At 37.2% G+C, this 121,451-nt stretch overlaps 8 protein-coding genes across 15 annotated transcripts; 2 read left to right on the top strand and 6 right to left on the bottom strand.

Moving 5' to 3' along the window:
• The first annotated feature begins 2,321 nt into the window (after positions 1 to 2,321).
• On the top strand, positions 2,322 to 9,106 carry fam83hb (family with sequence similarity 83 member Hb). The gene is made up of 5 exons (XM_048201746.1): positions 2,322 to 2,771; positions 3,786 to 3,950; positions 4,036 to 4,160; positions 4,257 to 7,023; positions 7,892 to 9,106. Exons 1-5 carry the CDS (start codon positions 2,322 to 2,324, stop codon positions 7,910 to 7,912), a joined length of 3,528 nt encoding a protein of 1,175 aa, XP_048057703.1. The 3' UTR covers positions 7,913 to 9,106.
• si:ch211-199g17.9 (uncharacterized protein LOC108180085 homolog) lies at positions 9,047 to 15,274 on the bottom strand. Its single transcript, XM_048201749.1, has 10 exons — positions 15,018 to 15,274; positions 14,873 to 14,920; positions 14,575 to 14,634; positions 14,420 to 14,494; positions 14,281 to 14,328; positions 12,590 to 12,644; positions 12,248 to 12,337; positions 11,976 to 12,040; positions 11,780 to 11,845; positions 9,047 to 9,393 (listed from the first exon to the last, which is right to left on the bottom strand). The coding sequence occupies exons 1-10, from the start codon at positions 15,031 to 15,033 to the stop codon at positions 9,296 to 9,298; spliced, it is 621 nt and encodes a 206-aa protein (XP_048057706.1). The 5' UTR covers positions 15,034 to 15,274; the 3' UTR covers positions 9,047 to 9,295.
• Positions 15,275 to 16,746: 1,472 nt separating this feature from the next.
• si:ch211-199g17.2 lies at positions 16,747 to 34,986 on the bottom strand. Of its 2 annotated transcripts, none has more exons than XM_048201747.1 (14): positions 34,870 to 34,986; positions 34,130 to 34,161; positions 33,969 to 34,040; positions 33,739 to 33,873; positions 30,249 to 30,362; positions 30,106 to 30,163; positions 28,346 to 28,426; positions 27,474 to 28,259; positions 26,410 to 26,565; positions 26,100 to 26,242; positions 25,290 to 25,403; positions 25,127 to 25,184; positions 24,964 to 25,047; positions 16,747 to 17,793 (listed from the first exon to the last, which is right to left on the bottom strand). In XM_048201747.1, the coding sequence occupies exons 5-14, from the start codon at positions 30,297 to 30,299 to the stop codon at positions 17,093 to 17,095; spliced, it is 2,232 nt and encodes a 743-aa protein (XP_048057704.1). In that variant the 5' UTR covers positions 30,300 to 30,362; positions 33,739 to 33,873; positions 33,969 to 34,040; positions 34,130 to 34,161; positions 34,870 to 34,986; the 3' UTR covers positions 16,747 to 17,092. The 2 variants fall into 2 exon arrangements, with proteins under 2 accessions (XP_048057704.1, XP_048057705.1); XM_048201748.1 differs by lacking the exon at positions 34,870 to 34,986 and adding an exon at positions 34,712 to 34,837.
• Positions 34,987 to 44,230: 9,244 nt separating this feature from the next.
• cd164l2 (CD164 sialomucin-like 2) lies at positions 44,231 to 54,754 on the bottom strand. Of its 5 annotated transcripts, XM_048201744.1 has the most exons (7): positions 54,480 to 54,747; positions 49,314 to 49,431; positions 48,507 to 48,614; positions 45,439 to 45,516; positions 45,319 to 45,351; positions 45,078 to 45,219; positions 44,231 to 44,946 (listed from the first exon to the last, which is right to left on the bottom strand). In XM_048201744.1, exons 2-7 carry the CDS (start codon positions 49,387 to 49,389, stop codon positions 44,931 to 44,933), a joined length of 453 nt encoding a protein of 150 aa, XP_048057701.1. In that variant the 5' UTR covers positions 49,390 to 49,431; positions 54,480 to 54,747; the 3' UTR covers positions 44,231 to 44,930. The 5 variants fall into 5 exon arrangements, with proteins under 5 accessions (XP_048057701.1, XP_048057699.1, XP_048057698.1 ...); XM_048201742.1 differs by lacking the exon at positions 49,314 to 49,431 and having other exon boundaries at positions 45,319 to 45,348; positions 54,480 to 54,754; XM_048201741.1 differs by lacking the exon at positions 49,314 to 49,431 and having other exon boundaries at positions 54,480 to 54,749.
• Positions 48,512 to 58,014, top strand: gpr3 (G protein-coupled receptor 3). Of its 3 annotated transcripts, none has more exons than XM_048201738.1 (3): positions 48,512 to 48,641; positions 54,764 to 55,126; positions 56,416 to 58,014. In XM_048201738.1, exon 3 carries the CDS (start codon positions 56,418 to 56,420, stop codon positions 57,396 to 57,398), a length of 981 nt encoding a protein of 326 aa, XP_048057695.1. In that variant the 5' UTR covers positions 48,512 to 48,641; positions 54,764 to 55,126; positions 56,416 to 56,417; the 3' UTR covers positions 57,399 to 58,014. The 3 variants fall into 3 exon arrangements, with proteins under 3 accessions (XP_048057695.1, XP_048057697.1, XP_048057696.1); XM_048201739.1 differs by having other exon boundaries at positions 48,525 to 48,641; positions 54,812 to 55,126; XM_048201740.1 differs by lacking the exon at positions 54,764 to 55,126 and having other exon boundaries at positions 48,518 to 48,641.
• Positions 58,015 to 60,812: 2,798 nt separating this feature from the next.
• On the bottom strand, positions 60,813 to 70,933 carry wasf2 (WASP family member 2). The gene is made up of 9 exons (XM_048201735.1): positions 70,772 to 70,933; positions 69,126 to 69,284; positions 68,912 to 69,046; positions 66,134 to 66,287; positions 65,505 to 65,622; positions 65,283 to 65,407; positions 64,495 to 64,662; positions 63,949 to 64,403; positions 60,813 to 61,757 (listed from the first exon to the last, which is right to left on the bottom strand). Exons 2-9 carry the CDS (start codon positions 69,256 to 69,258, stop codon positions 61,600 to 61,602), a joined length of 1,446 nt encoding a protein of 481 aa, XP_048057692.1. The 5' UTR covers positions 69,259 to 69,284; positions 70,772 to 70,933; the 3' UTR covers positions 60,813 to 61,599.
• A 288-nt stretch (positions 70,934 to 71,221) lies between these two features.
• Positions 71,222 to 79,542, bottom strand: LOC125275068 (probable methyltransferase-like protein 24). The gene is made up of 5 exons (XM_048201736.1): positions 78,897 to 79,542; positions 78,272 to 78,370; positions 76,519 to 76,640; positions 74,487 to 74,709; positions 71,222 to 71,892 (listed from the first exon to the last, which is right to left on the bottom strand). Exons 1-5 carry the CDS (start codon positions 79,182 to 79,184, stop codon positions 71,578 to 71,580), a joined length of 1,047 nt encoding a protein of 348 aa, XP_048057693.1. The 5' UTR covers positions 79,185 to 79,542; the 3' UTR covers positions 71,222 to 71,577.
• A 3,363-nt stretch (positions 79,543 to 82,905) lies between these two features.
• Positions 82,906 to 118,244, bottom strand: ahdc1 (AT hook, DNA binding motif, containing 1). Its single transcript, XM_048201734.1, is given in 8 exon segments — positions 82,906 to 84,318; positions 84,472 to 86,637; positions 86,640 to 87,689; positions 87,692 to 88,925; positions 89,025 to 89,059; positions 115,363 to 115,448; positions 117,357 to 117,460; positions 117,704 to 118,244. Coding segments are annotated over 3 exon segments (4,221 nt in total). The 5' UTR covers positions 88,725 to 88,925; positions 89,025 to 89,059; positions 115,363 to 115,448; positions 117,357 to 117,460; positions 117,704 to 118,244; the 3' UTR covers positions 82,906 to 84,318; positions 84,472 to 84,499.
• Between the last annotated feature and the right edge of the window lie 3,207 nt (positions 118,245 to 121,451).

Here is a 121,451-nt window from a genome sequence, read left to right as displayed (position 1 = left end):
ATGAAAAATGGATATTCATCACTTTGCTAAGTAACAGTGTTAATAAACTATTAGTGTTTATAAAGATTAAAGGGTTTCTGTCATGAATTACTCACCCTCATGTTCTTCCACACCCATAGGACCTTTCATCTTCGGAACACAAATTAAGATATTTTTGATAAAATGCGAGAGGTATATGACTCGTTCATAGACAACAATATAATCAACACTTTCAAGGTCCAGAAAGGTACTAAAGACATCATTCAAACAGTCATGTGACTGCAGTGGTTCAACCTTAATGTTATGAAGCGACGAGAATATTTTTGTGTGCAAAAACAAAACAAAAATAACTTTAACATTCTCTTTTCTTCCCTGTCATTATCCTAATGCAGTAAGCATAGTGAATGCCGGCTCATTATTGGCCAAAGCTGGTCACATGATCAGCACGACGCATGTGTGTGATGCTGATGCAGGAGCCGGCCAATAATGAGTCGGTGATGTAAACATAGTATGAGAATGACACAGAAGATAAGATATTGTTCATCGACAGTTTTAACGATGTCTTTAGTACCTTTCTGGACCTTGAAAGTGTCGGTTAAATTGCTGTCTATGGACGAGTCATATACCTCTCGGATTTCATCAGAAATATCTTAATTTGTGTTCCGAATATGAACAAAGGTCTTACGGGTGTGGGTGAGTAATTAATGACAGGATTTTCATTTTTGGCTTTAACTGTAAGTAGATGATGGCAAAGGTAATCTAAATATTAAAAAAAATAATAACGTTGGATTGATACTGATATATTGTGCATCTCTAGTCAGGATAACCAAAGAAATAGCTTAAACTATCCTTTTAAGCATCCAAATAAAGATGTTTATATAAACGCATTCAGTATTTCTGAATTGGTCTTTATTCTGCATTTGAATTTCACAATGTGCCGAATATTACAATATTCATAAAAGAGTCACGGGTTTATTATGAAAAATATTTGGTCATGCAAAAGTCTATTTTTTGCTTGCTAAAAATAATTGCAACAACTAAGCTACTGAAACATTGGCTGCCTGTTATATATCAGTCTCACTGCCTGTTGTTACAGATATCCCAGGAATGTAAAGATTCTTCTGCCTTGGTAATTTCCAGTTATGTTTTGAATGTACATAGAATGTATTTACATGAGCAATGTATGTGCAGACATCTGCGTGAACACATCAGTCTACTAAACAAGTAAAACTGAATCATATCCAACTTGGCACTTGCAGTGTAAGTTTAAGCACAGTGTAATTTCATAACATCTCTTGGGTATTTTTCACATTTGGCCATCCAATACAGTCTGAATTATTATTATCGGTCAGTCATTATAATAGCTTTATATTATGTTCATAATAAAGTGAAGCAGTGCAATGGGGATGAATCCACTCCAACACGATATACTGGTCTGGGTGTCGACTCATAAGGAAATATGCTGACAGCACAATAATCGAGGCTGGTCATAAGTAGACGCAATCTTCTTTGGCATCACATAACATTCTTGTTAGCAAATTTGTTATGAATACATTATACATATGAGTTTACAACATATAATAGACATGCTACCCTGTGAATTAGCCACAACATGCCTTGGTTAATTTACGACCAGCTCAAAGTCTGATTCTAACTCACACAGTTAACGCAGCGAGCCTCTTTCACAAGAACATCAGCAAAACACTCCCTTCTTTGATTCAGTCACATGTTTCTTCAGTTTTTCCCTTTCTGTTGATGTCTTTTTGGTTCCCCTCTTGCCCACAATGAGTCACTCGCCAACAGGCTGACACCGTTTCCCTGGTGATGTCTAAAATACAAACAAATGTACACAAGTACCCACAACCTTCGAAAACCTTCAAACTGGGGCCTAACCTTGCTTAGCGGTCATTGTCTGGAAGGCTCCAGCAGAACAGATAGGAATTCCATATGTACACAATGAGTCAAGCAGCTCCCAGAGTTTTTCGGCAGGTCGATCTGAACTAGCATGCAGTAGCACATTTTTTTTGGTTGCATAAATGTTTCATAATATACACTTCATGATCTGTGTCGTACAACATATAATAGTGGCTTAGTATGCAGAATTTGCCCTTCCTGGATACTATTGTATCATAGTGCATATGGTAAATTTAAAAGTGTTATTTCCTGTTTGTTAATGTAGCCTAGTAGTAGCCTAGTTACAACTAACATGTTTGTGCTAAAATTGTAAACATTTTCTGCAATAATAATGTAATAGAAGAGATTCCAGATGCTCTGATAAGATTGTTCCACATGCTTATTTATTAAAAAAATGTCGTTTCTTAGGTTGTTTTCCCTGCTCCACCATGGCCCGTCGCTCCCAGAGTTCTTCAGTGGGAGACAACCCCCTGGATCCCAATTATTTGCGTCCGCATTACCGGGAAGAGTATCGCATGGCTATCGATGCCCTGGTGGAGGAGGACATTGAGGGCTACTACAACTTTTTACAAAGTGCTAATGTAGTTGACTTTTTATCAAGGTCAGAGATCGAGCATATTAAAAGCACTGTGCATTCACCACAGAGTGCTGGAAATGTACCAGAACTGCCGTATCGAGAAATAGATCAGGATGGGTCTTCTGACACCTACTGGCCGCTGCATTCTGACTTGGATGCACCGGGGCTAGACCTTGGATGGCCTCTGCAGCAACATAGTTTTGTGGGTCCCACAGAGGTCACAATGTTGGTAAACCCCGCTGACCCCGAACTTCCCAGCATTAAGGAGCAGGCACGGCGACTCATCAAAAATGCTCATCAGGTTAGTGCTTTCAAATTTATAAATGATATTTAAAATAGATATATATCATGCCTTATAGATATTTTTTCATATTTTCTCATAATGTGGGAGCAGGTATATTAGGCTGCTGTCACTTTAAGACCTGATGCACGGATCCATTACACATGCGTTTCTTTCTCAACTGTCTACATTCACTTAAAAAACATGACTGTGTTTACCTGAATACTCGCCAAGAACGGCATTTTGACATTATTTTGTGTGTATCTGACTGTTTAAGTGCAATAAGCAGCGAAAAACTCAATTTAGTACTGAGAGGCGGCTTTATGGGTGCATTTTGGGTGTGAGCACAAAATCTGCAAGAATGAGTAAAATTATGCGTAAAAACATGCCGAAATTCAAGCCCTGTAGCTCCAACAATATTCATCCAGAGCAAATGAAATGAGTGAGTGAAGGGAGGAGGGTTTGTGTGTCGACTCGCTGTCGGAGAGATGAGAGAGAGAAAGCGCAGCTGGTATTGTGTATCTTTTCTGCGGAAAATGAGTATTGAAGTGTTTCAGATATTTCAGTATTGATATGTATCGAAAAATCTTTATTTTTGACAACAATACATTGCACTTAGTTTATTATTTCAGATGCCTTTAGAAGAGTACAATTGAAAAATATATATATTATATATAAATGCAACCCACCAATATGGCTAGTAGCAGTGACTGCGTTACATGCCACTTCTGAAATCCACCGCATTTGGTGGGTGTTAATGTCAAGCCCTGCTTGTATGAAATAAAGACTGACCAGCCAAATGCTACTCATTTTATGTTGGTAACCCCCGTTATTGCTCATAGAATAAAATAATCATGGCAGGCTGCAAATTTCTGCATTGGCTTCAGTAAATGAAAACATACATTATCAAAGTATACTAAAATAAGTGCAAGAAAGGACTTATTCAACTTGACTAGTTTTAATTGTCAACTTATGATGCACAGTTCGAGGTGATTCCTTATTGCTATTTTCATTTTTATTTCCTCTTTCTTACAGGTCATTGCAATAGTGATGGATATTTTCACAGATGTTGATATATTTTCCGATCTTCTGGATGCTACAGCACGTCATGTGCCTGTCTATATTCTGCTGGATGAACAAAATGCCCATCATTTTGTTAACATGGTGGCAAGCTGTAAAGTTAACCTGGATATGATCCATGTAAGTAAAACTGATCTCAACTAGGCTAAGTTTTAATTTAAATTGAAAGAAAATACAGGCTTAATGGTTACTTTACTGGTTACAGATGATGCGGGTACGGACAGTAGCAGGCATTACCTACTTCTGCCGCTCAGGAAAATCATTTAAAGGTCAAGTGATGGACCGCTTTCTTCTGACTGACTGCAGAGCAGTGATCAGTGGAAACTATAGGTGAGCTCAGTGACATTTGAATGCAAATATGTGTATTGTATGGGCACTTATGTGACACAGATGACATTCTAAATGTTTCTTTCTCTCTTTCTCCAGCTTTATGTGGTCTTTTGAGAAGATCCACCGCTGCATCGCCCATTTGTTCCTTGGAGAACTAGTTGCCACTTTTGATGAGGAGTTTCGTATTTTGTTTGCTCAGTCTCAGCCTCTTGTTGTTGAAAATGCCCTTGTACCCATGCCACAAGATAGTTACCTTGGCAGCCAGTTTGGCTTGAAAAGAACTCAGTCACTAAGGAATCCCAGAGGATATCATCGCCAGCCTGAACTTACTGGTTTCCCATTCGGGGATCGTCTTGATTCTGTACTACCTTTTCGGAGGGATGACCCGTTCCGCCATACGATTGATCCAAGTGCAGGTCCTATGCAGGTCACAAAATATGCAACACAGCAGTTCAAGATGCAACAGTCATTCTTGGATCAAGGACGCTCAATGATGGCGTCCCGGCAGCTGGAAATGAACGCTTTTAAGAGGCATAGCTATGCCGAGGGAACCCGCGAGACCTACGCCTCCTCCCGGCAGTACATGAAACAACGTGTAATGAACAACTTGGAGGAGATGGAATCGCATTACCAGCGAGAACAACATTACTATCAGAGCGAGGGCATGGGACCTGATTCTGAGCGTGGGCCATATGACCGCCTTAACTACGGCATGTACCAGGCAGATCAACAGTCTGAATCTGCATATCCACCTGAACTTGAAGCACCAGGAAATATGAATATTTTATCCTCTGATGACCTCAAAAGTGATTCAGAAAAACAATATAACACAGGAGGGGGACGCTATGGTCCACAAAGCCACAAGAGGCCTGCTGCGGGCCACTCGTATGCCTGTCAGAGTTCGCCAACTCAGCCACATCCTCCAGACCACAAGCAGTTGTTCTCCACTGGAGAACAGGTACGGCAGTCCGAGGACCCCGGTGTGAAGCAGGGATTGCGGAGCTGGAGAATCAACTCTTATCTCAGCACTTATGAAGATGCAGGAGAGGAGGGCCTGCATCAGCCCATGGGTCAAGATGCTTTTGATGAGCCATATCAACAACCTGACAGCAGACTTTATGGCTCAGAGGGACCAGGCCTTAACTTTAACATTAGAGAGCGTCAGAAAATCCCAACTAAGCCAAACCTTGACTTGCGACCACGCTATGGTAAACCCATCATTCAAGATAGGAATCAGGTAAAAGATGTTACCTCTGACTTCGGTCCCACAAGTACTGACACATTAAAGCCAGCAATTTCAGCTTCATCACTAGCATCTTCAACAGACAATGAGAAGGAGGTGGAACCGAGGGAACCGATTAGCATTACCAAGCACGAGTCGTTCCGATCTCGAATTAACCCAATGCTGCAAAGGAGCTCAAGACTACGGTCTTCTTTAATCTTCAGCTCCTCAAAGCTGGAGCAACACAGTTCCTCGCAAGCCAAGTCTGGTGGGGAGTTACAAGAGGAGAAAGATGAGAGTGAGCCTGTTCGATACTCGTCCATTGTGGCAGAGATTCTCGAGAAGAGGAGATCGCTGTCAAGAGAGCCGTTTGATTGGAGCAAGCATAAAAAAGCAGATGAAAAAGATGTTAAAAACTCATCAACAGGAGACCTGACTACGATCAAAGACGCCAAAGAGGAGCCCATCAAAGAAAACGAGAAACCTGACAACCCTGAACCTAAGGACAACAAAGTTACACAGCCAACAGAGCCTTCGAGACCTAAGCAAACAACTTCTTCCCTAAACGTGAATGATCCAGCAAGCCGACTTAAGTACTTTAAAGATCTGGAAGAAAAGAGAAAGACCTCAAAATTAGAGTTAGATTTGGATACTAAAAGTCGAGAAGCAGCCAAGAAAAAGCCAGACCCCTCTGATACAGCAACCAAAGTTCCAAATGTGCTTATTACTTCAGAGGACTCCACTGTGAAGACACAAGAACCATCATTTACCCTAGCAGATCCTGTACCACAGCGCCTGTCGGTCACATCAAATCCAAAACCTACTGAAGTCTGTGTGGACAGGCCGCACACGAACAGTAAAACTCTGACAGAGAGCACAGCTGATGCGGCAAAGAAAGAGCCTGCTAAGGAGCCAACTAAGTCACTTCGGCCTTTCCCTTCACCCAAGTTCTTAAAACCATTCAAAAGCTCTCAGTCCTCTCATCGTCGGATCTCATGCGGTGAGGAGATTCTCACGGATGCGACAGATGCGGAAAAGAGTGAGCTTAAGAAGTCCCGCAGCCTCAGCACATCGGGCATTTCCCGCGCAGAGTCCAAAGAAAGCCTGAGCTCCCTAAACCTTGGAAGCTCCGATGGTAAAGATACAAAGGCCCTTGACTTCCTCAAGAAACAAACGCAGAGACTGAAGGGTTTCCTTGGGCCAAAGGGAGAAAAGAAGCACTCCGGAGTGTCCAACTCTCAAGAGGACAAGTCAATGAAAACAGTCCCTGAGGTGCAAGAGGAACCCTCGGACAAAGAGAAACCCTCTGAAACTTTAACCACAGTAGAGACCAACAAACCTAATGCTAAACCAACTCAGTCCCGCTATCAGTCCTCTACCTCGAATGTAATATTCAGTAGCAACCTCAGGGATGATACCAAGGTGATCCTAGAGCAAATCTCAGCAAATAGCCAGAAGAATAGACAGCAGAACGAAGAGTCTGGGAAAAGCGAGGGGGGCAAGGAAGACGATGTTTCCAATTCTTCTTTCCAAAGCCGGAACCGGTTCGGCCGAACTCCAGTCAACCCACAGGAGAGGGACAATCTGCTGAAGAGAATAGAGAGCATGCGCAAAGAAAAGAAAGTCTACAGTCGCTTTGAGGTACTTTTTCGTAACCGAGAAGAGTGTTTCTGGGAGCAGGGAAGTGTAGAGAAGGAAGAGCAAAGTCAATCATCAATCACATGAGATCCTTGTACAATATTTGTAATGTATTTTGTGAAGTATATCAATTCTAAGCAAAGCATTTAATGCCTACACTCTAAAATTGCTGGGTTAAAAATAAGTCAAGGTGGGATAAAAATGGACAAACCCAACGGTTGGGTTACATGTTTGACCCAACCTGGTGGGTAGTTTTATTTAACTCAACTATTTAAAAGTTACTATATTGCTTGCTTAAAATGCACCCAAAATAGGTTGGAAATTAACATTATGATCATTTATTAATAAATAATAATTAAATAATAATTTATTAAATTGCTTATTAATAAATGTTTGCTTTTTGATTATTACTGTTGCCTCTAGTAATTATGTATCTGATTTTTAATTTTCAACCTATTTTGGTTTCATTTTAAGCCAGCCATATAGTAATTTTTAAACAATAGTTGAATTAAATAAAACTGACCAGCAGGTTGGTCAAAAATTTAACCCAACCGCTGGGTTTTTCCCATTTTTAACCTAACTTGGTTTATTTTTGGAGTGTAGTTATATTTATTGACAAATGAGCTTTTTCATTTACATTGTTTATTTATTTATTATTTTGCCTTCACATTCTATTGTGGTATGCATAGAATTTACAAATCTCTTTAAATGTCAACATTAAAAATTCAGTGTCTTTACATCCCGAGACATGCATTCTCTCATCTATTTATGTTTTTATTTATGATAGAAATAAATGAAGTAGACTATCACAGAATCTTCTGTACTATTTGTGGGATGTTTCACTTACATATCTGTCACTCTACTTCAACAGATGGGGAATAACCTGGGATAACAAAACATGGAGGAAGGGGCCAGAGAAGTGTAAAGAGAACTAAAAAAAATTGTACCAAACATCCCCAATACTGCTGTGAGAGATAAAAGCGTCTGCTAAATGACATGGTCCATGGATCTCATATAAACACCACGAAAATAGCACAAGCTCAAATATGAGGAGTCTTGCTGTAGCAGGAGGAATATTCCTCGCTCTGTGCCAATCTGAGCCCACAGATGATTCACTTTGCCCTTATAAGGCATCAGGGCATACCTCAACAGTAATCACACTGCAATCCCTGCAGAATAGAGAAACACAAATCAGGCCAAAGGAGGGTTCGAACGTCAAGAGGCTTTTCTCAGCTTTTTCTGCTGGACCTTTTAGTTCCTTGTGATGCAAATATACGCCATTTTCAGCTCTGGTAAAGGAAATTAACATGTCAGGGCAGAAGCTGAGTTATGCTACTCTGAAGGCACTAAAACACACCCTCGTTAAAGTACACCACACAAACGCCCCAGGACACGTCATGCTGAAATTATGCTTTGGTGGTGACTGTGCCAATGGATCATAGGCATAAAGGAAACCAGAGATGGTTGGTAGACAACGCTTTTACTTTTGAAGGCAAAGAACACAGAACATCTGCAAAAGTCATGACTGGAAAGTATTTAAGGGATGTATGAAACTGAAAGGAGGCTTGTTCATTAATTTTTCCTCTATTTAAACCATGTGCTGTCAAGGAAGTGGATTGAAAGCTGAGAAAGTGATATGGGGGGTGTGGGGGGGTGGAGTTGAATGAATTTTATTACGCCAGCAATCAGAATTTGCAGTATAATGGTTGCAGACCTACTACACGTGTACATTCCTGCATGAACTGTGTTGTCAGGAGAAACTGTAGAATATTAGGTTGATAAATATGTTCTCAGGACTGGCCTTTGGCCTGTATTTTTTCAATGCAAAATGAAATTAAGACAGAACGGTATTACTGAACACCAAAGAATTCCCAGGGTGCTCTGCTGGATGTGTCATAGGACTGATGGAAACTGGAAGTTGATCTAATTAGGAATATCTGATCGAGGAGTATGATGGAGTTTGACTTTAATAGAGTATCATCGATACAATTTATGTATATAAATACAAATCTTGGGGAATTTAGGCTTGTTTACAAACTTTTTTTATTGTGTCTTAAATTCTGAATAAATGGTTTAGAAACGTTTATATACTAGGTACGGGTATGATTTGATTGAGGTTTATATCAGTATTTGTTCTTTTTTTGATGTCATAACACAACGACAATGCATGTGGACAATGGAAAAACTGCTTCACTAACTTCTCTATCTGCTGTAAAATTTGCATTTGTTGGAATACAGTAGGACTCAGCTCAAGTTTGCGAAATGTGTGAGATATTCATGGTGCTTTTTCACAAGTGTCCATGTGCATCTCTGCATTCTGGGTGTGGCTTAACCCGTCCTGCAGCTTGGTCAACTGCTCCAGCTTCTGTTGCTCTGTAGGGATAGACACACAAAAACACACAGGAAAGTATCAGATTACTCTGAGGATGATGTTGGTCTCTTGTTTAAGGATGTTGAGAGCTCAGTTTTAGGTCTTGTGGACACTTGTGTGAGGTTACGTTACACTGCAATCCAATCTTTGCAGGTCATCTAGCCTTAGGATGTTCTTAAAAAGGCTAAATTCAGAATACCATAACTCTCTGACTATTTCTGCTGAATAAAGTTAGTATAGTGAGAGTAGTATGCTAATACAGAAGAGGCCAAAATTGACATCTTCACCCTTTATTCAAATATTATTAAAATTGTGTAAGCATATTTCGTAGTTGTGCTTAAAGTAAATTGTTTTATTTGTGATAACGCAATGAAACATGCCAAATTGTGCGAACATAATTTTGTCATACAAAGAAATTATGAACAGTGTTGGGAAAAGTTACTTTTAAAAGTAATGCATTACAATATTGCGTTACTCTCTTATCAAAGTAACTAATTGCGTTACTTAGTTACTTTTTATGAAAAGTAATGCGTTACATTACTTTTGTGTTACTTTTTCTCACCTGGGCTGGGCTTGCTTGTTTGTTTGTTTTTTAATAACAACAAAAAAATGTTAAAGCCCTTTCACACCAAGGGTCCTATCATAGACCTGACACAAGACAACAACAGTTATCATTTTCACGTCCAGTGCCACGTTGTTTAAATAGCAAATGCATTTGTGCCCATCTGTTCGCCCATGGGCGTGCTGGTCTGAAAACGAGGTGTGTTCAGGTGCATTGTTGGCGTGTTGCTATTTTGAGGCAACTGAAAAGGACTGCACCATTGACCAACTGAAACTGGTCTAAAGTCAATGGCACAGTACTTTTTTGTTATTTAAAGGGTGCGTTAGTAATATGCGCCTATAGGCAGGTGCACAACGCACATACACTCTGCTTGTTACACACACAGAAGCACACAAACATGCCAAATATTAAAAATAAAATGATTACAATGTAAAAGATTATTATAGTGTACATAAATTATAGTGTACATAAATCCTGTAGATCCGTTTCCTCGCTAGAGAAGCGTTCAGTTTTTCCGCTTGCAAATTCCAGGATGTAAATAGCAAATCCGCCATGGCGGGAGCACAACTGGCTTTTAAAGGGAATGGGAATTGAGACTCTGTTTTATTGCACATTATGCCCAAAACACACCCATGACTCATTAAGAGACTAGGGACAACCCTTTTAGACCATGCGCCTGGTGCGCCGACCATTTTTCCTGTCATTAAACTAGCAAAAGTGGATTCGGAAACGCCCTAAGTTCACTTGCGCCGTGTGCTTCAGAACGTTAAAATATGGCCCCAAAAGTGAAATTAATAAGCCTCAGGCTGAAGGAAATGCATATTTACACCTGTACACTAGAGGGCGCAGCTCAAAAAAAACTTTCAGCTGTGCTGCCATTCTGGATTAAAGATGAATAGGATAGTTCAACACTTTTATTTCTAAATCTAATCTAAAGTAATTTTTGATAATTAATATGGTTGAATTGGATCATTGAAGGTCAGCAGCAAAGACATTGGTTAATAAAGTGAGAATAAATACATAAAGTATATTTGTGTAATTTAATACAATTAATTATTACAGGTTTGCATAAAATTTTAAAACCGTTTTTACTCATTTTGAGGAATACTGAATGTTTTCGTGCAAGTGAGATGAGTAAATGCATGTTCACATTTAGTCTAGAACTACAATAACCATCATGTTCATACAGCGCACACAACACCTCTGAACTTTATTTCTCTCAACATGGGGACAGGAGAGCTGTCAGTCAATAATGTGAAAAAGTAACTTGCGTTACTTATTTAAAAAAGTAACGGATTATTTTGTTGTAAATTGAAAAGGTATTGCATTACTTTACTACATACTTTTTTACAAAAAGTTATCTGATTATGTAACTCAAGTTATTTGTAACGAGTTACCCCCAACACTGATTATGAACATGCAAAAACAAGAGCGAACCAACAAAATATTACTGATGTGATGTTGTAGTCAATGCATTTTTGAAATAAAACCTGTAGCTGTAGTTTTATCAGATAAACACCTTAACCAAAAATAGAAAATATTTTCCTCAATATTTTGATGGTTTACATGAACTTGTAGGGTCATAAAAAACAAATATCCCCTCCAGATATCACTTTTGGCCACTACGGTATATGCTATTTTAAATCCAGCCACTGCCTTGTGGACTGGCCAAATGAGTCATTTTGGAAAAATGACTGGATTAATTTGACTTCTATGTCTGAATGAATCCAGAAGGCATCAAATGTCACACTAAACATGCAGCTACACACTGGAGAGGGCTGTAAAACTTAACCAATGGAACAAAATAATAAAAAAAAAAAACGTACCAGCCTTCAGCAGCTGCTCAGTGGTGTACTCAGCAGACTGGATTTCTGCTGGGAGTCTTTGTGGAGTCTGGAAAAAGAAAGAAAATGGAACGCAAAAGCTATTATCAAATCTGTAACGAATAAAGCAGTTTCCATTTTACAAGAAAAGAAAGCTCAGTTGCTTTTATTTTAATATCCATTCCATTAGACCACTTACAAAAACAGCAAGACAGGTTTTTATGCTGCTCCATTAACTGCTGAAGCTGATTCTCAAACTTCATCCTAAAATAGATTAAAATTAGTTTGAATTTTAAAAATAAAACACAATTGTTAATCCTGTAGCATTTCATTAAGAATATAGGCATTACAATAAATATTCTGACTATATTTGCAAAAATGTAGCTGTGACAGCATCTCATATCTAATTCTGATATCTGAAGAGATAAATGCTAGGAGTTTCCATTCGCTGTTAAAAACAGTGAGTCATACCGAATCTTTCTGTGCTTTAGTTTGGTCTCCTGGATCTGAAAGCAGTACTGCTTTACTAGTTCCTCTTTCTGATGGATCTGCTCAAGCTGCCTACAGAGTTACAAGTTAGACTTTAAATCAGGATATAAATATGACACACAAAATTCTGCTCTCAACCTATTTTTAATACGATTTGTGTAAGGTATCGAGTGAATACACACCCTGTACAAACTCTTTGACCTGAGAGTGAGACCAAAGCTCAGTGTTTAGGTGACTCATGTTGTGGTTCACATGTGAGCAGTTTCCATATGATGTGCAGCTTAAATACCAGTGAGTGTTATTTGGATATCTGAGTAAGCTTACCTTTGTGCCTCTAGCTGGATGTCCTCACATTTGAGCTGCAGAGATCTATTTAACTCTGTATGACAAGAATATGTGTGCAACACTGTAAATAATATATCTGATAACAACGCTTATTGGTGATTTCATGTAATCATGTGGTGCTAGACAGTGTTATATCCTCCTGAGACCCAGAAAAAAAAAAAGTTTTTTGAATTTAGTATTTTTTCACGTTATTATATTGTTTAGAGCAAAAGAAACAAATTAAAAAATAACATTTTTGAAAAATTATATTTTATTCATATGTTATGATATGTCCTCTGTAGTGGACACCAGGACTAAGTTGTTTAAAAAATAACATGGCATGAAATTACATGTATAGGCAAAAACAATGGGATTAATTTTTAGGCTTCAGGATTGTTTTTAACCAAACTTTGTATAAAGATGATTCTCAACTATGTTATGAAAGATATAATGGAATTAATTGATATACCATTAATTAATGCAATATGTGGGTAAAATAGTCATACATGGATTTTCCCATTCAATACAATATATCTATACACTGTATCTAATTTGCATATTAATGTGTTCTTGGAGCAACATGCAATGAAAAATAAGTGTAATAATGGGAGTAATAATTGCCAACATTTTCATGATAATATCTAATAATTAATAGGAATATTGATATATAATTTCTTTCCATATTCACTTGTTGTATCTCCTAAAATGCCTGATAAACATGATTTAAGTCCTCTACTGAGGTCATGTATGAAATCAATGTCCTGTTTCATAACAGAAAGTCATATTTTGATTTGAAACCCCCTAACATTTTCCTGAGATGTAGATTTATAACAAACAATATTATCATATTTCCATAAGAGTGCTAATTTTCATTTTCAGTCATATGTAAAGACCAAGAAGTTGTTGTTTTCATAGCGAAACCTCTAAAAATTTGGTATCTCTGGAAAGCCCTGAATGTGCTCTTAAAGGATTAGTCCACTTTTAAATAAACTTTTCCTGATAATTTACTCACCCCCATGTCATCCAAGATGTTCATGTCTTTCTTTCGTCAGTCGAAAAGAAATGAAGTTTTTTGAGGAAAACCTTCCAGGATTTTTCTCCATATAGTGGATTTCAACGGCTACCAACAGGTTGAAGGTCCAAATTGTTTGAAAAAAACGAAACTGGCGCCGCGTTCGTTCCGTAAGTAGAATAAGGAAGGCGTAGAACATTCAGCGTAAGCGTTTTGAAGAATGCGGAAACGGGAAGTACGTTCAAGGCGATATTTTGTGTTGATAAAGCATAAACGGTTGTATTTTTTTTTTTAAATGATCGATCGTTTCACTAGATAAGACCCTTATTCCTCGTCTGGTATCATTTAAAGCCCTTTGAAGCTGCACTGAAACTGTAATTTTGACCTTCAACCGTTTGGGCTCCATTGAAATCCACTATATGGAGAAAAATCCTGGAATGTTTTCATCAAAAACCTTAATTTCGACTAAAGAAAGAAGGACATGAACATCTTGGATGACATGGGGGTGAGTAAATTATCAGGAAATTTTAATTTGAAAGTGAACTAATCCTTTAAAACTGTGACATGTATGATGTCAGAGAAAATCACTAAAATATAATGTCCACTACAGAGGACAGAAGTCTATTCATGGGTCCCAGGAGGATGTAAACCAAACCAGTATTTGATTTTAGATGATCACCTTCCTTTTCGTGCAATGTTCCCTCCAACTGTAAGGCTTCAGCAGTTACTGTAAGAAAAGAAAATACACTGATCTGTACTGTTTTACTCTCATTTGAATGAATAATAATGCCATTTTTGGGTAATGTAAGTATACATACAGGTATCTTCCTCCTCTTTCCTAGCACATCTGAAGATCATAGTTTCCTTCACCTCATCTTCAAGGCTTTTCTTGGCTGAAATCAACATATGGGTGTTAATTTTTGCTTGTAAGACATGTTGATTTAAGATTTAAGGAGGTCAATTGGCAGTTGACCTTGTTGAAGCTTCCTGAGTTTGATCAACAGCTCCGTTGGTTTCGGTTCTGTTCGCCTGACTATAAAAAAATAGCAAATGTTATGTAATAAATACAAAGGCATTATTAAGTCCCTTTGAGTGAACAAAACATTAAAGATCTGGTTTATGGGTTAGGCCTTCTCTATGGGACAAACTGGGAGAGGTAAGTTAACGAAACAAACTCATCGGTTTAGCGGTTTAGTATCTTATTCATGAGATTATTTGAGATGTAACAGAAAATAATGAATATAATAGCTCGTCAGTGATTCATGTCATACCTGGGCTTTTTGGTGTCTTTATAATATCCTCAATGTTGAATGATGACTCTGTACAAAACAATATTTAGCAAGCTGCTATTCTCGAAAATCAAACTCAACCTGCTTAGCTGACTAAACACATCTTCACAAAAACAAAACAACCCACCAAGTATCACACTCATTACGACGACAGTTATGTTATTAAACACTCAGAAATATCTCTAAATTTGTGAATAAATATGTTAAGGATGAGAATGTCAGTTGGCAGATCTGATCTTCCTCGCGCACTTTTCCAACTGCTGTTCACGCGCAGCGGTCTTTTGAATGTTGTTGTCGTAAAAACCCGTTTGACTATGATTGTATAATAAATATGAAACGATGAATTATACTTTCATTCATTTAAATGTATATCAATATTGATTTAACCACATATATGTTTTTAAAATATTTATTTATAGCACAGGTTCGCCGCACTCACCCTTTATTTACATCATTTGGTTGTAAATTGGTAATTTGGCGCCATCGTCTGATAAAGCATGGTATTGTAAAAAAGGATTGGGGTGAGACCATAGGGTGAGACATAACAATGGAATAAAAACAAATGGAGCTTTTCTTGAATCCTTAATGCAAAACTACTGGATCAGACTACTAAGGGATCTGTTTACAACTAAAGAAACAAAGTTTCTTAAATACTCTCATCAACTTGGTTATGTCTAGTACATTATTACACAATTCAAATGACAGGTCTGTGAAAACAAGAATTTTATTTAAGAAATAGGAATTTATTATTAAAACAGTTAGTTACAATAAAAAAGAATTTGATATTAATACTTGTGAAAACGAAGTTTAAATTCAATTATGACAGCCATGACAAAAAAAATTAAGAAATACTGGATTAAACAAGACTGAACATTCAACTGTTGTCTCTCTAAATTAATTTCTTCTACTTGGTCAGTAACACTGAAAATTACAAAAGAAAATTAACTTGAATTACATGTAATGATGCTTATAAACAAAATCCATTGCTCATGGATTCTAAACATACATTTGAACAGAGGATATCATGCTTTTTACATGAATAACCAAAACAACAACCATTTAGTTTATAATGGCGAACAAAATCTGAGAGGAATCTTTCTTGTTAAATCAGTAATATGTGCATGTCTGCTTATATTTTTTCTTGACCTCAGTTGTGACACAGGACCGTATATAAGAAACAATGTTCAATGTTCAATACTAATTCAAAGTCAATGAATACAAGATATATATATATATATATATATATATATATATATATATATATATATATATATATATATATAGTGCTGTCAAATGATTAATCGTGATTAATCACATCCAAAATAAGTCTGTACATGATGTATGTGTACCAATTTATTTTATATATATATATATATATATATATATATATATATATATATATGTATGTATGTATGTATTTATGTATACATGTATTTAAGAAATATTTACATGTATGCATGTATATTTATATATCAAATTAATATTTTATATGCAAATATAATAAATATATACATGCATATGTGTGTATTTATATATACATAATAAATATACACAGTACACATGTTATGTAAACAAACTTAGTCTGGATGCGATTCATCGTGATTAATCATTTGAGGGCACAAATTTTATATATGTATACACTCAAATCGATTAATTGCAATTAATCGCATCTAACATAAAAGTTTGTTTACATAATGTGTGTATATACATACACACATATTTATACATATACATGCGTGTATACACAGACACACATAAATATAATATATACACAATGTAAACAGACTTTAGCTAGATGTGATTAATTGTGATTAATCGGTTTGACAGCACTAATTATATATATATATATATATATATATATATATATATATATATATATATATATATATATATATATATATAGCATAGGTTTTCACATTGTCAAAAGACACAAATTCAATGGATTAATCTGCATTCACTAAAGAAGCACAAGTGATATGTATGACGTAGAAGCCCTTTCAAGTTTTTTGAGATGTCTAAATACAGCTTAATATTTCAGTGATGAATCAGTCCCATTTTTTTTTACCAACTGCACAAATTCGGCTGCATTGAAAAAGACGGAAATACAGTTTGAACTGAATTCTGTTGCAAAATGATCTGCATCTTTACAAAAACATGTTCAAACTATTTGTTGCATTTTTTTACGCGCTGGAAGACTCATTCTCACCAGTAGTGCATGTAACCTCCACACTCAGGATGATAATTACTTCCATCCTGGTTTTGCCTCATTGCAATCCATTCGTTGTTATAGAAGGACCAGTCCTGCTCCGGCCATTCAGCATACGTGACTGCGACCACCTCGTCCACTGCACCACAGTCCTTAGGTCTGAGAGAAGGCTCGACCCTTTGGATGACTTGAGGTTGGTCAAACTGCCCTGAGTATGCATACTGAGCAGGATTCATGAACATACGACTGTCCATGTCTGAGTCCACCTCTGTGTGTGTATAGGTCAGTGTGGGAATGTCCGTCTGAGCGAGCACATCTCCGTCAGGATACTGCTGTGTACTCTCACAGTGTACTGTGGGTGGGAATCCGTGATTGCACGCTTGAACCTCAGGATGCGTGTTAGTCGCATCATCATGAGTGCATGTGGACGCATGGCTTTGGCCTTCGATCTCGGGCGCCACTGTGACTGTGTCTCGTAGAGAGGTTCTCTCAATGACGATGGGTCCCTCCTGCAGTGACAGGCTTACCTTAAACACAGGGTTCTTTATTTTGTTAATGCTCATGACTTGCTTAGGATGGCCCTTCTTGATTTTTTTGGGCATCTGATGGATTGGAGGTCCATCAGGAGCTTTAATAGGAGATTTCTCAGAAGGAGGCAGCAGTGACTCGGCTGGGCGTTTAAGAGTCTGACTGGGACCTTTAGAAATAAGAGAATATCGATCATTTTCTTTGTTTTCTAGTATGAATATCAAAACATGCTTGAAGCAAAATGTATTTACTTCAGGAGCAATATTACATAAAAAGGCACTTATCCAGTTGTGTGCAATATTTATATATTATTTATGTTTAAGGAATATTTTTCTTTATTGTGTTGGTGATGATTGGTGACAACCCCTACCTATAAATAACCTCTCATTTAAAGGTGCCCTAGAATTAAAAATTGAATTTACCTCGGCATAGTTGAATAACAAGAGTTCAGTACATGGAAATGACATACAGTGAGTCTCAAACTCCATTGTTTCCACCTTCTTATATAAATCTCATTTGTTTAAAAGACCTCCGAAGAACAGGCGAATCTCAACATAACACCAACTGTGACATAACAGTCGGGATCATTAATATGTACACCCCCAATATTTGCATATGCCAGCTCATGTTCAAGGCATTAGACAAGGGCAGCCAGTATTAACGTCTGGATCTGTGCACAGCTGAATCATCAGATTAGGTAAGCAAGCAAGAACAATAGCGAAAAATGGCAGATGGAGCAATAATAACTGACATGATCCATGATAACATTATATTTTTAGTGATATTTGTAAATTGTCTTTCTAAATGTTTTGTTAGCATGTTGCTAATGTACTGTTAAATGTGGTTAAAGTTACCATCGTTTATTACTATATTCACAGAGACAAGACTGTCGTTATTTTCATTTTTAAAACATTTGCGGTCTGTATAATTCATAAACAACTTCATTCTTTATAAATCTCTCCAACAGTGTGTAATGTTAGCTTTAGCCACGGAGCACTATCAAACTCATTCAGAATCAAATGTAAACATCCAAATAAACACTGTACTTACGCGATTAGACATGCTGCATGATGAACACTTTGTAAAGATCCATTTTGAGGGTTATATTAGCTGTGTGAACTTTGTTTATGCTGTTAAAGGCAGTTGCGAGCTCCGGGGGAGGGGAGCACGAGATTTAAAGGGGCCGCGCAGCCTGAATCGGCGCATATTTAATGATGCCCCAAAACAGGCAGTTAAAAAAATTTATTAAAAAAATCTATGGGGTATTTTGAGCTGAAACTTCACAGACACATTCAGGGGACACCTTAGACTTATATTACATCTTTTTTTTTTTTTTTGATCAATTTTTTATTGATTATTGTATAGATAGGGTCACATACAGTTGTCCAAAGTAAAACACAAACAAGGAGGTGACACCTCCCCCACCTCCAGCGGTCCCCAAGGTCCAGGCCATTGATCCTTGACATAAAATTGCAATCAAAACAAAATAACATTCACATATACACCTGCATAATAAAATAAAATAAAGATAACAATAATAAAACAAAACAGATACAAGTCTGCAATATGAGAAACTTAGGATAAGTAAAATAACAAAAATCATCAGAGGTTTGAGAGTCCAATCATATCACAAAATTAGATTCTACCATCTTGAAGCTTTTCTGTCAACTTATCTGCGACAGATTCCCAAGCCTCAAGAGTTGAGGCTCTAGCTTTATTTATTCTGGCCGTTGACAGTTCTAACATTACTATATCATGAAACTGAAATAGCCAGTGTCGCACAGATAAAGTATTGGGAGGGAGCCATCTTTGCGCAATTATCTTTTTGGCAGAGGTTAGTCCTGCCAGCCAAATCTTCCTTTGTAGCTCTGTGAAACCTAAATTGGAGTCATCGTTTGGAAGGAGCACAACTGGTTGCACTGGTATCTCTTTTCCTATCATATCAGACATTATTGATGAGATCTTTTCCCAGAACTCATAAACCTTCTCACATTCCCAGACCATATGCATGAATGTTCCTTCTTGTTGGTAGGGACAAAAACTACAGTGGGGATTTGCAGATAATTTAGTGAGGAAGCATTTCTTTGGTGTCCAGTACAATCTGTGACAAAATGAATTAATTGATGGTTTGGATTTTTTGATGCACAGAAAATATTTTTCCATACCGTCTCCCAATCAATCTGGTCTACAGATAGCTCCCTTGTCCAAATTGTGTGCAGTGGTAATTGTTTTTGCTTAGCTTCAAGAAGGTAAGGATAGACAGCTGACACTACCCTTTGTTGAGAAGGATTAAAGAGCCAACTGTGAACAGGATGTGTTTCGAGAGCTGATCCCCATGGGACTCCATATGCTCTGAGGGTCTGAACGCAGTTGCAAAAACAAAAAAAAGGAAGATGCTGGTACATTAAAAGATGCAACTATATTTTGAAAGCTGAGCATCCCGTTATCATTTCATATGTCAGCAAGAGTCCTTATTCCCTGCTTTGACCACTGTTCTGATGTGAACGGTTCAGAACCACATTTAATATTCCTATTACGCCATAGGGGAGTCTGTAGGTGCCATTTGTTGTTGTAACTTAATAATTTCTCCACTGCTATGAAAGTGTTAATGGTGTTTGTTACAATGGGACCGAAGGATTGTTTACAATACTTTAAAGAGAGTCCAGAAAACAGTACATCTTCAAGTCTAAATGGTCTGACAATTGCTGCTTCTATTTCTCTGCAAGGTGTGGAAGCTATAGAGTCAAACCATGTCTTGACTGCTCGCAGTTGGAATGCTTTATGATATAGCTCAAAATTGGGAAGGGAGAGACCACCCTCCATTTTAGTACGTTGCAATGTCGCCAGTTTTAACTTTGGTTGTTTGCCATTCCAAAGAAAAGTGCGAATTAAAGAGTCAAGTTTTTTCCACCATTTTAAAAGAGGTGGCAAAGGAATCATGGCACTAAGAAAATTAACCCTAGGTAATATATTCATCTTTACAGTCGAGACTCTAGATTGCAGAGATGCAGGAAGTGTCCTCCACCTGTCAATATCTCTTTTAAGCTTTTGAAAAACTTTATCATAATTAATATGTACAATTTCTTTTAGAGAGGGCCGTATAAATATCCCTAGATAAGTTATCTGATTCATAATTGGGATAACTGATGGTGTCTGGGTACTCTGAGCTTTTTTGTTTAAAGGTAGAAGAGATGATTTGGACCAATTGATTCTGTATCCGGAAAATTTCCCAAAACAGTTAAAAATTTCTAGTATGTTTTGTATTGCGTCGAAATCTGAAAAATACAGTAAAATGTCGTCTGCATAGAGAGATATTGCATGTTGGGTATCCTTGATTGAAATGGAACAAATTTGGTCTTGTCTTATTTTTTGCGCTAAAGGTTCGAGAGACAATGCAAATAACATTGGTGAGAGGGGGCATCCTTGCCTTGTCCCTCTCAAAATATTAAAAGGTTGGGAGTGTAAGCCATTTGTTGCTATAATTGCTGATGGATTATAATAAATTATTTGTACCATATTAATAAATTTCTCATCAAAACCAAATTTATCTAACACCATCCATAAATAATCCCAATTTAATCTATCGAAAGCTTTATCTGCATCTAAGGATAAAACTGCACAAGGGAAATTTTTATCCTTACTTTCATGAATTACATGTAACAACCGACGTATATTGTCTGCAGCCAGACGATGTGGGATAAAGCCAGACGATGTGGGATAAAGCCAGATTGATCGCTATGAACTAATTTACAGATATATTTTTCAAGACGTAAAGCTAAAACCCTAGCATATATTTTTAAATCTGAGTTAATTAAAGAAATTGGTCTAAAATTTGAACATTTAGTATGGTCCTTATCTTTTTTTGGAATTAAAGAGATTAGAGCTGTATTCATTTGTTTTTCAAAGTGTCCCTTTTGGATTGCAGCATTTATTGCAGCATGCATAATTGGTCCTAATATATCCCAAAAATTTAAAATTAATTCAGGGGGGATCCCGTATGGCCCAGGTGATTTTCCCTTCTTTACCGTTTTTAATGCTGCATACAGCTCCTCAAGTGTTATAGGTTGGGTCATTTGTTCAGATTCACTATGCGTTAATTGTGGTAAATCGATGTCCTGTAGAAATTTATGACATTCAACCTTGTCAGTACTATCCTTTGGCTGATATAGCTCTTTAAAATGTTCTGCAAAAGTATTGTTTATCTCTCTAGGATTTGTTACTAGGCCTTTTGTAGGTGAATGAATGGTATCAATAATAGCCCTACCTTCACTTTGTTTGAGTTGTAGAGCCAGTAACTTACTGGGTCTTGGCCCATTATAATAATACTTCTGACGGACTCTATGCATAATGAATTCAGCTTTTCTTCGGAGCAAATCATTTAGCTTTGACCTAGAACTCTTTAAAGCATTTTCAACTGATCTTGAGAATTCCTTCTTCAAATCTTTCTCATGGGAGAGGCAAATTTGTTCTAATTCCTGAATTTGTGATTTTCTTGCTTTATTTAAATGTGATGAGAAAGATATAACGAAATCATGTGGTTATCCACACTATTAAGGTTTATGCTCAAAAAATCTTTCAATTTATTTCTAAAATCTATTAAAAATGCAGAATCTTGTAGAAGAGATATATTAAATTGCCATCTTGGAGACCTCTCGTGTGAACAGTAAATAAACTTTGTCAGAAGAGGGTTGTGGTCAGATATTACATCAGGAAGGATTGCGATGCTCTCAAAACACATCCTGAATTCACGAGAACATAAAATATAATCTATTCTAGAATATGTCTGATGCCTTGAACAAAAGAAAGTGTAATCTCTAACCAAAGGATTCTGAACTCGCCATACATCTATGAGATTAAAAGTTTGCATAAAGGATTTAAAGTTTACAGATGTTGTCTCTTGCGATTTGGAAAATATAGTAGTGGATTTATCAAGCATCAAATCAGCAAGTGCATTCATGTCCCCTCCAATAATAAGGGCATATTCATTCAGGAGTAGCAACTGATTAGTTAACCACTGAAAAAAGTTTACGTCAAAAACTGCTGGAGCATAGACGGAGACAAAAGCTATTTTCTTGCCTTGAATACTTGTGCAGAAATAGCTCAACCTGCCAGATTTATCATTACTACATCTTTCAATAACAAGAGGAAAGTTTCTTTTAATGAGTATAAGAGATCCCTTTTGTTTTTGTTCCATCACTAGATGCAGCAATGACTTTATAAAATTTATTTTGTACACGAGCAACATCGCTTGTTTTTAGATGAGATTCTTGAACTAAAGCCACATCTACGTTATGTCTGTTTAAACTATGCAGAAACTTTGTTCTCTTTATAGGACTATTTAAACCTCTGATGTTAACTGAAATCATTGAGATATTAACCATTATCAAAGGGACTGTAAACTTTGACTATATTAAAGGGTAAATAATTAGTTGTTTTAGACAACACTAGTTTGATTGCACATTTCGTTACTAACATAAACAAAGAGATACATGGTAGGACGAAACTCCCCCCTCCCCGCTCCCCCAGACCGCTAGATATTCCCCAACTTGTGTATCGGAACCGTGACAGTATCATACGTTCCACTGATCTGAAACTCACCCGCTCCCTCTCGTGTGTGACTTCAGAAACAAAAGTTAACAGGAACAATAGAACACGTTCAAGTAAAAGCACGCCTTTCTGCGTTATATAGGCTACTCTCAAAATTTGTGCTGCCCTGAACAAGAAAGAAATCCTGAACGTAATGAAACGGCATTTGACTTATTGGTAGCCTTGTGTTTATCCAAAGTAAATGTAGAATGTCCTTAACCATACCGTTCCATGAACAGTCCTGCCAGTTACGATGGCTGGTTAATTATCAGTTTGATTCGTGTCCATCTCGTATGGATTGACATCGCCGAAAAGTCAGCTGCCGTTTTGCCCGCGAAGTGTCTGCGATCTGAAGTCGGAACTCCTCTGCTTCTTGTGGCGAAGAGAAAGACAGTTTCTCACCGTTGTGCATAACGCGTAGAGTGGCTGGGTAGATCAAAAAAGATTGGATTCCTGAAGCTCGTAACTCCTTCTGTGTATCAGCAAAACTTCTCCGCCTTTGCGAGGTGTAGGCGCTGTAGTCAGCAAAGAATTTCAGCCGATTCTCGCCATCCAGAATTGGTCCCCTCTTGCTCACCTCTCTTGCCCCATCTAAGATAGACTGACGGTCTTGATATCTCAGCACTTTAAAAATCATAGTGCGACCCGTCTCCGTGGACCTCTGCTGTCCATAGATGCGGTGGGCTCTTTCGATCTCTATTGGCCTGTTTGAGAGCGAGGGGATCTACTTTGGAAGCATTTCTGTGAGAAAGCGTATCGCGTCGCCTCCCTCACGGTTCGGTGCGAGACCAACAAGTCGAACATTATTGCGTCTTTCTCGATCTTCCAATTCTGCCAGCTTTGCTTGAAATTTAGACACATCTGATTTACAGCCGACAACGTCTTGTTTCAGGCCTCTCGTCTCGCGTTGGATATTGTCCACTTTGTCGATAAGCCCGCGCACAACGGCCATCTGTGACTGAAATTCGGCAGGTCAGTGACTGCATGCACTGTGTCACATCTTTCATCGCAATATGCACTGCGTTCCGGACAACTTCTTCCAACGTATCTTGTTGTTTCGTTAAAGACCAGAGAAATGGCGTCCGCCATGTCTTCACTGCAAATTGAAGATTTCATCCGTTTTCCAGTCGGGGTTTTTGCGGGCGAGGATGCAGCCTTCTTGTTGGCATTCATCTTGTTTAAAGGTGTATTTAGACTGTTAGATTGTAAACTTTAACCTGTTAAATATTGATAAAAGAGGGAGCGTGCTAGGGAGCTCTAAAGATCGGCAGCCATCACGTACGAAGCGTCACGTGATCCCCTTATATTACATCTTTTGAAAACATGTATATATATATATATAAAAATATATATATATATATATATATATATATATATATATATATATATATATATATATAATAATTATATAATAATAATAATAATAATATATATATATATATATATTTTTTATTTTATCTGCTAATATAGTCCGAATATATATACCTGAATATACCTGAATATAAACACTGTTTATACCCGAATATAAACCAAATATAAACACTGTAATAAGTGTACCATAATGATTCAGGGTAAGACAAAAACACAGTTTGGAAAATGGATCCATGTTGTACATTCTCATTATATAATTTTTGTAAAATTTGAACACAAAAAAAGTTACGGAGAGCAGCTTTAAGAAAACGTGAAGTGTGTGACTCACAACCTAAAGAGGTTGTAAGTCACGCACTTCAAAAAATTATATACACACACTCACCTGTGGTTTTGTCAGTTCTATCCTTGAAAGACAGCAGATCTGATCTCCACCCCACATCATCTCCACAGTTCAACATCTTCATACCTTTTTGGTAAAGAAATGAGAGAGTTTTGGCTCTCACTGACAAAGTATAATGTATTTTGCTTTCATCTACTGTACTTACACCATTGATAATCCTTGTGCAAAGCCTCACTTATGAGACAAGCGGACAACCTCATCACCTACAGAACAAGATGAAATTACCAAAATTACCTCTGCAAAATCACATCTAATTCCAAAACGTCTATGAAAATCACATTAGATTATAGTATGAACATAAGTAATACCTTTATTTGTCCTCTTCCATCCTCTTTCTCCAGCTTGATAGCAATATCCTCAAGCATCTCATTTGTGTTGCAGTGTTTACGCTTTTTAGGCAGGAGCTGCGGGTGGAGAACTTTCTGCCAACGTGAAGATATTCGCATGAGCAGCAACTACAATCATGGTGCTTCTATGAAGCATAAGTTAGAGATCAATTTTCGAAAATAATTAAAGCTAATAATTAAAGTGTACAAAATGATTTAGTCTTATTGGGAAGTTTAAGCTCCTCTAACTAGAATGGAAAAGACTAGAAATGTATATTTGTGCATGTCACATTACATACAATTAAGGAGTTTATTTAGTTGCTTCCAGACATTAAAGAGGCCCTATTATGCTCTTTTTCAAAGTCTTTATTTTGTTTTTGGGCTCTGCTAGAATAGATTTCCATATTTTTCACATTGTTGCAGCTCCTCTCTTCCCAGTCTGTCAGTAATGCTCTGTTTAGTTCCAGTCTCTATGAAGCCCCTCCTTCTGAAAAGCTCAAGGTACAACGTCCCCTGCCCCTTTATTTTGTGTATGCCTTGGGCAGGAATTATGTAAATGAGGAATACTGTGACGTTCTTTCCTGGAAGAAACTCAAGGCTACAATGGAGGCGTTTCAGGGAGTTCAGAAACATTGACACTGATATACAGAATAACTCCAGCTGGGGTGACTTTGTAACCTTGCAGACCTTTTTCATGCTCAAACAGCAACATTACACACTAAAGAATGTTTAAAGTGTAAAAAAATGCATTATAGGACCCCTTTAAGATTCACAAGCACTGTAAACACTTACTAGGTAGTTTCGCTGGTGGTCACAGCTAGTCAAGTGGCTGAATATTTTCTTCTTCTTCAACTTCATAGAGCACAGCTGACACAGGTAACAGCATGGAGGTGGATTCCCATCCACACTCTGGCACTTGATAACAGCTTGTAGACCTGTGACAAACATGCTCACACACAGGTGCAGTGAATTTGAATCAGTGCATCATGTTTTATATGTGACTATTGTGCTAAATTACCTAAAGTATGTTAATTCATTTTAGTTTACTCTTAATTTCAGTTGGGGTGTACTGAGATCACGCACACTATGTGGATGCACTCACCGATAAGAGGCTTTCGACCCTTGTAGTTTTTTAGAAAACCCTCAATGGATTCAACTTGATCAGAAGGGCACTGTGTCTGAGTAAGAGGGGACTGGGCAATCGGGTTTTGTGAGAACGGAAAACTGTTCTCTTCAGAGTTGTCTGATTGAGCCTCCACTGTAAATATAAATCAGATTTATCGAAAACACCAAGAAGAATACATTGATATTGTAAATTCTATGCTCAATAAGACTATGTGCAATATTTATCATATTCAACTAGAGAACTCAGAACAGTTATATACAAAATGTATTAATGGTTGTGCAACTTATACGCTTATAATTGCACTTTTGCAGTTTGAAACAACAATCGGTTTGTATTAATGTATATGTGATAATTAGGTTGCACAATTATTGTAGCTATTACACATTCCATATAATTTCATTCTGAAAGAAAAAAAATAGTGCTGTCAGACGTTTAATTGCGATTAATCACATCCAAAATAAAAAAATTAAATATAAATTTATACATGTATATTATAAATATATATTTATTTATTCTTAAATAAATACATGTGTGCATTTATATATACATACATAATATACATATATTATGTAAACAAACTTTTATTTTAGATGTGATTAATCGTTTGACAGCACTAATAAAATTACAGTAAAATCAGTAATATTGTGAATTATTATTACAATTTAAAATAATGGTTTTCTATTTTAATATACTATAAAATATAATTTATTTCTGTGATCAAAGCTGAATTTTCAGCATCATTACTCCAGTCTTCAGTGTCACATGATCATTCAGAAATCATTCTGATATGAGGATTTGCTGCTCAAGAAACATTTCTGTTTATTATCAATGTTGAAAACAGTTTTAATATTTTTGTGGAAGAATATTAGGAAGCTCAGCATTTATTTGAAACAAATGTTTTATAACATTTTAAATGTCTTGATTTTCAATACATAAAAGTATTAATTTCTTCAAAAGATCTAAATATAGCAAGTACCGAATAAAGTGCACATCTAATGTCAATCAATCATTGTAAAGAGAGTTAAAAAAAAGTACACTACCATGTGCTTCCCGGTTGGTGTCGATTGGTTCCTGTGAATTAGCTTCATCATGGGATTGATTTGAATCGTGTGTTGCAGCTGGTTCCAATGCTCCTTTTAGCATCTGTGTTCTGATGAGCTTGATAACACTGGTAATCTCCACATCCCTGACAGGCTCTGGACTATCAGGTGAGCTTTCAGTTATGAAAAATCTATGCCTGTTTGTTAGACTCTGGGTTACCTCTGGTACCATGTGGTTTACTGGAGTTTGCAGCTGGGTTTCATATGGCGTGGTCTGAGCTGGGTGCAATGATTCATAACTGACTCCAAATGAATGGATGACATTATTCCCATCTTCTTCACCAGCATGCACAGTGTCATTCTGGAAAGCAATTCTGATGGGGCTCCACTGTCTTGGTGGTCTTACGACAGTGATTGACCTTGTTTCAGTTAGACATTGGTTTTCAGATGGCGTCACATATCTTTGTAGACTCTGATTTCTGTCTAGGATCACAGGCTGATCCTGATTTATGTGTTGGACGAAGGCTGGAGCCGGGGAGTTTTTTAGACAAGGTATTCTAGATGAAACGGGAGAATCCGCTAGACTCCGAAATGTAGATGACTCCTGGCATTTGGTTAATGGTTTGAGATGCCCTTCGGTTCTAGGGGGCGATGCATTTGGTGACCTCAATAGTGTTGCAGATGCACACGCTGTCGGGTGTGAACATAGTAAAGTTGGAAGTTGTGCAGTCCCGTCTGTGTTGCCAGACTCTTCCTGCTCTTGAAAGCTGGTTTCATGACCTTTCACTAAACATAGATGCATTAAATTACACCAAACATCTGCTTACTACAGTATATATCGGGACAGATTAAACGTATTGCAGTCTGCATACCTTCAGATGGGCTGATATGAACAAGCGAATGAAGCGCATTAGAGTTTCGCTGATTCTTAATCTTCTTCATCTGAACAAAAGCTAAGACATTTGAGAAAAGAGGGTGTGATGAGGGTTAATATAGGTAGACTTGTCAAAAATATCTGTTTAGAGTCCACTAAGCAGTTCTCTTTCCTTAAACTGTCAAACATTTAACAACAACTTATTTAAAGTGACATAAAAATGTGAAAACGGCCCAATCTGATGTGAACTACTGTAAACTGCAATGCTGAACTAAATTGGATTCAGTGATTTCTGTTTGTATCATTCTCACCTGTTAGTCACTCTGTATAGAAGCGTCTGATAAATTAATAAATGTAAACTTCATTAAAAGGTTCATGACATGGATTTTTTTTCAACTTAGGAAGAAAGTGTAACACCTCTTGCAGTTCAAAACGCTTATGCTACGTTCTACGCCTTTCCGTATTCAACTTACGAAACAACTTACGGAAGTTGGATACGAAAGGTGGTCTGGCGGAAGCTTGTCATTTTACTTTATAACGTGCTAAATATGAATATTTTTCTTACCCAAACGCATCGCTTCGCTTCAGAAGGCCTTTATTAACCTTCTGAAGTGAATTATATATATATATATATATATATATATATATATATATATATATATATATATATATATATATATATATATATATATATATATATATATATATATATATAAACCCTCATGTTTGGCTTGTCTGTAAATGGCTACTGTTATGATTGGCTAACGTCATTGCATAGGAAACAGTATCAACGCCTACTCACTATTGCACATGAGTAAGTGTTTCGAAAACGTCATTTACGGACAAAGCATTATGAAATCGTTTACTTGTGGTGTGTGATGCAGCTGCTGTCAGATTCAATACAGTCACTGCTTTATCTGTTAACAAAAGTTTCTTTGCGAACTCTCCATTTCACTGTGCCTCATTTACAAAACAATCTGCAGTCAAATGTTCCGAACAAACATATAATCCTCCGACACGATCCATGACGCTATTAAAAAACCATCCACTTGTTCCTGACACTGGTATCTTTCTGAAGTCTCTACAGAAATGAGCAAATAAACTGTTTAACGTTCCTTTACACTTCCAATTACTTTCCATTTGTCATGTTGTCGACAGACTCAAGCGCATGGAGTACGTCAGAACATGAACGGGCAATGGTATACTGTATCATGTGTAGACAGCGTCAGTGATCATAATGGGTTTTACTTGCTTTTGACGTGGCGGGACATTCGCATTAAAGTGTCAGCCATTAAGCGACTGAATGCCAGTGGGTGGGGCCTATGATGCAAGGATGTATAACTATTTGTTGATGTCTTGCTCTGGAGGCAGTCATAAGCAAAAGTATTTGCCCGTGTGATGTCACAAATTCCACATTATCCAAACGAGCCATCTTTGGAGCCTGATTAAATGCTTTGTTTATAATGAAACTTGCAGGATGCTTTAATAATACAAAAATTGCTTATATATCATGACCACTTTAAACTGCTGTATCAACACACTTCAAACAACAAACCAACATAATCAGATAAATATTACAAACTAAAGAAAGGTGATCGCTCCTATTTTACTCAAAGGGCTTTGCTTGAAAATATAATATAGTTATTATATACAGTTACATATACTATATTATATATAGTTTTTTTTAATTTCAGGTATTTCCCACAAGTGTTGAAAGAAGGAGAGTTGACGCAATAAGATAAGACATAAAAGACAGACCATCAGGGACAGGCAATGATGTCATCTTGTTGTAGATGATTTCATCCACACACAGAACCTTATGAGAGAAAATGGAAGGTTAGTGGGGAAGGTATATGTACTATATAACAAAACAATTTTAATACTCTACAGTTTTTTTGTACCTGTACATCACCTGTTCCCTCCCTCTTTTCAACCATTTTTGCAATATCCATGAGAGGCCGAGCCAGAAGAGTCAGGTCTGTATAAGATCTCCACCCACATGCATGATGAGATTTCTGTTACGCAAAGTTCCCAAAAAATAATTACATAAGAAAACTGATGAAAGTAGAATCAGCAGACAGACGGATAAAATGTGAATCAATAAATACTTGAAGCAAATACAAAAATCAAGCAGGCCTATTGTGATTATTGATTAATACTCTAATCGTGACTATTTGATCTAATCGCAAATATTTTAAATAACTGCAATAATTGTGCAGTTTAAATTTCAATCACATTTTGCCAAAGAATATATACATTTAAAAAAAAAAAAAAACACTGTTGTAAAGAGTCAAATGTCTTCCTTCATACGAAAATAATGTTTGTGGGTTTGATCAAACTATATTAATTTTCACAGCATTAATGTAAATCATATGGGCCTATTTTATTATAAATTTTATTATGCACAATTCCAAAAAAATATAATTTTAGGCTTACACTTTAAGTAGCATGAACAAGACAGAATTAAATCGTTAATCGCAATTATTTTTATGACAATTAATCATGATCGTGACAGGCCTAAAATCAAGTAAATATCAAAAAAAGTATGTATCTATCTTAAGTCAATAAACACAAAGACATCTGAGGCAAGCAGCACAAGAGAAGAAAAGAAGCAGTTTTAAAGCTACAAGATATAATATTGATAAAATGAATGATAATATGCCGTAAGTGATGGAGAATCTAGATGTTCTAACAACAATAAAAAAATAAAAAAAACGTAAAAACAAGTTAGATTTGCTTAAAGGTGTTACAGCTTCTGTTGTAGAAAGTCTTCTCTCTTTCAAAAGACATCTCAGTCCGGGGGTTCCCAGATGCCAAAACTCAAGACTTTATTGGTCAAGATAACAAAGCCGAAATGCCTGCAGAACAGCTAACAATCCCAATCGCAGCTTCTGTTTTATGCAGTTCATAACCAATGACCTCATTCACAGGTGTTCGCCTCCTTTTCTTTTTTGGCTCATCCCCACAATTATTTCATTATCTTCTTGCTTTCTTTTTAATGGCTTTTTTAAAATATATTTTTATATCTCTTTGCAAGATTACACTTCAAAAGTTTTCAATCTTGATAGAAAATAAAATTTAAAGAAGAATATATGCAGATGTTCAAAAGGATTCTCATTCAATGATTCACCAAATGATGAGTTTCTTGATTCTGCTCATTACGCTCCCAATCCATACTACAAAAAAATACTGTGTTTCTAATAAAAACTTCTGCATGTACTATGCAAGCACAAGAGAATTGTGTATATACAGTTTTAAAGAGCGTCATAAAAGAGAGTAAATTAATTAAGAGTGCATTGAGGAAAATCTAAACAAAAGCATGCACATATGAAAATTAAACAATAAAACATAATAATTGTAAATATACTTAATAAACATTCTAAACTATGGAGCCCCAAAAGGGACATGGTGAAGAAAAAAAAAATAAGCTGGGAGAAAAAATTATTTGGCAATGCTTTAGTTATCTCACAAATGTTTTGCATTCCCCCGAGAAACGTTTTGTTCGCTCGCGAAGGACACAAAACAACACAAACAACTACTTATTTTTCCTCCCATTTCATTTTTTTTTTACACCACCATGTCCCCTTAGGGGCTCCGTACTAAAATCAAAGCATACCTAATAATGACACTTAATTTAAGAAAAGTAAAACATGAAAGAAAAGTAAATCATACATTTTCATATTTTGTTATATATAAAATATGGGACATGGTTGTGGAAAAAAAAAAATGAGATGGGAGGAAAAATAATAAGTCAATGCTTTTGTGTTCTCTCACAAAAACTTTTGCATTCCCCAGAGAAACTTTGCATTCACTTGCAAAACTTTTTTGTTCTTTGCGAGTGAACGCAAAAGCATTGGCATATAATTTTTCTTCAAGATTCGAAAATATGTGCACATCAGGAAATTTAGACAGGTGCTCGATCAGATAAAGCACTTTACTAAAAATAAACAAGAATTGTCACACTGCCACTGCTGCTCCCAATTATCAATTTATTAACATAAACAACGTTTCTACCAGAAGGTCTACGTCAAGCAAACAGCAAGCACAGAAAGATACAATTTATATCAGTATGATCCATCACACCTGACCTAATTAGTCAACTAATTACCCAATAATCCAATAAATGAGAAAAAAATAATAATCATTTATACAAAAGTAAACTACAAAATAGTGACAAATGTATATAGAAAAATATCAATTAACAGAAAAGTAACCAATGGGTTATACAAAATAATCATAAATATACACAGTAAAGTATCAATTAAAGGGTTAGTTTACCCAAAAATGAAAATAATGTCATTTATTACTTACCCTCATGTCGTTCCACACCTGTAAGACCTTTGTTTATCTTCTAAACACAAATTAAGATATTGTTGATGAAATCCGATGGCCTCTATTGAGAGCAAAGCCATTCAAACTCTCAAGGTCCATAAAGGTACTAAAAACATATTTGAATCAGTTCATGTGAGTTCAGTGGTTCAATATTAATATTATAAAGCGATAAGAATACTTTTTGTGCGCCAAAAAAAACAAAATAACGACTTTAACAATATCTATATGGGCCGATTTCAAAACACTGCTTCATGAAGCTTCTGAGATTTATGAATCTTTTGTTTCGAATTAATGATTCGGATCTCCTATCAGACTGCTGAACTCACGTGACTTTGGTGCTCCGATTCACTGATTCAATTCGTAAAGCTCCGAAGCAGTGTTTTGAAATCGGCCCATATAGATATTGTTGAAAAGTCTGGTTTTTTTTGGCGCACAAAAAGTATTCTTGTCGCTTTATAATATTAAGATAGAACCACTGAACTCACATGAACTGATTCAAATATGTTTTTAGTAGCTTTATGAACCTTTGAATCTCAATAGAGGCCTCGCTGAACCATCGGATTTCATCAACAATATCTATATTTGTGTTTAGAACATGAACGAAGGTCTTACGGGTGTAGAACGACATGAGGGAGAGTAATAAATGACGTTATTTTCATTTTTGGGTGAACTAACCCTTTAACAGAAAAGTAAACTACAAAATAGTCACCAGTATATACAATTAACAAAATTAACTACAAAAATTAACCAATATATGCAAAACATAAATCACAGAAAAGGTTTCAAATCAAACTCCAATTTCAGACCTTTTGGAGAAAGAGTATTTAATGTGTATATATAAAATGCTTACCTTTGTAGTAAGATTTTACTACAGAGAAAGGTACTGACAAAGACCTTTGGGTCGAAACATTGTTCATTTTAATAAATTGATCTTTGGAAGCAGCAGTGCCAATTCTTGTTTATTTTTAGATAATTTTTCCTCCCATCTCATATTTTTTTCTTCATCATGTCCCTTTAGGGTCTCCGTAAGAATCCATAATCTCAAGACCAATAACTTACAATGTAATTATATCTGTGAATGCTCCCCCATGATGTGGTTTCTGATGTCAGGCTTGGTTATTCTCAAAAAGCAGACATCACAAAAGTACAGCGCAGGCTGACTGTATGTCAACACCTCAGTGATGGAGTTCAGACCTGAAACACGTTCAAATGAACACATATAAAGCAGATTTTAGATGTTTTCGTAACTCCATACACTAAATCATTTTAGATGTTGGAATCTCCCTCACCAATGATGGGCTGCGCTCGGTTCTGATTGTGCAGATATGAACATATGGAGTTATACAGTTGACTGTGGCACCCTGGAACACAATTCACAACAATTTATTACCCAGGGCATAATATAATATATCAGGAGAGTGAGTGTGCTAGAAAAAGTGACAGAACAAACCTGCCGAGCTGCTGGAAGACAACATAACTGGGCTGCCGAGAAAACAACAAACAAAAATACCAAGAAACAACTTTAAGAAAGAACAAAACAGGGTAAACTTACAAGCTATCCACAGGTACGTTCAGAATAGCATACTAACATCCTAGTACAGAATAGCATACTAACATCCTAGTCACACTATGTGTTAAGTATGTATACTGTGTCGAGTGTATTGAAATATGTATGTTTACCATATGTATATATGTTTATCTTTGATCATATTTACTGTTTAATATACTATTTTAACTGTAGTATGGAGTACTAGCATTCTATTGCGAACGGAATCCATGACAAGTTTACTCACAACTTTTCAAAGTATACTAAGATCAACCGTCGTTTCAAAAATCACAAATTTAAACACGATAATACAATTTGTTGACAAATATGTCGGTAATTTCAACATATCGTTGGTTGTTTTTACTCTAATAATAACTATTAAAGTTTTAGTTGATTAATAATAGAGTAAAAAACCCAACATGACCGCAAACTGCCTACAAGCAATCGTTACGTTTTCATCGTTAGTAAAATAGACGCATCACGTACTTTAAAAGTGTGCCCGCGTCTGCCAATGTAAGTTTGATCAAACAGCTAACGTATAAACACGTGCGATTAGCGTGTCGATTAAAAAACTCTGAACCCTGCAAACAAAAACAGTTAAGAAGTGATTTATCAAAGAGTTAAATGATAGTCCGCTCGCCTACCTGTACTTATTCTTCTGTGAGGTAAATGCGTGCGCGTGTACTGCGTGGTTTGGAGGTGTGCGTAGAGTCATGAATATTCATGAGCACGTCATCGCAGGTTCGTGTATATTCATGTTCGCAAATCTTGTTTCCTGTGATGAAACTAAGAATGGAGAAACAAAACTTTTTTAGACTACTAAAAATAGCGGGGAATTAAATGTCAAGCAAGCACAATTTGCATATGTTGTTTTGGTTTTTTTAATAATCAATGCACATACACTTTGTATATTGGCCATTCTACAGAATTGATGCAAATTGCTGTGCCACAAACAAAAAACACATTTAAAAAGAATTTAAGTATTCAAATTTTAGATTTTAACTAAGATTCTTCTAACAGCTTCTAAGAACCCTAAATTTCCCCCTTAATTTCAACTTGTGAAAATGATATTGAAATAATTTTTGCATTTTTTTTCTATTATTGTTTAAAAAAAAAAAAAAAAAAAAAAAATATATATATATATATATATATATATATATATATATATAAATAAAAAAATATATTTTATTTTCAAATCATGAATCTTTATGTTAAAAAATGTGTCCCGCATTTTCACATCACTACCGAAACAGTGTATGTTTTAGTCATTGTCTGAGACTGATTTTAACCACACTAATACATTTTTGTTTATGAAATACTCTTGTGTCCCTCCCTCTCATAGCATCTCTTTCACAGTAAATAGGTCCATCATTTTGAGTTAAATGTGTTCAAAAGTCTGAAAATCTGTGTGTAACTTTAAGGAACGTCACTACCAAACACCTTTTTCTGCAATTAAGCAAACTTTTTGGGGTGTTATTTCATTAAATTTAGTTTATATGCGTGTACAACTGTTCAGAAGTGTGCTAGCTAACCATGTGCTGATTAGCATCTTTGAGCTAGACTCAAAAATATCTAAAATTGTCACTACCAAAACAGTCATGACCGAAACGTGGTGAAGTTTCGGTAGTGACATCATTGTTTTTTTGAGTGTTATTTGATAAAATTTTGTTTGTTTTCTGTGTACAACTATTCAGAAGTGTGCTAGCTAACCATGTGCTGATTAGCATCTTTGAGCTAAGCTCAAAAATACTAAAATTGTCACTACCGAAACAGTCACAACCGAAACATGTCATCATTGTTTTGGTAGTGACAAAAGGGAAATAAACAAAATTTTAGTACAGTTATTATTAGTTCATTAGTATTTAAATATGCTTTAGTAGCGTTTTAATATGTGAGTTAAAATTCTGCTAACAACACATTACTGTCACAGATGGAAATTAGCTAATAGCTAAATCTGGTGCAGAGCATCTTCTCTCTTCTTGATATTAATGTTTTTCTGTGCATTGTCCTTGATAAATAAATAAACAAATAAATAAATACAAATAAATAAACTACCGAAAATGTGCAGTCACAACCGAAACATGGATGTTTTGTCAAAAAATAAAGTATACTGAATTATCAACTAAGATGTTATTATAGTGTTTGATTCAATGTATATTCAAACTAATGAATCCTTCACTTTGAAATCAGAATGATAAACTGATATATGCCTTTTACAAAGAAAATTGGATCCAAAATACAACAAATATCATAAATTACACTTGAAATATTGTTAAAATTGTAATTGTTATTGATTTACCTGAGAAAACTTTTTTAATAAAATAGCAAAAAATATATTTACAAGGTAGATGCACAAAATCTTAAAGGTGCCCTAGATTCAAAATTTGAATTTACCTTGGCATAGTTGAATAACAAGAGTTCAGTACATGGAAAAGACATACATTGAGTTTCAAACTCCATTGCTTTCTCTTTCTTATGTAAATCTCATTTGTTTAAAAGACTTCCGGACAACATGCGGATCTCAACATAACGCCGAGTGTTACGTAACAGTCGGGGTGTACGCCCCAATATTTGCATATGCCAGCCCATGTTCCCAACATTATGAAAGGCATTAGACAAGGGCAGCCAGTAATGTCTGGATCTGTGCAGGTGAATCAACAGACTAGGTAAGCAAGAACAACAGTGAAAAATGGCAGATGGAGCGATAATAACTGACATGATCCATGATAGCATGATATTTTTAGTGATATTTGTAAACTGTCTTTCTAAATGTTTTGTTAGCATGTTGCTAATGTACTGTTAAATGTGGTTAAAGTTACCATCGTTTCTTACTGAATTCACGGAGACAAGAGCTGTCGCTATTTTCATTTTTAAACACCTTGCAGTCTGTATAATTCATAAACACAACTTCATTCTTTATAAATCTCTCCAACAGTGTAGCATTAGCCGTTAGCCACGGAGCACAGCCTCAAACTCATAGAGAATCAAATATAAACATCAAAATAAATACTTTACTCACATAATTCGAAGCATGCATACAGCATGCATGACGAACATATTGTAAAGATCCATTTGAGGGTTATATTAGCTGTGTGAACTTTGTAAATGTGCTGTAATATAATCGAGAGCTCATGTGGCAGGGAGCGCGCGAATTAAAGGGGCGGCACGCTGAAAAAATCAGTGCATAGTTAATGATGCCCCAAAATAGCCAGTTAAAAATTAATTAAAAAAAATCTATGGGGTATTTTGAGCTGAAACTTCACAGACACATTCAGGAGACACCTTAGACTTATATTACATCTTGTGAAAAAGCATTCTTGGGCACCTTTAATAAGCCTTCTTATTAAATTAGTTATTATTGTGTTTCAGTAGTGACAAATTTGGGGAGAGGAAAAATATTCCAAAACTTTCTGAAAATACAATATGAGAATTAACTGCACAATTACTAGAAATGTGTACCTTGGATATTATACAATTAGCATACATACACAATTTGTGGAAAATGCAAATTTTTTTCAAGACGTTTCCAACTCTGACTTTAAACCAATTCTGTAGAATGGCCCATATATTTATATAATATGCAAGGTAGAATATCAGTTTTATTTCTAATTCGTATGCATTGTATATAGATTTCAGATTTTATAAGAATAAATAGTTTTACTTAACATGATCTCCTGCCCCTTTAAGGCTGAGAAGTGATAAACTATCCAAAATTTCTGAGTTGTCTCTCTGAAGGCCGGCGTGAACTTCTCAGCCTTGGCAGAGCAGATTAAAGAAATGAATTACTGCTACTGTAATAACCACTGTTTGGCTTAAGTACAAGAATCTCCTAAATTAGCATTTCTTTCGTCTGTTTCGGAGGCCCGTATACCACTTCCCTCTTTTTCTATTCTTAACACAGATGTTTCACCAGGCGGAAATGGAAAACAGGTCGCTGACACACAGATGTGGAAACAAACAGATGATGCAGCTCACTTGTTGTGGAGGGGGGTGAACTTAACAAGTGCATTTATTCATGCCTTGTTTAATCTGAGAGGTGACCTGAGGGTGAATCAAGGAAGGGAGAAATGGGAGGGGGAAAAAAATCAATTTTTTTAGCTACTCTCTCAAGTTTATCAGCTTGATTCATTGCTTCATGCTACATTAATGAGGAGAATGTTTCTGAAGTCTGTGAAGGTTGTTCTCTGTCTTATCTCTATGTTTTGATTCACTCCTTTCCAGCTGGTGGAGGTCTGTCCCGATGACAGCCAACCCTGAATGGGAAAGATACTTTGTTCTTGTTTTGGCCTATGAGAGGAGAAACAGAAACTGATTGCAAGATATTTTATATGTGACAAACAAGAAAATTATTCCCTGGCACAACTGAGCACTTTAACTGCAGACCAGTTTTGAGCATGATTTTGAGGATGGTGGTGTTGGTGAACACTGAAACTGCTTTTACTCCATCTCATGTGTGGTGTTAGTTGTGAATTTGATTGCATGCTTTTGATTTGGGTGGCAGGATTTGTTGAACTTTGTGGTGAATCATCAGGAAGTGTTGTGGTCTACAAAGAATGCAGTATGACTTGTTGACTTCAAAGGAAATTTGGCTGAAGTTATCGAACATGTTTTCCTCCATCCTCTCCCATTTCACCAAAACCAGAATTTACAGAACAAGTTTAGCATATTAATGGCTAGATACTGACTCTTTCCATTCAAAAGTCAAAAGTAAAGCCTCATCACGCCACAGATTATTTGTCCAAAAATGCCATGTGTAAAACAGCACATTTGAAGAAATTGCCTGATAATTCTTGTTTTTATTCTCTGATTATATATTTTTTTGTGTGTTAATAGTTTAACATATGGTCTCCTGTTTCTTTAAGAACAGACACAGATGCCCTGTGTGTCCTTGAATGTTATCTGAGTGAGATATTAAACAGAGTAACTCCTCACTTTTGTAAGTCGCTTTGGGTAAGAGTGTCTTCTCAGTGCCTGGTGTATCTTTATTTAATTTTATTTATTTATTTATTTATTTATAATCTTTCTCATTATATTCATTGTATATCACATATTCGCTTCTCCATGCATGGCACACTGATATGGTTATGTTGTATGTCCATATGTATCGTATATCAAGAGTTTTTATGAATATTTATCCTGTTTACTTGAGAATACAGTCCGGTTCACCAACCTAGAAATGATGTTTTATTAAAGGGATAGTTCACCCAAAAATGAAAATTCTGTCAATTACTCACTTTCAAGTTTTTCCAAACCTGTATGAATTTCTTTCTTCTGCTGAACACACACAGATATTTTGAAGAATCGTGGTAATCAAACAGTTGACGGGCCCTATGGACTTTGCATAATATTTTTCCCTCTCATTCAAGGTTGCACGGCCTTTAAAATGTTTGGGGTTTTTTATGCATTTTATAAGACTTCTTACATTCTGCAGATCTTTTGCTTGTACTATTTTATGCTTATTTTTTCTATATTATCATACTTATCACACATATTATCAGACATATAACCACTACTTTAATTACAAACCTGATTCCAAAAAAGTGAATAAAAAAGGAATACAATCATTTACAAATCTCATAAACTTATATTTTATTCACAATAGAATATAGATAACATATCAAATGTTGAAATGTTTGAAATGTCATGCTAAATATTGGCTCATTTTGGATTTCATGAGAGCTACACATTCCAAAAAAGTTGGGACAGGTAGCAATAAGAGGCCGGAAAAGTTAAATGCACATATAAGGAACCGCTGGAGGACCAATTTGCAACTTATTAGGTCAATTGGCAACATGATTGGGTATAAAAAGAGCCTCTCAGAGTGGCAGTGTCTCTCAGAAGTCAAGATGGGCAGAGGATCACCAATTCCCCCAATGCTGCGGCCAAAAATAGTGGAGCAATATCAGAAAGGAGTTTCTCAGAGAAAAACTGCAAAGAGTTTGAAGTTATCATCATCTACAGTGCATAATATCATCCAAAGATTCAGAGAATCTGGAACAATCTCTGTGCGTAAGGGTCAAGGCCGGAAAACCATACTGGATGCCCGTGATCTTCGGGCCCTTAGACGGCACTGCATCACATACAGGAATGCTACTGTAATGGAAATCAGAACATGGGCTCAGGAATACTTCCAGAAAACATTGTCGGTGAACGCAATCCACCGTGCCATTCGCCGTTGCCGGCTAAAACTCTATAGGTCAAAAAAGAAGCCATATCTAAACATGATCCAGGCGTTTTCTCTGGGCCAAGGCTCATTTAAAATGGACTGTGGCAAAGTGGAAAACTGTTCTGTGGTCAGACGAATCAAAATTTGAAGTTCTTTTTGGAAAACTGGGACGCCATGTCATCCAGGACTAAAGAGGACAAGGACAACCCAAGTTGTTATCAGCGCTCAGTTCAGAAGCCTGCATCTCTGATGGTATGGGGTTGCATGAGTGCGTGTGGCATGGGCAGCTTACACATCTGGAAAGGCACCATCAATGCTGAAAGGTATATCCAAGTTCTAGAACAACATATGCTCCCATCCAGACGTCGTCTCTTTCAGGGAAGACCTTGCATTTTCCAACATGACAATGCCAGACCACATACTGCATCAATTACAACATCATGGCTGCGTAGAAGAAGAATCCGGGTACTGAAATGGCCAGCCTGCAGTCCAGATCTTTCACCCATAGAAAACATTTGGCGCATCATAAAGAGGAAGATGCGACAAAGAAGACCTAAGACAGTTGAGCAACTAGAAGCCTGTATTAGACAAGAATGGGACAACATTCCTATTCCTAAACTTGAGCAACTTGTCTCCTCAGTCTCCAGACGTTTGCAGACTGTTATAAAAAGAAGAGGGGATGCCACACAGTGGTAAACATGGCCTTGTCCCAACTTTTTTGAGATGTGTTGATGCCATGAAATTTAAAATCAACTTATTTTCCCCTTAAAATGATACATTTTCTCAGTTTAAACATTTGATATGTCATCTATGTTGTATTCTGAATTTGAAACTTCCACATCATTGCATTCTGTTTTTATTCACAATTTGTACAGTGTCCCAACTTTTTTGGAATCGGGTTTATATTACATTTATGCATTCAGCAGACACTTCTATCCAAAGCAACTTATTTTAAACATTGTTGGATTTTGGCATGATTCACAGAGTTGATGTTGAATCATTGCAAAGGACAACAGTCAGAGAGAATGTGTTTGCCAATTAATAGCAGTAGTACAGAGCAGATGTCTGCATCCCCCTCGTCTCTCGTCTAGACACACACCAGTTCTCACACCTCCACCCCCTCACTGAGAGAGCAAAAACAAGAGACATCGGCATATCTGAAAGATAAATGATGCAGTGAGAGATGAAAAATTGTTAATTTTTCTTAATAAAGAATAAATGAATAACAAATGGAGAATAACTTTGAGCATGTAAGTAAATAATAATCAAACTTTAATAATTGAGTACAATGTTGAAATGAAATAAAATTTAGGTCTAAAAATTCAGTCTAAGTCTGAGATCTGAGTATAATAATCTTTGCGAAGAGAGCAAGAGAGAGAGAAAGAAGACAGCAGAAGTGAATAACGGAACAAGAGCAACGTACATCCTCCCAAACTTGTGTTTATGTCAGACAAGAAAAGGTCAAATAGTCTTATCCATGATGTCATACACTGGTGTAACAGCTAGGTCGGTGTGACCGGTCAAATGCTACAGCTGCAAAGACAGACAAAAAAAGATGTGAGACGAACGTGTGGTTTTGACGCCTTCAGATCAAAGACAGCAAAGCGAGCGCTTTCAAATATCATATCGTGCATCTTACACACTGTTTCTGAAAAAGTACAATATCTTGAACTACCAATTCTAAAAAACATCAGTCGCTGGAATGCGTGCAATATCTAACAAAAACACCAGTAACTAAGATATATCTCTTAACATATGTGAACATGTGAGTATAAATGAGTAACTAAATATTTGAATATGATGGCTGATATATGAATATATGATTATATGAACTAATAAAAAGGAAAAATCATAGATGAATAATATGGATAAAACTGGATACATTTACTGTTTGGATAAACCGATAAGAGAAAGTAAAACAGAAGCTAATACAAATTTGGTTGAAAATGAACAAAGAAGTTGTATTCTTGTTAACCCCCCTTTTCTTACCAAAAGGGCCATTTTGAATTCCTAAAGCCACTGAGGTGCTGATAATGATCTAGACCAAGACATCGGGGGGGTTGCTGCTGTCACACCTTTAGTATGGTAATGGGCAGCTGTGATCTGCTGATTAGCCAGTTTGAATGTCTCAGATTTGTTTTTAGTCACATGGTCAAGGAAAGGATAAAATAAGATTGTAACTGATTTTTTTTCTTGGGCTCTGCTTTTAGATTTCTGCCTGAGCTCCCTGGACAATGGGTTAATATCCATGATACATCAGACTCCTCAAATCCTCAATGGCATCTTTCTATTTCTCTCCTACTTTACCTCTCAGGCTGGATATGAAATGAACTGTTCACCTACATCTATTTTCAAGTATAACCATGAGTGTTGGGGGTAATGCATTATGTAATCAGATTACTTTTTCAAGTTACTAGTAAAGTAACACATTACTTTTTCAATTTACAACAAAATATCCAAGTTACATTTTCAAATAAGTAACGCAAATTAATTTTTAACATTTATTGACTGACAGCTCTCCTGTCCCCATGTTGAAGAGAAATAAAGGTCAGAGGTGTTGTGTGCGCTGTATAAATATGATGGTTATTGTAGTTCTAGGCTAAATGTAAACATGCATTTACTCATCTCACTTGCACGAAAACATTCAGTATTCCACAAAAAGAATAAAAACAGTCTTGTTTTTAATGCAGAATGGCAAAAAGGTTTGTTTGAGCTGCTGTTTAACAGGTGTAAAAATGCATCTCCTTCAGCTTGATTCATTTAACTTTCGGTGTGAAAGGGCCTTAACATTTGGCAAAATAAAAAATAAAAAATAATTAAAAAACAAACAAGCAAGCCCAGCCCAGCCCAGGTGAGAAAAAGTAAAGCAAAAGTAATATAACGCATTACTTTTCATAAAAAGTAACTAATTAATGCAATCAGTTACTTTTTTTTTAGGGAGTAACACAATATTGTAATGTAAATATAAAAGTAACTTTTCCCCAACACTGTGAGTCATTACTTTTATTAATCCCTTATGATCACAAATTATGTGCAAACCAGTTATTTTATTTTTATTTATTTTAGTTTTGTTTATATTCTGCATTAACTTTTATTAGTTTTTGTGTTAATTTTAGTAATTCCGTTATGTGCTTGTGTCATATTTTTATTAAATATTTGCTATTTTAGGTTCAATTTATTTTTTTCAGTTTCTGTTTCAGTTTGTTTTATTTCCGATTAATAACTTATTTTAGTTTATTTATAGGCAAGTATTTCAACTAATATTTATATTTTATTTTATTTTATTTCAGCTTAATTTCAATTAACAGAAATATTTTAGTTTTAGTTAATGATAATAACCCTGGTGCAAACTAGTGTTGATGCAATATTAATTGCAATAGCAATGCTCTCTCCCACACTGTAAAACATTTTCAGCTGGTTAAACTTAGAAATGAAAGTTCACCTGCTGCCTTAAAAATGTGAGTTAACTCAACTAAACATAAGTTAACTCAACTTGAAGATAAGCTTTGTTTCAACTCACAAATAGTCAAGACAATGCATAACTTTAAGTTTAAATTTTAACTTAAAATAATGCATTGTCTTGACTATTTTTGAGTTGAAACAAAGCTTATCTTCAAGTTGAGTTAACTCACATTTTTAAGGCGGCAGGTGAACTTACATTTCTAAGTTTAACCAGCTAAATGAATGTGTGTGTATATGGTGAGTGTGTGAAATCTGAAAACTGCTGTGATTTCTGGAAATTCACTATAATATACAGATATAACACATTATACTTTAAGAATATTTCAGGCATTACAGAAAAAAAAAACAATAACATTTTATTAGTATACTATGCTTGAGGGGGTTGTAAAATTGAGGTAGGCTGGTGAAATTTATGGTGAAAGTGTATTAAAGAGAAAATAGCTGATACTGTCAAAAGCACAACATATGTTCTTACTGTAAGTGTTTTATTAATAATGCATCCTGGCTCATTATTATCCTTAATGATATTGAATTCTACTGACACCTACAGGATTAATGCTGTATAACACCCCAGGGTCTAATTACTTTATTGCTTCATTATTCATAAAGGAATAACAAACTCAGTGCTACATGAGTCCAGGTGACTACCTACAAAACATAACATTTAATAAAAAGAAAATACAAGGGCATGCAATTAATCAAAATATGAAACAGAATAGTTCTTTTAGAGCAATATAACAAACCAGAGAGATTTAAATCAACTTAAACAGATAAGAACACACCATCATAAACCCACATTCAAATGTGAATAATCCTCTAATATATTTCTCATATCACTTCTATATTGTTTTCTTTTCACATATCTCTCTTATACACACACAAATATAGTTTTTGTCATTCAAGAACTGGTGATAATTTAACCAAAGCAGTTTAAAGGCAAATAATAACATTTTAGGACCCTCAAAAGAGAAAACAGTGTCTATAGACTTCTCGCCCATGCAACATCTATTCCTTTGAATATCTGCTTCTCTTTATGTTTTGTTTTGTAATTTTCTCTCCCATTCACGACCTCTTTTCTCACTGAGGTTGATCACTGTAAGAGAAGGGAGATAAAACAATTACTGATCTACAGAATGAATCATTCTGCATGTACATGCCCATGTTGAAGGACCAAAATTAATCAAGAAAAAGCTCAGATTTGGTTAATAAATGAATATTGCTCACATAGTTTCATAGGTGCTGTCTTTTGTTTTGAGGAACCGCATGGCAAAAAAAGCCCCAGCTTGCAACACCAACACCAGGATGATTCCCCCAATGAAGCTGGACAGATCAAATGATGCTTGAGAGAACTCGGGGCTCGTGTTATCTGTGTGTGAGAGAGTGTTAGAGTGGCAGAGAATGAAAAAGAGAATTCAGTAAACATCAGAGACGTGAGGATTTATACAGTGAAAATGAAACGCCTCACCTTTGCCACCACCATCAGCAGATCCGCCATCTGCTATAATATACAAAACATACATATCAAACACACTCCTTATATAAAATTTCCATTTGCAAATGTTGTGATTATCAGTTTTTTGCTCACTTTGGCACATGCCGGTCACATTGTAGACAGAGCAGCCTCCAGAGTCTTCAATGTCAGACATGCATCTCGTGTCATTTCCTGAAAATTAAATACATAATACCAAAGCTGCTTTAAGGCAAGCTTTCAAGGTCAGAAATGGAAGTACACAGAGAAGGATGCCAGAGGATGTTTTTTTTTTTTAATGGATGTCAATGGAGGAGAGGCTGAATAAACATTTACAGCATTTCTCATTCATTTCTATGGTACCTGCAAACAGTGATTGACTGTCGCACAACTTCAGTGATGCAAGGCTGTAATGTGATTAGTTATTAAGGCAAACGTGATTCAAGTTGGTCGTTATGTGGACCCTTGTATCTCTTAATAATAAGGCTATCTCTGATAATAGCCGCTTTTCCACTGTTCATTTTCCTCTGGGGCCAGCAGCTCCGCAGTGCTACCCTAAAACACACCCTTAAAGGGAAAGTTCCCCGAAAAATTAAAATTCTCATCATTTACTCACCCTCAAGTTGTATCAAACCTGTATGAATTTTTTTTTCGCTGAACACAAAAGAAGATTTTGAACAATATGGGTAACAAAACAGTTGATGGACCCCATTGACTTCCATAGTATGGAAAAAAATGTGGCCCATCAATTGTTTGGTGACCGACATTCTTCAAAATAGCTTCTTTTGTGTTTATCAGAAGAAAGAAATTCATACAGGTTTGGAAAATCTTAAAGGATTAGTTCACTTTCAAATTTAAAATTTTCCTGATCATTCACTCGCCCCCATGTCATCCAATATGTTCATGTCTTTCTTTCTTCAGTCGAAAAGAAAGCAAGGTTTTTGATGAAAACATTCCAGGATTTTTCTCTATATAGTGGACTTCAATGGACTCCAAACGGTTGAAGGTCAAAATTACAGTTTCATTGCAGATTCAAAGCGTTCTACACGATCCCAGACCAGAAATAAGGGTCTTATCTGGAGAAACCATCACTCATTTTCTAAAAAAAATTAAATAATAATATACGTTTTAACAATAAATGCTCATCTTGAACTAGCTCTCTAGACACTGCTAAGTGCATTACTGCCCTCCACGGGTCAAAGTTTGAACTAATTGTTATATACTTGCACTAGCGTATTGTATATGACAATTTAGTTCAAACTTTGACCTGTGGAGGGCAGTAATACACTTAGCAGTGTCTACACTGCTGGAATTCAAATAGAGAAGAAGAAGAGAGCTAGTTCAAGATGAGCATTTATGGTTAAAACGAATAAAAAAAAAATATATATTTTTTTTAGAAAATGAGCGATGGTTTCTCTAGATAAGACCCTTATTTCTTTCTGGGATCGCTGTAAACTGTAATTTTGACCTTCAACCGTTTGGGCTCCATTGAAGTAAATTATATGGAGAAAAATCCTGGAATGTTTTCATCAAAAACCTTAATTTCTTTTCAACCGAAGAAAGAAAGACATGAACATCTAGGATGACATGGGGGTGAATAAATTATCTGGAAATTTTTTATTTGAAAGTGAACTAATCCTTTAAGGGTGAGTAAATAATGACTTAATTTTCATTTTTGGTGAACTATCCCTTTAACATGCCCCACCATTTCATTATGGGCGTTGCTGACTGAAAGCTAGATCGCAAAATGAACATGGCTATGAAAATGACAAGAAAATGAAGTTGATTTCCATTCACCATCAGGTAGTTGTATAATTTGTGTGCCTATTTGCCTTATTAAACGACGCTCAGGAACGCTTGATTCTGATTGGTCATCTTGCGGTATGGTATCTTTTGATATTTCTTTTCAGGCGCTTAAATCACACATGCGCGATTGTCCGTGAAAAAGTCTGCGTGGACACAAGAATCGGATTAAAAAAATGAATAATAAAAAAAACAAAAACAGTCGACTGAAATAGCATCAGGCGGAAGGGAGCCATCCTTATTTTTAAAGTAAGAGTGGGCGCGGCCATTTTAAACTTGAATGTGCGAGGCTTCCGGTGTCAAACACTTCAGTTACTTTAGCTGTAAAAAAACGTCCGTTATGTTGATTGATATTGCAAACTCATATTTGTTATAATTTTATTTTAATATATTATCGTAATCATAACACACTGCACTTGGTTATTCATCTAGCTTACATCTGCGTTACCTCACGTTACCGCGGTACCTAACGTTACTTGAGAGTAACGTTATGTGATTTCTGAGACGCTGTACATTTTGTAAAATAGCACACACACAGGTAAGATTATATAATAATTCAACTCGAATTAATATGTCCACATATTTTTATTTGCAGAGTAGTCGTGTAAAAAGCAGTACAATGTCATTCAGTCGAAAATAAATTTGCTACACGATACCTCATTTCCACATCCTAAACAACCTGATATCATATTATATTATCAATTGCATATTTGCATGTACTTACTTAACCATATTTTGGGGGCAAATTTGTACCAAGAAGTCAGCTAAATCTCACAAAACTTCCTTTTACGCATATACTCATTAGTAAAAATGGTTTGGACATACAGTAAATAAAGCTGTTTTGGAAAAATTAAGAATGTTTTCCGTTAGTGTTAGGATGTATGTGGCTTAAGGTTAGTTTATAGTACATAGCTGTATAAAAACACTAGAAGTCTATGGAATGTCCCCATTTGAGTAGTTAAGTTGTGTTTGTGTAAAGATGGGCATATACAGCATGTAAACCTAGTTGTATTTTAGATATATGTCTAAATGAGAGAGAGACAGAGACTGTGTTACAGACTTGGTTGCCTTGGCAACAGAGCATGAATAGACTAAAAAATGCTGCTTCTTGTTGAACATCTCTTTCTCTCTTTATGTCTCCCTCACACTTATTTCCAGGAGGGTGGATAATGGTGTTGAATTATTTACTGAGACTGATGTCTGTGTGGACGGCAGCTGTAACGGCCTGCGTTTGAATAATTCACCGGGTTGTTCCTGAGATAGCTCTCCTTGGCTAGGATCGCATGTCCGTCAGTGGGATCCTCTGTATTTGTGTGCATAAACAACAGAGACATTGCACAGGAGAATACATTTAAACTCATATGCTACATGTGTTCTTTTACCGTCATTACAGCTTTGCCAGACGCATCGTGTCAGGTTGAGGGCCGGGTCTCCGCTGATGCAGCCATCACACGAGTCAAACTGAGAACAGTCCCCAATGGCTGAATCATCTGTCAATCCATCAAGAGATAAAAGATGTAAGCTTACATGCTCACATAACACTTCATATGTTAGAAGTTAGAAATGTTATCAATTAAATTAATCACATTCACTCTCAAAAATAAAGGTTTTATTGGCATCTAATGTTCCATAAAGAACCTTTAACATCCATGGAACACAAAAAGGTTCTTTAGATTATTAAAATGTTGTTCACACTAAGAAAAAATGGTTCTTTTTAAAAATTGATCACTGAAAGGTTGTTTGGGGAACCGAAAATGGTTCTTCTATGGCATTACAAACCTTTATTTGTAATAAAGTTGTAAAAAAAAAAAGAGAGGGGGACATGCTAATTTATACAAAATAATCTTAATAATTTTAAGCAAACACTCAAATGCAACTGAACAAAACATACTTTTTTCTGAAAGCTTAGTGTCTAAATTTGCATTTCTCAAAAGTCTGTAATCTCAAAACTACACTGATAAAATTTAACAGAGATTAAAGTGATGTTTTAAAGTTATACTATTTTAAATAATTAATCCTTGTTTATGAGCTATAATCACAAACATGATTAAAATAAAAAAGTTGCAATTGGATATCATGGCTGAGAGACATCAGAGCAATGATCAAAAAAAGGTTTGATTTGCAGAATGTTTCAGGGAAAACTATTTTTAAAGATTTTTCTGCTATCATACACAAACTTGTAAACTTACCTGATTCTTGTGAATTGGTTATAATAACCTGCGTTAGAAGTAGAATCCCACAGAGTGCGGCCAACACACACCTCATCCTCAAAAAATCGACAGTAATTCCACCTATAATAAACACAAACTGTGTGCGCAATGCACAAACTGACTTAAATGATCAATAAAGTGACTTTTTAGTTAATGTATATGAGTGAAGCAATATTTAGCTCTGAATCAGTCTAACTTTCCTAGTCAGACTTACTCAGCTGACCTCAGTAAACTAGCTAAAAGCTGATTCAAGCACTATAGACGCCAACAAGTTGTCACCTGATGAACTGAGAAACACACAAATAACTTTCCCTCACCTCAGAAAGACTAAAACTAAAACCTTAAAGAATAGGAGTCATAAACGCACACGTGCCTGTCAAGCTAACATCCAATCCTAAATGTCTGTGTCCTCCAGACAAAAGGTCGTTGTGAACTGTGAGGAGCATGTGGTTATGTGTGTGTGTGTGAGACTGGAAGGTGTGTAATGTGAGACAGGTAACATGGCAACCAAATGGCAAATGACCATGTCTTGATATCCACACCACTGAAGACATTCTGCCTTTTCACAAGCAGACTGCAGAAATTTGTCACACCTCACCCCAACAGATGCAGGTCCATACTGGTTCTTTTGACCTTCTTTCTGTTAGTCTATCTCTCTGGTGGTCCAGAAAAGGTTTTAGGATACAATTGTTGTGTAAGGTAAAAGGCTGTGGATGCCTATATTTATATATTTAATATAACACACAAACACACACAGAAAAGCACAAATAACAGCCGACAGGAACATCACAATATTTATCACAATATTTCAAAATATAGGTACAAAAATGGCCAAATAGATATTTTCAATAAGATTTAGTTACTTAAATGTATTTTTTGGCCATTTTTGAGTGTATTTCATTCTAATTATATGTGTATATAAATCGTCTGATAAAAGCAATTATTTTCGATATCGGCCAATTGTTTAAAAACAGCCGATGATCAGGGCCGATTAAATCCTGTCAATCAAAAGGGAGTGGAAAAATGTGTCAAACTGCAGCACATACACTGTGTGTGAAGAAAATGTCTCTTGGGTTAAATTCAGGGCAAGTTAGCAGACAACAACCGTTAAAAAAAAATAGCGACCCCTCTATTTTGACCCTATGAATCACCCGGAGTTCAAGCCAGGGTTGCCAGGTCTGCTGTTTTTCTCTACACCAAACATTATTTGTATCGTGCCTCCCATCAAATAATCGCAAGGAGCTTTGTGTTTTGTTACTTTTGATAAGAAACAAACCCTCAGTTTTCAAATTCTTTCAATTTTATCACGAAATTCAAACAATAAATGGCGTTTTGACGCTCTTAAATGTGACGTGACAGATCACTGTAGCGTACGAGGTCTGGTGGCAGCGAGTTTTTACTTCCACATTAATACGAGTTACAGCACGAAAAAACATGCATGAACATCAAAAGGTATGTTGAAAGATACCGACATGTATCACGTCATGTAATCGCTCAATCAGTGTTTTAACCTCGAAAAGACGTCAATAAAACAGCTATCACAACCTTGCATTTACCTCAGGAATGTTGGCCAGTTCACACTTTGTTAGTCAGCTATATAAACACTAGAGAGGAGCTTATTTACTGTTAATTATGAATGTATCTTTGAATACATTTGTAATGAAGACGTGTTTATGAAAACTAGGCTACTTTGTGTGCAGCTGAGTTGAATAGACCTACAAATATTTCAGTTTTTATTAGTGTAATTATTATTATTATCGGAAAATAAATAGCTGAATATAATAGCTCTAATATTATAGTAATGTACCAAATGAGAGGTTCCCTGTATATTTTACAGTTGGGAGAGATTTTTTTTTCCTTAAGAAAATCAAACTATGTGTATCAGCAGATATCATTCTGAATAATCGGTATTGACTGAGAAATTTAGTATCAATGCATATCTATATTTTTTGCCTATTGAAGTACATTTTGGCATTTGAAGGTTCGAAAGAATGGCATGCTTTTTTGCAAAAATAAATTTGGTGTACATTTTAAATATATTTTATCCAGAATGGAAGGACAGTGTCAGAGCAAGCGAGACTGAGACTTTGGCATAGTTATGTAACAAGTTTCCCTTTCTCTATCCCTCAAATCCTCTGCACCCTCGCCATCCTCCAGGATGCTCATTTTTTAATTGTAATGAAAAGTCACAACATCATGAACTGAGCAGAGGAGGTGATGATATAATGAATGTGTATGTGTAGGTGCAGGAGTGCATGCTTACGTAGGAGGAATAGTCACCACTATCATTGCCACATCATTTTACACATCTGGGATCTTTGCTAATCAGGTCAGCATTTGTTTTGACAATAAATTCAGTGCCTACCCACCGTTCAATTAAAACCCACTGAGAATCTCCCTAACCCCCACCATCAAACTCTTTTGTAATGTCTCACGACATACAGACAGATCAATAGGTAGTGCCAAGCTGTGTGAATAGAGAGAGAGTAGGCGTCCTCCTCTAGGGAGGACTAGGTGCAGAGAGATAAAGCCGCGCATGCGCTCTGCAGACATTAGGTAACTGGGAGAAATTCCGCAGTACACCCCCCACCACACGCACGCACAGACTTCCCGCCGAAAAGGAGTAGAAGGGGATACAACGGTAGAATGTTAAATAGTGTCTGTGCTCTTATTTATAAAAGTCATTTGAAAATGATTCTCTCATTGACATGATCTCAGAGAATCAAAAGTAATGAGCTTCTGCTGTATATTTGCTTGGTGGAGACAGATGCATTAGGCCATTGTTTTGTAACAACCTCTATTGTAAAAGCTTCAAACAATAAAACATCAGATTTGTACAGGTTGTCATGGATTGATAAAACAAACACTCAATGGGCTCCCAGCTGGAAATCCTGGAAACTGTTAACTGTGTTTAGGAACATGCAACATGGTGCAGCTGTTGCTTTGATACCTCTTGTTGGTGTAAATTAATGTTTTTAAGTTGATTCAGTGATTTCAAATATTATCTCATTTTTTAGGCTATGTTCATTTCGACAAATTTGTTATTATAATTTTATTTATTTTTTCAGTGTAACTATAGTTTCTAGCAGGTCTAACCTAGTAATTAGCTGGTGTAAACTTGTAGACTAAAGCCCTAAGTATAGTCAAGGGTCAGCGTACAGTGCGCATGACGCGAGTTTCATCATCAGAAGAGTACGCGCGCACTCGTAACCGCAGGTCACACATGCGCATTTAATGTTTTTGCAGTAATTAGTTTATCCACAAGGTGGCAACCGTGCCCTGGGGGGCGTCGATTCACAAGATAGTCAAAGAAAAACTGCAAAAACAGAACAGACTGGAACACATGCAAGCTATATTGACAATGTAGGCCTACATAGACGACAGATTGTGTGAAGAGGTTAGAAAGTACCCTAAAAAGTACTAGCATGAAAGAATACAAAGATGTTTACATGGGTTGTAACTAGTGGCGAGAGATTGCTCAAAACTGTGCATGCGTCGAATGCATGCCGAATCAAATGAAGTATACTTTCCAAGGCTGTGCGTTCGACTAGTGCACGCATAAAAAAACAAAGTATACCCAGGGCCAACAAACCAGCTATAACATATACTCCCGGTTTCACAGACGAGGCTTAAAGGAACACTCCACTTTTTTTGAAAATAGGCTCATTTTTTCTAACTCCCCTAGAGTTAAACAGTTGAGTTTTACCGGTCCATTCAGCCGATCTCCGGGTCTGGCGGTACCACTTTTAGCATAGCTTAGCATAGTTCATTGAATCTGATTAGACCGTTAGCATCTCCCTCAAAAATGACCAAAGAGTTTCGATATTTTTCCTATTTAAAACTTGACTCTTCTGTAGTTACATCGTGTACTAAGACTGACGGAAAATGAAAAGTTGCAATTTCTAGGCCGATATGGCTAGGAACTATACTCTCATTCCGGCGTAATTATCAAGGAACTTTGCTGCCGTGCCATGTGTGCAGCGGGCGCAATGATATTACGCAGCGTCTCTCACAAATGTCTCCATGGTTGCAAGGCACGCTCCCTCTGCAAGCAGCGGGTCACAGGCGCTGCGTAATATCATTGCGCCCGCTGCACACATGGTACGGCAGCAAAGTTCCTTGATTATTACGCCGGAATGAGAGTATAGTTCCTAGCCATAACGGCCTAGAAATTGCAACTTTTCATTTTCCATCGGTCTTAGTACACGATGTAACTACAGAAGAGTCAAGTTTTAAATAGGAAAAATATTGAAACTCTTTGGTCATTTTTGAGCAAAATGCTAACGGTCTAATCAGATTCAATGAACTATGCTAAGCTATGCTAAATGTGGTAGCGCCAGACCCGGAGATCAGCTGAATGGATTCAAAAACGGTAAAACTCAACTGTTTAACTCTGGGAGAGTTGGAAAATGAGCCTATTTTCAAAAAAAGTGGAGTGTTCCTTTAAGCCTAGTCCCAGACTAAAATGCATGTTTGAGCTGTTTTACCTGAAAGCAACGTGTTTTGTCTCAAAATGTACACCAGTAATGTTTACTTCTAAGGCATGTTTATAAAAGCAACTTAAATGTCCTAATTGAACTAAGGCCTAACCCTGGCTCAGTCTGAGCCCTGTCTGTGAACAAGGCCATATTCATTCCACAACAGCTTAAGGTAGCCAACCAACTTAATAAAAACAACATCTAATTTCCATCTTAGACCAGTTAGAAAGCAGCTATAATGTTCCACAACACAGCTACCATTGTTTGACAAATTGTTCAGTAGGGGGTTCAACCCTTATAAGATTCCTCCAGCTGGTGACCACCGGAAGCGCAAGCCCTTTTATGGAGAACAGGAGAGTTCCCCGTATTGTAGCGCGCGCCCACCTGCTTCATTGAAATTCAGAGCCACGCGGGCACTGCGACGCCCACGCGCCGAATCTGCCGGGAAGAGCCATAATCTGCATCATCTGCAGGGAAATTATGTCATAGCTATAACCTTCAGCCATCCGAATAGTAACGTTTAAATAAATTGCAAATTAGACAGGTGTGCGAGCGCGCGTACGTTCCTCTTTTGCAACATGATCCATTTAGTCACTTACAAGGTTATAGATGAACACATGGGAGTTTGTGTTAGTGATTTTGTCAAAGTAATAACCGTGCCACGTACCCAAATAGTGCGGCACAACTGACGTCATCATCAACGAAGCAAGCCAGTTCTTCAGCACCATGGACAGCAGTGACTCACTCTCGCTCGTGCGCACACAGACGCGCGCGCGCGCGCGCGTGCAAAGCACACGCTTGATTAGTATTGTGTGTGTTGTGTTGTGTTGTGTTGTGTTGTGTTGTGTTAGTAACATTTATCAGAGATTTTTCAGTAAAGGCCCTGACTGTGTCTTTTGCTCTTTAACAAGGCCAATTGATTACACTTTGTCCTCTCTCCCGCCGTCGCAGTGGGCGGGGTGAAAGAATGCGGTATTTTTATGAATGAAATTACGACAGAGGCTGGTGTTCCTGCGAGTCCCCTGATTGGTCGACCGGGGCAGAATCGCCCCTCATCATCGTAACTGACGTCATAGGGGAATCGGTGAGGGTATAGCTCGCAGCCCACCGGAGCTGAGTGTTATACAGAAGCGCTCGAAAGACTGAACACAGCGGAGCTACTGAGGAACCTCGCTTTGCAAGATATCTTTTGCACAAGATCTGGATTTGGACCCCGTTATTCACCGGAGCTCAGATTTCTGCGCGCGCTCTAAAGGACCTCCAGCTGGATGGTGGCGTGAAGAACAGTCCGCTTTGCAATCTTCTAACGCTTCCGTGAGTCTTCTTTATGCATCTTTATCTGCTTCAAGTTGACTAGAAGCCTGGCTGTGTTGTCAGAAATGCGCAGGGAGAATATTTAAGGCATTACGGGATGGCATTGGTGCTTCATGTATATCTTACATAACAGTGAATGTTATACCAGTCTGCCTGAACTTCAAAACGGTGATTCCCATGCAGGTGCACGTGTCAGGGGATATATGGAAATATTTCATTTGCTTAAACCTACAAACCCTACTGAAATGATGTAATAATTGTCAGCTTGTTTGGATTGTTATTAATGATAATGTAATGTGCATAAAACTATAGGCTGTACACTGTCATGTGAGTTAAAAGAAAAATATATAGTATAGTATAGTATGTGAGATTTACTTATGGGGCTGCAGGGTTATAAAACAAAGAGGCTGGAAACATTGCTTTAAAATAGATTGATAGATGAAATTAATAAGTGGAAAATTGGGCACATGTTGGCCTCAGTTCAAAATAGCCTTTCCATGAACTATGGCTAAAGAACATAAATATAAATAAATAACACATATATATATATATATATATATATATATATATATATATATATATGCATGTACTGTACCCAATATACAGATGTGAATATTAAATATTAATATTTTATTATATTAATATAGGAATTGACAAATCATTTAATATAATATAGTTGGCATCAAAGATATTTAGAATTTTAGGGGGGGGGGAATACCATTTTTATCAAATTTGACAATAATAATAAATGTTTTTGAACAGCAAATCAGCATATTAGAATGATTTCTGAAGGATCATGTGACACTGAAGACTGGAGTAATGATGCTGAAAATTCAGCTTTGATCACAGGAATAAATTACAGTTTAAAATATATTCAAATAAAAAACAGTTATTTTAAATTGTAATAATATTTCACAATATTACTGATTTTACTGTATTTTTAATCAAATAATTGCAGCCTTGGTGAGCATAAAAATCTAGTTTGTAGTAATAGTGTATTTATATTAGATTATATTATGTATACATGTTTTTAATGCAGAATGTGTACATATATTATAATTAAATATAATTTTTAAAAATTAAAAATGTTTTCAATTCGCTTTTGCCCTTGCTAACATCTCCAGCAGTACTTGTAGTGTTGTGTCAGCTTGAATAAGATGTTAACTGCTGATCATCTTACTCTGCATGTCATCATGAGGTCAGACGTTAGTGTGGAGTGCAGAAGCTGTAGTGCTGACAGTCACCCTGCTGTGGATTGCGTGACTAAGCCTTCTTTCCCTCCCTCACAGAAATGGCCCTGAACAACTCTGAAGTGGGCTTAGAAGTCATCTTGGCGATGGACCAACTGCTGGAGCTCACCTCGTCCCATGTGACCCCTAAACCCCTGGAGTCCACACTGATGACCCCATGGGACGTCGCCCTGTGCGTATCAGGAATCTTGATCTGCTGTGAGAATGCGATCGTGGTGGCCACCATCTTCTCCTCGTCGTCTCTGAGGGCACCTATGTTCCTGCTAATCGGCAGCCTGGCCTGGGCGGACTTCCTGGCAGGGGTGGGGCTCCTTTTGCACTTCCTGTCTCGGCGATGCGTGTACTCGGAAGCGCTAGAGCTGGGCAGTGTGGGTCTGTTGGTGAGCGCGCTCTGCGCGTCCGTGTTCTCTCTATTGGGCATCACCCTGGACCGCTTCCTCTCGCTGCATCGTGCGCTGACCTACGGGTCCCACCGCACGCACGCGCAAACGCTCTGCGCTCTGGCCGTCGGCTGGACTATTGCGGGTCTTCAGGGCGCACTCCCTGCCTTGGGCTGGAACTGCTTGCACGACGTAGAATCCTGCAGCGTGCTTCGCCCTTTGACCCGAGTGCACCTCGCGACCCTGTGCGGCGGCTTTCTGCTGACCTTGGCTTTGATGCTACAGCTGAACGCCCGCATCTGCAGCGTCGTACTTCGGCACTCGCACCAAATCGCCCTCCAGAGGCACACGCTTCCTTCCGCTCGCACGCACACGCGTCGTCGGGTTCACACCCTCGCCCTCATCCTCGCCACGTTCGCCAGCTGCTGGATGCCCTTCGCCTTGTATGGTCTTCTGGCCGACGGATCGTCGCCGGCTCTGTATACTTACGCCACATTGGTTCCGGTCACAGGAAACTCTCTGCTGAACCCTCTGATCTACGCCTACAGAAACACACACATACAGAGAGTGTTGCGACAGGCCTGCTGCTGTTGTCTACCAAACACACCCAGTAAAAACACACACACTCCCAGTGATGTCTGACATCGTGTGCTGAACACTTCACAAGATTCTATGGTGCCATTAAAGATTGTGTTTCACATTTTATGTCTGTTCCTGTTTGGGAACGCCACTGTGCCAGTTGCCAAATCTCCTGTCTGAAAAGTTACCATGACCACTGTCAGTGACCTGATCTACTCTGCATTGTTTTGTTTAACTCTAAAAAGGGTTTATGTAGCAGTATGTGTCCTTTTTTTTTACGTTATATTGAGAAAACTGCCACTGTATCCTTTTAGCTAGTTGCCAACTAAAGGGGTCCAAGCAGAAGCTCTCCTGTTCGCTTTAATGTCTCAGATTTGTGCCTCATTTTATGTCCTCTGAAGTTCAGAGTTACTGATGGAATCAAAATCATTTGCACTTTATGACAATGACTTGACTTTTAAGCTGAAACTTGTTTGAATTCCGTTCGTTTTTACCAATCAATCAAATGATTTGCCATTTGTTATTCTGGCTGCTGTTTTTTATACTTCATAAATGTCATGTTTGCACTTACAATGTATTAATGTTGCACAAAATGTCCAAATGTATGAGTGAATGTTTTATTGTTGAAATGAGATGTTTTATGGAAAATGTTTATAAATAATAAATTGTAACGTTTGTACATTTTCTGTTGTATTTTTTATATCAGAAGTGTGAAGTATTGAAATATTAATCCAAAGAATCAGGGTTATTATAGCTGACTAAAATCATAAAAAAAAGTTTGCTACTTGAAATTAAATATTAAATAAACATAATTGATTTCATCGCGTTGCAAGGTTGCAAACATTTCTTATTTAATTTAGTTTAACTTGATAAAATAAATCTGAACTAAAAACTATATAGGCTACATAAAAAAACGAATAAAAATGCTAAAACAACAACATTTCTAAATCTTTAATATTACACATTACACAGGCGCAATGTGTAAATTTTAGGAGGATCTATTGGCTGAAATGCAATATAATATACATAACTTTGTTTTCAGTGGTGTATAAAGACCGTACATAATGAACCGTTATGTTTTTATAACCTTAGAATGAGCCGTTTCTGTCTGCATACACGGCGGGTCCCCTTACATGTTGTCGCCATTTTGCGCAGGCATGTTTCTACAGTAGCCCTAAATGGACAAACTGCCACTGTAGATTCTCTATATTGCAATTCGCAACCTCACCACTAGATGCTGCTAAAATTTACACACTGCACCTTTAAAACAGAAAATATAAAAATAAAAACTAATTCTACATATTAATAAAAACTAGTCTCAGTGATACTAAAAGAACACTGATAAGAATATCTAGAATTACCTAGTGTCTAATTTATTGTGCATCAGATATTTTTACTAAATGCAAACTAAATGTGCTGTTGATACTGAGTAGGACACATAAGGCCAGTTCACACCAAGAAAGACATAGACACAATATACAATATGGTGCAATAAACCTAAATAAATAAACTAACGTTAAACAAAGGGCGCAGTTTGCACTATCAACTCCACCTTGATTGTCTCGTTAAGATGACGCAGAAGTGCGTTCCAAAAAAAGAGTTTTTTTGACCCTTTTTTTTCATCCTTTCGAAGCTCTCACTCCGGAGGGTAAACCCTTTGAGGGGATTAGGGCATAGGGATGAGCCCTTCTGAATGGAACGCAGTGCAAATCCTTCAGTCCGAAGGGCCAGTTTTGATCACTTCGGTTTGGAATGACCCTTCAATATGGCGGCCATGACTGTTTTCACTCCGAAGTGCCCTTCGGAGGGCGATATATCCCATTTGGAACGCACCGTTTGTTAAAACTTGATAGTCCTTGGTGCTGTGAATGTGTTATTGTATTTAATCTCTGATTCTGAATTTGCATGAAATTACAAAAAAGCAAACTGAATACTTCAGAACTAGTAAATAGGCTAATTATAGGTAAATACAATTAATACTCATTTATAAATGTTTTAAACATAATATCCCAACATCAAATCTTTGTAGATGATCTGGGGCCTCATTTATAAAACGTTCAAATTAATAAATTCTCTGAATCACGTTCTCTGAATCACACGTAGGCACATTTGAGAAATGATCGTAAGATCAAATGTAGGTTTCTACACAAAATTTTATAAAGGAGGCCCATAAAAACAAAGTCATATTATAGGCTGGATTGTTGCATTCTTCATTTTTTTTTTATGAAGTACTAAAATATTCCTATAGCTTGTTTAAAAGACCTCTGGAAAACAGAATCTCAACATAACACTGACTGTTACGTAACAATCGGGATAATTAATATGTACGCCCCCAATATTTGCATATGCCAGCCCATGTTCAAGCCATTAGACAAGGGCAAAACGTCTGGATGTGCACAGCTTAATCATCAGACTAGGTAAGCAAGCAAGAACAATAGCAAAAAATGGCAGATGGACCAATAATAACTGACATGATCCATGATATTTTTAGTGATATTTGTAAATTGTCTTTCTAAATGTTTTGTTAGCATGTTGCTAATGTACTGTTAAATGTGGTTAAAGTTACCATCGTTTCTTACTGTATTCACGGAGACAAGAGCCGTCGCTGTTTTCATTTTTAAACACTTGCAGTCTGTATAATTCATAAACACAACTTCATTCTTTATAAATCTCTCCAAACAGTGTAGCATTAGCCTGTTAGCCACGGAGCACTAGCCTTAAACTCATTCAGAATCAAATGTAAACATCCAAATAAATACTATACTCACAGGAATCGATGTATGCATGATGAACACTTTGTAAAGATCCATTTTGAGGGTTATATTAGCTGTGTGAACTTTGTGTTTGCTGTTTAATAAGGCAGTTGAGAGCTCGCTGGGGCGGGGGAGCGGGAGATTTAAAGGGGCCGCACGCTTAATCGGTGCATATGTAATAATGGCTCAAAATAGGCAGTTAAAAAAATTAATAAAAAAAAATCTATGGGGTATTTTGAGCTGCAACTTCACAGACACATTCAGGGGACACCTTAGACTTATATTACATCTTTTGAAAAGGGGTTCTAGGGCACCTTTAATTATGTGGCGTTTACAAGGCGGATATCTGAAACCATTCAGCAGCGCATAATTTCAAAATCATTTGACTTCTGGAAGAGAGGTGAACGCACGTTTTTTTTTTTTTTTATGTGTACGTTCCTTCTCTGAATCACATGTAGGCACATTTGAGAAATGATCATAAGATCAAATGTAGGTTTCTACATAACATTTGATAAAGGAGGCCCATAAAAACAAAGTCATATTATAGGCTGGACTGTTGCATTCTTCATTTTCTATGAAGTACCAAAATATTCATAAAGCTAAAGAGCACCAGTGTGGATTCAATGTTTGAAGCAGCAGCAGGACACAAGCTCAAACATGTCAAAAGCAGTTCAGCTATGCACACAGCACACTTATGAAATGACTAACAGCAGGAGGACACAAATTTATATATTTAAGATTTTTATTCAGTTGCTGATAGAAAATTCTCGTAATTATTACCCACATACATCAAATAAAACTTTTCTTTGATTTCAAAAAAATCTTGCATAATTTCTAAAACTTTGGCATTAAAACAACAGGCATTATGAAGCAGGCACTTGGGCTGAACAAAGAAAAAAAAACTACATCAGTCAGACCTGAAGGCTGCGAAACCGTACGGACACAGCCGGATGCCATTTAAACAGATAACGACTTTTGGTCATGGAGCGTGTGGATATGCGTTACAATGGAATAAAAGGTTATTTCATCCAACAAGGCGCAAGAACTATCATAGACACACATCTTGTTATTTTAAATATCTGCATTATAAAGTGTGTCTTGTCTTGGATGTAAGGAAGGCTTTAGTTGATTAGGTTATACAGAGTATTGTTAAATCGTGGGATTGTAACAAAAACGATACTGATGCATAAAGAGGAAAATATGGAAGCACATACACACAAGTACACACACACACACACACACACACAGTCTCGGTTTACCTTTGGCCACATTATACAGAGGCACAGCCGCTCTGAAACAGGAGAAGGCTTATCAACTAAATAATTCACTCTCTCATTTAGATTAGACTCTGGACACACACAGACACACAACACAAACACACACTATTTGGCCCGCTTCCCCTTATTTGCTTTTGGCCTCACTGCAGGTAAACGGGTAATATGAGAAGTGTGAGGTCTAAAAGGAATGATCTTAATGTCATAGCACAGGTGATGAAGAGCGGGACGATAGCATTAGTCAGACCAGTCATCATCACCAAACTCGGATGAATCATCCTCGGAGTCGCTGCACTCCACGGCAATGCGGCGGGACAGGATGGCTGCGACATCATTGCCCATGTGATCCCTCTTCTCCTGCTCTCGCTGTTCCTCCACCTTACGCAGGTTAAATCCTACACACACAATTACAGCAAGCTCAGTCACATTTACAATATGTTAAACCACAATATGTGAGATCAGATCACCTGAAACAGATGTACTCCAGATGGTCAGAGGATTTACAGTCAGCTTGTTTACATGCACTCAGTTATAATCAAGTTTAAATAGTTTAAATACAGTCTTCATCTCTCTGTCCAAGTGTACGTGGCACAATATTTGAAGGATTAAACACACAACATGCGTCACCTCTGTTTTTAGGAGTGTGCACACAATGCCAAGGACAATTAGTCAGATTTATGTGTAAAAATGCCATGCTTCAACTGCATTATCTGTATCCGTTAGTCAGACTTTGCAAAAAACGGAGTGATACAATATCAGCAAATTCGCATGACAGCTTGAACATAAGCAAAATCTGCACAGGGAACTTTTCCACCCTCACACGAAACTCAGGATCAAGTGGATTCCTATTGGAATGACTGGATTTCACAGCAAAATTTACAGTGTTTCTGCAGGTTCTATGAAGGTTAAATACATTTTAAAGACCAACAAAAGGACATTTATTAAATAAATTGAAGGGAAAACTATACATCAATATGTTTTCTAAATATTATTGTCTAGGGTGAAACACAATGAGTTGTATTAGCAACACTTCAGAGTTTGAAAATACGACTTCTAACATATATCCGTTACGCACGCCCTGATATTGCTGAGTTAGATGCGTTTCTGGGTCAACATATTTTGTTGATCCTGGAACAACATTCTAGTCTGAAAATTTAGTCTTAACACCTATTCCTACCCTAAACCTAACCCTACCCATAAGTTATCCCAAAAATCAGAGGGAAATGATAGATGAATAACACTGATGTAAAAGCACCAATTCATAATTTTAAGCCTAAACTTGACATAATCTGTAAACTTTGTCCCTCAAATCTGATTGGTTGATTTGAATGTTGTTCCAGGATCAACAAAAATGTTGACCCAGGAACATGCTGAACTCAGCAATATCAGGTTATGCATCCGTTACTTTTTAATTCATTTTACAAAAATTAGCTTGAATCGCTCTGCTCTCAACCACTAAAACATGGAACATTTTTACTGTAACTTCTGATCTCACTGCAAAAAAAAGGGATTTTTTTTCCGTCTTTTTTTCCCCAGTACAAAAATCTAAACATTCTTAAATCAAGATACATTTACTTGACATGAAAAATGACACAAAATATGAAGTCTGTGAAATTTATCAAACTGAAGTGAGTCTGTGATTAAAACAAGAACAAATATCTGCCAATGGGCACAGAAAAAATTAACTTAAAGGATTAGTTCACTTCAGAATTAAAATTTCCTGATAATTTACTCACCCACATGTCATCTGAGATGTTTACATCTTTCTTTCTTCTTCGAAAAGAAATTAAGGATTTTGAGGAAAACATTCCAGGATTTTTCTCCGTATAGTGGACTTCACTGGGGTTCAACGGGTTGAAGGTTCAAATGTCAGTTTCAGTGCAGCTTCAAAGAGCTCTACATGATCCCAGACGAGGAATAAGAGTCTTATCTAGTGAACGATCAGCTATTTTCTAAAAAAAAAAATCTAATTTTCAATCTCATTTCAAATCTTAATCTCATTTTGTGCGACATTGTTGTGTTACCTTTTTTTGTTAAGGCCATTTGACTTAGTCTTTGCATGTTCACTTTGTAGACACTGGATCGGTACTTTCTCCTACGTCACATGTGACCTTTCTAATGTAATTATGTAATGCGTGGCGCATCACAGAGCAGTGCAAGATGAGCATTTGTGGTTAAAAAGTATATCCATTTTTTTTTTTTTTTTTTAGAAAATGACCAATCGTTTCATTCCTCATCTGGGATCATGTAGAGCTCTTTGAAGCTGCACTGAAACTGACATTTGGACCTTCAACCCGTTGAACCCCAATGAAGTCCACTATATGGAGAAAAATCCTGGAAGGTTTTCCTCAAAAACCATCATTTCTTTTCAACAAACATCTTGGATGACATGGGGGGTGAGTAAATTATAAGGAAATTTTAATTCAGAAGTGAACTAATCCTTTAAGACCTTTTTAAGATCTGCAGAAACCCTGATTTAGCTGAGTAACAGTAAATGTGACGCACCTTGAAGTGTGTACATGACATTTAAATTATTGTTTAATCTGGACTAAATTAAGAGTATGTAAATGTATCTAATTACGTTACCTTGACGGATGGCCGAAAGAAGGTCACTGCGAGCGTCACCCTGGGCTGGAGCAGGCTGGGCTTTGGGTGCGGCGGGAGCATGACCTCCTGCTGAGGGAGGCGGGGCTGGAGCAGAGGGTGGAGGAGGACCTGGAGGAGGAGGTGGAGGGGGAGGAGGAGGTGGTCCACCTGACATGGGTGGTGGAGGAGGAGCTGGAATACAGGATTCCATGGGTGGTGGAGGTGGGACAGATGCAAAATTGTTGGAGAATGGAGGAGGAGAGGGGGGTGAATCAAAACCTAGCGGTGGTGGAGGTGGCATCATGCCACCGGGAGGTGGAGGTGGTGGCGGCGCCAGAGGAGGAGCCACAGTTGGACGGCCTGGAGAGGAAGGCATCGCTGGTGGAGCTGGAGGAGGATGACTGGGGCTTAAAAGACTGTTACGCTTTGGAGGCGCACCACCAGATTCATTAGACCTGGAAGAAAACAAGCGTTCGTCAGCTCAGAAATGAACCTGCATCTGATACTCAACAACAGGGAAATCAACAACTATTTTAAGACACTCACGGTATGTCTGGAGGTGGTGGTGGTGGGAAGTCCTCTTGCATTGGAGGCGGGAGAGGAGAGCCGGGATCATAGCTGTAGGAGTTAGTGCTTTGGTCCAAATACCCATCAGAGTGATTAAAGCCATCATCACCAGAGCCAATACTGCCGTTCAACATTTCTGTGGAGTTACTGTTAGAGACGCATACATTATAATATTAAACTTACATAGACATCAATAGTATCCTCTAAAGGCCCCAATATACTTCAAACGAAATCAAAGAACGAACTGATTTTGAACAAAATCAAGCCAAAACGAAGTTCGTTTTGTGTTCTTTTTGGAAGTTCGAAGTGGCTTGCCAAAGCAAACTTTCAGGTAGTTTGCTTCAGCTGCAAAACACCTTCATGCCACCATTGGTCCGTGACGGTAACGTAATAGGAAGTGTGTGCTGAGGCTCCGCCTTCATTTGCGTGGAAGATTTCTCTGACTCATTTCATCTGTAGAGTTTGTTGAGGTAAGATCTCCACGGGTGAAAACATGAACACACAGGATAGCTGCTTTATAGTACAAAATGAAGTTGTGCTTCTGATGAAATGAGGCACTGACACCGTTTTTCGTGTTTGATACTGTAAAGCTGCTTGCTTTTAAGCAATCTATTGAGTAAACATCTATTCTATATGCTATATAAATCAGATGTTCGATTACAGTATATCGCAGCTCACGCATTTCGAATTTCGTTTTACCCCTAGACGAAGAACGAAAAAGAACTTTGCTTGAAGTATATCGGGGCCTTAACAGTTGTTTTTATTACCCCATGCCATCGTTTTTGGGTACAACGAACTCCTCCCCCATTTTCCGGCGTTCCCATTCTTCTTTGCGGGTTTTGATTTTGCGAGGGTTCAAGTTCCTTCGATTAGGGTTGTCGTCTTTCTTCTTCTGCTCACAAAAAACACAGAAATACAATAACACAAACACGTTAAAGAAGCTTGTGCATTCTGACAGGTACGTGCGTACAGGTACTTGCATCTCTCACCTTGTGCCTGCGTTTCTCTTTTATAATGTCCTTGGTATCTTGAAGCATTTTCTCTTTCCAAAGGTCAAAGAAATAAGACGGATCAGTGTAGAACTTCAGAGCCTCCTTACCATCCTCCCTGGAAAACAGAAAACACTTTAATCATGTCGAACACTTAAAACATTCAAAAAATAAAGCACAATGTGCTCTGATTGGTCAGCTGGATCAGTGTGTCGTGATTGGTCAACCACTTTAAGTGTGTTTGGGAAATGTCAACACACTACTAACTAACTCAACCAGGCCCTGCCCCTTTATTCTGCATATGTCTTGGGCGGAAATCATTTAAATTAGGAATATTGTGACGTGTTCGTTCCTGGAAGAAACTCAAGGCTACAATGGAGGCGTTTCAGGGAGTTCAGAAACAGTGACACTGATATAGAGAATAACTCCAGCTGGGGTGACTTTGTAACTTTGCAGACCTTTTTCATGCTCAAACAGCAACATTAGACACTAAAGAAAGTTGAACATGTAAATAAGCAAAATAGGTCCTCTTTAAAGTTAATTTAAGTGAAAAAAACTACATCAGTTTATTTTATACATGCCTTTATTCGGTCGGTAAACGGTGGTCAGATGCATGTTAATGTGTATACCTGTAACAGCTCAGGTTATTGAGGGGGGGTGGCTCATTGCAGGTCAGATAGGTCTCGTGGATAGGCTGTGGTAGTGACAACCTAATGAAGAGCTGCTGATCCTGGATGAAATTGGAGTGGAAGGCTTTGCGGCTGGTGATTGCCTGAAGAGAAACTGGAACGAGAGAGCAAAAATAGGAGAAAGGGAAAGATAATGACATTTAGAATAAATTCATCACTGTTCAAAAACCACAAATTAAAGGCCTGTTCACATCAAAAACAATAACTATAAAAGGTAACTATAACTATATTAGCATCCACACCAGCAGACAATACTATTCAAAGTATTCTTAGTGCAAATTTGTCATCTGCTACTCTAAATGCTCAAGATCTTTAAAGTCTGGTGGATTCTGATTGGCTGTCAATGTTTTAATCATTCATCAGCTGAAAAAAAATGTTCTGAAAGTGATTCAAATGATATTGTGCCGTTATCATTACATTTGTGGTGAGGACTCTGCTATTATTCTACATTTAGAATGATTTGTATTAACATCCTTTTAGTGTGAACGGTTCACAATGCACATAGATCCAATCTTTTTGACAACAGTCATTTTGCATGTGATAATATCAAATTGTTTTGCTTTAGTAATGACTATTATGCATAATGAGTAGATGGGGAAAGACAGGATGAAAAACCACTAAACCACTAATTTTGCCTCTGCTCTTGACATGATGCTTGAGCGCATCAGACAACAACGTCAGAGGCATTCATGTACTATTAATACAGTACATCAATGCAGTGAATGCCACATATGTACAAAAATGAGTGTATTCAGATACAGTTATAGATACTACTGGACTTTGTGTATTGCATTACAGTGAAACTTTAAAAAAGCACTTGAAATATGATCTGGCAGTTCATACTGAAAAGCATTTCACACCACAGACTTTAAATCAGATTTAGTTTGGATTGGGTTTGTAATAATCAAATTTCACACTTTTTTGCCAGAGTAAAACAACTAAACAGAGTTGGATATGCATAAAAAATGAGAAAAAATAATTCATTAATAAAAATAAAATAGCTAAACAAAAAGTTAGATATGTAAAAAAAGTAAATGCAAAGAAAAATAAATAAACAAAATAATAATACAAAACAACTAAACAAAAGAGTTGAATACACACACAAAGAAACTGAACAGAAAAATAAATATATAACATAATAATACAAAAGAAAAACAAAAGTTGAATATGGGAAAAAAATGAATATACTACAAAACAACTAATTGAACACATACATACAGTACAGTCCAAAAATTTCGAACCACTAAGATTTTTAATGTTTTTAAAAGAAGTTTCGTCTGCTCACCAAGGCTACATTTATTTAATTAAAAATACAGTAAAAAACAGTAATATTGTGAAATATTATTACAATTTAAAATAACTGTGTACTATTTAAATATATTTGACAAAGTAATTTATTCCTGTGATGCAAAGCTGAATTTTCAGCATCGTTACTCCAGTCTTCAGTGTCACATGATCCTTCAGAAATCATTCTAATATGCTGATTTGCTGCTCAATAAACATTTATGATTATTTTCAATGTTGAAAACAGTTGTGTACTTTTTTTTTTCAGGATTCCTTGAATCCTTGAACACACACAAAAGTTCAAAAGAACAGCATTTATCTGAAATACAAAGCTTCTGTAGCATTATACACTACCGTTCAAAAGTTTGGGGTCAGTAAGAATTTTTTTTTATTTTTTTGAAAAGAAATGAAAGAAATGAATACTTTTATTCAGCAAGGATGCATTAAATCAATCAAAAGTGGCAGTAAAGACATTTATAATGTTACAAAAGATTAGATTTCAGATAAACACTGTTCTTTTGAACTTTCTATTCATCAAATAATCCTGAAAAAAAATATTGTATACAAATATTTTGTACAATTGTACACATTAAATGTTTCTTGAGCAGCAGATCAGCATATTAGAATGATTTCTGAAGGATCATGTGACACTGAAGACTGGAGTAACGATGCTGAAAATTCAGCTTTGCATCACAGGAATAAATTACTTTGTGAAATATATTCAAATAGAAAACAGTTATTTTAAATTGTAATAATATTTCACAATATTACTGTTTTTACTGTATTTTTAATTAAATAAATGTAGCCTTGGTGAGCAGACGAAACTTCTTTTAAAAACATTAAAAATCTTAGTGGTTCCAAACTTTTGGACTGTACTGTACATGCATAATAGGGATGCACCAATATGAAAATTTTGGCAGATACCAATAACCGATAATTCTTTATATTTGAAAGCCGATAACCAATATATTGGCAGATAAATCTAAATCAACACAATCAAAACAAAAGTCTCACCATTAAAACCCATGTCATTACAACATTATGTAGCCTATATGACAGACTTGTGCTGTACATGTTGCACTTAACTGTATTTTCCCTTCTGAAGTGATTTCAATTATATTTCAAGCAATTCAAAACCATCATGGTGAACAGCATCTGAAGTGTTTCAGCTGAAGGAAATAATCCGTTATTTATCGGCTTTAATATATCAGCCAAATTTTATCGGGCCGATAACAATAACATTAAAAATGAACATATATCGGCCAATACAGACATCTTGTGCACCATAAGCAGCTGGAATCAAACCTAATGCAAAATTAACAATTCTGTTTTCTGCAACAAACCAATGTGGTCCAAAAAGAATTTTATTTTATATGACTCAAAAGCCCCATAAATTAATGAAATGCCTTGATAATAACCCAGCCTGTATCTTACCTTCCTCTTCTTTAGGATCCAGCTGGGTGACTTTGACCTGCAGCTTGTCCACTCTCTCTCCCAGCGTGTTGACCCGTTCGGCAAACGAGCTGGCTTGAATAAACAGTTCGCCGAACACATCCTCTGCATACTTACCTATGATTAAACAACACGTTAAAAGCAGAAACACACAACTGATTTTCTTCTGTAAACACTCCATTACACAAACACTTACTAAGTGATCCGAGCTGGCGAATGATGTTGGCAAGTGTGATGTTGGTCACACACTCCAGTTCACTCTTGATCGTATTTGGCAGTGTCTGGCGACAGAGGTGCCTTGGTTCGATGTTTCGCGTCACCAAAGGCATGATGGGAGCTTATCAGTCACCTTCCTCTTTTAGACAAAAAAAAAATTTCACATACACAATGCATTATGGATACTGTCATTAACTGGGCTGGTAGGATCTATAACACACTGCTGCTCTTTTTATAGTCAGATTGCACATATCGAACACACACACACACGTATATGTGCTCAAAGCAGAACCAAAACTGCTGCTGTGTTTCTTCTGCCAAGACGCAACTTATAGCCTAATTTCTGCAGTTGAACACCAGCAAGCAACTACCCTTTAACTCTTCTTGTCTTTGGGTTTGAAAGTAAATACTAAACCAATAGTACATACTATACTATACAATATACTACACTAATACATACTTTTAGTAAACACTACACCATTACACAAACAAAAATGTTCAGTTACTTTAATAAAGTTGTTCTATATAAAAAGTATATTTAAAAAAAGAGTTTCTGTTGTGGTTTTTACAGGTCACAGTCACACACACACACACACACACACACACTATATATATATATATATATATATAGTGTGTGTGTGTGTGACTGTGACCTGTAAAAACCACAACAGAAACTCTTTTTTTAAATATACTTTTTGTCTGACTTTGACATGTATATATTGCCATTATTATGTAATCAAAATTAAAATTATTATTGCTGGTCTTCAATGATAATGTCAAGTTAATGTAATGTATTTGCACCAAAAAATGATAAGGATTTATGCTGATATCATCCAAAATCACACTTTGCCAGGGGTGTTTCCAAACTTTTGGAGGGCAGGATTATATATATATATAGGATTATACTACACTTGATCAAGGTGTTTAACAAAATTATTAACAAAATGCATAGAAAAACAAAAAGCTCACAGGAAAAAGCATACACTGACTACTTCATAATCAGCTATTCATATTTTGTTGGTTCTCTCTTGTTAAAGCGCGTGTTCATAATTTTTTTTGCATCACAGCCTGGCCAAAAATTATGCATACACAATTTGGCAGGTTTCATTGATAAATAAATAATAATAAAAAACAAATAAAACAATTGACTCCAAGCATAACTACGCAATAAGCTTACAAATAAATGAAGATGTAATTTTTTTTTAAGTCCAGGTTTGATATCACTTTTAAGAATGTTAAATATAGGATTCATTTTACACATTTAAATCATATAATTCTGGAAAGAGTCAGGAATTAGTGGCTGAGCATGAAGGAAGACTTCCTACATTGGGAGGGAGTGGAGCCTCACAACATACCAGCCTAACTGTGTTTATGGAAAAAAAGATAAGATCAAATCAAAGCTGTTCCCGGCAAACTGATGTCTAGTTCAGAAGTAAACGCTATGGTGATATCAAAATGACACAGGGTTATTTGTCACGAGTGTTTAAAAAAGTTTCAAAAACTATCAGCGGAGGCCTAAACTCTCTGTGAAGAGCAGGAAGTGATTAGCGTTAGCTACAAACTGTCAACTCGCCAACAGCGACTCTTTCACACTTTACACACATATAAAGTACTTCACAATCTTACCTGGATATTTGTAAAGATTTGGCCGTAAATGCCGACGTCTTCTGGCTTCTCAACTACCTCAGCAGTACCATTCCCTGAGTTTAATGCCGTCCATAATTTTCTGAGCCGACAAAATGTCTACAAGTACTGTAACAAGAGCTGTATGGCAGCGACAGTTCGGTCCCGCATTTGGTAACTTTTCATTGGACGGCGCGTGTTAATCCAAAGATTCGATTGGCTGTTGAGTCTGTCAATCACAGAAAAGGGGCGGATATGGAAACTGGAATCTTTGAAGCGCAACTCCACCCTAAAGGCTTGAAAACATCTGTTTTGAGAGAGGAGGGCTAATTCCTGAACGTCGGGCCAGTCCGAACAAATCCGAAACATGGCGAAATTCAGAGAACACCAAGTGGGACTGTGATTTTAGCATTTTTTTTTTTTTGTGTGTGAATCAGATGATTTCATTGCTCACTGAAGAACAAATAAGAACTTTTGTTGTGTTATATTTTATTTCATATTAAACAATGCATTTGTAAAAATATTGCACGTAGCCCTATTGTATGAAAATGACTTTAAAGTAAATGTTATATGACAATTAAAAAATTAATTGTGCGCACAATGCAGTACCGTTCATAACCACTAGACGGCATTTCTTAGCATGTACACAGAAACAAATCATATGCAACTTTATCTCTTTAAAATGTGATGTATATTTGTGCATTTTACATGTCAACTTCATTAAACAACCCTGCTTTGGTTTAAAGTACTCTTAGACACATCTATCATCACCTTTTTCAGTTTTGTGTCCATAGAGTTTTTGCAGTTGGTTATCTGGCCTGCTCTCTTGTCCTTATCCAGCTGAGTGTGTATGAGCTGTGTGAGTTGGCCAGTTTGTGTCTCAGCACTATGTGTCCCGGGCCATGTGCGGAATGCACGAGTTGGAGTCCTGAGATGCGGACGGCTTTCAGTACACTGTACCAAAATCGCAGCACCTCCTCTTCATTTCCACCCACCTCAAACCCCGCCCACTGCAGATGAATGGTCAGAATGAGCTGATTGATCCTTTTGAGAGTTCCATCCTTAATCCAGCTTTCCAAAATGCGCCATTCGGCGCTCTCCAAATCCATACGCAGGACATCCACCTACACAAACAGACACTAAATGAATGTGACATTTTGAGATCAAGCAAAAAAAAAAAAAAAAAAGCAAGAGATCACTCTTCAAAAATTTTATATTAGTATGAAATCTGCTCTTTTATGACCAAAGATTAAATAGAATACACAAACACCGATCAGGCATAACATTACGAGCACTGACAGGTGCAGTGAATAACGGCACTATATTAGGCAGCAAGTGAACATTTTGTTAGAAGGAAAAATGTAAGGATGTGAGCAAGTTTGACAAGGGCCAAATTGTGATGGATAGACGACTGGGTCAGAGCATCAACAAAACTGGGTGTTCCCCGTCTGCAGTGGTCAGAATCTATCAAAAGTGGTCCAAGGAAGGAACAGTGGCGACAGGGTCATGGGCGCCAAGGCTCATTGATGGCTGGCCCGTGTGGTCCGATCCAACAGATGAGCTACTGTAGCTCAAATTGTTCAAGAAGTTAATGCTGCTTCTGATAGAAAGGTGTCAGAATACACAGTGCATCAGAGTTTGTTGTGTATGAGGCTGCATAGCTGCCCATGCCCATGCTGACCCCTGTCCACCGCCGAAAGAGACAACAGTGGACACGTGAGCATCAGAACTGGACCACGGAGCAATGGAAGAAGGTGGCCTGGTCTGATGAATCAAGTTTTCTTTTACATCACGTGGATGGCCGGGTACGTGTGCGTCGCTTACATGACACCAGCTGCACTATGGGAAGAAGGCAAGCCGGCGGAGGCAGTGTGATGCTTTGGGCAATGTTCTGCTGGGAAACCTTGGGTCCTGACATCCATGTGGATGTTACTTTGACACGTACCACCTACCTAAGCATTGTTGCAGACCATGTACACCCTTTCATAGAAACAGTATTTCCTGGTGGCTGTGGCCTCTTTCAGCAGGATAATGCATCCTGCCACAAAGCAAAAATGCTTCAGGAATGGTTTGAGGAGCACAACAACGAGTCTGAGGTGTTGAACTGGCCTCCAAATTCCCCAGATCTCAATCCAATCGAGCATCTGTGGGATGTGCTGAACAAACAAGTCCGATCCATGGAGGCTCCACCTCGCAACTTACAGGACTTAAAGGATCTGCTGCTAACATCTTGGTGCAGATACCACAGCACACCTTCAGGGGTCTAGAGGAGTCCATGCCTCGACGGGTCAGGGCTGTTTTGGCAGCAAAAGGGGGACCAACACAATTTTCCCACATGGAAAAAACCTATATAAACATATATGTTTCAATATAGGTTTTGATATAGGTTTTACATATATGTGACATATATAAAATTGGCCGTTTTCCTATATTATATGTACATATATGTACATATATGCACACATATATGTACACATATATGTACACATATATATATATATACACATATATGTACATATATGTCACATATATTAAAAACCTATATCAAACCTATATTGAAACATATATGTTTATATAGGTTTTTTCCATGTGGGACCAATTTCACGTGTTCGTGTAGCGGTGTGTTTTCTGCGTTGTGTCGTAATCAAAGACAGACTGCGAAAAATCTTGCCATCAGGTCCTCACTTTATTCTGTATAACACAAATGGCAATATATGAGGACTTGTGCAGCTTACAAACAGCATGCGGCAGCAACGCACAACGCTGAGAAAGAGAGATATTAAAAGTAACTTAAGTAAAGAAAAATAATCAACGAAACATCTGAATGTACATCACAGAGGGGTTTTGGATTACAATCATACAAATATATCATGTGAATTCAACTGTTACATGAAACCTGGCCTTAATTGAATCACCGCAAAAACTTTGTGCGACCTACCGCTGTGATGTCTCATGCAGACTGGGAAGCAGCAAAGTGCGTCAACACCCCAAGTCAGCATGGCGGCAGGAAACCCCAAATATGGTCATCGCAAGTGGAATCACAAAATAATTGTCTAAATACATAACTGCTACATTCGCACATACATAAGTTCTTGCATAATTTTTTTCGTTAATTCTTAGTTTTTGCCTTGATAATAGAAAATATGAGCTAGGCATCATGTATGACAGTCAAAAATGAGATATGAGCTACAAAATGACCAGATCCTGCCATTAGCTATATAGAAGACATATCTTGTATGTATAGGGCATATATATGGATATGAAGAAGCAATACAGGAGACCTATATTTCCTGTATATGCACATATATGCACCTCAATTTTGCCTATATGTGGCATATATACACATATATGCAGTATATATACGCATATATGCAGCACATATACAGCATATATGCAGTATATATGCAGCATATATATTATCATATATGTGCATATATGCAGCATATATGTACATATACACTGCATATAAGTTTCATATATGCGCATATATCCACATATAGGTTCTTTCCATGTGGGTTAGGAAGGTGGTCATAATGTTATGCCTGATCGGTGTACTGTATATATCTTATTATGAGTCACTTTTGCCCTTCTGTGAATATAGACTTAAGTACATAAAGGCAGAACTTTAGAGTGATTCAGTACTGGACGGTGAGTGTGAAATTATTTGTGACATGTAGGAGAATCAGAAGTCTGAATGAGTGTATTTGGGTGTAAGTACCGTGGTGTGGCCCAGGGACTCCATAATGTCAAGCAGCCTGTGCTGTATATTACCCACAAGGCCTGCTTGTGAGTGACTGCGTGGGTTTCTCCAGTCTAACCAAGCCCGATGATTCTTAATATATGCAGGATCTCGACCCCCTCGACCGCTGGGGTCAAAGCGATGAACCTCACACCCCGCGTACAACATTGTGTCTAAAAATGCAGCATCCTTCCCATCCAGACTATGAAGATAAAGACAAAAGATTCCGTTCATTTTGGAACAGCCTGAAACATCCCAATGAACAGACCAACCAATTACTGTTTCCCTGCATCAGTCATGACATGTCGAGGAAAAGAGCTACAGAATCTGGGGCAACCTTCAGTTTTGTTGTTGTTGTTATTTTTTTTTGGAGATTATATACAACAAATCCCACCCTTCCAGCTTAACAAAGAAACAAGGAACCCTTAATGGCTGACATGCTTTGAAATGAACAAGTCTAGTCTTAAATGTGCTGGCTTTTTTAAAGAAGTCCAAACAAAAGACACTGAGCTACCTTAAACATACCTCAAGAACAAGCACAAAAATATTAACACTGTCAGATATTGTTTTAAAATCTGCATGTTAATGATTTTACTGATCTTCCATACCTGATAATTTTCAATAAAAATCTCATAACTCAATTTACGGTTGAAACAGACCTCTCTCTGGTGACGTACGATGGACTTCTCTAATCATTTATTCTTGGACCCCGGTCCTTTCTAACAACAGAGTTGGCCTTTGTTCCGGAAGTATTTTTCCGATACATTTTTTTCCATAGGGATTTTTAAAAATGTCTTTGTTTGAGAGTTATTAGTTATAAAACAAACCAACCAGCTACGAGGTGAATCACAATATTACAAACCTTGGTTTGAAGCAAAAAAGTACTTGAAAATCAAATGAAAAGGCAAGACTGTTTACTTAACGAGTTTAATGAGGGAAAAAACTATAAACCATTGAAGCATTGAGAATGACATAATCAAAATTAAAAATATGGATAACTATAAAACTATTAATTTAATGATGTAGATTATGTATATGGAAACAATATTTTACATTTCAAAATATGCCAAACTTTTACATTGCAAAAGTGTGTCAAAAAAACAAAATAACGACTTTTCAATATCTATATGGGCCGGTTTCAAAACACTGCTTCAGAGCTTTACAAATCGAATCAGTGAATCGGAGCGCCAAAGTCACGTGATTTCAGCAGTTTAGCTGTTTGATAGGAGATCCGAATCACTAATTCGATACAAAAGATTCATAAAGCTCAGAAGCAGTGTTTTGAAATTGGCCCATATAGATATTGCTGAAAATTCATTATTTTATTTTTTTTTTTGGCGCACAAAAAGTATTCTTATCGCTTTATAATATTAAGATAGAACCACTGAACTCACATGAACTTTTTCAAATATGTTTTTAGAACCTTTTTGGACCTTTTTGGAGTTTGAAAAACTCTCACTGAGCCATCGGTTTTCATCAAAAATATCTTATTTTGTGTTCTGAAGATGAACAAAGGTCTTACGGGTGTAGAACGACATGAGGGTGAGTAATAAATGACATTATTTTCATTTTTAGGTGAACTAACCCTTTAAAAGCGATTATTTATAAAATATAAGTTGAAATAATGCAGATCGATGTCTTCAACAAGAGCACAGATTAACAAACTCGTAGCTCACAGTAGGTTAAAGCTTTATAAGTTAGCATTTGAAATCAATTTGCCTACGGAAAATAAATGGGATTTTTACTTCCAGTAAGTTTGCATTCAGATCTCCCGCCATCTAGTCAACAACTGATGGATGGAAGTTGCAACCCACCCTACATTTTTTTCCTTTTATTAGAATATACATTTTATTTGGATGCACAGCACAATTATGTTGCCAGTTTCATTTTAAAAAGAGATAATTTGCATTTTTGGGGAAAGCTTCAATTAAATAAGCATTTTTGGGGGGTGGCGCCCCCCTCGGTAGGAATCAGAACTTAATCTGCTTTAATTTTATATATACACGTTTACCTGAATGAGTAGGCCACACAGCCTCTTTTGCCCTTCCAGTGGTCGATGCATAAAACGTCAGAGTGATTCGGAAAGCGTTTAGATTGATTCCCATCTGAATCCTGAACCACAGAGCAGTTCACCTGCAGAGTGTGACAGCAAAAGTCCAGATATCTCGCTTTGGAAGTCCATTTTTAAACAAACCCGATTCCAAAAAATTGGGACACTGTACAAATTGTGAATAAATCAGAATGCAATGATGTGGAAGTTTCAAATTTCAATATTTTATTCAGAATACAACATAGATGACATATCAAATGTTTAAACTGAGAAAATGTATCATTTTAAGGGAAAAATAAGTTGATTTTAAATTTCATGGCATCAACACATCTCAAAAAAGTTGGGACAAGGCCATGTTTACCACTGTGTGGCATCCCCTCTTCTTTTTATAACAGTCTGCAAACGTCTGGGGACTGAGGATATAGGAATGTTGTCCCATTCTTGTCTAATACAGGCTTCTAGTTGCTCAACTGTCTTAGGTCTTCTTTGTCGCATCTTACTCTTTATGATGAACCAAATGTTTTCTATGGCTTCTTCTACGCAGCCATGATGTTGTAATTGATGCAGTATGTGGTCTGGCATTGTCATGTTGGAAAATGCAAGGTCTTCCCTGAAAGAGAAGACGTCTGGATGGGAGCATATGTTGTTCTAGAACTTGGATATACCTTTCAGCATTGATGGTGCCTTTCCAGATGTGTAAGCTGCCCATGCCACACGCACTCATGCAACCCCATACCATCAGAGATGCAGGCTTCTGAACTGAGCGCTGATAACAACTTGGGTTGTCCTTGTCCTCTTTATTCCGGATGACATGGCGTCCCAGTTTTCCAAAAAGAACTTCAAATTTTGATTCGTCTGACCACAGAACAGTTTTCAACTTTGCCACAGTCCATTTTAAATGAGCCTTGGCCCAGAGAAAACACCTGGATCATGTTTAGATATGGCTTCTTTTTTGACCTATAGAGTTTTAGCCGGCAACGGCGAATGGCACGGTGGATTGTGTTCACCGACAATGTTTTCTGGAAGTATTCCTGAGCCCATGTTGTGATTTCCATTACAGTAGCATTCCTGTATGTGATGCAGTGCCGTCTAAGGGCCCGAAGATCACGGGCATCCAGTATGGTTTTCCGGCCTTGACCCTTACGCACAGAGATTGTTCCAGATTCTCTGAATCTTTGGATGATATTATGCACTATAGATGATGATAACTTCAAACTCTTTGCAATTTTTCTCTGAGAAACTCCTTTCTGATATTGCTCCACTATTTTTGGCCGCAGCATTGGGGGAATTGGTGATCCTCTGCCTATCTTGACTTCTGAGAGACACTGCCACTCTGAGAGGCTCTTTTTATACCCAGTCATGTTGCCAATTGACCTAATAAGTTGCAAATTGGTCCTCCAGCTGTTCCTTATATGTACATTTAACTTTTACCTGTCCCAACTTTTTTGGAATGTGCAGCTCTCATGAAATCCAAAATGAGCCAATATTTGGCATGACATTTCAAAATGTCTCACTTTCAACATTTGATATGTTATCTATATTCTTTTGTGAATAAAATGTAAGTTTATGAGATTTGTAAATTATTGCATTCCTTTTTTATTCACAATTTGTACAGTGTCCCAACTTTTTTGGAATCGGGTTTGTAATATGCACCTTCATATTGTTATGTAAGACAAGAATGATCGAGCCAGGAGGCATTAAAGTAAGTTAGTACCTCTGTTGTGGTGATGAACTGAGTAAAGCGCAGCAGCTCTGCAAAAAACGAGGGTTGTTCTGATGCCCATGGCTGCAGTATCAGCTCTCTAGCTGCGGCCTGTAAACACATAAACACAAACATCTCTCTCATCTTGGCCAAATTTCAAATGCACATACAAAAATGTGAAAACAGGGATGCAGTGGAGGAGGGTCAGGCATCCGATAGCCACTGTGCTTCAGGCAGGAGAAGTTTCGGCTTGTTCGGGGTCACAGAATGTGCCCTTTTGAAACCAGAGGTTGAACAAAAGAGAAAAGTTAGGCTGTTGGAAATTGAGCCTCTCCCAAAACATACAACAACCCTGTTTAGTAACCATGGAGACAGTAGACTAGAGGAAGAGGGGATATGACTCACTGAGGAACTCACTGTTGTGGGGGCGGACAGTGAGACAAACAGAGAAAGGGAGAGTGATAGACTATTTTTCAGGACATTTTTCCATGTTAAAGTGTCTAGGAGGGATCCCCGTGTATTTTGCCAAGTCACACATATGTTTTCCAAGCTGCAACACATTTTAAAATTCAGCCTGTTTACTAAGAGTTGCATATCAGGAAGATCTGATAAAAACTGAAACATAAAAACAGATTACCTGAGGTCCTTCAAGCTCGTTTTCGTCTTCGTATCCTGTCAGTCTTGAATCCTCGTCAGTCCAGAGACTGCTTTCCAAATCATTTTTTCTAACCTCAGACGTCAGCAACTTGCCATCATTCTTCTCAATGCTTATGACGAGAAAAGCAGGATCGTCATCGCTCGTGCTGCTGTATGCGCGCGGCACCGTTAAACTAACCAGTAGTTGGACGAGCACTAGCACCGACAGACCTATAATAAATACACGGTGGGAAATGCCTCTTAGTCCGCTAAAGTTACTAGCTGCCATGCCTCTCCCCTCTCTCGAGCTTTGAGTGACCCGTGGGAGCGCAGACACCAGAAATGGAGAGTCGGCGCCACCGTGACTTTCTGGCTTGAGGGCTCGCGCTGGACACCATCAACAAATACCAGTGCGCGTGTGAGTCAAGTTTTCCAGCCAACGTTTCCCAAGTGAAAAGCAGGTTAATAGACATACTAAATAATGTTTTCATTAAAAAAAATAGGTTTGTGTGAATTGGAACAGGACAGATAATAGCAGGCACTGGAAGGAACCATTCAGACAGTCACGCGCGCACACTACCCCCGCGCGCGAACATATTTCACTACTATGTAGTAGTGTGGAAAAACGCGTCAAATGAGTAGGATGTACAAATAGCCACACTTCATAATTCAGTAGGTGAGTAATACCCTCATGACGCAGGCTCTGAAGTGTGCAGCCAGTAGCAATTAGAATTCAATTTGGATGCTGCTCATCATTATAAATCCTTCCTTTCACCTTTCAATTAGGCTAACACTATCAGGAATAGCTGTTATTTTTGTAAAATAGGCACACTGGTGGTTTGCAACAACCACTTTAAAAACAAAAGGTCAATTTGCAGAAGAGATGGTGTTTCTATAGGGGAGAGTGGGGTAAGATGAGCCATTTTTACTTATGTGGTCCTCAAGATAAGGGAGAATGTGGCAGAAGTACAATGAAAGTATTTAAAGTATGTTTCCTATCATTTTAAATGATCAGAATACATCTATGACAATGGGTTCTAAAAATATGGCTTCTTATAAAAAAGTGTTCCTCTGGCTCAATTTACCCCAGGTTAGGGGTAAGTTGAGCCGAGTCTGTAGGTGGGTGTAAACTGACCATCTAGTTGAATCTGAATCAAACCCATGTGAAATTTTAAAGATAATGTACCTATTTTAAAAACTAATTTAATAATCAGATTTCCTTTTACAAATATTCTTTGTAAAAATAAATATTTTACAAATATTTATTTTTTTAAAGCTAAATTAAACAAAATAAAACCAACCAAATTAAGTTGAAATTTCAGTATGTTTAATTGTTTGTATTTCTGAAAAAATATGTTGAACATCAAAGATGTAACCTTCCCATACACAGACTATACAGAGAGTTTGTTGAGTAAAATTAATTAGATAAAAACTAAATAAGAATGAATAAATGTCACTGAAACTAATAGACATTTTAGTCAAAAGGTTCTTGACATGGTAGTTTTTCTGCAATGTCGACCATGTTAGGCCATTTGAGAATACAGGTGGAAAGATATATATAATTAAACATCCTCTGGTTCATATCAGAGAAGGATTTGGTGTACTTGTACACTGTTGCTATCAAATAAACTCGAAAATAGAGATAAACTAAACCAGATGCGTAATATCACATTGAAATGACACCAGTTTATACTTCAGATTTAACTTGAATTCATTGCCTTATGGTGGGGTTAAAATGTTAAAATGCTGGCTCAATTTACCCCACAGCATTTGGCTCACTTTGCCCCATAGCTGCCATTTTAGGAAAAGCTAGCTAGCTTAACCAATTCAGAATAATATTTAGCTAAATGACTTGCATGGTTTTATATGTTGCTAAATCACCAATATGCATCATAAATTGTTTTAGACCTGGACAAATTTGCTTTGATGAAACAGCTATTACATCTGTTATGTTAAAAAAATGTTTTAAAGTAAATAAGCGACTTCCACTCCTCCCATGTGCTTTTCCTTTTCACAGTCTGGCAGAAATGATGGGTGGTTTTAAAAAATATGGTCACATGACAATAAAATGGTACAGTTGCCAAGATACAGGGGGTGGGTCAATTTACCCACTGGCTCATCTTACCCCACTCTCCCCTACACCAGTAAACACAAACAAATCGTTAAAATTGACCTTTTAGTCAGGAATATCTTGTACATCACTTTCCCATTTAAACTTTACTGCTTTTACTTTTACAATTAATGTTCCTTAATGAACCATAACAAGTAGGCCTATTTGCTAGTTGGTCTATTAAAGGGTTAGTTCACCAAAAAAATGAAAATTCTGTGATTAATTACTCACCCTCATGTCATTCCAAACTCGTAAGGCCTTCGTTCATCTTCGGAACACAAATTAAGATATTTTTGATGAAATCCGAGAGGTATATGACTCGTCCATAGTCAGCAATTTAACCACCACTTTCAAGGTCCAGAAAGGTACTAAAGACATCGTTAAAACAGTCAATGTGACTGCAGTGGTTCAACCTTAATTTTATGAAGCGACGAGAATACTTTTGTATACTTTATTCAACAATATCTTCTCTTCTGTGTCGTTCAGCGCTTCAAGGTTCTACTCAGTATTGGTCGACGCTGATCAGCACGACACACGAAGTCGATGTTCTGACATTGTAACAGTGTATACCGTGTGCTGCAAGTGAGCATTTTTGTTGCATATATTTAAACATATGTGACCCTGGACCACAAAACCAGTCATAAGGGTCAGTTTTTTTTAAATGTATACATTATCTTAAAGCTGAATAAATAAGCTTTCCATTGATGTATGGTTGATTTGTTATGATATGACAATATTTGGCCGAGATACAACTATTTGAAAATTTGGAATCTGAGGGTGCAACAAAATCTAAATATTGAGAAAATCTCCTTTAAAGTTGTCCAAATGAAGTCCTTAGCAATGCAGATCCACTCACAAAAATACATTTTTGATATATTTACGGTACAAAATATCTTCATGGAACATTTATTTAATATCCTAATGATTTTTGGCATAAGAAAAAATCAATAATTTTGACCCATACAATGTATCGTTGGCTATTGCTACAAATATACCTGTGCAACTTATGACTGGTTTTGTGGTCCAGGGTCACATATTATAAGCAATAACCAAGAAACAGGAGTACACTAATGCAGCCAGACAGTGGCAAGACAAATATCAAACCACTCAAATAGAGAACACAGAGAATGGGGTAGTAAACAGATCAAGTCTCTTTCTTTCTTTTTATGTCTAACTTATGACTACATGCTCTTTTAGCATCCATGTAGGCCTAAAATATTATATTAGACGATAAGCCATACATTTGTTTTTTGATGCGCAATTCCCTTGGATTGATCTTTTGAAGATAACTGGCATAATTGTCCAATATTTTCACATTCTCAACACAGTGGGGCAGTGCGAGGATGAGAGATGAAAGTTTATGTTTCATACCACACACACACACACACACACGCATACTACACACATACAAACTGATCAATGAAAAATGTACACTATTCTCATGGCCTCCTTCACTCAGATTACTTCCTTTCCATAAATGTCATAATTCCCTTACAACCTTTTATTCATTTCTCTGAAACCTCTGCTCGTGTCCTCATCTGAACTCATCTGAGCTCCTGTTAGAATGTCTGACGACAAAAGCACAATTGCCTCGTTCCAAATGCCTGAGTAGTGCTGCATGGCTGGAATGCAAAAGAGGCACCAAAACCACTCACACAAAAAGAATTGTTTCGATACCATTTCAGAAAGAAATGTTTTGGGATATAACATTATAATGAATGATCCAGTTTGATTGTGCTCATGCTGCACACATATACATACATTATATCAAGAGTAAATAATTTAAAGCATTATTAAAAGTAATGCATTTTTTTTATCATAAAAATGTAAGTGGACAGTCATCTGAATGAGATTTGACACTTTTGTTAAACGTCTTAGTAAAGGTGATAATAACTGCAGGTTAATATCCATTGTATTTTTATTTTCCTGCTTGGCCACCAATAGACCTCATTTCATTTTCATCATATTTCCCCAACCACAGAGGAGAGGCAGGACAAAATTAAACAATGATCAGAACATAATGTGTATTTAAATATTTTCACCTCAGATACAGTATATGGAACAGACAGATACAATATTTCATCACAAAAAATCACTGTACGACACAGCGGACCACAAGAAATACGAACAGAGGGATGAAAGAAAAAGAGGAGGAGAATATGCATTGTCCACACCCTGAGCTTCAGGCCATCATATCCAGGGTGAAAAGTACCCTGGCCTCTAAACATCTTGACAAGGACAGCATCTTTCAGGGGCAGTGCATGGGTGTCTGTCCTCCTGTTATGATAAAAACACACAAATGAGAGTTGGATGTTGGGCACAAAGTGACCATGCTGCAGATCCAGAGCGGCGGTTGAAGGGATCAAATTTGGACACATTCCTGTGAGACCAGGCCAGGCCACTGATAAAAAAGATTACTTAAACTGTACTTGCACAAACCCAAGCTGAACAATTTAAAGCCACATAAAAGAACACATGGTATTTCCCTCATGTGTTCTTACAGCAGTTCCAAAACACTGTCATGACATTGCTGCTGTAACATATCTCTTTCAGCAGGACTCTGAGATTCAGTTGTTTTCATAGCAGTGAGCTCCTCAAGTGATCGAACCATTTGAGTAGCTTATGTACAAATGCTGTTTTTTTTGTTTTGTTTTTTTAAAAAATGTTGAACTTAAGAGTGAGAAGAGGGCAGAGTTTGTGCAGTCACCATTCATAGATGCTGAAGGAAGTGGACCTTTAGGATTAAGTAATCTCCCCAGTGACAAAATCAGAGGAGGCTTTGAGACTGAAACAGACAAAGAGGGAGCAAGTTCAGGATGTAGACAAAAACCTTTTGTGTGGTCTCGTACATTGGTTGGGTTTTTGGGCATCGGTGAAATGTGAGTATGTGTGAATCACATTTGCACAGTTGCACTGTAAAAAGAAAGGGACAAGGTTGTTCCCTGCATTTCATCAAATTGGTTTCTTCGTGATACTAGCAGTGCCCATTCTTTGTTTAATAAGTCCCTAGCCCAAGCTGTGTAGCAATATTAGTTTGCAAGACTGTCTTTTTGTGCGTGCATTTGCATTTGCAAGTCAGCGTATGAAAAGTATATGTTCATCACAATGTTTTGTGAGCACAGAGTATGTTTGTGTTCGTGCATGTGTTTCTGTGTCTGTCCATGTGTATGCATTTGGATCTTGATTGTCACTGCTGGAGAAGTCTTTATTTAGTCCATAGCTCTGAAACTCTTCAGTCTAACTCAGTAAGTCTCTTCCAAAGCTTATCCTTTAAAAAAGATTAAAAATATCAAAAGGGTACTGTCCATTTCATCTGTCAAGGGGAAAAAAAAGAATAATCAAATGAGGGTTGGTCTCAATTCATAAACTTGTATCACAATATATAGACTGTGGTAGCATTAAAGTATTTACTTGAACAATTTCATACTGCTATCATCTTAACTATCTACCAGTATTTATGTCTTACCTCTTCAGCGATGCCATTAAAATTCCAACTACAGGCTGGTGACGGTGAAGCCTTCATCGCTGGGCTGGTCAAGAAGCTGGCAGAGTACCCCTCCCCGGGCTGTTTGGGGTGCATAACGGTGTCCAACGGGTGCATAGCTGTCCAAGTTACCATGGTAACCCATCTCATCGTGCTGAGGGGAAGAGTCCAGTGTCCCACTCACACAAGTTGACATGGAAGGACCTCTTTGTAAAGGGGAAGGGTAAGATGAATGGGATGGAACTCTCATCCCAGAGACCATCAGTGACATGTCCCGTTTGTGGGAGGGCAAAGAGACTGCTGGTGTTCGCTGCTCCTCATAATTTTGGGGGCTGCCAGCGACACTTCCTCCTTGCCCATACCAGCAGGGAGAGCCACTGTAACTCGGGGAATCATACTGGGAGAACTGATCTTTAGGGACCCGATGTGGGCTCATGGCGGAACCACACTGCGGCAAGAGCCGAGGGGTTGGGGAGAGGGTTGGGCTAAAAGTCCTGGCAGCATGCCCATAAGTCTGTGAGGGAGGACCAGGTTTAGGATACTGCTTTAGGGCATCTGACTGATTTGATAAACTGGGGGACACAGAGGCAGAGTCTGGAGGATAGACATGAGCAAATCTCTCATCTGAGGAGGGAGTAGAAGTGTGGACAGAATATGGAGAGGGGTATTCACAGGACTCTGGGGCATGGCTAAGAGGTGATAGGCTACTACTATCTCCACTGTAGTAGTCCAATGTTTCTTGGTATAGACCCCCTGAACACATCTGCCCTGAGCCTGACGGGGTGGAAGGCTTTTGAGATTTGGTTTTTGGTGGTGGGGGACGATCTCTTTGGCAAGGAGAGAATCCTCCCCTGCCTCTGGCTCCCCTGGGCTGTCTACCACCTGTAGCACTACGTTTTGGCCCTCCTTGCATAGGAGGACTGGCAGGTGAACCTGGGGGAACAGAGCATGCTTCCTTCTCATTGTGTGTCTCAGACTTTTTCCTTCGCCCACGACCTGGTTTTGCCCCCCCTTGGAATAGTACATTCTGACTCCAGTTGTAAGAAGGGCCTGCTGAATTCTCATTCCAGTCAAGCATTAGCTTCTCCAGGCTTGAAAGGCTAGACTGACCCTCAGGCATAGGAACATCCCTTGGGCGAAATGCTCCCCCCACAACACTCATCCCTCCTCCACCAGTGTGAGAAGAGTCTGAGGAGGATTCAGAGAGTGTGTCAAGGCAGGGACGCTGTTTGGCTTTTTGGGGTGTGTAGTTTGAGATGTCCAGAATGTCTTTGGATTCTGATCCAGTTCCAGCTACCCCATAATCAGAGTAACCATGAAACTGATGAGTGCCATATGCATCACTACCCCAGTTATTTCCCCCTTGCCTGTATCCCCACTGAGCTGTAGAGGTGTATTGTCTGCAACCCTCAGGCGGGGAAGAGGTTAAGGAATATGGGCTGGACTTTGACACTGACATATAACTTCCACCTGGTGAGGTTGCGCCAGAGTCCCCTCGCTGTATGGTTGAATGGGGTGGGCCTGGATATCCACTATAACTGCGCTTGGCAGAACCCTGGTAGTTGGAATAACTCATCTGACACTGCGCAGAGGGAACAGAGGGAGTTTTTGTACCATATGTAAAGCTACAGTCACTTGGCCTTTGCTGTTGCTGTTGCTGCTGCTGCTGTTGAGGGAGGGGGTAAATACTTCCACCTTGAGGAACCCCAGCACTATAACTAGGTGGATACTGAGGAAAACCTCCAGATGGATGTGGAGAGCTGGGTGAACGGGAAAGCAAGAGTGCAGGGGATTTAGGGAAGGATGGAGTTGGAGAAGTCTGTGAGACACTGTATGAATATGAGGGTTTAGTTGCCGAACTGCCTTGAGTTTGGGGTGAGGATAATGGCGCCCCTTCCCCAAGACAGGCTGCTCCTTTAGGACTTCTTTTAGGAAAGGCAGGAGACCAACGATGGGCTGCACCAGGGCTGCCACCCTCAAATCCTGGGGTGACCTTCCGGCCTTCCTGTCGTCCAGCAGGGCTGGACATGGAAATATCTAGCAGGTCAGAGGAGTCATCAGAATCAAGCAGAGAGCGAAAATATCCTGCAAACATTCCCTGAGACTCTTCTCCACTGCACACCCCTCTCATACCGGGGCTGTGGTACATCCCCCCTTACTAGCCTCACTGCTTTGAAAACTTCCACGAGGGGAACAAGGACTCTGATAACTACTTGCTTTCTCAGGATTATCTCTGTCACCTTTCCCTATCCAACTGCTGTTCTCATTTTGCCAGTCTTGCTCTTGGGCACCTGTACAATTTTTTAAAGCCCCATTCTTTCGTGACCGGCGTTTTCTAACCTTCTCACCTTGCACAGCGTCACCTAAAGCTGCCCTATTTATTCCCCCAGCAACACCCTTGCCTCTTTTTCGAGGAGTTCCTGGTTCAGATGCGGGGACCTTGCGCTTTTTGCCAATTGTTTCAAAGAAGTCACTGAATGACCTCTTAAAAGAATCAGAGGATCCAGCTGCTCCCCCTCCTCTACTCCCCATACAGCCTGCACGGCCACCTCTTCTGCGGAATCCTGTGAGACGGTGCAAAAGAGTGGAAAGGGACGGATTTTCTGGTGGTATGTGGAAAGTCTCAGGCTCTGTTGGGGTCCAGCAGCGTGGAGGGGAGCAGCGGCCTGTGCTGGGAGGTTGTCTATTTAAGAAGGCCAGTTTGGAAAGGACATCTGCATATTCTACTTTAACATCATTGGTATCATTAACATATGAGGGCTGTGGAGACGGTAGCTTTACTGTTCGCCGCCTCCGAATTTTTTTTGGCTCTGCTGCACTGGCTGCTCCTACTCTGGTCTCATGCATGTCAGGCTGTCCTGGTAATGCCTGTTTAGGGGGGCGCCCCCTGCGTCGCTTCAAGATTACAGGAAGCTCTCCCGGTGGAAACATTACCATCACACTCTTTCCATTGTTTTTCATGCGGAGAAGTGCGGTTGGCTCTCTGGTAACATTAGTTCCTGGCTCACCTCCTACACCCCCCTCAGGTCCCTCTCCTGTTGGGACCCCTTCTCCATGGAGTCCAGCACACGCTGGCTCCAGGGATGAGATCTTGTAGCTTTTCTGTCGTCGGCTCATGTGAACAGGTATTCTGGCTACTTTTACCACAATCTTTCTCACACCTAAATAACGTCCCTGTCGCTTCCCTCTAACTGCATGTGAGTAATAATGCCCTCTCCTTCTGACGTTCTCATGCTATGATTTGGTGTAACATCTGCTGATATAGCCGGCGATGGTAAAACCTCAAACGATGAGGCAGCAGCACACACCTCTGGGGGATGCTCCTCCATCGGCCTTATTTCTTCTGTTCTCCAGACTCTATTCTCCTCTTCTTCTTCATCCTGTTGGTCCAGTTCCCTTTTGAACATACTGTCCTCAGCAGCTCTACGTAAACGGGATGATTTTCGAAGATGGCAGGGGAAACGTGGTCGGCCAGAGCTCCGTAGAGTATACTTCCTTTCAGCCTCCACAGAGGTCATGACAGTGGATTGGCCTGTTATACGAACGTGGTCTGGGTCAGTGGTGCGATCCATTTCTGGCTTACATGTTGAATTGTGTTCTGTCTCCTCTTTAGGTAAAGAGGAAGGGTTGTACTGAGGAGGTGACAGAGTCTTTGGGGGAGGGCTGGTATGTAACAAAGGGGCTGACTGAACATGTAGATTATGTGTTTCAGTCTTAGAAGGTAAAGATAGGTCTTCTGGAATAAGGGAGGGGTCCTGCTCTATAAGTGAAGAGCCGGTGTCTGTGGGTGTGCGCTTGTGTGTTAGCGTGTTTGTGTCCATCCACATATGTGTATCCATTGGAATGTGTGTATGCGGCTGCAGGTGTGTGCTTGACTGTGTGAGTGAATGTGAGTGTTGGGGTGTGTGCATCTGTGGTTGTGTGTTTTGCTGAATGTGAATTTGTTCTTGTGTGTGTACTTGCTCCACGTATTCTGTCTGTCGACGTCTCCTTGCCCTACGTCGAAGTTGCTCTTCATGGTTCCGCAGACCATTAGCTAAAGAGGGAGGTGAATAAAAGCTGTAATGTAGTGAGCTGGCTGGAGTGGAATCAGTGGGTCCTACAGATGTGCCCCCCTGCTCTTCATCCCCCTCCCATAGAGAGGGGCCCTCATCATCACTGCAGTCTTTGTCAGCCAGTGCCTCACAAGTCAAGCGAACACCTCCAGAGCGCAGGCGACCTGACAGACGGCTCATTACCCCCAAAATTGCAGATCAGGATCTTCGTTTTTTTGTATATGTGTCAGTGATGGTTCCGTGTTAGGTTTAACTGGGTCCAGTTCAGTAGGTAGGATGTTTGATCTCTTTCCTCTCACTGTTATAATTGGACAGAATGAATTGGACCATCAGGCTTCACATAGTCTTGGGGTTCCCAGTTTTCAGGAGTGCAGTTATTTCCTAGGGAAAAGGGGACAAAACACACAAAAAGACTTACTGTTGAGGATTATTGTACAACATAGTTGAAAATGCTATTGGAATAACTGCAGTTGTTCTTACCATGTCTGCTGCTGTGGCCATGCTTTGTGTTATCCCTGTGGGCGAAAGGACACTTGTCACTATGGCAATACAGTTAGAGAACAGTTGTAACCATGGCAATTGAATATGAGTGGAACGGTAACCATGGTTACATAGTTTTCCTTTCCAATGCAATAGATTGCAGGCCTCACTATGGCAATACGACATATGTCTCAGTGGATAGGCAACTGCTTTACATTTGGCAATTTAAAGCATATTAAATAAACTTTTAGTTATCTCTCGCAATAATAAACAATTACTCAAATTTTTTCAGTGAAAAGTCTGATTTAGGAAATTTAGGAATTAAGAGGAATAAGAGAATTAGTAACATCATCTGAAAAAGCATGTCGAAAAGCAGCCATTGCATTGAATAGCTAAAACACGGTACTGTATGTTAGAATCTTAACTTGTTTCTTACGATGGTAGCTATTCAAAAATGTATCGCTTTACAAGATTATTGTGTAACGTCATGAGGCCTTGCTTACATTATTTTAAAAAGACATGTGATAGCTTCCACATATATTGATATAAAGTAACATTAAATGTGTCTGCCATGAAAATGAGGTTTCAAAAATGTCTACATGTACCTTTGATCGACAATTTGGGCCAGTAAACAAATATGGAATATAGTTCAATTTAAAAAGCAATATCTAAATAAAAGACTATATTATTCAGCTCTCACTAACAAAAAACGAAAAAACACATAAAAATATCAAACACACTAGTGAGCTACACACAAAATATGACCTCTGAAAAAAGGATAGAATCAATAAACAATGCAGAGAAGTTGGGACGTGGCAGCAGGGGGCAGCAAAGGGACGAGAGGCAGGGGATGTAGAGAGTTGAGGAGAGATGGATGGATGAAAGAATATGTGAATGGACTGAGGAAAAAAAGTAGGATAAAAAAAAACAAAAACAATCAACACATTTTTCACATTACATTCTGAAATATGAGGGGGAAATGACAAATGCATGCAAGAATATTTCAAAACAAAAAAGGAAAGTTGTCATTTTTGTCACAGTTGTCTTATGTGAAACACAAAATGAGATTTTTGGCATAATAAAAGTGGATGCTGTATATACTGCCATGCATTAAAAAATTTCACACAAGTATACATAGCACTTGTGTGTTATATTCCAAGTCTTCTAAAGCTATAAAATATCTTTGTTGGCAAATACATTATAACAAAATTTTCATTTTAGGTGAACAATTCCTTTAAGAATAGCAATTTATTTGCGATACAAATTAGTGATGTAAGTAAGTCAAGGGGCTGGACACTCTCTCTCTCTCTCTCACACACACACACACACACACACACACACACACACACACACACACACACACACACACACACACACACAATACAGTTCTATCCATCTCTCAGTCTGTTCCACATGGTTTTTATTACTAACTGGCAACGATAAGGAAAGTGCAGAAAGAGAGCGAGCGAGCGAACCAGAAACATGTGCTACAGTACATGGTGCCGAACAAGCTGCCACACTTGCATTCTTGAAGACACTGATACAGACAAATATACATAAAACGTGCATAATAACTCATATTTTTGATAAAAATTAACAAATAGTCTCCACAGTCATTACGAGTACTGCTGAAACTTTACTTTTGATGCATAATTATGTCTTCCACCTCGAAAACAAAACAGCATTCCCCCCACTTAATATTCTGTGACACAAACAAAATTGCTGCAATCCAGTATTCAGAGCCACGGATAAGCTTCCCACACTACTGTATTGCCAGTTTGGCCTGATCTTCTTGTGCTTTAATTCTCCCAGATTTCAACACTGCCTGCTCACTGTTTTCATCTTTCCTCACAGGTTTTCTGGTTGCTATAGAACAATTATTTTTTGTGTGTGCTTGAAGGCCCATGACCTTCACTCAGTACCAAGTTTCTGACACTTCTTTCAAAAGTGCTCTCCAGTCTTTGCTTGACATCTTGAAACCATGCACATGTTTAACAGTATCCAGTGCCAAGGGCAACAAAACAATTCAAAACATCAATGAACCTCTCTTGTGTTTGACTCTTCTCCTCTTTGAAAGCTTCATTTTGTTGTCAGTAAACATAGCAATGATGGGCTTGTACCAAAATGCTCTGATTTGGTCATCAGCAGGAATTCTGTTAAGGCATGTTCAGGTGTGTTTTGGCTGCAGCTATACTGCACTTATGTCTCTTATTTGCTATAGATGGTGCAAGCTTGTGTTTGAAGGTCAGCTTGAATCTCTGTGCCAGTTGAAGATGTTTTTTTTTTCTTCTACCATTTGAAGTATTTTTTTCTAATGGCTACATCCTGTGATGTTGACTACAGCTCCATAGGTCTTAATCTTCTTGACATCATTCTGAACAGTGAAAACGAACATCAAGGTCTTTGAAGGTTGTCGTGCTTGGCATCTATTGGCTATCGAACTTTCTTTCCATTTTACATGCTCATTGTACACCACACAGGAACTTCACAGCAGGACTCATACTGGTTGAATTAGCATTTTATACTGTGTTTTATTTTGTATTGCATTCCTGCAATGTGTCACAAATGAGTTCACTTAAACAAAAAAATCCTGAATTAACTGATTTGATCAAATAACTTCAATGAACAAAGTAATTACTATGAACATTAATATACGCTACAGTTTAATTAATTATAATTAATCAGCTTTTTATGTTTTGATTTGTTCCCTTGCCAAGATTTCAGCAATTTGCTGGAAGATTATTTGGGTATATTATTTGGATAAATAATTTGCATATGCAAGGTGCCATTTCATAAACTAACACTGGACAATCTAGAAGTTCATTTATAAATTTAATTTCTGTCATCATTTACTCACACTCTAAAAAATGCTGGGTTAAAAACAACCCAAGTTGGGTTAAATATGGACAAACCCAGCGACTCGGTTGTTTTGACCCAGCGGTTGGGTTAAATGTTTGTGCAACCGTCTGGGTATTTTTTTTTTTTTCAACTCAACTACTGATTAAAAATTACTATATGGCTGACCTAAAATGAACCCAAAATAAGTTGGAAATTAAAAATCAGACACATAATTACTAGAGGCAACAGTAATAATCAAAAGGTGAACATTTATTAATAAGCACAGACATAAAATGCATAATTTACTCACTCTCTAAAAAATGCTGGGTTAAAAACTACCCAAGTTGGTTGAAAATGGACAAACCCAGTGATTAGGTTGTTTTAACCCAGCAGTTGGGTTAAATGTTTGCCCAACCTGCTGGGTAGTTTTATTTAACTCAACTATTGTTTAAAATGACTGTATTGCTTGTTTAAAATGAACCCAAAGTATGTTGGAAATGAACATTTATTAATATGTTTAATGAATAATAATTAAACAAATTTATTAATTTGCTTATTAATAAATGTTCACCTTTTGATTATTATTGTTGCCTCTAGTAATTATGTGTCGGATGTTTAAATTCCAACATACTTTGGGATAATTTTAAGTCAGCCAAATAGTCATTTTTAAACAATAGTTGGGTTAAAAGCATGTTGGGTAAACATTTAACCCAACCACTGGGTTAAAACAACCCAATAGCTGGGTTTGTACATTTTCAACCCAACTTGGATTATTTTTAACCCAGCATTTTTTAACACAGACATTAAATGCATAATTTACTCACTCTCTAAAAAATGCTGGGTTAAAAACTACCCAAGTTGGTTGAAAATGGACAAACCCAGTGATTAGGTTGTTTTAACCCAGCGGTTGGGTTAAATGTTTGCCCAACCTGCTGGGTAGTTTTATTTAACTCAACTATTGTTTAAAAATGACTTATTGCTTGTTTAAAATGAACCCAAAGTTGTTGGAAATAAATTTACTAATAATAATTAAACAAACAAATTTATTAAATTGCTTATTAATAAATTTTCACCTTTTGATTAATATTGTTGCCTCTAGTAATTATGTGTTGGATATTTAATTTCCAACATACTTTGGGTTAATTTTAAGTCAGCCATATAGTCATTTTTAAACAATAGTTGGGTTAAAAGCATGTTGGGTAAACATTTAACCCAACCACTGGGTTAAAACAACCCAATAGCTGGGTTTGTGCATTTTCAACCCAACTTGGATTATTTTTAACCCAACATTTTTTAGAGTGAGCAATTTAATAAATGTTTATTATTTAATTATTATTTATTTAACTTATTAATAAATGTTAATTTATGTTAATTTACAACCTATTTGGGGTTCATTTTAGGCAAGCAATATAGTAATTTAGTTGAGTTAAATAAAACTACCCAGCAGGTTGGGTCAAAACAACCCAATCACTGGGTTTGTTCATATTTTCACCAACTTTTTAGCATTTTTTAGAGTGACACTCATGTCAGTCCAAACCTGCATGACTTTCTTTCACTGACTTTCAATGTACAGACTTTAAATGTTCACACACGCACATTTTTCAAAATATTTTCTTGTGTTTCGCAGAGGAAAGAAAATCGTACAGATCTGGAGTGACTTGAAGGTAAGTAAATTTAGATTTTTGAAGAATGAAAATTTTGACATCACTCACCCGTTCCAATCACATAAGACTTGTGTTCGTCCTCGAAACACAAATGAAGATATTTTGAATGAAATCTGAGAGATTTCTGTCCTTTCATTGAAAGTCTATTCGCCCAAAACTAATGGTTCAAAACGTTCATAAAGAGATTGTAAAATAAACCCATATGAATCGAGCGCTTTAATTTGTGAAAAAAGCCTAAATGAAATCTGTTCATCATATAAAGCGATCATGTCTCTTCAGAAGACTTGGATTAAATGCTCAATTCATATAGATTTATTTTACAATCTCTTTATGAACGTTTTTAATGGAGGAACAGAAATATCTCAATAAGAATATTCATTCAAAATATCTTCATTTGCGTTTTGAAGATGAACAAAAATCAGTGTTTGGAACATGAGGGTGAGTAAATGATGACAGAATCTTCACTTATTTGGTGAACTATCCCTTTAATTTGTAATTCCATCAAGAGTCAAGTCAATACAGCAAAGAAGCAGAGAGGAAAATCATGTGTGTTTTTGTCTTAAATCTCAGGCAGTCCTGTATTATATCTGCATCCTGAGTCAGACGATGTTGTCCGAGGGTCAAGGTAAGTGCACACAAACAAATATAGCCTTTAGATCTACTTCACCCTTAAATTGCATCTCTCTAATTCTCCCACACTTTAAATTTGCTTTCGGTCTCCTCCTCCCTCTCTCCTTCTCTTTCTCTAATTAATACCACTCATTAATTAAGCATCAGTCTCACAGAAGACAGGAACAAGCACAACTGCAGAACAGCACTTTAATTACAGTCACGCACACACACCGAATCGCTCACACAGAGTCCCTCAGATATTCACACACATTCCTTCTCCTAAGCGTTTGAGAGAGAGAGAGAGAGAGAGAGAGATTGAATGTCTGGAGCTTCTCCTACTCTTCTCTCACAGTTCTGGCACCATCACATATTTGCCTGCCAGGACAGACTAGTGAGCTGGATTAAGTCAGCGATGAGTGTGTGCGAAGAGAGAGAGTGAGGTTAGCAGTGGTCTGCTTTGTGTACTAATTAAATGTGGCTTTCACTCTTTCCAACCTAGTGCCGTGTGGTAGATTACTGAGACGATATCAAATAGCCAAATAGCAATAAATGCTATTTTTTTTTCTGCTTTAAATTTCATGTTTATTTTAATGTGTAACTCCCTTTTTTACTAGCAATTTCTAAATTGTTTCTACACCATTTTTTCACTGAAAAAAAATAATAGTGTAGAAACTCAGAAATTGCCCATTAAATTCCACAAACAGTTAAAGTAAAGAAACAGCAAACACATTTAAAGGATTAGTTCACTTTCAAATAAAAATTCCCCAAGCTTTAGGGGCCGTTCACACAGAACGCGTTTTTCTATTTCAATGCGCTACTTTCCCATTGTTTTTCTATGTAAACGCGCTTGACGGACGTGCATGACCGTTATGCTCGCGTCTCGCATCTTTTGAAGCGCCTCACACATGAGCGCCGCGTTTTTAAGACGCCGTGTCAAGTTAAAAGAATTTCAACTTTTACACGCAGCGCAGTGGACCAATCAGAAGAACTTGGAGGCGGGGCAAGCGTTGCGAGTTGGCATGACAACTGTTTTATATAATGGGAACATGGCGGAGGAGGCGCTCATTATTATCGTATTTTCTTTTTTTCCATGTCAAAACTTGTATCTGTCAATTCTGCAGTTTGCCTCTTTCTATTATTTCCGTTATTGTCGTTATTGCATCACGTCTCAAAGGCGCGTCTCGAGACTCTCGCGTTCTATGCTGCGTTTTTAGACGCAAAGACGCGTTCTGTGTGAACGGCCCCTTATTCACCCTCAAGCCATCCTAGGTGACTTTCTTCTTTCTGATGAACACAATCAGAGATATATTAATAAATCCTGACGTATCTGAGCTTTATAATGTCGGTGAGCGGGATCAATGAGTATGAGCTGAAGAAAATGTCTCTATCCACATCCATCCATCATAAATGTACTCCACACGGCTCCAGGGGGTTAATAGAGGCCTTCTGAAGCGAAGCAATGTGTTTGTGTAAAAAATACCCATATTTAATAAGTTATGAAGTAAAATATCTAGCTTCCGCTGGACCACCTTCCATATTCAAATTACAAAAAAACAAAACAAAAAACAAAACTAGTATCACGTCAGTTAAGCTTTTTCCATAAGTTGAATATGAAGGCGTAGGATGTAGCGTAAGCTTTTTGAACTGAGAGAGTTTTACACTTTGAATACGGAAGATGGTCTGCTGGAAGCTAGATATTTTACTTCATAACTAGTTAAATATAGATATTTTTTTACACAAATGCATGGCTTCGATTCAGAAGGCCTTTATTAACCTCCCTAAACCCGTGTGGAGTACTTTTATGATGGATGGATGTGGAAGGAAGCACTTTCTTGAGCTTCATACGCGTTGATCCTCGCCCACTGCCATTATAAAGCTCGGATGCATCAGGATATTTATTAATATAACTCAGATAACTCTCATATACAAATAGGATGGCTTGAGGGTGAGTAAAGTTTAGGGTAATTTTCATCTGAAAGTGAACTAATCCTTTAAATTAAACATGAAATTTTAAAGCAGAAAAAAAAATATGATTTGAAGATTTGAATACATCTCATTAGATATCTGTAAAACATTTTCAGCTGGTTAAACTTAGAAATGAAAGTTCACCTGCTGCCTTAAAAATCTGAGTTAACTCAACTAAACATAAGTTAACTCAACTTGAAGATAAGCTTTGTTTCAACTCACAAATAGTCAAGACAATGCATAACTTTAAGTTTAAATTTTAACTTAAAATAATGCATTGTCTTGACTATTTTTGAGTTGAAACAAAGCTTATCTTCAAGTTGAGTTAACTCACATTTTTAAGGCAGCAGGTGAACTTACATTTCTAAGTTTAACCAGCTAAAATGTTTTACAGTATGTTGTTATTATTTTTCTTAAAATAATAACAACAGTCTTAAAAATGTGTAAACTTGAGACTTTTAATAAACATTATTTATCAAAGGTCTCAAATTAACACATCAGTACCATATTGGATATTGTATTTATCAGTTATCGCTATCAGTCAATATTTAATATTTAATTGTCCATGCTAATTTCCATTGTTGTCCTTTGCCACATCATATAACGCTCACTTAAAGTCAATATTTTAAAACGATAATAATTTAATAACACTGTTAAATGTAATCATTACCAAATCTCAAAATGAATATCCATTTTTCATACTGTTTCATACATGCCTAAATTCAGTTTTATGATAAATGTGACGATTATGATGATAATAGTTGATTACATTGAATTTAATTTAAACATTATCTGCTAGAATTTTAATATCAATGCATAATATGCATACTCTTTTTAAATCATCAGTTAACAATGAGCTTAAAGGAGAGGAAAGCAACTGTAAATCTTTATCCACTGATGCTTTTGGACAGTGTAACTTCAGAAAGATGAGTGGTTTACACACAATTTGATCTCAGATTTGTTTTTGCTTTTTGCACTAGCTATTAATTATATTCTCTTCATCTTCCAGTGTTGTTTAGTGTGCCTCCCTTGCCTTCTCTGAGAAAATCCATCCCTTTAAACCCTCCCTGCAGTTTTACCTTTTTTGTATTTGAATCAACTTCTCTTACTGCAGCTGCCTCTCTTTGCCTCCCTCCACTATTGCGCTTTCGATTCTCCACACACGTTTTGTCTCTTTCTCCATTGCTCCAATCCTTTTAACTGCTGCAATGCTCCCCGGGGGATCCAAACAGCTGGTAACGTTTAGCCAATCACAAAGCTGCCTTTAGATTCACTGTCCAATGACAGACATGAAAGTCTACATTGATGCCCACCTGTCCACAAACCAGCCATGCAGTAAAACAAATACCACAGCACAAAATAAGATTATCTGTTGACTCATCCTGCAACAAGATCTGAATGCTCAGAATGGTCTTTATGTTAGATCTCATGATTTTTTTATGAAACCAATCACACAGAAAGCCATATAAAGGGGAAATAACTCACAAGCAACAGTGCAAAATCATATAAATAAGCAAAGATACATCTTAAACATAGTGGAAGTGATCTTTTTTCTCATCTGAACTGTATGAAATGGACAAGAGCTGAATGATGCAGGGATTGGAACTACTTCACACTCTTAGAAGGAAAGGTTCTATATGGAACCTTAAAGAGTTCCGTCAGGCGCATCATATTTAGAGGTTCACATCATGGGATCATTTTATTATTATTTTTTAAATTTCGATACAATTTTATGAATTAAACAGCTTGTAAACACACTTTATCACTAGAAAAATTTAAATAAACCATTAAACAAAAGTATTATGCAATAATTTAAAGGGGTCATGAACTGCATTGTTTTATTGTTTTATAATGTTTTCTGGGGTGCACTTATAATGTTAATATGCTTTTTACATCAAAAATGATCAAAATTTAGAAATAAAAGGCATTTTTCCTACCCTGATTTTAGCCCTCTTATTTGAACACTCTGTTTTAAGGGGCGTGTCTGCTGTGAGACTTCAGTGTAAACGCCCACTGCTGTGATTGGATGACATCTTTGCATATGAAATAGCTAAGTATTACTCTAAGTATTACTCAAAAACTTTTAACATGTTTTTACTATTACAGCTCTCACTAATTGTGAAAAGTGCTGCATTACATTTAGATCTATGGCATTATATTTAGATCGTGGCATGAAAGGTTGCGGTGATGAACATTGTAGTCGATCACAGACATGTTGTTGAGCTCACGAAAGCAGTGATCTCATCATTGCAACTCAATTTCTGCACACTAACGAGTCCTTTCATCATAACTAACAGTGTAAACGTGATGTAACTAAGAGATTTGTTGAATAAAATGGGAGTTTTGGCACGAGTCACTGATAAACTTGCGCTGTTTGATTGACAGCTCCAGCGATTGTAAAGGGAGCGTTCTTTGATCACTTTCTATATATAATTTAATCACTGTTTAAATAACAGATTAACGTGAAGTTGAGCGTTTAGTCACTGGTTTGATTTACTGACACACAGACAAGGAACATCTGACTGTACATGAATCATTAATATCAGATCAGGCATTAGAATGAACACAGTTACTGACATGTTGTTGCATTACTGTCGAGTCCATATCGTAAAAGTCTGTTTGCGCCGAAATGCGATTGATTTACCAAAGAATCCACAGTGAAATGTACCGAATACAAATAAATAAAAATAAATAACAACATTCCTAGCATTAGGATCCTTTGAAAGGTAATGTTATTTTTAGTCCTGTATCGCTCTTCTCTCCTCCTTATCTCACTAACACGCCAGTGGGCGGGGCTAACGTTGCAATGATGAAGTAGGCGTTGATTTCTTCTGCGGAGGCGGAGTTTCACCTATATAGACACATTCCAGGATCAGTCGTTCGCTGGGTCTGGTGTCAATAAAAGCTTTTATTGGACTAACAAGGAAGTTTTCAGTTCTGAAACTTACAGGATATTCTTATAGTACGCTGACCTCTTACATATCAAAATCTCAGAAAAGTTGATTTTTCAATTCATGACCCCTTTAAGACATTTCTCCTTATACAGTACTGTGCAAAAGTCTTAGGCACGTCAGTATTTTCACCCCCCAAAAAAGGTTTTAAGCCAGTTATTTATATCTTTTGCTGTAGTGTGTCAATAGGAAATATCCGTTCACATTTTCAAACATTCATTTTGCCATTAATTGTGATAATCCAGTGAGATTTTTGAATACACAATAAGACTGATAACAGCCGGTGCTCCACATGGAGATCAGAGCTCACCATCATCGAATCCGTCTGTGATTACATGAAGAAACATATGATACTGAGACAAACCAAATCCAGAAGAACTGTGGCCGTGTCTCCAAGAGATTTTTAAGAAACCTGCCTCCAAAGCTACCTGAAAAATGATGCCCAAGTGTACCTGGACAAGAGCAAAGGGTGGTCACACAAAATATTGTTTTGATTTAGTTCATATAAGTTAATTGATAAATAAAAAGTGCCTAAAACTCTTCACGGTACTGTATCTTTGCAGGCAGGTTTCTTCAAGCATCTTAGAGACACGGCCACAATTCTCCTGGATTAGTTTGTCTCACTTTCATCTGTTTCTTCATGTAATCACAGACGGATTCGATGATGGTGAGATCAGATCACTGTGTGGAGCACCGGCTGTTGTCGGACTCCTTGTGTATTCAAAAATCTCACTGGATTATTACAATTAATGGCAAAATGAATGTTTGAAAATGTGAATGGATATTTCCTATTGACACACTACAGCAAAAGATATAAATAACCTTTTTTGGGGGGTGAAAATACTGACTTCTGCACAGTACTGTATACAACCTTTTTGGCATAAAGGGCTCTTTAAAATTGAGTCAAGAACCCTAGAGTTCTAAATAGAACCCCAATGAATCTTTTTTTCTAAGAGACGGACCCATGCCCAAACACACCCATGGACACATGCGTTGTCTGGTCTGTATCTCACAACTTTTTTTTGAGTGAGATGTGCAAGTATGTTTGCACAAGTGTTTGTGCTGGGATGTGTGTCTGTTTACACAAGTGCAAAGGAGTGCTTATGTGTGTGTGTGTTTACACAAGTGTGTGTCTGTGTGTCAGTGGGTGTGTTAGGGAAAAGCACTCACTGAGTTCAAATGAGAGTGCAGTTGTTGCTAAGATACAGGCAGCAGCCCCGACAGTGTGTGAGAGCGAGTGACAGAGAGAGAGAGAAACAGAGAAAGTTAGAACAAGACAGAGTGAGAGAGAACGTAGGAGAAAGCTTAGAGTGGAGGGAGAGAGAGAAAGAGAGAGAGAAGAAACGGAAAGAGGGGAAAGAGAGATAGAGAGAGAGTTAGAGTGCGAGAGAGAGGTAGAAGTGGGTCATAAGATCCACAGAGACACTCCAGTGACACTCTGCAGAAACACAGCTGTCACACACACAGACACACACACACATTCACACACAATAGCTCTGTTGCAAAACCTAGTCAGCTGCTTCGCTGCCTAAATAGTGAGCCTCCTAACTGGAACCTCACAAGGCAAGGGTTCACAAACTTTTTAGTGCCCAAAACATGATGTTCCCCTTGTGTTCTGTATGTAAAGACAGCTAAATATTTTCCTGTATATATATATATAGAGCTATTTACAGTGTGTGAGAAATATAAAAAATAATTATATTATAAAGACAATGTGATTAACCATGTTAAGAAAAGAAAGGATAGGTGTGAATGGCACGCATAAAGTGTTATAAAAATTATGTGTTAGACATATTTAAATCATTTCTGAAGTTTACACACTTTGCCTAAAAATACATTTTGTATATTTTTCTCTCTCGCTTTTAATTTTCTCATTTGCAAAACAGAAAATCCCTGTCGTAAGTGATTGATGGAAAGCTCAACTAGGTATGGAAGCTTGTTTCCACCACGGAATTAAAAAAAGAGATAATTCTGACTTTTTTCTCACAATGGACTATATGCACAGAGCGTTCTTTAGAATTTCTGCAATAACATAAGCCAGCTGGAAAACTTCCAGTTAGATGTCATTTGCTGGTGTGTAGAGCATCAGTAGTGTAATACTTAGTTTATAATCAGAATATAGTCAGGCATAGCATTAATTTAGTTATTCAAATGTAAGACAGCATAAATAAATAAATAAATAATTGTTCCTCCTTGGCTAAATTCAATTCAACCATCAGTTTTCACACTTTTATGTGAAAAAAAGCTTCAAAAGTTAAATATTTATTGTGCACTTTAGTTATATTAATTGAATAAAATGTGTGTTGAAATCATTGATCTTGCGCTGCCCTGACTGACAGCTTCTGTGATTATAAAGGGAGAGTGTGGTCTTCGCTTTGTGTCATTCATTCACAAGAAAAGTTATTGTTTTTCTTAAGATTTTTTGAGTATTTCATACTTCACATTGACAAAATGTATTTTTAAACCTAGTTATTTTATCATGTTTAATATATAGTCAAAAACGAAGTGAAAAACGATTAGAGGAAATGCGCAAATAAATGCTACTTTGCCGCCACCTGCTGGTTAAAGTGGTAATTATTGTCTTTTTTATTTTAAAATAAGTGTTTTCTATCAAATGTTGAATTTCCTGCATTTTGAAACGTTCGGTTTTACAATGGGAACGATTTTAGAAGGATGAACAAATAATGTTTGTGGTCATCACATTAAAAATAACATTTGAAGTGCTGGGGAAAAAATGCTTGTGCATGTCTAATTACAGACACTGCGTTTTTTAAACGTCCCAATAGCTTTGTCTTTATTGCAATCAATAAAACTGGTTTATTGGCAAATTAGGTAAATGTGATAACTGCATTAAAATATGAATAAAACATTAAAAAGTCGACCACTGATGGTTTTGTGTCGATGTACAGCGAGTACAGAATGATCAGCTAACAGTTCACCGGAAATGCCCGAGCTGGCTTAACGACAACCATGAAGTAACCGTGCATATAGTCAATTGCGTGATATTAAGTCCAATTCTGAGGGAAAAAAGGACTGACTTTTTTTCTCAGAATTGCGAGTTTATATCTCACAATTCTGATTTTACAACTCACAATTGCGACTTTATATCACGTAATTCTGACTTTATAACTTGCAATTGTGAGTTTATATCATGCAATTCTGAGAAAAAAAGTCAGAATTTTGAGATAAAAAGTTGCAATTATCTTTTTATATATATATATATATATATATATATATATATATATATATATATATATAAATAATTAATTGGCGGAAACAAGTCATACAAAAAGTGTTCTGCATAAAATACTCGAGTCTCAACTGAATTTAATACAAATGGTATGAGAGGAACGATGCAATAAACATAAATATACACTAGTTTTTTTTTTATAATTTTGAAAAAAAGTCTCATCAAGGCTGCATTTATTTAATCAAAATTACAGGAAAAACAGTAATATTGTGAAATATTATTACAATTTAAAATAACTGTTTTTTATTGTAATATATTTTAAAATGTAATTTATTCCTGTGATCAAAGTTGAATTTTCAGCATCGTTACTCCAGTCTTCAGTGTCACATGATCCTTCAGAAATCATTCTAATATGCTGATTTGCTGCTCAAGAAACATTTATGATTATCAATGTTGAAAACAGCTGTGTTGCTTAATATTTTTGATATATTTGGGAGGATTCTATAATAAATAAAGTGCATTTATGTGAAACAAAAATCTTTTGTAATATTATGTGTCTTTGCTGTCACTTTAATGTGTCCTTACTGAAAAACAGGACTTATTTCTTTCTTTCTTTCAAAAAAAAAAAAAAAAAAAAAAAAAAAATCCTACTGACCAAACTTTTGAATGCTCAGTCTAAAAAGTAATTCACCACAACTTAAATAAATGCATGGTTGCAAGTTAAAGATTCTGATTTATTGTTTTAATTAAAACTTTTATGTTGCAAACATTATTTTGTAGAGTTCTGTTGACATCATCATCTTAATATCATCTAAATTCAAATTTCTGAGTTAATTGGCTTTTTTTTTTAAAATTAAGTTGCAGTAACTTATTGAAATTGTCTATAACTTCGGAAATTAGGCAGTGGATTTTTAGTTCCCAGCATGCTTTGCATAGGACTGGATAAGGTGAATAAATGTTGAAATTAAGTGTTCATTTAGTGCTTTTTTCAGTGAAGGGAAAGACCTGTTAGTGTTTGATGCTGTTATGCTTGACATTTAAAGAGTTTCTGTAATGTTGAAGTTTTTAAGGTTATCATTGTACTGAAGAGTAAATACATGAAGGTAAACACTATTGACTCTGTAAGCAATGACTGCGCTAATGCCAGTGACAATAATATCTTACTTGTTCATTAAATATACATGTATACATGTAATAGCCATTGATTTGAACTGAAACAGATCAGATTAATTGGTTTCAGGGCTACAACTCAGGTAGTTGGAACGACTTAATTTTTCTGAGTAATCAACTTAAAAATTTGTGTTATGCTAATAATTATTAAGTTCCTCTAACTCAGTGTAGCTTGTTGCGTTCATTTTTTTTTTTTTTTTTTTTTTTTTGAGCCAACACATTATTTTTATTGTATGTCAGATAAAATTGCTTGTTTTAAGCAAAAACTTACTTGATTTAGAATTTTCCCCCCAGAAAACAAGAAAAAATATCTTATGTCATTTCACTTATCTAGTAAAAGCATCTGGATTTAATTTTTTTATACATTTGGACTGGAAGCAAGACAAAAATACTAAATAAGAAAAGCAATTTTGCAGTGAAAAAAAAAAAAAGTAAAATGACATTATTTTTTCTTGTTTTCTGAAAAAAAAAATAAATAAATAAAAAGCTTTTGCTTAAAACAAGCAAAATTATCTGCCAATGTGGTAAGATAAACAAAATTTGTGTTATGCTAATAATTATTAAGTTCCTCTAACTCAGTGTAGCTTGTTGCGTTCATTTTTTTTTTTTTTTTTTTTTTTTTTTTTGAGCCAACACATTATTTTTAGAGTGTAGTCTACATAAACTTGGTGTAAAACAGACAGTTTTTAGTTAACAATTTTTATTAATAGGCTATCTAATGAATTTTATGTAATTTTTTTAACAATATTTCAATGAGTTTTTGACGTTTTTCAACTCACTGCAATGCATTCAGTGATTTTCTTCTCCACTGGGGATACATACAATGCTCTCTTAGAATTTGGCAGAAGAAAGGCCAATATTGGCACGAGGGCGGGGCAACCTGTCACTCAAATGAGACTGACCAATAACAAAGCATAACCATCCAATCAATTCCCCATGGACAAAATCAAGTCCCGCCCTACATTTATTCGTGCTGGAGAAGCTGTTTCACTTTGATATACATCACAATAGAGAAGAAAAGACCATCAGAACCATCGTTTCATGCCGACCTTAAAAAGCTTCCTCCAGGCAGCTTCCTTCTTCGCTTTCAATGCCTCCATCATTCCTCAGTCCTCTATCTCAAACTCTGTTCTTCTTCCTTCGCATCTGCATTCTTAATATCTCCCGCATCTCTGCCTTTTCCCTCTCTGTAACCTCTCATTCCCTCCTCCCCTCTCTACCTTTCTCACTCGCTCCCTCTTTCACTTTCTATTACTTGAACGCTCTCTCTTGTCCCCAGCTGCAGGAAATTCCTTATAATCTTCATCACCAGAGACTGCGTTCAACACTCGGCCCAGCCAAAAACACACACGCACAGCACACACACACTCCTTGTCTTTTCTTGTTACTTTTCACTTTCATTATTTTTTTGTGCTCATATTTGAAGAGGAGCAGAGACTCGCTACACCATCCTGACCTCCTACCCCTCTGCTTGGTCACATGACCACAACACCAGCTGGGAACAGCCATCCAACAGCAGCTATAAGTGAGAGGCTAAACCCCAGTTAATTTAGCACCGGGTACTTCATACTTCAGATATGAATAATGCTCAAGAAATGGGTATGGAAAGCTGTGGAAAGGTTCTTAGAGAGTGGGAAGAGACAACAAACCAACAACACATTCACTATTCTTACTTTATTTATGATCATAATCACAGGTTTGTAGCGCAAACAGTTTAACCGTTTACTGCAGTTTGTTATTCTTCTAATTGTTTACAAATATCAGTAACAATAGAGCATTTTAATATTTCAGAGCTAAAGTTATATGAAAACTGATGACAAATATTTAAAGGATCTTCTACAGCCCGTCATATTTTTCACTATATCACTATATTAAAACACACTTAAAGGGATAAGTTCACCCGAAAACTCACTCTCAAGTTGTTCCAAACCTGTATGAATTGAACAGTTGAACCAAATGAACCAAACAGGTGGTCGGCACAATTGACTTCCATAGTATGGGGGAAAAAAAATACTATGGAAGGGTCTATGAACTGTTTGGTTACCCATATTCTTTTGTGTTCAACAGAAGAAAGAAATTCATACAGATTTGGAACAACTTGAGGGTGAGTAAATGATGACAAAATGTTCATTTTTGGGTGAACTATCCCTTTAAGAAAGGAGAATAAAGGCATAGTTACTTTTCTGTCCATTCTTCTTTGAATATCCGTTTTTCATCATCATCTTTAATTTCAGTAATCCATCATGCCACCTCTCATGATCAGATGCACTGCTGTAATCATTATTTTCATATATATATATATTTTATTTGGAGAAGACGCAATGGAATATGTGCACTTAAAAGGTGCTTATTCATGACACTACAGTCTAAAAAATGCTGAGTTAAAAACAACCCAAGTTGGGTTGAAAATGGACAAACCCAGTGATTAGGTTGTTTTAACCCAGTGGTTGGGTTAAATGTTTGACCCAACCTGCTGGTAGTTTTATTTAACTCAACTATTGTTTAAAAATTACTGTATTTCTTGCTTAAAATGAACCCAAAGTATGTTGGAAATTAACATTTATTAATACGTTTAATGAATAATAATTATTTATATATAAATATTTATTAAATTGCTTATTAATAAATGTTCACCTTTTGATTATTATTGTTGCCTCTAGTAAGTAGGTGTCTGATATTTAATTTTCAACCTATTTTGGGTTCATTTTAAGCCAGACCATATAGTCATTTTTAAACAAAATTACATTTTCAACCCAAGTTGTTTTTTTTTTTTTAACATTTTTTTAAGCTTAAAGACGCTCGCTCCAGTTCTCGATATAAACTCTCGATTTTAAATTTACCACAAACTGCTTTCCATGTGCATATTTGGATTTTATGCTGTTCTACTGTATCACGTATCCAGGACTTGACATTAACAGCAGTGGCGTGTAACGCAGTCACTCCTACTAGGCACTTTGTTGGGTTGAATTTTATATATCAATTTTTTCAATTGTAGTCTTTTAAAAAGCCATCTGAAGAAATAAACTAAATGCAATGTAGTGTTGTCATAAATATAATTTTTGAATTGAAATATCTAAAACTCTTCGCATATTAATTTTCCACAGAATAGATACAGCTACACTCTCTCATCTCTCTGACAGTGAGTCGACACACAAATCCGCCTCTCCTCAATCACTCGTTTCATTCACTCCGGATGAATATTGTTGGTGTTACAGGGCTTGAATTTCAGCGAGGGATTGCGCATATTGCGCATAATTTTACTCATTCCCACAGATTTTGTTCTCACGCCTAAAGTGTGCACGCATAAAGCCGCCTCTCAGTACTTAAATTCAGTTCTTTTATCAATGTTTATTGTACTTAAACAGTCAAATACACACAAAATAATGTCAAAATGTTGGCCTTGGCGAGTATTCACGTAATCACAGTCAGTTATGTTTTAAGTGAACGTAAACAGTTGAGAAAGAAAATGCATGTGTACCAGTATAATGGATCGGTGCATCAGGTCTTAAAGTGACAGCAGCCTAATATACCTGCTGCCAAATTGTGAGATTAATATTAAAAATATCTGTAAGACAGTTTTTCCCCATGGTATTGATGTCAAAATTGTGGCCAGTGAAAATGCTAAAAGGCTAAAAAGTGGCTAAAAAGTAAATTTCAAGTCCTGCACGTATCAGTCAACACAGCGATTGGATATAAATCGATAGGAGGGCGTTCCGTCTCATGAATAATGCGGAATGTTAATGAGGCAATTCATGCATATGAACACTCTCTGTACCAATCATATCCAAAAGTAACTACCCTCCTTAAAATTCTAAATATTATGTGATATCATTGTTGTAACATGGAAAAACAAAATCCTTTTATATTTTGAGAGCCCTTCAATAACAATTAGGAACTATTAATACATACTAACGTTTTACCGTTGCAAAAAAAATGCTTTTCTTATTTAGTATTTTTGTCTTGTTTCCAGTCTAAATATCTAAAAATTTCTTAAATCCAGATGCTTTTACTAGATAAGTAAAATGACATATAAAGTTATTTTATCTTGTTTTCTGGAAAAAAAAGAAGAGTTTTTGCTTAAAACAAGCTAAATTATCTGCCAATGGGGTAAGAAAAATAATCTTGTTTCTGTTTAAAATCTTGAAAATGATTTTTCTAACTCCATTGTCAGATAAAATTGCTTGTTTTAAGCAAAAACTTACTTGATTTAGATTCCCCCCCAGAAAACAAGAAAAAATATCTTATGTCATTTCACTTATCTAGTAAAAGCATCTGGATTTAATTTTTTTATACATTTGGACTGGAAGCAAGACAAAAATACTAAATAAGAAAAGCATTTTTGCAGTGAAAAAAAAAAAGTAAAATGACGTTATTTTTTCTTGTTTTCTGAAAAAATAAATAAATAAATAAAAAACTTTTGCTTAAAACAAGCAAAATTATCTGCCAATGTGGTAAGAAAAATAATCTTGTTTCTGTCCCAAACAGAAACAAAATGATTTTTCTTACTCCATTGGCAGATAAGTTTGCTTGTTTTAAGCAAAAACTCACTTCATTTAGATTTTTTTCCCCCAAAAAACAAGAAAAAATATCTTATGTCATTTCACTTATCTAGTGCAAGCATCTGGATTTAAGAATTTTTTTTATATATTTGGAACTGGAAGCAAGACAAAAATACTAAGTAAGTGAAAAGAAAAAAAAAACATGGCTTGTCAATGGAGAAAGATGGTGTAGTTACAATATCTACCAGCAGGGGAAAACCAGCAAAACCTTGACCTCTTCTCATGCTCATCCCAAACACACACCTGTCTCCTCCCTCTCTCTCATAATCCAACACATATTTATCTGCTTCTCACGTTGTGTTTATCCTAATCTCCCCTTTCCGCCTGATATTCAGTAAACATCTCATCAACCAATCAGCTCATACTTACACCATCACACGAACCCGCACCTCTCTAACCCACCTCCTCCTATCCATCCCTGGATTGTGTCTAACGCACAGCCGCTCTCTCTTCGCCCGCCGGCTCTCACAAACACACACACACCCTACACATACAGACGTATGGGCGTACGGCACACAAACACACACACACATATTGAGTTGGACCTTGAGGCCAGTGTTTTGTAGAGGGGCCTCTCCACTGCGGCCCTGACTTCCTGACTCCCCCCCCCCCCCCCCCCCTCCAGCACCCCTGTTCCACTGTTGCTGTGGGAGACGCTGCTGCAGAGCCCGTTGCCAAGGAGAAGGGCTGCTGGCTGGCTGTTTAAACAACAATGGCCGCCTTGTGCACATTCCAACTCTAGACACTGACAGCATGTTAAGACCTGCTTCAGAAACACACATACGCACTCCCTCGCTCTCTCCGTCTGCGTCTCTCACACTAGTGTGCACATATGCAGATATTCCCTTGACTTTTTCATGTGTTCTCTCTCTCTCTCCCTCTCACACAGGGGCTTTATTCAAAAGCATCTGTTTCTTTTTAGCCCGCACAGCTCATTCTCTCGCTCGCTCGCTATCCCTGTTTCCATGGTCTAAATCTCTCCTTCTCATTCAGGATGGGAGTGTGTAGTGCACTCATCCATCTTTCTGCCTGCTGTACACTCCCTCTATCATCATATCCAGAAAATTCCACTCCCTCCTACTCTCTCTCTCTCTCTCTCTTTCCTCCCTTATCGGCCTTCAGTACCTCTGCTCTTCCCCCACTCTCTCACTTTCTTCTGTTTCTTTATCTCTTTCTCCCTCTCTCTTGCTCGCTCTTTCTCCTTCCTCCCTTATCTCCCCATAGTACCCCTCCTCTTCCCCACCATCTCTCACTTTCTGCTATGTCTCTCTCTCTCTGCACTGTGTAATCTCACTCGCTCTCTGCTCTGTCTCTGGCAGAGGAAGTGTGTGTTCCCCAGGGGGAGCTGGGCTCATTAACTTCCAGCAGACAGAGAGAGAGAGAGAGAGAGAGAGAGAGAGAGAGAGGAAGAGAGATAGAACAGGAAAGGGAGAAACAGGGGGAGGGTGAGAGAGTCTGCAACAGTCTGAAGGTGAGGAAAAGACAGGAGATGGAGAGATAGGAAAGAGAAAGAAAGATTAGTCAGAAGGAGAAAGGATAGATGGAGAGATAGACATCTGATCAATCACTCAGGAACACATTCATATCCTGTTTTAATGATTTTTATCATATTTCTATCACACATTGTCATACATTTGTATTAATATTAAAATGGCTCATGCTAATTAGTTTATTTACTCCCATCTATCTATCTATCTATCTATCTATCTATCTATCTATCTATCTATCTATCTATCTATCTATCTATCTATCTATCTATCTATCTATCTATCTAACCATCCTCTATCCATCCATCCACCATCATTTATCTATCCAAAATGTATCTATCCACCCATCTATCCATCCATCCATCCATCCTCCATCATCCATCCATCCATACATCATCTATCTATCAATCATCCATCTATCGATCCATCCACCATGATCTATCTATCCATCAATCATCCATCCATCCTCCATCCATCCATCCTCCATCCATCCATCCATCCATCCATCCATCCATCCATCCATCCATCATCTATTTATCCATCCATCCATTGATCCATCCACCATCATCTATCTTTCCATCATTTATCCATCCATCCATCCATCCATCCTCCTCCATCCATCCATCCATCCACCCACCCATTCATCCACCATCATCTATCTATCCATCACTTATCCATCCATCTATCCATCATCCATCCATCCTCCATCCATCCAACCATCCTCCATGATCCATCCATCCATACATCATGTATCTATCAATCATCCATCTATCGATCCATCCACCATCATCTATCTATCCATCAATCATCCATCCATCCATCCATCCATCCATCCATCCATCCATCCATCATCTATTTATCCATCCATCCATCCATCCATCCATCCTCTATTTATCTATCCATCCATTGATCCATCCACCATCATCTATCTATCCATCATTCATCCATCCATCCATCCATCCATCCATCCACCATCATCTATCTTTCTATCATTTATCCATCCATCCATCATCTATTTATCTATCCATCCATTGATCTATCCACCATCATCTATCTATCCATCCTCCATCCATCCTCCATCCAACCATCCTCCATCATCTCTCCATCCATACATCATCTATCCATCAATCATCCATCCATCCATCATCTATCTATCCATCACCCATCCATCCATCAATCCATCCATCCATCCATCCATCCATCCATCCATCCATCCATCCATCCATCCATCATTTATCTATCCATAATCTATCCATCCAACCATCATCCATCCATCCATCCATCCATCTATCATCCACCCATCTATCCATCCATCAACCATCCATCCATTTATCCATCCATCCATCCATCCATCTGGTCACCATGATTTTGCCAAGTAAGATTCTGTTGATCCTGGAACAACATTCCTGTCCGAAAATATAGTCCTAACCACATCCCTACCTTTAAACCTAACCCTACCCATAACTTATCTCTAAAATCAGAGGGAAATGATAGGTGAATAACACTGATGTTGAAGCACTTAACCCTGGTTGTAAACTCAACATAAACTGTAAACTTGTATCTTAAATCTGATTGGCTGAAATGTTGTACTTGGTGAAATCATGTTCACCCTATCTATCTATCTATCTATCTATCTATCTATCTATCTATCTATCTATCTATCTATCTATCTATCTATCTATCTATCTATCTATCTATCTATCTATTTAATTTCAGTGTGCATAATTCAATTAAGGTCAGCAAATTGAGTCTCTAGCGGTACAAGTGTATCCTGGGGGGCAAACAGGTGTTCTGAGTTTGCTCCCTGACACAACAACACACACAGTCTTGTGCGAGAAAGCTGAGGTCACTGATGTACATTCAGCTCTGGGACCAAATTGATTATGATTTCATTAAAAGAGCACAATGCCTTAAAATTACAAGAAAGATACAGTGCAGCAAAGTAAATGGGGAAGTGAGTGAGTCGACAGGACTGAGTCAGTTTTCTGCATGATACCGAGGCTTGAACAGATTAATTTGATTCTCAAGAATGTTCTGTCCTCCTCAAGATTCAACCCACCGCACATTCATAACTTTGAGGCTCTTTGTACCATTGAGATAAATTTATATTATTATTATGCATTAATAGTAAAACTGCGGCATCTGAAACATATAGTCCTATAACTATAAACATGGATACATTTTTAACCCATTAGTGAGAATAAATGTATCGTGAATGACTTACAAACTTGATTATATTAAGGGAAAAAATGTATGAAATGTGAGAATTTTTTTGTATTCAAAGTGTATTAAAGCACAGCCACCAAACATTACTGAATTCACAAAAAAAAAAAACATAGCCTATGAATTTGTAAGACTATATTTCAGAATATATTTACAAAACAGACCCTATTCACTCATGCTCAAGTGTGTACTCTTTATGAATAATAATTTAAAATCATTTAAAATTTGGACACATATATTTCATACTCCAGTTGGAAAATGCTCCATCCTCCTAAAATCTTAGCTTGAATGACAACTGAAAGATTTTGCTTCCGTGACGCAAGACTTATCACCATATTTCGGATAGCACTGAAGTGATGGGTATGGTTCAAAAAGGCTCCTTGTCTCATCATTATTATGCTTTATACAAAATGTTTAAAATTTCACTAAAATGTAACTGAATAGACACTTGTGAAACTAAATGTGATTCAAAATTTGGAAATGAAACACAAAGAAGAAATGGACAAAAAAACATAAAGAACAAAGAAAAACATGATTGGCACAGGTCTCAAACATGCTTCATTCACTTAACCCAGTTAAAGCACGTTAATGTAGGGCCGTAACCACCACAGACATTGAGTCCCCCCCAGATAATTAGAAATGGCCAAATTGTCCCCCCTCAAATATTTGATATTATTGATGCTGCTCTGCTGTACTCCATTATGCAGCGCTCTGTTTGTTGTTAGGATTACAAAAAAAAGTTTTAAAAGTCACATTTTTAGGCTGGTCTGCCTCTGCGGTCTAACAGCGCTCGTCACTTTATAATGGTTGTGAAGGGGGGGGGGGGGGCGTGTTTTGAAGTAAAAAATAATGCATCCATAATAAAAGTAATCCATACGACTCAGGGGGTTATGAAAAATATCCATATTTAAAACTTAATAAATTCAAATAACTAGCTTCCGGCGGACGACCGTACACAGAATGCGCAAGTCGACTTGCGCTAAATGAGTAACCTGTGACGCGATGTATGACGCAGGATGTAGGAGTATCGTAAACTTAGACGCCTCTTGCAGTTTAAACAAATAGGGCTATGAAACAAACTCAAACTCAAACTCAAACTCCTCTTCTCTTATATCAAAATCCTCTGACATTTCTCTTTAAAAATGATAGTTTTAGACTTATAATCCATGACCAGTGATTTGTTTTTAGGGTGACCAGATTTCTCATGGTGGAATACGGGACTAGTGGGCAATATGACCATGATATGAGAAATTTTATTTCACTATATATATATATATATATATATATATATATATATATATATATATATATATATATGAGAAATTTTATATATCACTATATATATATATATATATATATAGTGAAATAATATTTCTCATATATATATATATATATATATATATATATATATATAGTGAAATAAAATTTCTCATATATATATATATATATATATATATATATATATATATTTAACATCTTTAGTTATTTTATTAACATTAATGAAAGACAAATATTTAATTAGGCTACTGTCCCTTTAAGACCGAATCCATAGATGTAATATACTGACACATATCCTGTTTTCACCCACCTGTTTACGTCCACTTAAGCCATAATCGACTGTATTTACGTGAGATACTCCACACGATGGACATTTTGACAACTATGTGTGCATTTCGTGAAATAAAATCTTGTGAAATAAAATTTCTCATATATATATATATATATATATATATATATATATATATATATATATATCTTTAGTTGTTTTTATTAACATTAATGAAAGACAAATATTTAATTAGGCTACTGTCCCTTTAAGACTGAATCCATAGATGGAATGGACATTTTGACAACTATGTGTGCATTTGAGCCATTCAGGCACGAGGAGAACTGATCGCGTGCGTTGAACACCCTGTTCTGATGGTGCAAGAGTTGCAACTATGGCAGCTGAGAAGGCCATTCTTTGTGTTCTTTTTGAAGAATTGCTATATTTTTACTATACTATAAAACTCTTACAACAAACATGTCTTCTAATATCGTAAATTGTTGCGTATACTGAGCTGCAGCGGACGCATATTTAAACGACTTTGCTTGGACTCATTGTGCGAGCTGTCTCTTTAATACCGTGTGCTTTATATACATGTTGCTGAGATTTTTGACACACCCACCAAACAAGAGAAAACGTATCCCAAACCCCGTTGCACACCGTTTCCAGGAAACGTCGTTCAACCAGGAAACCGTAGCAAAACGTTGCGTGCCGGTTTGAGCTTGAACGTGCCCCTGGTCTTTGTCATTCAGCGTTATTCCGCCTATCCCGCCTTCACTAATCGATAACGAATTGTGATTGGATGGTAATTGTTGTTCTATGATGAATTGATTGGGCTGTTCTTGCGTGACAGAACACTACTACTACTACTCATTCTATGATCACCCAGTTGTAACGGAAATTTTAGGAAAGATGAAATGACGGGACAAAACGTGATTTTTTCTTAATGAAGTCAAGACACTAAAAATAGAGCTGAAATACGGGACTGTCCCGGGAAAAACGTCACACTATTTATTTTGCTCTATCCTCTGCGCCTCCGCCTTCATCATTACGTTATGCGTCAGGTCAAAGGATACTCTTCCGCCGTAAATCGACTTCTGCCGGAAGGTAGTTATTTGAATTTGTAAAGTTTTAAATTATGGATATTTTTCTTATAAAAATGCATTGCTTCCCTGCAGAAGGCCTTTATTAACCCACTGGAGTCATATGGATTGCTTTTTTTTTATGGATGGATGCATTATTTTTGGGTTAAAAAATACAGTCTCCCATTTACAAACATTATAAACCATAGAGAAATAAGGATATTTTTTTAAATATATCTCAGATTATGTTCGTCCTGAAAGAAGATAGTCATGTACACCTAGGATGGCTTGAGGATGAGTAAATCATGGGGTGATTTTCATTTTTGGGTGAACTATCCCTTTAATATTTGACGACTGTTTTATGTTTGAAATATTCAGCAACCGACAGTAATATCCAGTGATGCAAACTACTCAACTTTTTTTTCATTCCAAAGACAAATGCTATTGTTTGTACAGAGATTGTATTTTTTACATTTTCCCCAACCACCCCCAAACAAACTGCCTTAGATGATGATAATTAAACCGTAATAGTACAAACGATAATTATAATAATAATAAAAAATAATAATAATAGTGATACATCAAAATTAAAATAGATAATAATAATGCAATCGTTAAATGACAATGTTAATATACAAATATAAAAAAAGGAAGAAAAGAAAAAAATAATAATACTCAACATTTTTTGAATGATATTATTCGATGTGACATGACGAATATAAATATTTTTAATATTTTTAATTGATTACTTAATAACTACAATAGACCTGGAAGTTTAATTGTACTGTTCTTATTTCATTTTCATTATTCCCTTAAATCCTTTTAATCTTTAAATTCTTAAAAAAAACAATAACCCCCCAAAAAACAATGTTCAAGACATGGTTACGGCCTTGCATGAACGTGTACAAAAAGGTGTGGTGAATCAGAGCCTTCTTTCATGTAGTTATAGAAACAGAAAGTACTTCAACTACATAATTGAAAACAATGAGCATATTTGAACAGGCTGTCCTGTGTGACCTAAATGATGTATGGAATGAAAACCCACACTTACCTTAGACATTGATTCTCTCAATCATTTCTCATCTCACTCTCAAACTGCATGTTTCCATGGCAATCTTTAGCCAGGCAGTTTGTTACCTGAAAGAGAGAAAGAGAGAGTCGAGAGAGGGAGAAAGCGAGAGAGAGAACGACATACGTCAGGGCAGAATCAATGCACTCAAATGCATATGTAACATACTGTATCAGCTGATCTAAATAAACTCTATGGCATCATGCGTTTTTCTTTTTAGGTGTCTCGTAGTAGCATATATCAAAATCACTCAAAGCTCTTAATGGCTGAGTTTTAAACTAGCAAACGTAAGGCAGGTTGTGTTTGTGTTGTTCTCTCACAGCATGCGTGAGCTGTTGTTTATGTGATGTATATGTGTGTGTGTCTCTCTTGTTTTTCTCTCCCCTCCCTTTCTTTAATAATTGAGCTGGTTCTGTCTCTTGTTAGAGTCGGCTCGTTACCGAGAGACACAGAAACCAGTCAGGTACACAGAACCCTAGTTACTCGCTCTCGCCTCCTCTCGCACCGACTCCATCCTCGCTCGCAAGTTCTCTGTGTGTCTCCGTGTCTCACACACATACTGATGCGGATAAACTTAGCAGCCTGAAACAGAATGCCTCCCCCTTCCTCCCTAGACTGAGGAACTAGGGGTCAGAGGTGAAAATCTCTCCAAAAAAAAAAAAACAGCTACAGCCAGCCAGCGGGGAATGAAAAAGTGGATGATGGAAGAGAGTGAAGCCGTGTTTTCCTGCTAAGTATGTGCAGTGCGAGATATACTAGCTGTGGCCAAGGTCAGCTATGTCTCTCAGCTCTGCCAATCAGAGGTTTCCAGCTGTTGTGGGAAACCAAGCTTCCTTTACAGAATAAAAGTTGCCATGGAGACCAGCGCTATAAGACTCTCTGACAGGTGGACACATGCACAGACGGTCCCCCACTCCCTATTCAACCTAGAGCTTGCCTAACGTTCACAAAGACATTTGCGAGCTGAACATATACATATTGAAACTATATAATCCATTCCATTGTTAGAAGAAATGTCGCGTAATGCCACCATGTGCGTGTTTTGGGCAGAGCAACTCGCGTGTTTTGTTACGTTCCTGGCGTGTGCCATGAATAATCGCGCCTGTCACAACATAAACATCCTCGCGCCACCGTCGCGCGCACAGCGCGAGCCGAAAGACTTGCGCCAACGCGCCACTGCATTGCTCATCATTTCCCAGTCAAACAGCAGAGGAGATTAGTTTAATACTAATAAATAAATAACTACTTAAGTGGCATGTCATGCCAAAGCTGCGTAAATAGATTTAATACTGTATATTGAAATCATGACTGCCTTTTTATTTTATTATGACAATTTTATTTTGTACTTATGCTTTGGCATCTTTAATATTGTACGTAAAACAAGCATTCCAATAATGCACTTCGTGATTAAAAATTGAGAGACACAGAGAGGCTGAATAATTAGCCAGACTAATCAAAAGTGCAGTCATTGGCGAGCTCCAGGCAGGCGCGCGCGGCTGCTGTCGTCTCCCCATAATAATCACCCAACGCATCAGACGCTCATACATGCTGTCAGTCAACAGCCACTTATGATCACTCATCAGTATTCCATAGCACATTTATGTTTGCCTTGTGTTATAGCGACACATGCACGCTTCCCAAATCAAAACGGTCAATTATGTTTCATTTATACCAATAGTTTCATATATAAAAAACATATATTGTCCACACAATTTTATTGCACAAATAAAGAAATATTTAATATTGGCAATCTACAGCTGTCTGATCGATGTAGGTGAGTGTAATCTATGTATATATGGAGTGTGCGCGCGCGCTCGTGTGTGTGTGTGCGAGTGACCTATCGCGAGCTCAATGAATGGCAGCGATGAGGTTAATAAAAATTCCTTCAATAGAAAACACAAACCCTCGTGAAATGCGGCGCGGCGCAGGGGAAGACTATGCAAATTTTGGCTGTGAAGCCAGACGCGCGCACTCACCGGGAGGCGACGAGCTCCGCTGCTGCAGCTGTGGTGCTGCGCTCCTCACGCGCTCATCAGGCGTCTCGCGACTGGATCACAGAACGTTCGGTGACATGCAACATCTTAAAAGCAGAAGAAAAACAGAACTATGTATGAATGTCGGGGGTTTTGGTCATCTCGGTCCTCTTCTGTCATGCGACGCCAAACAGTCTGTTCAGCATCTGGTTTTTCTTAAAAAAAAAAAAAAAAGGAAAAAGAAATAAAAAAGAAAACAGAAATAAAAACGCAGGGAGAACAAGAGAAAACTCGCGTGTTTTTGTCACCGCGTCGGATAGAAAAAAACTCAAATTGTAGTAAGAGAGTACCGCAGTTTGTCACAGGAGCGCCCCGGGAGTGCAGCGAGCGCGAGAAATTGGAATGAGCGCCGTTCTGCGCCGTTTCTCGCCCTCTGCAAACCAACTCGGAGGAATCTAGTCAGAGAGGGCTGTAGACGTGCCTTGTCGATGGGGGCATCCGGGCCTCCGTAGATTCTTGTGTCTAGATTTTTTCTCCTCCTCTGGAGGACTCTGGGAACTGAAGTTCTGCTCGTCGTGACTTCATTCATTCTCTCTCTCTCTCTCTCGCTCTCTCTCTCTCAGTGTGTGTGTATGGATTGCATCAAATACTCAGACAGCGCGACGGGCTCTGAAGAAATGCAATTAGATCTGCCTACGTGACACAAAGGCATTTTTGAGATTCATATGCAGATTTCATGTAGGTGCGCAGAACAAGTTATCTTTTCCCCCAAATGAGAGGAGGTGACATTAACTTAGCACTCATGTGTGTGTTTAAAGTGAGTTTGCATTATGCTTTGAATGCTTAAAAGGATATAGTTCACCTAAAATGAACATTCTGCCTTAATTCATGACGTACCAAAACCTGTATGGGTTAAAAACAACCCAAGTTGGGTTGAAAATGGAAAAACCCAGTGATTGGGTTAAATGTTTGCCCAACCTGCTGGGTAGTTTTATTTAACTCAACAATTGTTTAAAAATGACTGTATTGCTTGCTTAAAATGAACCCAAAGTATGTTGGAAATTAACATTTAGCCTATGTTAATATAATAATTAAACAATAAACATTTATTAAGTTGGTTGGAAATTAAAAATCAGACACATAATTACTAGAGAGAACAATAATAATCAAAAGGTGAACATTTAATATTAATATATGTATTATATATTAACATAATATTATTAACATATATTATTAATTAATAATTAATATTAATTATTAATTAATTATATTATTAATAATACATGTTTATAGTTTATTTATTATTCATTAAACATATTAATAAATGTTCATTTCCAACACATTTTGGGTTCATTTTAAGCAAGCAATACAGTCATTTTTAAATAATAGTTGAATTAAATAAAACTTTTAACCCAACCGTTGGGTTAAAAAACAACCCGTTTTTCTGTTTTCAACCCAGTTCTTGTTTTTAACCCAGCATTTTTTAGTGTAGGTTTTTATAAATCCTAATGCATGTACTGGAAATGGTGCACACACTTTTATCCATCACCCTAAATAATGCTGGGTTAAAAACAACCCAAGTTGGGTTGACAACGGACAAGCCCATCGATTGGGTTAAATGTTTGACCAACGTGCTGGACAGTTTCATTTAACTCAACTATTGTTTAAAAATGACTATATGTCTGGCTTAAAATGAATCCAAAATTGGTTAGAAATTAAAAATCAGACACATAATTACTAGAGGCAACAATAATAATCAAAAGGTGAACATTAATTAATAAGCATAAATGTTTATTGTTTAATTATTATTCATTAAACTTATTAATAAATGTTCATTTCCAACATACTTTGGGTTCATTTTAAGCAAGAAATACATTAATTTATAAACAATAGTTGAGTTAAATAAAACTACCCAGCAGGTTGGGTCAGAACAACCCAAGCACTGGTTTGTCCATTTTCAACCCAACTTGGGTTGTTTTTACCCCTGCATTTTTTTTTTTTAGAGTGCAAGATAGTCAGTATAAAGGCACAGAAACTGAACATAGCCTATGATACAAACAAGCCTTTCTATAGAGACTTAAAAACTGAGGAAGTCTTAAAGGGATAGTTCACCCAAAAATGAATCACATCAGCCTCATGTTGTTTCAAACCTGTATGGCTTTCTTTCTTCCACAGAACACCAGCGGAGAAGTCAAAATGACAGACTGATTCACTCTCGCTGTAAAGGTGCAATGAAAGTGAACAATGAGGCTGCTGTCTCTAACATTACGCCCAACGTCTTCTTTTGTGTTCCACAGAGGATAGTAAGTTACAGGTTTGGAACAACATGAGGTGATTCATCTATCTCTTTAAAAACTGAACGATGTCCTGAACACAATATATAACGTCCTTGATATGAACTGTGGGCTGTGAATAATATATTGGCTAAATCAGACATTGTCAAAGATCACAGTCCAATAGATTCTCAGCTCTGCTCTCCAGTAATCACATTTTCCTCTAATTTTCCTCCGTGGTCCAAGCTCTTTCAGCATTCCCTTTACAATTGGACTTGGAGAAATGTATAGCTATATTATTTGGCTGTTATAATACAGGCTGCTCTAATGTCGCACTGTTTGACTAATCACAGTTTTATTTGATTGCATTGATACAGTTGTGCCGGTCCTACAGAGAGCTTCTTTGTTGTTCTGATTATAGCATTATACTGGCTATAACACAATTATTTTAATGAACACGTTAGGCAAAATGAGCTTTATGTTATGTAGAAAAAGTAAAAATATTAATCTTTGTACTTTACCATAAAATGGGGGCAAAGTCTAAATGCATCTGTGTGCAAAATTCTCACAAAAAGAAAAAGGAGAAAAGTAAATCAATTCTGGAAGAAGTGTTTACTTAATAGATAAAGAATAAAAACAGCCTGAAATCTAAAACCACAGATTGCAAAAACAAATTCTGCCCAAGAGAAAGTCAACCTACATTAATCTGCATATCTGAAGCTCCTCTATCAATATTCTTTTGTTGTTACATCTGATTTTTATAAACGGGGACAAATGCTGAAACGTGCAAGTAATTTATCACCAACACACACACATCCCCAGGCCTGCAGAGAAACACTCAGCCCTGCTGCAGCAAAATGTAGATGCAACAAGCTGTTTAATTTATAAATGTAAAAATCAAATCTGCAGCAAGAACAAAGTGCCAGCTCAGTGCAGGTACGGAATGTACCATCATGACTACAAACCCCAGCAGGATAATTAATAAACCAATACAGCATACTAAAAACCCTGCACTCCTCCCAGTCTTCACATTATGGTTCTTCTGCCATCTTGTGGACAGCAAATGAATGCAAGCTGAGCGTTTGTTTGTGTTTATGAAATAGAGCTGCACGATTCTTGATAAAATGAGAATAAAACTGAGGTTCTGACAAAATGTTAATTGCAGCAGTCTATTTAAAAATATTTAATTAATTTAAATTTAAGTTTGAAAGAATGCTTCAAAGACTCTATAATACCCCTAAGATGTAATATATGGCAACAGAATGCGTCTGTGAAGTTTCAGCTCAAAATACCCCACAGATCATTTATTATAGCTTGTCAAATTTGCCCCACCGATGATGCGTTTTTGTAGGCCAACCCGGAAGTTATCTGCGCACGGGTTCCCTCGACTGAAAGCCTATGCATTTTTCCCATAGACTTTTGGAAAATCGCAGAAAATAAGCTCTGTGTTTAACAAAGGGTTATGACACTTACACGTTTTGTCTATCAAGATAATCTTTACAAGTTAACACAACATTTATAGATTTTGAAGCCTAAATAAAGTCGTCAGATATAAAAGGCTAACAGTAGGCTATAAACGGACTACAGCACACCATGGTCGCGGATCAACGTCGTCACCACCAAACTTCCTCAAACTGTATTTAGAAAACAACTCTATTTAAAAACATGCTCACTGATTATGATCTGTGCTGTGTATGAATACTTATCCACTTTTTCATGAGAAATGCTGTCCAAATGTCCTGTTTGTCATGATGACGTCTAAAGTCCCCGCCAAAGGAAGTAGTCCCTTTTAGCAATTTGTTAGCAACCGCCGATTTTAAGACAA

The sequence above is a fragment of the Megalobrama amblycephala genome, linkage group LG9, assembly GCF_018812025.1.
Source record: "Megalobrama amblycephala isolate DHTTF-2021 linkage group LG9, ASM1881202v1, whole genome shotgun sequence".
Classification (NCBI taxonomy): Eukaryota; Metazoa; Chordata; class Actinopteri; order Cypriniformes; family Xenocyprididae; genus Megalobrama; species Megalobrama amblycephala.
The sequence above is the reverse complement of the archived record's forward strand: the minus strand, read 5'-3'. Positions and strand labels throughout refer to the sequence as shown.

Coding starts and splice junctions, on each gene's coding strand:
- LOC125275068 (XM_048201736.1), bottom strand. CDS start 79,184: ATGGCAGCTAGTAACTTTAGCGGACTAAGAGGCATTTCCCACCGTGTA. Junction 78,371..78,896: donor ACGAGCTTGAAGGACCTCAG/GTAATCTGTTTT, acceptor ATGTGTTTACAG/GCCGCAGCTAGAGAGCTGAT. Junction 71,893..74,486: donor AGTCCCTGGGCCACACCACG/GTACTTACACCC, acceptor CTGTTTGTGTAG/GTGGATGTCCTGCGTATGGA.
- gpr3 (XM_048201738.1), top strand. CDS start 56,418: ATGGCCCTGAACAACTCTGAAGTGGGCTTAGAAGTCATCTTGGCGATG.
- si:ch211-199g17.9 (XM_048201749.1), bottom strand. Junction 12,645..14,280: donor AACATTGCACGAAAAGGAAG/GTGATCATCTAA, acceptor CTTGTCATACAG/AGTTAAATAGATCTCTGCAG. Junction 12,338..12,589: donor ATCCAGCTAGAGGCACAAAG/GTAAGCTTACTC, acceptor GTAACTCTGTAG/GCAGCTTGAGCAGATCCATC.
- si:ch211-199g17.2 (XM_048201747.1), bottom strand. CDS start 30,299: ATGGATATTGCAAAAATGGTTGAAAAGAGGGAGGGAACAGGTGATGTA. Junction 26,243..26,409: donor GGGTCGAAAGCCTCTTATCG/GTGAGTGCATCC, acceptor TGTTTGTCACAG/GTCTACAAGCTGTTATCAAG. Junction 25,185..25,289: donor ATGGAAGAGGACAAATAAAG/GTATTACTTATG, acceptor CTTGTTCTGTAG/GTGATGAGGTTGTCCGCTTG.
- fam83hb (XM_048201746.1), top strand. CDS start 2,322: ATGGCCCGTCGCTCCCAGAGTTCTTCAGTGGGAGACAACCCCCTGGAT. Junction 2,772..3,785: donor TCATCAAAAATGCTCATCAG/GTTAGTGCTTTC, acceptor TCTTTCTTACAG/GTCATTGCAATAGTGATGGA. Junction 3,951..4,035: donor TTAACCTGGATATGATCCAT/GTAAGTAAAACT, acceptor TACTGGTTACAG/ATGATGCGGGTACGGACAGT.
- cd164l2 (XM_048201741.1), bottom strand. CDS start 54,669: ATGTTACTAACACAACACAACACAACACAACACAACACAACACACACA. Junction 48,615..54,479: donor AGTTGTGCCGCACTATTTGG/GTACGTGGCACG, acceptor ATGGATTGACAG/ATGATTCAGCCATTGGGGAC. Junction 45,517..48,506: donor CTGGCAAAGCTGTAATGACG/GTAAAAGAACAC, acceptor TTTAATTTTCAG/GAAATGACACGAGATGCATG.
- wasf2 (XM_048201735.1), bottom strand. CDS start 69,258: ATGCCTTTGGTGACGCGAAACATCGAACCAAGGCACCTCTGTCGCCAG. Junction 69,047..69,125: donor TCGCCAGCTCGGATCACTTA/GTAAGTGTTTGT, acceptor GTTTAATCATAG/GTAAGTATGCAGAGGATGTG. Junction 61,758..63,948: donor TCTTTCGGCCATCCGTCAAG/GTAACGTAATTA, acceptor TTGTGTGTGTAG/GATTTAACCTGCGTAAGGTG.